Source organism: Apis florea, unplaced genomic scaffold, assembly GCF_048593485.1.
Source record: "Apis florea isolate Af1SG1 unplaced genomic scaffold, ASM4859348v1 contig_3772_pilon, whole genome shotgun sequence".
NCBI classification, from domain to species: Eukaryota; Metazoa; Arthropoda; class Insecta; order Hymenoptera; family Apidae; genus Apis; species Apis florea.
In genome coordinates, this window is record NW_028256845.1 from 332,742 (window position 1) to 476,920 (window position 144,179).

Sequence of the window (144,179 nt, forward strand, 5' to 3'; positions counted from 1 at the left end):
CGCGTATTAGTAACCATTATGAGTGGTCAGATTCTTAGGCTTTCCGGTCGGTATGTACAATCATTTGCCATAAAGAAATCGTTAATTATCCCAACGAAACAACTTTCTTGTATGAAGCCATTGTACACACCAGCTTCATCATTTTAGCTCTTGATTATCTTGTCCCGATTCGATTCTATATGTTTATCGAATGTCGGACAAATTTCGCCGACTCTGAATGAATACAATCAGGAATTACATCGATATTTATTTAAAACAAATTATTTTATACAAATATACACATAATTTAATAACAATGAAACGAATCGTATTTTATTTTAATTTTAATGAAAAATAATCCGTTACATTATTTACTCGTACCGATGTATCTTTCATTTAGAATACGTAAAAATTGTGTAATAACCAATTTTTAAAGCGGGATAAAATAAAATTTCGATAATAATAAGATTTAAAATGTTTTTTTTTTTTTTTTTTTTTTAAGTAATATTAATTAAGTTTCAATTTTCAAACTCGAAAGCACCACTGTTAATTGACTGGAAAAAAAAAAAAAAAAATTAATCAGCGTGAATGCGAGTAAGACGAGGCCTGGTTTTGGATGTTCTATCACAGATAACTTATCGGTAATAAATATAGACGGCGGAATTCCGGCACTAAAATTATCTGTAATTCTAAATATTTATAATATTATCAAAAATCTGATAATCAATTTTTCGAATATAAACGAAAAATCGATAGAATGTTTGCAGTAATTTAAATACATTCGATACGATGTTTCATCATTGGGAATAATATAATTTGCAATTCGCAAAAAAAAAAAAAAAAAAAAAAAAAAAAGATTTTTAAAAATTAGTTAAGGATAAAATAGAATTAAAATAGAATTCGTATTTTCGAAAGTATTTGTAAAATCCGATAGTTTATTCTACACAATTCTTGTTCCATGTTGTTCTTTGTGTAAATTGAAAATTATTTTTCGAAAGCAGATGAATATTTTTTCCTTTCAAACATGAAATATTACGAAAGATAGCGAAAGATTTTAAAAAGATCTATTGTATGCACAGTGTGATTACGTGAGCCCAAAGTATAAATTTTTGGCCTTCCTTTTCCTGAGAAATATATACAAACGGAAAAAATATTCTTCTTCTCACGGTGCATTCCTCTTCGAGGCAGGTTGCTCGAATCCCTAACCGGGGTTGGTTATGCAAAACAGTTTATCCTGGGGCACGAGGAATTTTCGTGTCATTTTATACACAAAAGAGTATTGCATTAAAATGCAATGTAAGTGTTGAAGAGAAGGGATGAAAAGAACAATCAGTGAAAATATTTTTCGTAAAAATAATTCACAATCGTTAATCATAATTCGATTATTTTAAACGATATTGTCATAAACGAATATCTTTTATTCATAAATTATTTATACATTTCATCTTGTTGGATGATTTAAAAATAAATTTCTTGAATATTATACGATTAATTAATTTTTGCCAATTTTTTTAATACCGTGCCAAAATTTCGTCCAAACCATTAAAAGAATGAAAATCGAAAAAAATTTAATCCTATACAATTATTTAAATTTAAAAAATATAATTTTTCCGTCGTGAAAAATATTAAATAACGGATGAAACGAGAATATAGATTTCATCTCTACTAAAAGATTAATTTCATTTTATTCCTGATAGATAACGAAGCCAATATTTCTAATTAACATCGATATACGAAATAATATAACAACAAGAGGATACAGTTCTGTAATTTCTTGCCAACTAACAATTCTCTCTGATCGGCGCGGGGAACGAGAATTTTCCAAGATTACCTTTAATCTTAGGGTGGGGAGCCAGGTGAAGGTGCGGTATCGAGGGGATGAAAGGGGGCAAGGAGGGGTGAAGTTTTGTTTGTTGAACCGTTCCTTTCCGATTGTTAAGCTCTTTGGGCTTTGTGCCGAGTCCACAGGCAGCTGGCCTACGCGATGCCGAGTCGTCCGTATGGCTATCTTTTAACATCAACGGGGGGTTAACTTGCATTGAAATACATCATGAGAAAGTCGACGCATAATTACGGTTTTAGTACGGTTGACACAGGGGCCCATGCTGGGGATCAAAATTGCCCAGCGAATAACGTTATAGAAATTCTGCATTGTTTCGCCATTGATAAGGATTGCACCGCTTTTTATTCATCATTGTGAATTATTTTATCGTCTATACGAATAATTGACGATACTTACAATTTTTATATTTGTCAATTCTTTACACGCGAATTAAAAAAAATATATATATTTTTCCTTTTTATCGGAGCCAAGTAATAAATCACGAATGATTCGAGAAACGAGTTATCGATCTCCGGTATCCATTTGTAATTAAAGTAATGAATCACGAAGATAAATTATATTAATTTTGCCATAGAAAAAACATTTTCATCTTCTCTCTTATTATTTCGACCGATCAAAACAAATCTAATTAATCGATTCCTGATTAAATACAAAATTAATTCTCCCCGTCGTTAAATCGATCCCGAAATTAAAAGGAATCAATTAATCCTCATATTGAAAGCTCAATATAATCTTACGCATTGGGCGATGAAATACAATTCCGCGCATTTTCTTTTCTTTTTCCACGCACTTTTCGACCACTTGTTCCTTTTCGTCCACTTGAATTATTATCCGTTTTCATCGGATAATCAAGCGCTACTTCGAGCCAATAACTCGACGGTGTACGAGCAATAACGGCCAATCGATACCACCGTGCGCCAATCGAACAATTAATGGCCCGTTACAGCGTGTACAGAGGAATGCGTGAAAGTTAATATTCGCCGCCAACCCCCTTTGCACCCTGTTGACCGCGTTAATTCGAGCGCGTGCCAATCGTGTCCCGATCCCCCAACTGTTTTCGACCATCGACCGATCTCTGTGCGAGGAACGACTCGTCAGTACGAGGAACGCGTGCGGACGAGGCGTAACCAGGAGGTCGAAGGAGAGCCTCGCGTCTGATTCGAGACGATGTTGAAAAGAATATGTGATCGTGTTTGTTGATCGATCGAAAAATTTTTAAATTCTTACAAAGAATTAAATTTTATGTTTAAAATGTTGATCGTAAGTTTGATGGAAGAAGAGGAAAGTGTGTTGGTTTGAGTTGAAGAAAGATTGTGGGATGTGACATTTTTTGGAATTAGAGTTAAATTTGTGAAATTTATACAATTCTTGTGAAACTTCCTTTTGTTATCAAGTGTTATCGAAGAATTTTGATTGAGAGGCATTCTGAATCGAGCAACTCGGACACAGGGGTAATTATTATAACGTATCATAAATATTTTGAAGTAGTAATCTGCGGATATGTAGTTAATGTTACGATAATGTTACTAATGTTATTATGATATACTTTGACAATCTATAATTGTAATAGTAAATGTAATATAAACGGATTAATTATATATCTTATTTCTTATTTAAATTCATAGGATGTATGTATTGGTAATATTTGACTATTGAAATCTATATTATAGATTTTTCATCCGAGATATTTGAAATATTTCGATTATAAACATCATATGATATTAATATTTAAATAAACGAGTAGTTAATTTATAAAAATACTTGCATTTTTTCCAAGGAGATCAGATTTATAATCTAAAAATAAGACAGTAACTTGTTATTAAGGATTATTGGATCTGAAAGTAAAAGTTGATGCTAGAAATAATATTTTTTTACGATCTATCTATCTTTTCACAGTTTACTTTTTTCACACATGATTTTTCACTTGTTTGAACATCTATATTTGCTGCTATTTGAAGCAAGGTTACTATGTGAAGGAAGGTGTTTCTTCATACATGAAATTTCGATCTCCAGTATATAAACTGTAAAAAGAAAGTGGAAAATAAAATTGACTTTAACAATATAAATTGTACAAATAAAATAAATGTCTATTTTAAAATTTCTTAAATTGTTCTCCTTGATTTTTAATTTTAACTTATATTTTTATCCAAATTTCTTTATAATTTTAAAAAAGATGAATCTTTTTTTTTTTTTTTTTTTTTTGAGTGCGAATTATCAAAGCACTTGAATGATTTATTTTTACTTTTTCCACGTTAATTAAATTCTTTTACGTAATAAACCTCTATGCGCCAACAATGACAACAGAAGAGGAATAAATTAGAATATAAAATTTCACCATGGCCCCAGTCGTTTTGACCTTTCAAATTTTATATTCAGTTACCTTCTTTCAAAATAAATTTTTATAAGAAGTTTTGTAGAAAAAGATATTCGAAATCTTAACTTTTAATTCTCAACATTTCCAAAACTTTAATCAACATATAATTAATATTCATTTTAAAAATTTCCATTTATTCTTCAAGATTTTCAAGGAAAAACAAAAATTATAAAAAATATATATATATAAATACAAATCGAAAGAACATTGTAACTAGAAAAAAAAAAGTTATCTTTTTAAAAGTGTCACACATGAGAGGGCCCAAAAATTCTCACGGCGGTCACCATAACTCGAGTATCATTTCGCTCGATTGTACTTGAACGATGCTCGGCTTGAACAATGATCTCCGGAGAAAGAGAGAGAGAGAGAGAGAGAAAGAGAAAGAGAGATTAAATTAATTACGATTCCTTGGTGATGCTTGGGCGAAAGAGGCAGGGGTTCAGAGAGGCGGAATACGAAAGAGCTGTAAAAAAGGCAGCGACGGAGGAAGCGAGAGAGTTAAGTGAAAGAAATGACAGATAAGAAGTGTATTCCTCGTGTAAAAGGGGAGTAAAGCGTCGACGAATCTCGTCAGTCGAGGAATGATCGTTGTGCCAGCTACAGGCGAAACGAGTTTGCGACTGTTCTAGTACCAATGAATTGGGAAAAATCGCATATTTTCACGCAAAAAGTGTAGAACTTGAAATTTTTAGAATCTTATTAAATAATAAAAAATAATTTTATTTTATTTCAAACACTTTGTTTGTTATTTGCAACACTCAAAAAGTCAAGAGAAAATTTGTTGTTGGATCATTTCTCGAATCTTATTATAGTGAAAAAGATGGATAATTAATAAAAAGATTGGAATAGAGAAATGGTGGAGGTTTATAGATTTGGGATAAGATGTTATCGTCTTTCGTGGTGAAGAGGAAAGAGGAAACATAGTGAAATAGAGTGCTATTGAGTAATCGAGTTTTTGAACTGAATGTGACCCTTTGTGAGGCTTTATCGATGATGATTTGATTTGAGGAAAGAGCAGGAAGAAGATAGGAATTTGAAGATAACGGAGATTATTCGTTATACAATAAGTTACCTGTTTAATCGTGACTAATGGCAATGTTGAAAAAAGAAATTTGACGAAATAGTTATGTTTAAAAATCAATTGACTCACAAATTTCAGATATTTAATGTAGAATAACGAGTCACGAAATAATATAAAAAATTTATTTCTCCTTCATATTTTTCAAGAATTTTCAAGATTTTTCTAAAACTTCCGACATCTCCACGATAATTTTTATCGATAATTATTCAAATTTCCAAGACCACTTTCGTCGTGATAATTTATTTCAAGATTTTCAAAGATTTCCAAGATCTTCTCCTTCGTTTACCAAAAATTTCTCGAAGAGGCGAAGAAAGATCGTCGGAAAATTGGGAATGAACATATGCCAGTATTTCCAAGAAACCAGTGAAAATCAATTATTTTCAATAAGGCAAGGTCGAAGTTCACCGGATTCCGATAGTTCCAAGAACAACTCTCCGCGTCTGTCGCAACAAGTTCAAATCCCATGACCATTCCAGAGTAAACGGAAGGGCTAAAGAAGAGGAAGAGGCTTTCTTTCTTCTTGTCTGAAGGATTCCCCTCGGCCCCTCGTTTTTTCCATGTCGCCACGACGATGGGAAGAAAATCGGAGAACGAGAACGGATAGAACGAGTCGCTGCTAATGAACGAATAAAAAGAAGAGGAGAAGCGAGTTGTATTCGAATGGCTGGCTCGGATAAGGAGCCCTCCTCGTGCGTTTAATCGTTCCAGACAGTGGAGCGACGATTGGCATATGCAAATCTAGTGGCACAGCGTTTCAACAATACAGAAATGCGGTGGTTCGTTGGATTTTCAAACTTCAATCTTCTTTATAATAAGAATAGAAAAGTGTTTGAGGTTCGTTCGAAATTTTTCGAATAAATACGATATTTTATTTTTCGACGTATTTTTATCGTGTAATTTTCTTTAAGTCTGTATTTTTTATTTTCGACGTCGTATATCTTTTAAATCGTTTTAATTTAATTTTGAAATTTCATTTTTTGCGAGTAATAAATTGTATGAATTTTTTATATCGAAATGTGACGTTAGTGGATACTTCGCGAATAATTTGTCGTTATCGTGCGAGCTTCTTTTAATTAAAATTGAGATAAGGAGAAAGAATATCGCGAAGGAAAGTTCTGAATTTTATAGCGATTCGTTATTGGGAAAGATTCATTGACAGTGTCTGTAATAAATTGTGAAAGGGTGTCGATAAGGAATTCTGTTATCGTTGTTTCAATTAATAAACCAAGGTTTTTTTTTCTCTCTCTCGAGATGCGTGAATCATGGATAATTAACTTAATCGTGTTATCTCGTTGCTTTCTGTTTTAGACCAGTCAGCTTTCGATGGGGCCAACACAAGGCAGTGGTAAATATTGCCTTCATTCATCTTATCCAATTTGTGATAAAAAAATCAACCGCGAATCGAAATTTTCAAAATCTGGAAAAATACCGTTCGATTAATACAAATCGATGAATAATTTGAAATTGCGAAAAAAAACGAATGAGAAGAAGAAACGAAAATTTCCACGTAAAAACACGATGAATGATAACACAATTGTGACGTAAGTATAAGTCTTAAATTGAAATTTTATTCTAAATTTCCATTTATTTTTATTTTATATTATATAGAAAAATTGTGAAGATACGTTTTTAAATTAATGTAATATCAATATGAATTTATTAAATATTGAGTTCACATAATCAATGTAAATAAAAACTCTGTAAAATTTCGTATAATGATCATATATATATATCTCGTAAATGTGTAGTTTAAAGTCTTAATGATATCAATTTTCTCTTTTCTCAAAGCGTACGCACTTCGTTCTGCATTTCACTGTCCAAGAAAATGTCACAACGAGGAAGCACATAAACACGATACAAAATGGACGATTCTGTAACAAACGACACAATTTTCGAATCCGGAGGTGAGAGTCTCAAGCACTTTCCACGGCCAGTCACTATCGCAGCTGCGGTTTGCGCGATAATTTTCAGTGTCGTTGGAGTTGCAGGTAAAATCCAGTTTCTTTACTTCTACATTTATATGAAACAAATTATTTTATCATTAAATATCGATCGCAAATTTAATTGTGAAATTCAAAATTAATTCAATTAATTGGAAATTTCTAAAAAAAAAAAAAATATTTTCATAAAATGATCGTCAAAAGAATTATATTTGTGAAACTTATTTCATAAAGTCTCCCATCGTTAGAAGAGGTTTCAGAAATATCAAATGGAGGAGGAAAATAATCCACACAGATGCGACTGAACCTTTAATTGTATATTTCAATTCTGTGGTTAAGTTCTTGTTGACCCATGGGATAGTGGCGTTTCTCGGTTTAACAGCTATTAAATGCCCTTAAATTATGCACGAGGGTGTCAAGAATTAGAACGATTAATTCCTTCTATTTTAATTACACGTTTGCTTCTTTTACAAGTTGAAATAACGAAGCTTCAATTACCAGAAATATATATTCCTCGCATATTCTTTGTATATCATTACGTACGATTATTTATTTAAGTGATATCGATATGATTATTTTTATCATATTATGATATCCATTTGTTGTTTTATCAATTATTTTAAATTAAAAAATTTATTTTTATTTGTAATTTTCATTTGTTTTTCTTTTTTCAATTATTTTTCTTATGTTTCAGGCAATTTGGTAACAGTAATAGCATTATTAAAATACACGAGGCTGAGACGGCATGCTACGACCGCTTTCGTAATAAGTCTCAGCATTTCTGACTTGATTTTTTCCGCGGTAAATCTACCATTAACTGCGAGCAGATATTTAAACGAGGCGTGGGTGCTGGGTGAAACTCTGTGCAAAATATTTCCCCTCTTTTTCTATGGAAATGTCGCGGTGTCTTTGCTCAGTATGGTGGCAATCACGATTAATCGGTTGGTAATTTTAATAAATAAATAAATAAAATAAATAATTGTATTATAAGAATTTCAAGTATTTTTCTAATCTTTCGATATTTTCCCTAATGTTTTGACAAACAGTAAGATATCTATAATGATAAAGTTTCTCGTTTAATTTATTTTAAAATATGCTGATGAATTATTATACACGACTAATTTTACGAAGTCAGCATACTTCAATGGAACTTAATCCATTGCTCATCTGAATAAGATCAAATGTACGCGTGATAAATCCAATATGAACAGCTGCTATTTATATTGCATTGCAAAAGTTATTAGCAATTATCGAATTTAAATCGATACTTTTTGTAATAAAAATGATTAAAAAATTAAGAATAGTTATTATTAAAATAAAGATAAAAATATATCTTTTGCAGTAATTAATATAATTAATAAAATATACACAAAATTGTAAAATTATAAAATGAAAATTATAATTAATAATAAATTAATAAATTACTGATTCAAAATTATAAAATCTTGCAGATATTCATCTAATCGATTGATAAATTTCAGATACATATTGATCTCGAGGTCAGAAATATACGCTCAATTGTATACTACTCAACGGATCATTTTAATGCTAATCGCCATTTGGACGTTGAGTTTCACTCTACTTTTGCCACCATTGCTCGGTTTCTGGGGGACACTAGGCCTGGAACCGTCCACCTTCTCTTGCACTATATTAAAAAAAAACGGTAGCAGCCCAAAGAAATTCCTATTTGTTCTAGGATTCATCGTGCCATGCGTTGTGATAAGTGTCTCTTATTTTTGCATCTATTGGCGTGTGAGAAAGAGTAGAAAAAATCTAGAAGCCCATGCCGGCCCCAGGAGAAAAGCAGGAGGATTTCAACGAAGGGAGGACTCTAGAGTGACCAGACTGATGTTGACTATATTTCTGTGCTTCCTTTTGTGTTTCATGCCGCTCATGCTGGTCAATGTGATCGATGATAAAATAAAAATTCCAATTTTGCACGTGATAGCTTCTGTGCTCGCGTGGGCCTCTTCTGTGATCAATCCTTTCATTTATGCAGGCACTAATAAGCTTTACAGAGAGGCCTACAAGCAGATTTTGTGTCCAATCTCTGCTAAAATACCAACTACAGGACCGAAACCTACTCACTCGCATTCGAGTAAAGTGTCATCGCCTCAAGCGACTTGAAACTTTATGGTTTTATATCGTTTTGGCGATGTTATATTGTATAACTTATGTGTACATAATGGAAATTAATTGAGATATTAGCATGAAAAATTATGTTAATATTTTTATTATATATATGAATTGTTCAAAATAAAAGTAAAAATAAAAGAAGGAAATGGAAATAGAAATTATTTTAAACAAAATTGCTAATGATATTTTTATCATATGTGAATTTATATGATATGAATATATGATATGAATCGAAATGAAAATTTGTAATATTTTATTCGAAATGATTGTATTAATCCTTTAAAAATTATTTTTTTGTTAATTTATGATTTTTAAAGAAATATAGATGGACGAATGCTTGCGAGCAGCAATAGATATAAAAGACTATTATCATAATCATAATTCATTGGGCATTTATTAGTATAAGTTAAGCCAGTTAGATCTGTAGATTAAAATTAATTATTTTTTTATTCCTATTAGGAAAGAAAGAAATATGAAGATTGAAAAAAATATAACCAAGTATTACACTCGTAGAAATTAATTGTTGCCAAATTAATTGTGACAATGTTAAATTATTACTTTACTTACATGTACAAAATATACAATGTCACGAAATATATTTTATTATAAAATTAACACGATGAAAATTTATATTGTAAATATGTAGTAGTAATAAAATTTTATATTTCTTATATAGTGACTACAAAAAATATCTACATAATATTACATAGATATAGAATTTAAATAATCAAATGCGTATTAAATTTATTGTATTATTTTCATATGATTATAAGACATTAATAATATATATATATATTTTTTTTAATTATATACAATAATATATATTTTGTATTGTACTATTTTCATATGACTATAAAACTTTAATTATAAAAATAAAATGTATAATCTTTTAAAAACGCTTTATTATAAAATAAGAATGCAAATACTTTTTGTAGTCACTCTATACTTTCTATACTTACAACAATTTTTGTAAAATCTGACATGAATGTGAAATAAAGGGAAAAAATGTTTATACTTACTCGATAAAATAATATCTAAAGCTAAATTTATTTTTAACAGACTGTCAATAAAACTGTCAAAAAATTACAATTCTTATATTTCAATAATTAAAATATAAATTATAAATATGTATACATATGTATATAAATTAATATAGTCAATTGTGATATCACATTCGTTCCTTGCTTCGCGATATATTATGGAATCTTTTTCATGTACTATGTACTTATCTATAATCTTTCTTGACGTAACAAGCATATCATACCATAAATAGTTATTGTTTTACCCTATTCAAGGAACACATGGCATTCTCACGAAGCGGTAAAATAATTACACGCATCGATCAATGTCGATTGCATTCTAGCTTGATTACACGATTGTGCGTTACATTATAATTTAATCTCGAGTTCAATGGCGTACGAAGGGAGGTATACACAGTCATTTCAAACTCATGTTAACATCGAGTTAACATTATCAGTCGATAAAACTTCGCATTTTTCGAAATCGCGTTTCTTTATATTTTTAAAAAAACAAATCGAGCTTCGTACCATACAAGTGTTTGTGCGTGATACGTGATTTTATCGAAATCACATTTCTCGATTCTCATTCTTTATGAGATTTTGAACTCTATTAAAAATAAACGTGTTACGTAATATCAACGTACTATTGTTGTCTTAATATAATATATTGAATATACATCATCAAGATGAAAAATCACTTAACACCAGAAAGTGCGATTTTGTTCACGAAAATCAGCGTTGCTCTCACGTGTTCCTGGCCTCCCTCTCCTCTTGCGACCAAAGCTCAACATCTTTTCTTTAATGCATTGTGGTGCACTGCATTTTTGACCCCCGTCACGTTATTTTTACCGTTATTGGCCGCGATTTACGAATATCGTAAGCATCCTATCATTCTTGGAAAAACCGTGAGCCTTACAGCGGCTGTTGTTCAAGTGACGATTAAAATGATAATATGTCGTTTGCAGCAGAAACGTTTTCAAGTAAGTTCATTATTCTCCCTCGATAAAACGCAGGAGAAATATATTTAACCCTTGAGAAATGTTTTAGTATTAATTTACAAAAAAAAAAAAAAAAGAAAAAAGTCATCGAAAGTCGAAAGTGTTCCATTCTTTATATTCTATCTTTCCAATTAAAATAATCGCACAATACTCTTTTAGATGCTGTACTTTGAAATGGAGAATTTTTGCAAACGGGCCACGAACGACGAAAGGATCATACTGCAACGTTACGTGGATAGATACAAATATTTTCATAGTTTCTACATACTGTGGAGTTTCCTTACTACGATATTCGTCATATGCGGTCCATTGTACACGGCGCAAACGTTCCCCATCCACGCGATATATCCATTTTCAGTGAAACGTCATCCGTACAAAGATTTAATCTTCTTCCATCAATCGTTCGTTGGGTTTCAAGTGTCTTCAGGCATGGCTGTTGACACCCAGGTAGCTCTTCTTTTACGATATGTCGTGGCTAGATTCGAGATTTTAGGAAATCAATTCAGTAATGCGAAATCAGACGGTGAGTTCGACGCCTGCATAGAGAAGCACAATGAACTCTTAAGGTAATCACCTTTTACAATCTAAATGTCGTAAACCTTCTCGTATTGATTTTCACTTATTATTATATAAATAATTGCACTCTGTTAAAATTTTTAAATGAATATAGAATTTCAAATGCACAGTATTTAATTATTATATATTTTTATTCTATCCAATTCGCACAGATGTATCAGAGAAATTCGGCGATCTATCAAATTTCTAATTTTGGCAACAAATGGAACAACCGTCATTGCCGTGATATTCGGCAGTTTAAATTTAATCACCGTACGTTTAATTTAATTTTTAAAACGAGAAAATCGATTCTGAGAATTTTGAAATTTTTAAACTTTCTTAAAAATAGAATCAGCCACTAGCCCTGAAAGCTTTATACGCTATCGTAGTGTTCAGCGCGAGCGTGGAACTGTTCATGTACGCTTGGCCAGCGGATAGCTTGATGCGCATGGTAATCAAATTATCACGATACGATACGATTTCAATTGATGATGAAACAATTTTCAATTTCATCTTTTATCCTAAGACAATGAAAATGGCTACAAAAGTGTACAACATGGATTGGTATAGAAGAGACATCAGAACCCAGAGAAAGATACTTTTTATAATTTTAAGATCTCAGAAATACGAAAGTTTTGGGATTAATGGTATTGTACCTGCACTTTCACTATCTTATTACGCGAAGGTATATACGTTTACTGTATCTTTTTACTCGTGATAATTCTTATTATTTGATACTTTTTCATATTTATCCCTTTATGTTTTGCAGTATCTATACACATCTTTGTCGTATTTCAATGCATTACGTATTATGGTTGAAGATACAGTTAATTAGTTTATCTTGAAATTCCATGATAGAAGAATATTACATTTGAAAGATGTATGTATATACGATTTTCCATTTCATATTTCACATATTTCCTCTTATCGTGGCTTTTTTGCACCTGTCTATCATGTATAATGCAATCAATAATTATTATCGACGTTTGAATTACCTAGCAACACTAGAAACATAGTGGAGAAAATCACCACTCACATTTTGAACTCAATTTTCAATCAGTTGAATATTTTTTAAGAAACTTTCATCAGCATGTATGAATGTTAATTGTTTAAAGTAATTATTACTAATCTTTCTTTGCATCTGGTTAATATCAGTTATGCAACACAAATGTATAATGCAATTATTATCATCTAAGACCGCAAAAAAAGGAACATCTATAAAAGAAAAATAAATACATTATTTTCAGAAAAGAATGGTTACAAGAATTGCGTAGTTCTTAGCTTGGTATCGCTTTTCAAAGATTAATTTTTGGAAAATTTTCAATGAAAATATTGAAAATCGATACCAATTACCAGGTCTCACCACGAGGAGGTGACTACGCATCGAGACCCACCTAAAGCTAAAAAAAAAAAAAGAAAGATATTAAGATTAATTTAATTACACAAATTAAAAAAGTAAATAAAATACATAAGGAATAAATATTATATAAAATAAATCTAAAATATAAAATAAATACAATGAATACAATGAATCTTTACAATAATCTTTACAATAATCTTTACATTCGTCGCAATTTCTCGCTCGCGATTAATCTTACATCGTCCGACTTAAGTCTAACTTAATTTAGATCTTAATACTAAATCTTAAATCTAACTGCATCTGTATCAAAGATACATTTCTATTTAAAGCGAAATAAAAAAGAACTGAAAATATTAATTATTCAATCGAAAAGATTTCATTCAAGTACTACAAATGATTGCAATGATTGCAAAAAGGAAAAATTTAAAACGAAAAAAGAAGAGAGGAAAACAAGCGCAAGGGGGAAAAATGTAAAAATCCAAAAGAAAGAAGGAATAATGAAGGAATTAAAGAAACTCGTATCACTGTCAATCACCTTAGCACGACTTATGCCAGTGGAGTTACGAGAATCGATGAATAGATGATACTTTCCAGTGACTAATCAGGGGTTACGACAGTGGTCTTGCAGAAGAACGACTTACATTCTGACGACACAGGAAGGAGCAAAGGATAAATCCTTGACCACCGGAGCCGATTTACCAGAATGACGTTCGACCACAAGACCTAACTCTCATCGAGTACTCAAAGGTACCAATCGATCAAAGTGCGGACCCTCAACTAGCCACCGGAAGTAGAGCACCCATCCAACGATTTCTGCCACTGTTGCGTGACATGTGGTCGACAGTGACTTGAGATGACAATGATGAAAGAAACAACAAATCATAAAATAACCATAAAATAACATAAGGATGTATTGAAGAAGGAAATAAAAAACGATTCGAATAATTATAGGAATAGAAATTCGAGATGAAAGTAAAGAATAATGAAAACGAAAGAGGGGATATAAGTGAAAAAGTAAAAGAATTGAGATTTTTATTTTTCGCTTTAAGTTAAGAAATGTATCTTGATATGGAATGCGCTTATAATAAACTTAATTCTAATATAATTTATTAACTTATTTTACTAATACCCGCAATCCAATCTATCTAATCAATCAAAATAATTAAAAGGAATTGCAAAGTTTAGATTGGATCGCAGGTGTACATAAGTTTTATTAAAATTAAATATTTTTACATTAATCGCAATTTATTATTAAAAAATTAATAGTTAAATCCCACGTTGTCCATCGTTGTCCATCGTTGTCCAACGTTGTCCAACGTTGTCTTAAATTAACTTAATCTAAATCTTAATATTATATTTAAAATCTAATATATATTATAATATATATAAATAATAGCATCTGTACCAAAGATACACTTATACTTAAAGCGAAAAAAATAATAAGAAAAAATGGAAACTGTTAATTATTAAATCAAATAGATACTTTGGTATTTCCTATCATTTCAAAGATATATGATATAATTCAGAGGAAGACACAAACAAGCGCAAGAAAAAATAAAGAAGAGAAACCAAAACTCGAATCATTATGATCGATAAAAAAGAAGATAAAACTTAAAAAAATCAACCCTTCTGAATCACTGCCGCCCTCATATCACGACTTACATCGATAGACTTACGAAAATCAATGGACAGATGATACTTTCCAGTCGTGACCAGTTAAGAGTTACGACAGCAGCTTTGTAGAAGAACGACTTACATTCTAACGACACAGGAAGGAGCAAAGAATAAATTCCTGACCACCGGAGCCGATTTACCAGAATGGCATTCGACTACAAAACTTAACTTTTATCGAGTATTCAGAGGTACCAATCGATCAAAGTGCGGACTCTTGACTGGTCACCGGAAGTAGAGCACCCATCCAACGATTCTTGCCATCATTGCATGATATGAGATTGGCGTGAAAAAAATAATGAAAAGATAACTACGATCTACAAAACGTGAGAATAAATTGAGGAAGAAATTGAAAAACGATATACAAATAACTATAAAAATGAGAAATTTGAGATGAAAATAGAAAACGAAACATTAAGATTATTAAGTTTATACGTAAGAGAATAAAAGAATTGAAATTTCGCTTTAAATTAAAAAGTGTATCTTGGTACAGAATGCGCTTATAATAAACTTAACTCTAATTAATATAATTTACTAACTTATTTTATTAACACCTGCAGTCCAATCTATTAAATTAATTTTTAAAATTAATAAAACAAATAGTTAAAAAAAATTATGTTATGTTAAAAGGTTTAGATTGGACTGCAGGTATGCGTAGTTCTTAGCTTGCCATCGCTTTCCGAAAATTATTATTAATTAAATAAATGAAATAAATTTTTATTTCTAAAAATTTTAATGAAATATTCGAAAGATATTTTTTGATAAATTTTGAAAAAAATTGGAAAGCGATGCCAATTACCGGGTCTCACCGACGAGGAGGTGACTACGCATCGAGACCCATATAACAAAAATAATAAAAATAAATTATTAAAATTTATTTTATAAAAAATTAAAATTATTAAGAATGTATAAATTAATGTATTAATAACTAAAATAATAAGTAAATGTTTAAATTATAAAATATTTAATTATAAATTTATAAATTATTAAATTAATAAAATAAATAAAAAATAAGAAAATAAAGAAATGAAAATATATAAAATATATATATATATATATGAAAATATAAAATAAATAAATAAATCAATAAATCAAATGAAAATTAATTTAAAAATTTAAAACTAATTAAATCAATAAACGAATTAATAAATAAATGAAAATATAAAATAATTAAAAAATAAAAGTATAAATGAATAAATAAATCTATAAGAAAAAGAAGTAAATGAAAAATAAATAAATGAAAATATAAAATAATTAAAAAATAAAAGTATAAATAAATGAAAATATAAGTTAATAAATTAATAAATAAAAAATAAAAATGTAAATTATTAAATAAAAGTGAATAATAAAAGTGAAAAGTAAATAAATAAATAAATAAATCTATAAAAAAAAAAGAAAATGAAAAATAAATAAATAAAAATATAAAATAAAAAAAAGTATAAATAAATGAAAATATAAGTTAATGAATTAATAAAAAATAAAAATTTAAATTACTAAATATAAGTATAAATAAATAAATAAATAAATCAAATGCAATTTAAATTAAAAAATTTAAAACTAATTAAATTAATAAATAAATGTTTAAATAAATTAAATTAAATTATGTAAAAGTAAAATGTAAAAATAAATAAATAAAGCAATAAATAAATATTAATTAAAAAATAAAGTATGTAAATAATATGTATCAATAATATTAAATGTTAATTTAAAATAAATTTTATAAAAGTGAACAATTAAAAATTTTTATAAAAATTTAATCAAAGTGTTATAGTATCGACCTTTTCTATACGGAAATTCGATACGAAATGATTGCTTTCGTAACTTGGCTCGTATTTATAAAAGGTCGCGGTGAACAGTGGCGAAGTCTACCGAATACATACGTCGTATGCCGATTATATTAAAATCAGTTTTTTGAATATAATGAACAATAATTTAACAATTTTTAGATTTTTATTGTTATATTATATATATTTTTATTTTTATTGTTAATTTATGGTTACAATAATTCATTACATCATTATAAATAATAATTAATATATATTTTTACGAATTAAAACTAGATTTGCTGTTTTATGCTATTAATTTTCGATTTATAATTGTATTAAAATATTTTAATTGCTATTTTATAAAAAGAATTGTTATAAAATAGCCATAAATGGATTTAATGATCAATACTTTATTAATTTTTAAATTTTTATTTTTAATTTAAGCATCTAATAATTTATTAAATATAATAATTAAAATATATTTTTATAAATTAAAAATAACTGTTAATAATTGGTATTTTACAAATTAAAAAATGTTCTAATTTTCGATTTATAACTAGATTAAAATATTCTAATTTATAAAAAATAGTTACAACAATAGTTACAAAATAATCGTAAGTAGATTTAGTTGACAATAGTTTAACAATTTTTAAATTTTTTTTTATTTATGCATTTAGAATGATAAAATTCACTTCTTACAAAATAATAAAAATTTAATAATTAATATATAATCTTTACCAATAGTATAAAAAATTATTTTTATATATAATATTTATATTATGTTTTAAATTAGAATAATAATTTTTTTAATAATAATAATTAATTTAAAGTTATAACATTTTCGAATATTTATTTAGAATTATTACTATATAATTATATATTTAAAATAAATTAAATTGGCGATCAAATCGATATGGATAATAACGCGAATAATTGTCTATAATTTTTGAATAAATATTGCAATATGAAATATTTAAATTTTAATATCATACATTAATTATTAATTTCTAAATTTATTGAAAGTATCTAATAGAATAATTTATAAAAAAAATATTTGAATTTGTAAATGTTTTTTACTTGTATGCGCAAGAAGATGCGCAAGATGCATAAGATGCGCAAAAAGATGCGCAAGATGTACAAGAAATTACGCAAAATGCGCAAGAAGATGCGCAAGATATACAAAAAGATACGTATGATGCGCAAGAAGATGCGCAAGATGTGCAAAAAGATGCGCAAGATGCGCAAGAAGATGCGCAAAAGTAAAATTTGAATTAGTTTCGTGACTTCACGCGACGCGAAAAGATTCTAATAAGTGACGCTTTCATAAATTTGTTGTGAAATGTGTAAATATGTGATGAAGTGCTTCAAGAGAGAAAAATATCATAATAGTAAATGCTGTCTTTGTATCTATGGAAAAATAACTTAAAAATTAGGTAAGCTTTCATAATATTTTAACATAATAAGTCGATATTTCGAATTCCAAAAAAAAAACAATAATGGCGTTTTAACTAATAATTTTAGACTGAAATATGTGAATGTAGTAGAATATTTAATTTTAATTAAACTTCTGATTATTATTCTGATTCTTAGATAGTAAATTCTTAATGATTTAATATTTCAATATATCAATAGAAATTCTTAGTTTAGATAAATTTTACTATGCATATAATAAATTATTCTTTTCAAAAAATTTAATTTCATCATACGTCTCAATGCGTTTAGAACAGGAAGAAAAAATATAGGAAAATCTAAGAATAACATATATCATGTATCATTTATTTCATGTATCATTTGATATACAAATAAATATTTATAAAATAAAAATCATAATATAAAAATCAATTTTTCAAAAAGAGGCACATTGTGAAAGTTTAAATATTGGCATAATTATTTTTTAATTTATAATATAAAATATTAAGTACGCTAAACGATGAAATAGAATTGTGTTTAAATTAATAACATTTATTCTATAATATCGCATTCTTTTTAAAAGAGGTAGATTTTATGGAATGTTGAAATGCAATTATAATCATTTAAAAATATGATTAATAATTTAAATATTTTCGATATTCTCACTAAGATTTAATTCATTTTTTTTTTCTATTTTCAATCAATTGACAATCATTTTTTTAAAGTGAAATTTGAATTGCAAGAATATTTATAAATAACTCAACACCATGAATATCAATATAGAATTAAATTATTGCTACTTATTAAATGCTTTTTAATAAAAATATCATATAGCAATCTTAATTTTAACATATTGTATTTTTTTGTGGATATAATAAAATATCTAATCACAAACATTGCGATTGTTTGTACTTTGGTCAGTAAAATATTAAAAGTTAAATTAACTTATTTACATCTGCAAAAATATTATAATTATTGATTAACATTTCATTAATAAAAATTTAAATATCAATAATTTATGTCCACAATGCTGTTGGCATTATTCCTTCTACAGTACCAGCTGCTGGTTTTAAATCTTCATTACATAAAAACTTTAATGGCATATTTACTATATGTCCCTAAAATAAAATTATGAAAAAATTTATCAAAATATTATCAATAAAATAATATTTGTTAACATTATTTATACCTTAATTTGGTCTACCATTTCTTGAGCTAAAATTGGATTTAACGAAGAAAGTGATTCTTCATCTTGATATTGCTTTAACATGGAAAAATTAACAACTTTATCTGTGGGAATACAATGAAATACTTCTTCATAAATTTCTGTGTTTCGATTACTCCTTGCACACCATATGTCTTTATAAAATGACTTTTTAATTATATCTGTTATATCTATATTTTCATTTGTTTTAAATAATCCTAAATGTTCAGAAAATAGTTGTTTTCGTAAAGATCCTGCAAATTTACCGCAAGGAAATGGAATATCATTCATCCTTCCTTCATCGAATTCTTGATCCTAAAATTATAGAATAATTAATATTGAAATAATTAAAAATTATATACTTGATATTGTTAATATTTCTTACATGAATTATTACTGCAATTTCACTATCTCTCGTTGCTATCATGCTTCTATCATTAATATTAGCGGAACCACAAATAACAGTACTATCATCTACAATTAATAATTTGCTATGAACATAAATTAATTCTGTTACTAATGTACCATTCAACATTGCATGCGCTCTTAAGCCATGAAATGTAATATATTCACTAGGATCTTCTATTCCTGCTTCAATTAATCGATTTAGGATAGCATCTCTACCCCTATTTATGATTCAAATGATTCTGATTTCAATTTTTGTATTTTTCATTCTTATTTATTATTTCATTTCATAATATAATTTTTACCTTGATATAGAAGCATAATTCCAATGTGTAATAGCACGTAAGGCAGTACCAGTTGGACCTCCAACTTCTCCTTCAAAACCTGGTAATAAAGGCATTACTACAAATACTCTAAATACCGCACCTTCTCGATGTGCTCTTAAGATTCGTTTGAATAATGTTTCTCCTATGCGATTTTTTACTGTGGTTCGTTCCATGGATACAAGTGTTATAAAAAATTGATTCTCTATATATATATATCTTGAATAGAAAATTCATTAATGTGTAGTAATTAGTTATTTTAAATTATAATTAGTTATTTATAAAAATAAATTTTACCTTTCTGCTTTACTAATAGCTTCAAGATAGGCTTCTTGTATACTTTGCTCTAAAGTTTCTGAATCAAGAAAACCAGCTGACCAAGAGCTAACAGATCTTAATACTTGACAATTAACATTATGTATAGCAGATTCTTCAAGAAATGGAACAAAATTTCTACAGTTTTTATACGATTTTGGAAGCAAAAATGGATAACATGGATTTAATTTTGCTTTTTCCATCTAATAAAATATAAATAACGTAAATATTAAATTATTAGATTGTTATTGAAAACTTACTTTAATTGCATTCCAACGTTGAATAAAATGTCTAGCAACATCTCTTGCTGTTGCACCTTGAACCATAATTCCTATATCATGCCACGGCATTCTAGGAGTAGTACTTCTATCTACTAGATCTTGATAAGGTTTTTCGAGATCATTAAAGTCTTTAACAATAAAATTGACATAATCTTTCCCTAGCCAGAGTTTAGATACAGCTGGATATTCTAAAAATACATCTCCACTATATGTCACTGATTCATTACTTTCAATTGCAGTTTGTACTGTATTACTGAAAATATGTCAATAATTCTTGTAAGATATGAATTCTTTAATTTTTAATATTTTAATGAAATATAAGCTTACTTATCCATTGTATCTTCTTCATCACTACTTCCTTCATATGGATTATATACCATATTAATTAATTCTTGTCTTTTTAATTTAATATTATGTTTCATTCTATCCATAGTATCTTTTGCCATGCCAAATAAATTTTTACGCTCTGTATTTGGAGTATCACATTTCATAGTATCTGATTTTTCTAAAGAGTGCATTAATAATAAATCTCCAGCATTCAATTGTGGCAATGCTGGTGACAATGATGTTTTGTTGCTTATCATTGATCTAAAAGAAGAAAAAATAATAATAATAAAATGTTAAATATTAATATTTAAGTTCATTTAAATTAAAAAATGCAAAATTAATAGAAAAATAGTAATAAAAGAACTTACAATACTGGTATAGATTTCGTAGTAGCCATTACAACTGTGTTAGTTGCAATAGCCAATGGTAATAAAACATGCTTATTAACATTAGCGCATGATATTTTTTTACTGCTGGTATTGGTGAATTTACCTTTAGATGGAATATAAATGCTAGACTGATGAGTATTACCTATAATTAAAAAAAATATAACTAATCATAAGTAATAATGCCAAAAATATTTAATTTTATGTATTATATACCTAAATCTATTAATCTATGTTCATTATTGTCCCATCGGCCGTAACATAAATCGATTCCACCAAGGAAAGCAATATTTTGATCAACAATCACGATCTTTTCGTGATGTGCCCAGAGAAATACTCCTACTCTTGCATGATCTGGATGACGTAATACTTTTATATTTTCAGGACATTTTTCAACTAACCGTTGTTTACTATAAAAACTATTTATGCCCAATGCAACTTCTACTTCTTTGTAGATCATTATAAATACTTTGATTCCGTTAGACTAAATAAAAAAAAATTGATTATTATAAATATAATAACAATCATAATAATTATATTAAATTAATGAAAATATTTTATGTTTTACCAAATGTCCTGAATTTTAGTTAGCATTAATAGAATAGCAAAATTTATTCAGTATTCAGTATAAAAATAAAGTTTAAATAATACTTACAGCTTTTCTTTCTAATATTTTATCTAATCGCCAATAATCGTCAGAAACAGGTCTTTTCATATAAATTTCTGGTGATAACCACCAATCTGCAATGAAAATTTCTTCCTTGGCATTTTCTAATGCATCTGCAACGGCAGACATATAACTTGATCCATCAACAAACCATGTAGCTGCTATAGGCGAACGATAAGGTGCAAACGAATTGTGTGGATTTGATTGTATAAAATCTCGGCCTATTATGATATAATATATTAATTTGAATTTTAATCTTTTAGTCCTTGCATTAATTTAAAAAAAACTTACCTTCCTTATTACTGATTTCTTGTATAAATTCCATCCATTCTTTAGCCTTTCTTCTCGTCCAACATTTGATTAATATATGCCTACTAAGATTTGCTATTTGCATACCATTTCTTAAACCTGTTGTATACATGCCAAAACTGACTCCAAACCCATTATCCATTAAAATTACCGATTTTATGCTACCATTTTTGGGCCTAATATAGGCAACAAAAGTATCTTTAACAACGAGATGTCGAGAATGCCATTTTCCACATAAAGATGTACAAAAATGATTACATCTAATACAACACATGCCTTCAAGCAAACCGCAAAAATTACATCTAGTTCTTGCACCTGATCCAGTTCGTTTTAAAATAGTACCTTCTTTGCCTTTCATTCCTAAGTCTTCTATAAATGATAAATGTGAAACTTCTAAAAAATTGATCTAAAAATATTTTACATTGTTAGTAAACATTATTAACATAAAAAAGTCAACTATTAACTTACTGTTTCTGGATGATGTAAATAAATTTTTATTTTTAATAAATTGGTCAAATATTCTTCTAATACTTTTCTTCTAAGATCTAATTGCTCATAAGGTACTAGCATATCGGGCTTATTTGGAAATCTAGATAAAAGAATATATTTTTTCATTTTATTATTTTATTATTTGCAAAATTGAAAATTTTTAAGCAATTCCAATACCTTGGTAATGCACCTTTACGGCCTTTTCCTTCTTTTACATCTCCTAAACTTTTCAAACTAATTCTTCTTTCTTTGTGACTTTTAGTTGGAAAAGGTATATTTAAACTTGCACGATATATTTTCAATTGATTATGCAAGTTTTGGATATGTTTGTATCGTTTTTTAATTGTCCAAGTAAAATGTCCATGCCTAAATTCAATAGTGTACAAGTTTGGATTCAGAGGATGTGTTGTTACACTACGTTCATAATCTATGATGTTTACATGCACTTCTTCACCAGGAATAAAAACATCACGATGTTGACTTTTAAATTGCTTTGGTAAATCATATATAGCAGAGAAAGGTATCCTACCAGGATATACTAATATAACAAAGAAAAACAGGACACAATGCATTTCTTAGTTATTAAATATAGTTATTAAATATAATTAATATAGATATTATATATAAAAAATGTTAATAAAAATAACACAGAAAAAGATCACATAAATAACAACAAAAAAAAATCACAACAATAAATAAAAATCATAAACTCACCTATGCTATTAGCATCTCCACCACACTCAACATTTATTGTATCATCATTTTCATTCACAGTAATTTCTAACGAATCAGGTACATCTAATGCATCATCAAATTCAGAATCATGAAGAACTGAATGGTCCATAACATTCTCAGTTCTTCTCTCATTTAAAATATTGTTAGACATTATTAGTCGAAAATCATCAAGTTACAAAATCATCAATAAATAACTAACCATGTGTAGTTAAGTCAAATTATTTTCACAATATACTTTTATTGTTAAGTTACACAAATATTTTTTTCTTTACAATATTTAAAAAAATTTCTTAATGAGAAACATTCAAGAATAATGAGCTAACAAAAATATACTTTATTAAAAGGTAGATAATAATATGGTTGAACAAAAGAAATGCCATGATAAAGAATTGATGGATTTGACTCAGAAAATGATCTAATGTGCATGGGAGGGGCTTGGAATGTTGGCAATAGATTAATTAAATATAAGTTACCAGAGAATGGAATGAATTGCCATAAATTCATTTTATTACAAGTTCATCAATAATAATATTGTTGATTACGAATTTTATATATTATAATTTATAAAATTAAACGTATATAATCTTATTTGATTGTTAAATTAAAATATAAATGCGTGGTATAAAGTTAAAATAAAAGCTTAATGATATTATAAAAGGATACTTATTTATACATATCCTAAATGTCACATGTCACGTTATTATTAAGGTTATAAATATTAACAGTCTTCTTTCTATAAACAGTTTTAAAGTAAAGAATTTCACATAGTCTTGTAAAAGTTTGATATGTACATTTCAGATAATTCCATTATCATAAGAAGTCACTGTCACAATCACAATTGATTATACATGCGATTTCATCGGTGTTCATTATGTGACAGCACAAACGACGACTTACATATTTCTTCTTGTAAGTCGAATGAAATCTAAAAAGTATCGGTATAGTAGATATTTTCTATTAAGAAAACTTGAAATATTAGTGCAAAATAATATTTTTATATGATATATATTTTTTAATAATATTTTTAATATTTTGGAGTTGAAAGATATTCAATAATATTACTGAAAAAAATTAAGTTAATAAATTTACATTTACACTTTATAAATGATCTATAGGATTATACTGTTTTATCGATGAAAATAACTATTTCATAAAAAAAGTATAAAATAAAAGTAGAAAAAAAGATGTGCTATTTTTTTTCAATATTCGTTCACATATATATGTATATATATGTAAATTAAAAATTATCTTTTTCATTTTATGTTCTCTCTTATTTATAGAGCATTAATTTGTTTATTTGTAAATCAAGATAACCAAAATCAATTTATCAATTATATTTATCAATTATATTATTTTTTCATTAAAAAATAATCTGTCACAACCATCGTGATTATTAATAAGATATTTATCTTTCTCAATATTATTTGTCAATATCGATAAATAACTCATATAAATTATTCATTCACATCTTTTTCTTTTTTTCTTATTGTAAGCAATATGCAAAGTATAAATAAACTATATAAGATAAATTCACACTTCAAATAGTTGAATTTCAAACATCGTGGCATTTTTCCTTGAATATTATCAAGTAATTTCTAGCATATAAGTCATATCATTTCTTAAGAATTGTAAAAATCTACATTATGTATGACTACGTATTATTACTGATATCTTATCAATGATTCTTTGTCATTGATATTTATCAGTATATTCGTACGTGTTAATATACAAAAAAATATTTATATAAAATTTATTAAATATTATTTATAATTTAGAAAATGCTATGAAAAAAGACTATTTTACTTCAACTAATTTTATAAATTTTTATCCCAAAAATATATTACATATACAAGTATGTACCAATTCATATTAATCGATTAATTAAAAAATCATGTATAAATGCAATTTCTTCAATCTTGTTAATGTGAATTGTTTTGCAAAAATTTGATCAGTTTGATATCGTTGAAATCGCAAAAATATTCATCGTACAAAATAATAAGATTAAATATCGTTATTGTTATTCTGAATAATAAAGTTTAATATACGTGTCATGCATAAAGAAAAGTGGAACGCGCTATAAAAGGGTTCGATGTAACCTCATTGTCCGTTAATATTACGCACTCGTTGCGTTTGCGATTCGAAAACTCGATATTCCTTATATTATGGAGTTTATGCAGGAAACGAATAGCCTTGTGATTATTAGGAAGGATAATTGTTCAGTTTTGCGATCTACTTTCGAATTGGAACGCGAACGATTTTATTCCTGGATTAGAATGTCAAGGGAAAACCATGCAATATATGTGCAACGCAATGATAATTCGATAGAAGCTATATTTTTCTAATTTAATTTAATTTTGATAATTGTCTATTACTTTAGCTAATATTTCTTATCAAATTATAATGAAATTTCTTAATAGAAATATAAATTTATAATATTATCTATTCATTCTATCATTCTATCCAATATTTTTCATATTATTCATCATTTATACATTATCGACAAATATTTTCATCCAATACTATAGTAATTTATAATGTATTTTTTTTTTTTTTTTTTGATAAATATATTTTCATTATTTCCTCAATGTGAAATTCTTTTATTCGAATTCTTTTATTCGTTTCTCTATTTAATTAGGAAGTTCTATAAATTCTTTTCTTATGTTTGCTATTATGATAATTTATAATGTTATAATAATAAAATTGTAGATCGATGATTAAATATACTTTTATAAATGATGAGGGAATCGTTGACGATTTTTTAAAATATTTAATCAAGAATAAATGGCAAAACATCGTGTTCCAAATAACGCAACATTTTTAATAATTTAATTTGTGCAATACGATTAGATTTCAAAATAACAGATGAGAATTTCTAAGCAAAATGTTTTAGAATCGCTCGAGGATTTGAAATTTATATTAAAATGATATTTTTACATAATATAAGTAAATAACGTAGGTATAAATAACCAAACTATCATGTAAATTATATTAGGTTGTGTCATTAGTGTCGGTGGATCAAGGTATACGTGTATAAGATTTCTAGATCATCAGGTTATATAAAAGTATCTATCGATTCAGTTGAATAACTGTGTTACATTTTGCAAAATAGAAAAGATGAAGAAAAAGTAGATGTTGCAAATATCTTCTGATAAATAGATTAAGAAAGCAAAATATATTTTATTTCGACATCAATACGATGTGATAAAAATAATATTTATAATTATCTTATAATTAGAATAATTCAATTAAAATTCAAATTCTTTTTTATAAGAATTTTAATATTTCGTAAAGTTAAACATTAAAAATTTTCATACTTCTCTTTCATATTAAAAAAATTTGTATTTTCTTGATATATTTTTTTAACGTATTTATATATGTATACAATTTATCAAAATAATTCTACGTGTTTTTCAAAAAATATATTTTGTTTCAAAAATTGTTTAACGAAGGATACAATTTTACTTAAAAATACAGCTGTTATTAAACATGACAATTCATTTTCATTTGAATAAAATATTACGACAGCGTAATATATTTATGTGATATCGTCTCGTTCAAATGATAATTAAAGTCATTTTTTAAATTACAAATATGTTATCTCTGCAATATATTAATTGTTTAAGTTACAAATCATTTAAATAATCGTTGCAACCTCTTGAATAAAAATTAAAATTTTCATTATATATTCTTTAATATATTTATTTGCCATACTTTCTAATTTTTTTTATAAAATAAATATGAAGCGAGCAAAAAAGCATATTATATTAATTATCTAGTTTGTATAAATACATGAATTACTTGATTACATATAAAAATAAATTTCATAATGATGTAAATGCGACAAAAAACATAAGAGGAAAAAAAAATTAAACCAGTTTGCTTCTGACAAAGTTTTTAAGTGTAATAACAAAATGTTACATATAAAAACTGATTCGCTTACTTACTTATGTCTAGAAAAAGTTTACCTTCGTTATAACAAGATCAATGAAAGACTACATCCCCATGTTAATACATTAGAAAATCACGCATAATCGAGCTTCTTTCTCTATTAATCGCTTAAAATCAAAATTAGTAAAATAAGAAAACAATTAGAAAAAAAAAAAAATTACAAATCTTTACTTTAATTCAATAATATGACCAAAGGCCACGCGTATCCGCACAATCTCAGATCGCAGGAAATCACGCATATCGAAGTAGCTATCAGTCAGTAAGAGGAACGAGGCGGCTTGTCGCGGGAGGGGATGCTTTCGAGGTACCTGTGCACCAGGGTAGGGGCAGCGTATAGCACGCAGAGTGCAGGAACGTTGTTGGGTGGTGTGGTGGTGGCGGTGGTGGTGGCGTGGACTCCGGGCGAAAGGGAAAATGGTCGATCACTTTTTTTTCTCCCCCATTTAGAGCCAGGTTTTTTGACACGGCGGTCGTTCGATCGACTTCCATTTGTCTCCGAGCTTTCCGCCGACTAACGTCCGCCGAGCACAACAACCCGGTGTGCAAATACATCTCTCGCGAAGATGCGTGCCGATCTTCGTTTCAATCTCGAATCTGATCCGAGTCGCACGTGCATAAAACCGTGAATACTATCGTCGTTGATCGTTCGATCTCGGTTGTTCGTTCTCAGTGATCATCGAGAAGACTCTTCCAGATCGAATGTGCAAAATATCGTAATAAATATAACGGATAGTTAATTTTTTTAACTCGTTTTTCGATATCGTTTAAAGCCGAGTTGGTAAACTGTACCAAAATAATAATAATAATAATAATAATATCGTGATCCTTGTGATTGAATAACCTGTGATACAACGCAAAAAAGGGAGGGTGTAGGAGGACCCGTGACAGGCCAGGTGAACTGAAATGAAACATTGGATCAGGCTGGTCTAAGAAGCCGCAAGGTGAGTGGGGCTCAAGTGCGACCGGAACAATTCAACTCTTTTGTCTCGGCATGGGAAAAGCATGAGTCGCTTATTGAAACTTTGCAAGGTCGTTCGTTTCAACTGAGGAAAAATAGATGAGCCTACTTAGATTACGTTTCTTTTTTTTCGTCACAGTCGGTTTCCAAGATCGTTATATACGCGTATGGAAACGATCTCGGTTGATGGATGATCGTCCTTAAACCAACTTGTGATATTGTTTAATACGCGCATTGGATCATTAAAAAAATACCTCGGTTCGTTTCGCTATTGAACATCGATACCTCGAAAAATGATTCGAATCAATCGCGTTTAAAGAAAAAATATTATATCATTGAGATGTTAAATTTATCATTTTCTCGAGATGGAGGCCACATAATGGAAAAACGCGATAAAAGTTGATAATTAGAAAAAAATAAAAAAATGCTGGAAGTTCCGCGATCGTTAGAGGAACTGGCTGGAATTGCAGAGAATATTAACCGACCGGCCGCGGAATTAACTGACCGTTGCCTGTAACTTGGTAGTCCACTTTCACGCGCTCAAACTTCCAGATGTTCCTGGTGTTTCTTACGTAAAACTCGGTTACCTGAACTGTCTGTGCCGAAATGATATTTTTCCTGTGACGATGATCGGTGGACTGTTCCTCGAGCTCGTCACGCAGCTTTAAATTGAACAATAATGCTGAAAATTGAGCTCGAGATGAACGGTGCATGAGCAATGTGTTTTCCTTGTTTTCCTTGCATTCTCATTTTTTCTTTTCTTTTTTTTTAAATAAAATTGAAAGAAAACGTTAAGTTTAAAATGGAAATTATAAAAGAAGAAACTCGTATTGTTTGCTTTTATAATTTTCGATATTTTGTTGAAAACATCGTAATATTATACTTGATATAAGATATTGCTGTTTCAATAAGAATAATTCAATGGAAATAACGCAATAATTTGTATTATGACTATAAAGATCAGAATATGGAAATCTTTAATAATTTTACAATATTTGCTATATGATATTCATTTTATTATTATTTTAAGGGAAGTGATCAAAAAGATTTCAAACTGGAAATTTTTCTTTCTTTCTTTTGTATTTTATTAAAAAAAATATCTCGATAATTTTGTTCGATCGACGAAATTTTACAACGATTTTCGCTTTCTATTGAATAAGTCTCTATGGAATATGCTTTACAATCGCGGGCAAAACCTGATACGTGCAATTGCATATACCGTTGTGCAGAATTTACTTTCGATTGGCGCGTAACAGATTCGTGCGCACGAACGATCGTGGAAAGGAATCAGAGTCTGGAGCACTGTTCTCTCGAGAATGTTTTTAACCCGAGTTCGTAATAAATTATGAACGAATCTTCTTTTTCTATGAATTCCATGAATTCATGATGAATTCTGTAAAACGTGCGATTTAATTGCACATAAAACTCGTCCGACCGGATTTAAATCTTCGATATAAAGAGTTTTATTTTATTAGAAATCTCATTGTAAATTTTTCTTTTTCCATATATTTCATCTTTCCATTCTTAATATTATTATTTTTAATTTTATTAGAAATTTTACCAAAACTTTTATTGCAATTACATTTCATCGAATTAATCCATCATTTTTAATTATTTAAACAAGAAATACTTTGATTATTCACATAGAAGCGAGAAAAATTATAAAGATTGAGTAACGAATATTAAAAAAAATTCACGATGAAAAATGAACAAGAAGTTGAATGAATTTCATTAATGAATCGTAACACAGCTGATTGCGAGTCTAACGGTATTTCGAGTACGGTCGATGATCCATGGTTGATCTTGATCTTCCTCCTCTCCTCGTTGATCTTCGCGCCAACAGAGGAAAGAGGATCGAAAGAGCTCACGATCTTCACGACTGGCCGCATATTTGAGACGACCTCGATAGATTTGCCGATAGATTCGTCAAATTCTAAACATCTTCTAAATTAGACATTGATGATTCTATCAATTGCATTACGTTAAAACTACGTATTCAATCTCTTTTAACATCATATTTAATCATCAATTTTTACTTCGATCTCAATAATTTTTCCGAATAAATAATATTAAAATAATAAATTGATGACAAGCATAAATAAAGTAGAAAGATTTAGTCTGATTTATTAATAACTTGATTAGAAAAGTTGAATAAATTAATAAATAAATCTAGTTAGTCTCCATATCTTGTGTAAATAATTAATAAAAAATCTGTGATGCAGAAGAGATTGAAAAATTTTTATTCAGCAAAAATTATTAGTAAAAGCTTTATTTGAGCGAAAAGATCTTCAGTCTTTCGCTATTATTTTCTAGAGAATCTCAAGAGAAATTTTTATTTCCGCCATTAAAGTTATTTCCTTTGGACAATCTTTTCCTCATGAATATTTTCTTATCCCCAACTAAATCAAGAAAAATATCCTTCAAATATTCCTATTTCAAACTTTTTAATGAAGCAAGATTTCTCCATGAAAATTTCATGATTGAAGATGTACATCTTTTTATCGAGAAAAAATAATATTTCTCAATACAATTAGAAAGATGTTGCGAATGATTCGAGTATAAAAATTCAAAGAAGAACATCTTATAAAGAAGAGAATAATGAGATTATTTCTGGAAATTGATACAGTTTTTATAAAATCTATATGGAAAGCGATTCAGGTTTCCATTAAATATACAGGGTGGGGTAATAAGAGCTATGTGCATGAAACGAGCCTTGGCCTCCTTCTGAGATGTTATTTTTTTCTTTTTTTTTTTTTTTTTTTCAAATATAATGAAATCATTTGCAATATCAATTCAATTAAACAGATCAACGAAATGTTTACATTTACAGGGAATGTAAACTTATTTACAAATACTCTCGTTCTCGAGTAAAAATATCTTTTTATCAGATTCCTCTACATTTCACTTTCATATCGATCATACTTTCATATTATCAATTATAATAGCTGTGTATGAAAGTATGATAGTAATGAAGATGAAATATAATAAAATGATAAAATGGCGTACTATATACTTTTCTCAACCGTTTTGTGTAAACGCGAATTGATTGAAGCTTAATTAACATTTTCTCAGAATATAAGGGAATAATGATCGATCTCGGTATTATTAAATGACAGGGTGTCAACTGGTGTTATTTTTAATGGAATAAATAGGGAGACGAAGGCGTTGTGGCACAACATAGCGAGATAAAAATAAGGGTCCGATCGATCTTTTTGATACAGAAACAAAGTGGATAATTGGGTATTCATCCTTGACGATGTAAAAATAATCGGATCCGAGACAAAGACACGTCGGATATAACTTAATATCAGAGGTAATTTTGAGGAAGTATATCTTTTTTGGAATCGATACGCGAAAATTGGAAAACACGTTTAATTGTGCTTAAACGTATGATCTCATAGGTTCTCGGTCATGTTATGGTATAGTTGTTGAGAATTATACGCGCCGGTTAACAGACTGAGGATAATACGAGTAAAAGTAGATTTAAATGGAGAAGGTGGTTCTTGACTTTCACACATGCATGCATTAAGTAGTCTTACGTACAGGGTGATCTGAAAAAAGTGGAAGAAGATGATGAAATGTTTAGGATTATTAAATTTCGATCGAAAAATTGTTAATTTTTCTATTTTCCATGGTGTTGTTTGGAAAATTTTTACTTGATATTTTGTTTTGTAAAAAATACTTATCATTTTCTTTTGAATATTGAATGTTAGCCAGAATATAGCACAATCTCATTATAATTTATATTTATATTTAAATTCGTTTAAATGGGAGAAAATGGACATTCTAAAGGCATAAACTACTTGAAAGAAATCGTAAATGAAAAAGCAGAAAGCAGAAAGTAGTTAACATAAAAAACCATTGAAACAAATGATGCATTGGTACGAACAATTCTCATTGAAGATATACTTATTGCCTTAAAATTTTTCTCAAAAATTTCATTACCGTTGTTCTTTCAAAATGATCAAATATTTAAAAGGAATGAAAATAATTTGAAAAAACAACTCTTCTTCTATTTCTTTTTGCTTTCTTTTGATGTTACTTAATATATTTATTTTTTTTTATTGCAGAATGGTGGGGAGATTTTCGTGGTGCACGACGGTGGCATTGGTGGTGCTGCTGCTTTTCGTCACAACCGAAGGTCTTCGTGAACGCAGTACTCAGGTAAGTGAACAATTATTTTGAAAGGGTCTAATTATTTCTGAAAGATTTCATTTAGATGGGAGCAAAAAATTAATGATATTTCAACACACGATCAATATTTTTGGTTACATTCATTCTATACTTTCATTCTTATTATAATATTTATTTTCCCATTGAAATATATGAAATCGTTACACGCTTATTACATAATAATAATAATCTGTTAAAATTTCATTATAGGTAATTACATTGTAAGACAAACGTGAAAGCAAGATTTCACAATAAAATTATATTTTTTTATCGAATGTATTCACGAAAGTTTTAACTATTTCGTAGTTGTTAAACAGAGATTAATCACTTTGTGAAACTTAAAATTATTTTAAAATTTCACGGTTTAATTGAGATATAACTTTTAACGCAACTTTTTAAACGTTTCGACATTGATTCGATAGACAGAGGCGCACTTTGAATGTAGTTTTAAGTGGTTAAGTAAGTTCATTTATTAAATTGCACCATCGTTCAATGAGACGTACTCACAAAATGGAGTCATTCATTATTCCTTCTATCGAAATTACAAAACATGTTTATTACAATATTCGTTATAATATACAATATCATATACAATATTTTTTCCTTTTATTTTGATTAAAAAATTCAAGTTATATTATACTTATTAAAAAAAAAAAAATTCTTCGATCGAATTACATATTTTATTATTGTATCTTAGTATTTTCCAATCAATCGCGATTTTTCCCTTCAAAACCAAGAGCCCAAGAGTGTCTCAATTCCGTGTCAAGGATACCGTGTTGTGGGCGTACAATGTTTGGTACGATGGCGGTGTTAATTCATTTTTTTCTTCTTTCATTGTCCACGAAGGCTATCGCGCCGCTGGAACGGATTAATTCTTATAATTTGAATAACGTCTCGTAATCGAATCTTGTAAACACACGGACAATTAACGATCGAGGAAGCGAGTTATTTGTAAAAAAAAAAAAATCCTCTATTACGACGACCATTTTCGTTTCAAAAAGGAAATCCTTACCGAGAATGTTTCCTTTCTTACCGTCGTTAAGTCGCATCTTCATCTATCTTCTTGTTGATCTTGAAAGCGAATCTCGTGTAAAGCGTCGACCTAATCGATGTCACGCGATTTAGCAAGGATATCGTTACGAAGAAATCGTGAAAATCGTGGTCGGAAAAATCGCAAGGTGTTGGTAAATCGCGATAGGAAGTTGGTAGTTTTCACTGTAACGCTCGTGTTTGGCGCTACTGAACTTTCGTGCGCGGCTGGTAAACTGTTATTTAGAAATTAGTCGAACGTAAAAAATGATCGAACGGGATCGAGAAGAGATAGAGACGAGAGAATTGTAAAGGGAAAAGAAGTTAATTATATTAGTTAAAGAGATAGGAACGTGACGTTCGTTTCTCGATAGAAAGCGACTTGAATAGACGAATTTACTTTCCATAAAATTAGTGTTAATGGAGATCGAGTTTATTTTTCTTCCATTTCGCCGAGGGAGAAAAAAATATCGATTTGTTCATATATTTCGCGAAAGATTTTTGTGTTTAATTTGTTTAATTTCATTGAATTATTGAATTTCGAAAATTACTTTTTCCGGACAAAGTGTCTTGATATATTTTTCTGATTAAACGATTTGGAAATTGTTTTGGACTATTTCATTTATTTATCAGAAAATTACATAATATGAGGAAAGTAAGAGGAATAGTAACATTTCGAAATGTCAGCAAACTTCACGTTTTTATTGTAATAGTTATGTCAGATCTATTTAATGGAAATTTAATTCGAAGTATGTATACGAAGCGTAGGAGGCAACGTGGAAAGTAATAATCCTTTGACTTAAGAAATAGTTATGATACTTGTTTAGAAATTACACTTAAGTGCATAACTTTCCTTTCTGAAAATTCATATATGATAGATAGATGAAAATTAAAATTCTATTCTTAATTTCTTATTATTATAAAGTTGTAATATATTTTTTTATTATATTCTCATTTTTTATTCTCTTGTTAAAAGATCCTTTATATTTATATTTTTTATATAACGAGAATTTAAACTTTTTCTTATTTTAATGTCAATTGGACATGTATATTAAAAATGATAAACGTTATAAAATGAAGATTTATATCTTCTAATCCTTGAACCGATTTCTCGATCGCGTTATACGCGATGTAATCATGGCAAACGAGGATCATCTTGAACGTTCTTTGATTCCTTCACCGCAAAGGTTATCGAAACGTGTTTTTCGATTAAAAAAATAACCGCCACGAATCCTTTCATCGTTCATGTAGCTCATAAATATCTAACCACCTGTCGAAGATTGGAAAGTTTTAATAATGATTCAACATTTGCTAGGTCACTTGTAGAGGAAAGAGAAAAGGGAAGTGTATCCATTCATTCATTTTTATTTGCCAGAATTTAATTTGACCAAAGTTTCATCAGATCTTATATCTTTTTCCAATAGATAATCACTAGAAATACTTTAAATTCTAAATAATGAATTTCAATTATTTTAGTTACTCCATAAATTGATTATCTCGAATTTCTCATTATAATACTATTAAATCATCACATTCTCTTTAGGATTAAAATCTCTTAAGGCTCGAACATTACAAGATTCGATTCTTTTAACCATCGAAATATTGAAGTATAGTATAGTATAGTATAGTATATGAGTATGAAACTTTTTAAGAACAACAAGTAATTATGTACAATAAATATGGAAAATAACTAATCAGATTTCTTTTAGAAAATTTCTTCCAAACAAAACATTCTCGAATCTCACAATCATTTGTTCTTAAATTCAAATATTTTTAATCAAAAGAAATAAATCTTACGATCATTAATCTATTCCCACAAAATGAATTTTTTCTATCACGTTATATTAAACTTACTCGATGCGTATCGAACTTAATCCTAACCTTACATCACCGGCATAAACAAATCCATCGATCAAAATCTTCTCTAATCCAACAATACTTCATCCTCTAATTCTCTTTCGTAATTATTTCCAAGGAATTCTCGAAACATCGGTGAAATATTTTTCTTGTTAACTTGTCTCCCGTATTATTATTTCGTTCCATTATTAGAGCGAGTTTGCAACGAAATTTTCACCGAAAATCGTATGAACACAACAGTGTATTGTATTACGTGCTCGAATTCCGTGGTTGAAGCGGCTCGATAGCGGAGAGATACAGAACAGAAATGGATACAGAGAGGAAAAGAAAGGAAGAAAAGAGAGGTGCAGGTTCGTGTGGACCACGCCTAGTCGTGCGCTGGTCTCTCGGTTGCGAATAATACAACGGGTGGTCGTAAATTGCTGACTGTTTTCACGTGACGAATGGTAGATAGGTGTTTGCACAGTCTGCTGGATTGCTATAAGGTTGATAGGATAGGATTCCAACCGGACACGATTATGCGTGTTATGGAATGGTAGTTTTATTGTTATTGAAGTGGATAGAAAATATGATTGGAATGGAGTTTTGTATTTGTTTAGTCTCGATAGATCTCTCGATTCATTAGATTAATTCAATTAGGGATAATTAATAAGGATTAGAACGAGGGTAAATGATAATGATTTGAGAGGGTTGATTGATCGAGAATTATTTTTTGTAAGTAGATATTTTCGAATGTGAAAATTGGCAGTGGTATTCATTTCGAAATGATTCTCGAGAATTTTTCTCTTAATTGTATGCATCTTAGAACAAGATATCTAGAAATAAGGATGCGAATATATTTGAGAATAAAACTCTTAAAAGTTGCTCTCGAGAATTCGTTAAATTATTTTTCGCTAATGAATATGAGAGTGAATGTTATCGTTGATTAATCCATTTGTATATCTATTTTTATGATTCTTTTTTTGATATTGAAATCTCTTTATGATTTTCAATTTTTTGAAGAATGAAGAATTTTTTTCAAAATAGGCCAATTCCTTATAATCTCGTAATTTCATATCTATTGTGATTATTTTATATTCAATTCTCATGAAAATTATGGAAAAATAATTAATACAATTATTATAAGTCATAAATCCAAAATATTTTTGCATTGGATTCTTATATCACAATAATAATCATTTCACATTTGTAAAATAAATATAATCGATATTTTCATAGAATAATTAGTTCGGTATAAATGTTATTATAAATATACAAGTATATATTACGGAGAGGTATATCTACATTCTTAGAACTAATAACTTTTAAATTATTTCTTATCGATTATTGCCTTATCATTTTAACACTCCAAAGAAAAAAGTAAAAAGATATCTGATAGTTTTAGATTATTTATATTTTATTAAATCTTTCGATTTTGTAGATATGTCTTCAAATACATTTATATTATTTATAAACAGAAATTTGATCAATTAAAAATATATTTATCCCCCAATTTTTGATTAAAAATTAATCTACGTTCATTCTGCTATTTCTTTTTTAAAAAATTCATAAATTTTAAAGATAAATAAATTCTATTTCGTTTACCCGTTATACAAAGCGCTCAGATATCAATCTGTTTAATAAATTTTATACGTTGCAGAGAGCACGCATTTTGCAGGATTATCTGTTCTAAATTTCGATACGATATCACGTGTATTACCTTAGTCCTTTTAATGCGATTAATCACACGTTAATTATCTTAGATTAATTAATTCGATTCGAATTGCGATACATGGTATTTCGTGTTCGATAATTAAATGTTTTCAATTTGCGAGGAATTTCATGGATTTATGGAAAAAGATACGTGATTATGCAAATATTTTAACATTTGAACTCTATTTCAAAAATTTTTATTACACACGTTTGGCATTTAGAAGTTTGTTGAACAAATGCACGATATTTCGAACACGAATGCAATCGGCTGAAAATAACTCTTGAGTGACCGACTTTCATAGTGATAAAAAGCACTTATTCCTAGAGGCGAATAGTAATGTTTCATTAATGGTAAAAAATGGATCATCATAACTTAGTTAGTAACTCTGTTACCAAGATTTATTTTCATTTCTCTTTGATTAGTGAGAAAATTTAGCTTATTTGTCTGTTTATTTTGCTTTCGTGTTACGCAATATGGTGTTAAATAACAGTTAAAGTTTATTTCATTCCAATTTTCTAGATGCTTTAGAAAAATAATGAATACAAAGATAAATCTGCTTTTGTACCAATACTTTTTACCAAATTATTCGATACCACCAAAAATTTAGAATCATTTTCCAGGAATCACATCGAAATTTTCTCTAATAAGATAATATTAATAAGAGTAACAACTTTAATAGATTTACCATTTCAAAGTTAGCTCCTATCTAATTTCCTCTTAAACTTAATTCAAATTCTACGAAATACATATTATACATACAAAACTTTTGCTCGATAATGAACTGTCTTCGATTATTCCTCAAAGTTCATCAATTTGAAAACAGCAATTTTAAATTCGATTTCATGCTTTGATTCTCGATTAACGCAAGATGGAAACTCGGTTGGCAAATGTTTCAATCGTATCTCGAATCGAAAAATAGCACGACCGTTATCGATTCTATCTTTTTGTAATTATTGCAAACACGAAATCGGCCTGGAAATATTTGATCATTATACCGATCCGTTCGTTGATGAAGGATTCGAGGAGGAAAGGACGGCCTGATCTCGCTGAAAGTTAATGCACATCATCGTACCATCCTTAATCTAAATTACACATCTATTACAGGCGTTGCTTCCCGTGTTACGGCATTTCGTATTCCTTGCTCGGTTTTGCGCAATCGAATCGCAACGCGAAAAGAAGAAGCAGCAGGATGAGGTCAGCGGATTTCGTTTCGTCAATCAGGGGGCTGTTTCGATAATAAAAATAGTAATAATAGGTTATACTGGATTATTTTGTGAAGCAATGAAAAAGATAAGGAAATATTCGAATTGTTCGATTGTTTAAGATGGACACATAGATATAATAAAAAAATAAAAATCTATTTCATTTGTTAAGATATATGATTAGGATAAGATAGGTTAAAAATAGTTTATCTTGTTATTTTGAGATACTAATTGCTACTGTCTTCAATGTTTCAAGTAATTTTATGCGATAATTAAGAAAAATAAATTAATTTATTGTTTGGCTTTAGCTAGATTTCTCAAATCTATTTAATAGTTTATTTAATGATCCTTTTGTAACTGAAAGAAGTTTCTAATTAAGAAATAATCGATGGTAATACGATGAAGAAAATTATCTTCTCTAAAAAGAATTATATTGCAAAAATATAATAGTTAAATCGAAACTTGAAATAATGTGCCAGATATCAATTTTAATTTCTTAATATTGAATGTAGTTTAATTTATTATATTACATTATTATATAATTATGATTGCACGTTTCGTAACATTTTATAAGATTTTCGTGAAATGCAGGTCTTTGTTCTATCCCAAGAATATGCCCGCGAACCTTGAATAATGAAAGTTTACACGGTTATAATAATGAAAAAATCGCGGAGCCGAATTAAAATTCTGCGCAAAATAATTTGCAGCGAAAGTTTCCGCGCTTTGCGGTTTATCAGATCGATACAATTACGTACAAGCATTTTTTTTTCCCCCCCTATCACAAATCCTATAAATTCTTCTTACCAAATCAATAAGCGGGAAACGATTCGATCCGTTTCAAATTATAATATTTTTTCTCTCGAAAGAATTATCGTTAAAACAAACAAACTTTACATACAGCAATCTCTAATAAAAACAATGAAACAAAAAGTAAATGCAACTAATATACACGGAACATTGTTTCATCACAGTTGATATCATTCGTCAAAATAATCCATCCTTGTTATTTCTATTTCCATTAATAAAAGATTACAATTCGATCTCCGATCTCCACTCCAAGAAAAATATCCCTTTCTCCTTATATGCTAATATTATCTAAGATCGTCTGAGCGAATAAATATTGGGCGCGTTAAAAAAAATCGACATTTCTTCATATTCACATTCATAGCCTGATTGAAAACTCGTTGAAAGTATAATTCTCTCGTGAAATCCAGTTTAATTTCAATTAAATTGTACGTTTATCGAGCGTTATCGTTGCATAAAAGAAATTTCTGTGAACCTTGGATAAGAAGGAGACGTGTATTATGGATAAGTGAAAGATTGCGCAAAAAAAGTTTTTTTTTTTATTAATCCAGATTAGTTTTTACCAGATGCTTTGCAACATCCCTCTTGTCACATTACTTGATATGTGTATACAATGATGCCTGATGGCGTATAATTATGAAAGAGCATTAACAGCATTTCGAGCATATAAATCGTCTTATGGAATAAGGTGCACGGTCCAAGGTCGTCCACTTTTGCTACGAGATTTCTATTATTCTTATCAACCTCATCAATAGGATATGGGTATCCTTGATCGATTATTGATGGACGAGAAAAAAATTGGAGCGTGTCGAGAATCTGTGTATTTAATTTGCATTTATCCCCTTGCATCCATTGCGCCCACATTGTCGAAGAATATATCGAATCGAGTTTCGCAATTAACGATGCTTTATCATGGAAATGGGTTAAATAAGATTCGCGTGTGTTTGGAATTAGTTGGATACGATTTAATCGAGGCACTAAAAATAATTTTTGAAAATTCAAGGTAGAAAAAGGTAGGAAAAGAAGTTCTCTTTTTAGATTGGCATTGAGATTCGATAGCTTGTTTTTCTTTTTTTTGAAAAGAGTTTTATTTCTAAAGAATAAAGTGATATATACTTCGATGTGATGATTTTTTTGGCAATTACGAGCTAATATTTTAGAGAAATGTTACATTTACATAAAATACAATAGATACGTGAAACTTGATTATTTTTTCCAATTTGTAATTACAAACAATGCATTTAATGATAGTTTCATTCTTGAGAATTTCGAGCATATGATTAGATATCTCAGGAATTATTAATCGTGAAACTTATTAATTAAATAATTCAATGAAACTAACAATGAATTGAGATCATGAAGTAAAAGTATCGTAATATATTTTATTTGTTGCACATATAACAAAGACAGCAATTACATTCTTTCTTGCTTATAGTCGCGTCTTTTATATAATAATTAAACTTGAAAAATTCTTGCGTTCGATGATTTTCAATACTTGACGTTATAAAAATGTTTAATGTTACGAATATTAATATCATCGTTAATGATTAGTATTAAAATTCTTGTTTTAAGAAAAATTAGTTAACAAATGAAATAACCAGTAATGTCGAAACAACCGAGTATTTCAAGTATAACATATAATATATATAACACTGATTGAATAATGAAAGAAAATTTTTTCCTCGCCTCGTCCATTTCTGGAGACCCGTTTTTCATGATTGAAACTAAGAGCAAATGCTTACTTGTACGTCTTGTCTCTAATCTCGTTGCACGTGAAGTTACGTTTAATATGTCCCATTGCACTAACTTGTTGCATTACGTGCATTCTGTTGCATCACGAGTCCATTTGCAATTAATGCAAGCCGAAGTTATTTTGTGGTCTGACGATGGTTATCATTCAGATCATAATCATAATCAGGGAGGAATTATGAATTACGATTGCAATCGAACTTCTTCGTTTTTGACATGAACGTAATTTCAAGTAGTTAATCTTCATATCAGATCTATGTAAGCAGTAATATCTCAGTGTTTCATTTTTTTTATTAAGTACGATTAATTGTCATTTATGTTATAGTAGATACTCTCTTATCTCTTAGAGAGTCGTGATCATTATCTGAAGAAAATTTTGTACAATTTGATCGCGCAAAAGTTGTGCCAAATTTAAAAAAAAGAAACTAAAATAATAAACGAAATAAAATCTTTTTCTCACCAGTATTTTTTATTATAAAATTATTCAACATTTTTTCGACAATCTCTCATGCATAGTCATTCTTTAATTTTTAAGTAAAAATCCACACTCAAAATTTCAAAGGATTTCAAATATAAATTGAAATTGAACAATGAAAAATCTTCAACAAGCCACAAGTGGAAATTTTCAATAAGCTACGTATTATTATTTTTCGAACGTTTGCAACGATTTTATATTATCATACTAATGGAATATCTGTAAATTTCACGCATTTCCATCTTTCTTTAAGTATCGTATACACATGATCGTTTCAATGTTACCGGTGCAACGAATCGCAAATGACTCTCATTTGTCCGATACTTCGAACCTCTCATTTGAACAAGTGCATCCATATGCACCGATACAAACACAGTTATCGATCGTTTAAAAGTGTACATCTATAGATGCACACCGATAAACCTAGCATCTTGCACAAGCGTGCATAAGCATAATCTAAATCAGGTTTTCCTTTCGGAGAAAGCGCCTCTTCTGCATGGTTTACTTCAACTAACTTCCTGAAGTTCGCATTGTTTTTATTTTTCTTTACATTATTATTTATTTTTCCCTTTTTTTTTTTTTTTTTTAGTTCGTATAGTAATTACAATTTTCATGAATCATCGTACCGTTATTTCGTTCATTCAATTTTTCCATTTGATGCTTGGTTGGAAAACACTTGACATAAAGTTGAATTAAATTAAAAAAAAAAAAAATGAATCGGAAACAGTTTCTTGGAAAAATTAAAGATCTTCTTTTAATTAGATTTTAACATCGAATTAATGTTATATTCATTAATAATCTGTAAAATCCTGTAAAATAACTTTTTATTTTATGATAAAGTTCTGGCAAATGAGTCTGTCATTCGTGTTATTTTTTTTCTATTTTAGATCGAGTTTTTTTTGAGAGATTTAAATTGTAGACTGTTGTAGAGACGCGAGTTTTATTATTCGATAATAAAAATCTTAAGTTTTTTTTTTTCTTTCTTCTTTAGTTCCTCGATCTTCTTAATTTCTCTAATAACAATTAATAAACGAAAAGAAAAAAAAAAGATAAATTACATTTTTCTAATTATTCGATGTAATTGCCTCGTTATAAAACATTACACAATTCTTTCTGTACTTATACTTTATTATTTATTTTTCCTCAAAGTGGACTTTCAAGTAGATTATTATCGCTTAAATTGTCTCGTTAAGTTATGACGATTTGACCAGAAGAAACGTTTCCATCCCAGAAGAGATACGCACACGCGTCCGGTGTTTCCGCGTTCCTTTGTAACTCGAAAGAAATCGTGCAAGAATCGAGAGCAACAAAGACAACCGTCGACAATTATTTCGCGTTTCGTTTCGCCCAGATTTCCATTTGATTTCCCCGCACAATTGACCGATGTAAAAGCGATCCACGTCGATCTTCTGGCACTGTTTCCAATTTTCCATGTTTCTCTTTCACCCATTGTCATCGCGCCCATCCTTCGTGGTATCGTATTGTATGCACCGTCATGCGATTCTCGCGTTTGCAATTTTCATTCGGTCGAGCTCGTCATATTTACATTTAATTTCATTTTCACTTTTTCCCTTTTTCTCAATCTTAGAAAAAAACAAAGTCAATTAATTCTCTTGGTGGATATCCTTGTTGCTGCGCGACATTGCTCTGTTATCGTGCAATTGTTTTATAGAATAAGTTTTAGGAATTAAAGTCGTGAAGCCTTTTAATCTCTTGGAAATGATTATCTTATTGAAATAATGAATGTAGATGTAAGAATGAACTGTGTAATTAGAACGAGTTAAATCTTGAATACGATTGAAAATTGAGAAGAATATTGATATGGAAGAATAAAAGTAGTCGCATAGCAAAGCCCGTTTTATTTATTTTTTTTTTCTTTAATGCGCATCTAAAATAAATAACAAAGAGAGATAAAAAATTAATTGAAATTTCTTGCTTCTTAGAAAATTGCTTCATACTGTAGGTAATGCTGCAGATTGCTTTTTCACTTGCATCATCATCGACGATGGTGTTGTCTGTAATTAAGTTTGCCCGATTCATTCATACGTAACTGGTTTGAGTTCTTCTAAGCAATTATGCGACGCGGGTCGAGAATGTTTTCATTATGAATATATTAAGATTTTATTAATTATACGTATAAAACGAAGAAATTCTTTTCCCGTGTTTTGATATTTTCTCTCGTACCATTTTGGAGATTTTGTATTAAAAGAAGTTTTTAGCGATTTGGAGAATAGTATCACGGATCTGGATTATTCCTACTTTTACACAAAGTGTCGTAATTTTCTGATTTTCCGGTTTTTCTAGTTTTCCTAGAGTTGGAAGTGGAACAACAGCACTTTCATGACCAACTGTACGCGAATATCCACGAATATTTGTCATCGATTTCGACACAAAGTGTTCACCGTGTAAAAATCATCAGATTGAAAATTGCTGTATTAGCATAGTGCGGTTTCATTATTCATCAGGATCACGAGATCGGAAAATTAGATGTAACGTGTGAACCTCGAGCTTTGCATAATTCGTGCTAACACCGTCATTTCCATAATTCATAATGGCGCTTTAAAATCGCAACTTGTAAGTAGGTACTTACTTTTGGTTAGAGCTCTTTAGCACGGGGATGACTCCTCGTGAATTTTAGAGAGAAAGACGGTTCATGAGAAAAAAATAGGCTTTTAAAACAATGCCACGTGCATATATCAATCACAATTTATATTTCTATTGTATAATAATCAATTTTTATGAAATAAAAGTGCGTTTATACGAACGAAAATCAAATATAATTCAAATTTTCGAAAACGATTTATTCATAGTTTTTCATAGTTTACGATTGATCTTCTCTTTCTTCGTGCGCTGTATTTCCTTATTTAATTTAAAAATGAAATTGGCTGTTGCATATTTATAATTTTTTTTTTTAAATATTCATATATTTTTTTTTTTTACTTTCATAGAGAAAGTAATGTAAATTAAAACATTTCATAATTAATGAATACACATATGGAGTGTAAAAGTTCGTATATCTTAAATTTTTAATAGAACGTAAATGCTCAGCGACTCAATTCTATTTTTAAGAAGAAGAGAAGAAAAAGAAAAGATTTATAGAATAATAATATTCCATGAAACTATTAATTTTTGATTTGTAATAATTACAAAGGAAAGGCGGAAGTTGTTCATCGGAAGTGATAGTTAAGTGGAAAGTGATCGCATAATGTGACGCGATAATCAATCTCTTCCATATTCCTCCTCGAATATAATGACATTATTTGCTTCTGTATAATATTCAAAAAAGTCGTTAAATTTTAAAAAATGAAAAAAAGAAAAAAAGATTTCGAATAAATGCAAATATTGCTTTCTCTTTTGATTTCTACGATTTCTTCTCTTTTGCATAATTTTAGATACATCATAGTAATTGCAAAATGATATGACATAATAAAAAATATATATATGTCAAGTAGTTCATTTTAAATAATTCAGAAATTAAATTTCACTTTGCTTAATGGTTCCAATGTTTTCATTGATTTGAAACTATATAGCAAGATTATTTATATAACATAAAGATTTATGAATCAAATTATTTTAATTTAAAAAAATGAAATTTGTTATTCAATTTCAATTACTAATATATAATGTTAAGTTAACCTTGTTAAGTTTTATATTATAATTCCTTTTACTATATTTTTTAATATAAAAAAATAGTAAAATGATTTCAAAATTTTCAAGTGCATTTGTATGTGCAAATATTTAAATTGTTAGGAAAAGAAACCAGACAAAAAAAATTTCTGCTTTGTTAAATCACGTCAATTACCGTATTACTCATGTCTTGTTAAACTTTTTTTTACGCTTCAAACATCCTTTAAAGTGAAATCTTGCTTAATGTTTCAATTGTTTCATTATCTATAGAATGTGTGAAACATAAATGGAAGAATTATAATATATTCTTGTTTCTTTGTTGTGCGTTTTACTTATTATCTCATATTCGATTAAAAACTGAATATAAAAAAAAAAAAAAAACAATTTTCTAATCGTCAATTTTTTTTAATCATTTTTTAAACAACATTTTTTTTTATTATCTCCTTATAAATTAACATGTTGAACATTTAATTAATATAAAAGATACATTATTTCATCTTGAATAATATACACATAACATTTTGATCAAGTTAATCACTTAAAGATAAAAGGATATAATAGAAGACATTGATAATATAATAATTTATAAATCGTCCATGGAAATAAATGATAAAGGGGATTTCCATTGCCTCGGGCTTCATAGAAAGTTGATCCATTCGAATTTATATTAAAGGTCGTCGTGATTTCAATCGAATACATGTGGATGCAAAACTCGTTTGATCTATATTCTTTAACGATCGTTTCTTCTCTTAAATTTCTAAAAAAAAAAAAAAAAAAAAATACGAAAAAACGTGCTACATTAAAATATTAAATCTTTAAACTTATCTTTTGACGTAGAACAATTGAAATTGGAAAAAAATTGGGATTTATATAGAATAACATAATGTATCGAAACATTTGACAAGTGTAACAGGACAATTTCAATGCAGAGCTCAATGACTTCATATTTCATTCATCAGCAAAAATTGTCAAGAAAATTCGAATAATATTAAAATTACGACGTCTAGTTTCGGAAATCAAGTTTTTTTTAATATTTCAAATAAGGATATTTAATTCGTTTCCGCCAATTTCTCTTTCATCCCTTTAAACGTCAGAAAAGACGAACTTTCCAATTTCTTTTGACCAGATTAGCAAATTTGACTATATCATCGAAATTTCTGTCTTCCTTTTTAGACTAATTCCTTTAAGTACAGAGTTTTCTTTTCTGGTATTCCAGAATTTCGATGAATATTTATTCGACGATAGAATTTACGATTCCAAAGTGAGACACGTACAAATTCGATTGCAAGCTTACAGATCGATTGAACTAGGAAGGATTTAAAAAACACGGCACGTATTTGGCAGGGTGTAACTGGATTTTGGAAAGAGCACATCGTTGCGTGTATCGCGCACTTTATAAAGTGAGAGTCGAAAATTTCTTAACGAAGCTTTGATACAGCAGATCATGCGTGAAAGGACCTCTCTGGATTACTGGGCCAACGAGAACCACACCTTGGATTTTTCGAACCAGTTTTTTTAGGTCGCTTCATATTAACGTCGTTCATACGTATCTCTGTTTGAGCATATCTCGATTGAAATTTCATATATTTTTTCATTTACGTAATCTGTTTACCATTTGTTAAAATTATTAATTTCGATTCTCTGCTTCTTTAATACGTTTTTATATTATTTGTTTATTTGATTAGGAATCATGTGTATGACGGATAAGTAGCATTTATGAAATAATATTTAACTTTAGAAATTTAATTAGCTTGTCTTGGAATATTAATAAATTTATACATTCATGATTGGCATTGTAAAACGAATGTAATAAAGTTTCGATTTTAAGTTTTCAGAAAAGAAATTATATACAGAGTGTTCCGTTTAAATTGATCTAATCTGATATCCTCGAAACGATCGAGTTTACAATGTGACAATAATTGTGCAAGAAAAATTTAAATTAGCTCTTTATCATTTCCCAGTTTTAAAAGTTTGGAAATCAATTTATAACAACTTTATTAATTTAGAAAGTAATTCAATTCTCATGTAGATCCAATATATTTCGATCAATATTACGATTATATCACTTGACACAGAATTACAACAGTGAACATGCATTTATAACGAAGCTATTCGAACAGAAGATAATTCAATTTTGCAAAATTCATTTCACTTGACAGAATTACAACAAAAAGGTGGATAGTTACGTCACTTACAACAAAAAGCTATTTAAATAGAACATAATTTAATTTCGCAAAATTCATCGTATGCCCAATAGTTCGATGTTATACCACTTGACACAATATTGCAACAACGAATAGTTAACATCCACTTAAGTAACTGTGAAAGAATCGAGAAGGTTCATAGAGTCACGAGCCTGGACGAAAGGTTCCATCATCATCTTCTGGTGGTGGTTAAGTGAAATCACGTTCATGTCACGGAGTCAAACGACATGAAAAATCACTAATAATTCCATGAATAATTTCATCGTTACCTGAGTGTACTTGCAGGTTAAATCGGGACGGTGATAATCGATCCTTTGGCTTTGGGAGAGTGCCAATTTCGTAGTTCTAACTCGTAAACCCGATAATCGACCGTGTTGCAGATTCACCGATGTCGGAATTCTAAACAGTGAAAGTAGACTTTTGATCGAAATTGAGATGCAAACTGTTTGGAACCCTGTCGAAATCCAAGGACAATGAGCTTAAATATTGGAAACGTTCGATTTTGTTCTCCTATTTCGTTCTTAAATAACACTATTTATCTATTTTCTTTTATGCTGTCAATTTTTTGCTTTAATGTTGGAAAGATAAAAATTCAGAGTTGTTTAAAAAGATGTAGATTACATCTTTCGAATTATTTTAGAATAAAACGCAAGTTCGAGTTGAGTGGAGCAAAATTTTTAGAATAATTAATTTTATTATTTTAAAGAAATTATAAAACCGTCATTTCTTTTTATAAATCTGAAATAAATCTCAAATACGGTATTAAAAGTAATAGGAAAAATTAAGAAATTAATAATTTATCCTTCACTTACAACCAATTCTAAATACAATCTTCTATTCTTTCTGTCTCGCTTCATCAATTAACAATTATACATTATAATTTCTTTCTAATATTTATATTAGAAAAGCTACAAAAAGAAAGAAAATAAAATATTTTAAGTAGTTGGAGAAATGTATTCAAGGAGATCAAAAAATAATTCCGGACACTTTGGTAGTTGCGAAGCGGTCTACCTTCGAGGATACGGCCTCTCACCGCTGTCAACGTAATACGTTTTTTCAATAATTTGCAGCACGATATTACGCACGAGTGAGTCGCTATGGATAAAGCATAGACAGACGTCGATCGAGGAACAGCTGTTCTTCAACAAAAGGTATTCCCTCAGAGGGAAGCCGTAAAGTTTGACAATTGTTTCAGATAGGCGGGGATCGTCTCGTTTTCAGAATTTAATGGAATATGATATGAAATCGAACATGATATGTTGATGAAAAGAAGAGGAAAACTTGAGATTCTGGTGACCTGGAATTTATACAATGGAATCGAGGCTTTCGAGCGCTGGCTTTTCTCAGGAGAAATTTTGTCAGTGTCGTAGATTGTTTTATCAATTTAATGATAATATATATATGGAATGTACTGTCATTGCGTCAGAATGTGCCTGGGTCGTATGATCATAAATTTTTTTCAAAACTGGGTCACGAAAGGCGAGCTGAAAGTTTCTGCTTTTTTTTTTTTTATTCGGTTCTTTACTTAAAATCTATGGACAAATTTGACAGTGATAAAAGCTGATACGTCATTTTTTAAAGTTGAGATATCGATGATTTATTGTTTGTTTTTAATATTTTACGGAAAAACAGATTTAATTCATTCATTGTGTAAATGATTCATATCCATATTTATGAGATGAACAGAAATATTATGTTATTTTTTTTTTTAACATAGTCTTGTTTTTATATCGCTGAAACACATTATATAACGAATACATTTCAATATTTTTAATTTTTAATAATAGTTCATGCAAATTCTTCTGGTAATTGTTTATACAAGATTTTAAAAATGAATAAAAAATGCATGACTTAGTAAAAGTGGCAAAGAATTATAATTGAAGTTCAAGCTTATTCAATTGACAAAGAATTGAAAGTTTGAAATTTATTTTTTAATTTTCAATGTATAAATTAAAAAATGAAATTATATATATATATATACGAAATCTTTAATCAGAATGATTAAATATATTAGAGCACATCTTTTTAAATTAAATGATATAGCAATCATTTAATTTTGTTAACAGAAGAATTTGATTATTGCATATCAAAGTTAATCAATCAAGTTGAATTTACAACTATTAAAAATGTTCACAAGCTCGACCTTGCTTTGCACAATTCTTTTCCAGAAAAATTTATGTAAAAAATTTTCTTTAGAAACTAGAATATTTCTTCACTTTTCATGTTTAATGCCTCAACTCTCACTGTAGAATTCATTAATCGGCTTGTGCAACGTATTCATCGAATCTATTATTTCGTTTATCAGGAATAAATTATATCTGCCCTGTTAACGTAACAATGTTACTTCACTACCGCGTGTATTTGATCGAACACAGAAATCTAGCACGAATCTTTCGCACCAGAGCCATGGGCTTCATATTTTCATCTAATCGTTGGAACATCATGCCAATCCAATTGTATTTTGCCATTTCGTGTTACTATTACACATTGCATGCTTGTCTAATCAAAGGGGACGTAATTACCAATAACGAGAGTTTGAACAAGAAAATTTTTTAACAAGCAAAAATCTTGATTCCGTGTCTTCCAATTACGCAAATAAACAAGCAATTTGTAATTGCATATTCGTATTGCAAGTATCTTCGTGCAATCGTTCGTAAGGAAAAATTCAAGATTATTTGTTACCGATTTTTTTTTCTCACTGTATTATGAAAATATAATTGAACGTGAATTTATACGTGGAAAAAATTGAAACGTATGGTTGAAACATTTTTTGATTAGAATAAAAAAAAAACAGTTTTGTTATATTTTGTTATCATTTGTATTTGTAATTTTATTTCGAGATATATTAGAGTATATCAATTAAAGAAATTGTAAGAATAAATAATCGAAAAAAAATCATAGACTAAAATTCTCTCTTCAAATAATTATTTCGATTCTATAATTTATTTCAATTCTCCATATCTGAAATAAGATATGTGTTAGAAAATTCCTCGCAATTAATATTTAACAATTATTTAACAAAAATGTTACTACGATTTTCAACCGTTTCATTTCGAAATGATCAATTGCCAATCTTATTATACGCAAAACATTTAAAAAACAACCCTGTGTTATCTGATTTTTCGTATTAATCCGAGCAAAGATCGAATCAATGCAAATCAACTTAAGACACGAGATCTAGAAAGATTAAAAAAAAAAAAAAAGAAAAGAAAGGCAAAAATGATAAAAGATTTCGCAATAATTTTGACCTTGGAAATCGGAACACGATTCTTTGTCTCGAAATCGAGGTGAACGTAGTGCATGCAACCGAAAGTTGCAGATACTCGATAATTTTTCATAATCGATAACCGATTTCAGAGAAGAAAAATATTCAGAGAAGAACCTCTCATTCCAAACACACTATTTCCACGAATTTGCGTATCAACATTACAAAGATCTGGCCACCGTTCTGTTTACACCAAATATAAAGGAAATCATTGCTTGAGCTTGTTTCGAAATCGAGCACAGACATAACTGCGACGCAGAACGTAATGGCAGTATTCGCAGTATTATTCATAGAGTTAATTTTCCTATACGATTTTTCAACTTCACCTGTTCGACATTACGAAATCTCAAGCATCGTTTGGTTGAAGATCGAGAAGATTCTGGGATAAATACTTTACCTCGAGGGTGATACGTTGGTTAACGATGGTATCTCTGTTAATGATAGGTAGGTTGTGAAAATGTAATTAATAGATTCTCAGAATCTGTTCTTGAGGAGCAGTTAGATGATTTATGTTCCAAGAGTGGATGATGGTTCGGTTTAGTTATACGTTGGACAAGATAGAAGAGGAAAATTCTGTGAAATTTTGATTTTATTTTAATGTTTGATTTTCTATTAAGGTAAAGAAAGTTGACATGAAAACTTTGGATTATTATGAATTACGCTGTCAGCTCGTTATATTTTCATTGGACGTCGTTGTGCAGTATTAGAATCGAGGTCGTATTCAGGTAAAGTTTCTCTTTTTTATGTTAAACGGATAAAAAACTATTTTGATTAGCGAAGAAATATATTTAATAGGACACTAGTGGAAAAATGTTATTTTGAAATGTATCATTGCACCATCCAGATATTCTGAAAATTTAGTAAAAAGGCGTGAAATATAAATTCTGATCAAACGTAATTAATGTTCTATATTTCATATATTTTATCACGTTTGAAGTAAATAAATAACGTTTCTCGACCATGAAATTAATATTTTGCATCCAATAAGAAATTAACGAATATTCATCTAGCAAACCCATTTATTTTATTTATAACGATCTGTAATAACTTTTATTATACGATCTTTCTATTTAATACTTTCGAGAATAATCGATGGAATGATTATTTTATTCAAGATCATTTTTCTGTCAACTAGCAAAACATATTAAGATACATCATTAATTACTTTAGAAGAGTGACATAAGAAAAATAATTTGATATTCACACATCGCTTCAATTTTTCTCAAAATTCGCCTTAATTATAACGTATATCTCATTTATTCTCTTTTTATATTTTACTATATTATATCACATTATAATCTATCCTTATTTCATAGTTAAAGAATTCAGTTTCGAAAGGATCAACGACCAAACTATAATCTTTTCAATAAAATCACGTGACGAGTCGTATCCAGCGAAAGTGCCTTCACTTCTATCAGCATCCATTTTTCTTTTTATCAGTGAAAGAAAATACCTTTCACGATCGAGAGGAACGATCGATGGATCCTCTTCCTCTCTTCGTCTCTTGCTCTCCTCCTTGGAAAAGAACTTAATTCTTCGACTCAATTCTTTTTGGTCGATTTCTCAGCTGGCCCGAGAAAAATCATCGCGCTGAAAAACAGGCGATCCAAGTTTGAGAAACTTTTGCACGCCTGTTTGCAGTAGTTAACTGCGCATTCAGCCAGCCGTGTTTAAGGCTGCTCTCGAGTTCGGCTGCATGGTTGACTAGGTAACGTGACGTGAAACATCGACTTTTACTTTCGGTTCCACGCTACGTGTGTCTTGCCGGTGGATAAGGATAAACGAAACTAGAACGCGAAGGCGTGCTGTTTCCTTTTGCAATATTTAAAAAATTCTTAGATAAATAAGACCTCTTGACCCCTGTTTACAGGGTTCACCTGCGTCACCGCAACGATAGATTTTATTTTTTTTTTTTTTTATCGTCGCTGCAACGTGACAGAAGGATGGTTTTTGCTTGTGGTTTTGCCGGGAGGAAATGGATTTTGCGGTGGTTATGGAATGGTATGATGAGTTCTAGTGAGTATTCCTGATGTGGTTGGTGTGGGATTATCAATTTGTTTTCTATTTGTTTGTGAAACGATTTGTGATAGAAAAAAATTTGACAGGGATGAAAAGAGGATATAAGATGATTTTTGCATTGGGGAAAATGTCGAAAGAGAGAAAAAGTGGATATTTGGTATTGTTCATTCTCTAATTTATTTCGCATTAATTTTGATTGAACGATGTTGATCAAGAAGAATCATGCTTCGTATCAAAATTAACTTTTTCTTTTTTTTTTTTTTTTTTTTTCATATTCTCAGTGAATTTTCATTTTTTAAATCAATTAATAATTAAAAAATTTCATAATGACGATAATCATCATTAGTATTGACTTTATCAGATTGTTACAAAGTTTCACTTTTTATTGTAGCAGTGTGATATCATCCAGTTAATTTTCATAATTAATTTGATTTTGCAACATATGATATTTTACATCTGATTCATTTTTTACGAGAAAAAATATTTTTTTCTTTTTGCAATAAAATGAAAATTCTATCGTTTCAAAGATCGATTTATTAATTAATTAGTCGTATTTAGCCGAATCGTATTCGATGGATTTTATGAAACGAACGGGAACCGAAAATGATAAATTGAATATTATTAAATTAAAAAATTTGAACAAACCGTCACGATTATTACAGTCGAAAGACTGTAATAGACAAAATCAATGCGATGGAAAATTATAGTGGCCGCCATTATTTGAGATGTTATGTTCAACTACTTGGAAAGGAAATAATAGTCGACCAACGAACAATAATTTCAGAATTTTATTTCGTGAATTTTTCTTCTTCTTTTTTTTTTTTTTTTTTTTTGTTTAATTCAATTGTCATCGAAAATATAATAAAGCGATGGAATAAATTGCCTTGTATTAATCCTCTCGATGAAAATTATAGAGATCACCAAATTTGCATTTTTTTTTTTTTTGATCAAACAGTTAATTAATTGATTCGTGACTGGAGGTAGTTAATGGCACGATAAACGAAGCTGTTATTTATTGTAATTGGACATGATAGAATCATAATTTAAGATGAACACTGGTTCATCTGATTTAATGACGACTTGTTAATTTATTATCCATTTATAGATGATTATCGATTCAGTAGTTTATTTGTTATTCTTATTTATGTTAATCGTAAGTTTTGCGAATAATCGTTAAATCAATATTCCTTTTTTGTTTCACGAAGTGCAATGAGTCAAGAATAATTTAATATTAATCATTATTATTCGATTAAATATCATCAGAGTAAATCAATATATAATGATTAACAAGAATTGAAGTTCATTTAATTATACACTATAAATAAAATTAAATAGTTTTAGAATAATAAATGTAAATTTTTTTTAATTTATAGATCGTCAATTGAACGAAGTATGAATATTCATTACAAAAAGTGTATTAGTTTTATAAGTAATAAAATGTTAATTATTTAGAAAATATTATTCTAATTAATGATCGATCTGAGAAAAACACATTTGTAATTTAAAATAGAACTATTATATTTTTTTTTCTTGTAATTCGATAGAAATCTTTCAGATTTTGAAGCGTCTTTAGGATTTTCGAACATGTATATTTAATTTTACTGTAACTTACATACATTATTATCACTATTTACTACTTCGTAATGTAATTTATAACACTTAGCAAGCAATCAGGAATATAAATTAAAAAATATAGGTATTGTAAATTTTCTTGTATCTTCTTGTAACCGCGATGCTTTCACCTTAACTTCTTCTCATGAATCTGTTCTCTCTTCCTGGTGCTGTAATCATCTTAACTATTTCTTTCTCTTTCTCTTTCTCGTGCATTTTCCATTCACATGTATATTTTCAATTAAAAGTGTCGATTTTTTTACTTTACAGTGTCAATCAATATACAGAACGTTCCAAACTTTTCCTATCGCTATTATTTCTTACGAATAATTATGAGTTATATAAGCAAAGAATCACAAAATGTTCTGTTAAAAATTTATGACAAAATATGAAACAACAAGAAATTATTAAGTTTCTCTTTAATTAAAATTAAAATTAATCAAACGAGAATTATCCTCATCAATGATAAAGTCAAAGAGGATTTCCTCGATCCTTGTATAAATACATTGAAAGATTTTTTTAAAGAGGGAACTGTACTAAATTAATTCAAAGATAGAAATTAAAAATGTATTCATTTGAAAGAGATTTATTATCAAAAAAGATTAATAAAAAATGCACGAACCCTCTGTAAAATTCCAAATGAATACATTCATTCCAATTATTATTAATAATTTCATTGCACGAATCATTTGTCTTCTAAAAGATTTACTATAACTTATAAATAAAGTTTTATTATATTTTCAAGAATATAACCAACATCGTGGAATGTAAAATAAATATGAAAGAAAATCGCGTCTATGCTATAATTATATGTTAGCCTATTAAGGATATTAATTTCGTTTCATTGACGATAGGATCGTCAAAGCAAATGTCACAATGTTACATGGCACGACTTTTTTTTATTTATTTTTGCTCTAATTGCATCCCTTTATAAGAGTTCACCTTTAACCAAGTATTTTTCTTTGATAATTAAAGTATTCCTCGTTTAATAAACAACATTTTCATTTTATTTAATACACGTATAAACTATCTTCCTTTAGATGATGTCTTTAAATAAAAAACTAATCTTTTATTTATAGAATTATTGTCGTTAAATTATTGAGATTTTTTTCAATGGGAATAATATCAATAGCTAGAATGATAGAGATAAGTTTATAAAAGAAGTAATTTCAAGAAAATTGTTTTTTTTTTTTGAAATTTGGGAATTTCAAGGAAAAGAAAATTTATCCTCGAAAATATTTTTCACAAAATACTGGGTCCAAAGTTGAAAATTTTCACTTTCAATATCCATTATCGAAAAATAAACTCTCGACAGCTCTCAACTTGAATCCTTAGTTTTCTTCACTTCAAAAAAAGGAAAAAGTTGGAAAATATGACGTTCTTTTTCTTAATTATATCTTTCTCGATAATTGACGACTATTAAATGGAGAATAGTATCTTGACAACGTGGATTACAAAAGAATCGATTGCAATCTCATTAGAAACGTTGATGCAAGATCGTTTATCCTCGAAGTCGTGGCATTATGAAAATAAAAAAATCGCCATATTCGCTATAATGGATCACTATAAGCTGTGATCCTCGAACGAATTACCTTATAATTCGAAAACCGATTATTAATAAAACCGATTAAATGGCCAATTTTCACGAACGAAATATTAAAATGTCCTAACGAACGTTGAAGTCGTTAGGTTATTTACTCTTCTTTATCTTGACTATGATTGTTATGAAGTTTAATCACGATGATGGAGATCATGATCACAGCATACATTTGAATAAATTTGAATGTCTGAACCGAATCGAAAGTTGTTTAGGTTTGATTCTGAATGGATACATCGTCAATGGGGAATTAATTTATTTAAAATAATGGTCCTTTTGTGGACATGTTGAATTAATTGGTCGTTGATGAACGTGTAATTTGTGCTAATTAATTACCATGACGTATCGTTGTTACATTTAAGCAAATTGAATAAGATGAGGAGAAATTGTTTTAGGCAAATTGGATTGTATAGTAGAGGGTAAAAAATAAAATGATAAATCATTTTGATGCTCTCTTTCTTTCTCTCGATATAATTTGAAAATATGTTTAAACAAAATTATAAATAAGTTACTTAATTTTTGTGATTAATTATTTAATCATCAAAGTTGTATTTACAATTGTAAAATCTAAATAAACATCTTATAAATAAATGAATATAATGAATATACAAATAGATAGAAATTGTATAAAGTGTTAATAACTAATTAACTAATTAGTTGTAGTTCATAATTATTATAGCTTTGATAATTTTGAAAGATAATTATAAAGTGAGAGTAAAGTGAACGAACACGTCGAATCACGCGACTGGTACATGAAATTGTTGAAAACGTGTATATCTCATTATTTGATCACTTAGATAAAAAAAAGTGAAAATGTGTCAAATTATAAAATACGAATTCATTAGAAAATATCCATCCATTTGTAACAGGATTTCACACAACATGCTTCACGATAAATAAAACGAATATGAATAAAAATCTTTGTTCAAATTGTTATAAATCTTACGATACATTTTACACGGATTGTAGGCAAAAGTATCACAATTGATAACAGTGAAAAAATTAACGTCACAATTTGTTCAGCTCGACGATCCTAAAACCACAAATCGTGGAACGTTGAGGTATCATTCCAAATCATTGGAAGAAGCCACAACCGCATCGACCTCAACATCGAGATCCAGAACAAGCCGAGACAGATCAGCTCAATCAAAGAGGTTTTCCAATTCGGAAAGATCGAACGAAGTACCGACCCAAGCGTCCGTGATCGATTTCGAGTCAAAATTCGACTCGACCAAGAACTCGATCGTAAGAACGACCAGAACCACTGAAAGGGACGTCTCCACTACGGAAATTAAAAATGATTCGAGAAGAGCCTTCTCCAGGAAAGAAATAGAGAACGCTAAAAGCGTAGATTCACCGATTAATAGAAGGAATGGCAAAAGATATTTCTCCGAAACTAACGAGGGAGCAAAATTGAAGGACAATGATGAAACAATGGGAACGACGAAAGGAATTTCTCGAAGAGCCTTTAATAGAAAATCGAGTAATTCAAGTAGCACTGAAAGATTGGACAACAAAGGGCCATCTGTGTTTCTGGCTACCACTGAATCCTCGAGATCCAGAACTGGAAGGAAGATTCAAACGACTTATTCCATGAAGGATCTGAAGACGCAGATACCCACTTCGAGAAGGTACACTAATAAAAAATTCGAAGATGAAACTACCACAGTTTCGTTCAAAAGGGGTAGATCGACGACGGAAAGGATCGAAAAGAGTACCAGATCCGGTAGATCAAAGGTAACCAACACCAAAGAGAACAATTCCATTCAAAGAAGAGGTCCGGATCCTCTCTTATCGGAATCTGAGAGCGTCAGAGTCGACATCCCTCTGGTGGTCGATACGACGCAAAATCCGGTTCCTGACGTGACCACCAGCTTGGCAACTTCTCAGAGAAGATCGGACGCTAAAGAGTCGTCCAAATCCAATGGAAGAACAGGATCGTCGAAAAGTCGTGGAAGATTGAACGACTCTGAGGCTGCTGGCTCCTCAAGATCTAGTTCTCGAAGAGGATCTTCCAAGTTCAGCGATTCCACAACGACGGAAAGTAACGAGCAGGTCGTTAGTTCCAGGAGAAATACGATTTCCAGAGATCGATCGAGGGGTTCAGATGGCAAGAGGAATTCAACGACTGAGGCCAGATCGAGATCCAGGGGTAGAAATTTGGAGAATAACGCGAAGAATGGCGGTTCTTCGGAACGAGATGCGAAACGTAAGGTGGCTGGGGAGAGAAATTCGGAGAGAAGATCGAGGATTCCCGAGGCTGCCACAAGGTTCATAGAAAATCATGGACAGGATGGTCAGGATACGCGAGGAAGATCGAGAGGCAGGTCAAGAACGGATATTACCACGCCCATAGTTACAGGTAATGAGTAAAAATTAAAAAGTTTAAATTTGTTTTTTAATCTTTTCGGCTAAACTTGCGAAATTCTATTTCTCCAACAGATGTTACCACGACCGTTGCGCTGGACACGACAATTTTTAACAACGACGTAACAACAACCGATTCTGAAGTAATGGGTACTACCATAAGACCAATTACGTCGACCAATTCAAGAATATCCGTAAGAACAACATCTTCCACATCGTCTACTTCAATCACGGAATCTTCTGGTAGAGGTAGAGGAAGAGGCAGAAACGGTAGCCAAGGAAGAAAGAGCAAAGAAGACTTTTTCAATCACGGATTGGGATTCAGGGGTAGGAAAGTTTTGCCCGAAGGATTCTTGAACGACACGACAGATTGGAAGAAATCCTCGAGGAACGAGTCTCAATCGCATGGAAATCCAGGCTGGACCCTAAGAAGGCGTCCAGCTCATCTCAACAACTTTGAAAATTCTTCGGGGACTCTCTCGGCAAGGGAACAAACGAACGAAGTGATACCATCGAACGAACAATCGACCACCGACGTTGTAACGACCGAAAGCACTAGAAGAGGGTTCAAGAAGCTGCAAACGACGGAGGAAAGCTCGACGATGGCTGAAACGACGACCAAGAGCTACAGAAGAGGTAATAAAACCTTTGGACTCGGCAAGGCGGTTGCAGAAGACGAGGAGAGTGACAATTATCCGCCTGAGTTTAAGGCGAAATTGTCTCAGTTGGTAAGTTTTATCACTTAATTCGATTTTATGGATGTAATTTGGAATACATTATTATATGTATGCTACTTTAGATATTTTTTTTTTATGTTTAATAATTTTTGTTAGAAATTATTTTATTAGAAACTTTATTTTCTTCAAAAAATTTCAAAATTAATTAACAAATAATAATGTTATTACAAATCATTTTTCAAATGTCCCATAGTTTAAATTATCATGTAAGAGATTTCACATGCAGACAAAATTCTCTTTTATTTATCTGAAAACTAATTTTTCTGTATCTTTAGGTTTTTTTCAAATATTTTTAAACACTTAAAATTATTACAGAAAATATAAAGTGCAATTGATTTATATTCAAATCAGGATAAATGTATATCTCTCTTGATAAAATTGTAAAAAAATATATAGTGCATGCTAATCGATAAGTATGATTTCAGAAGAATATCAACACGAAAATACCAGCTCCAAAAACCACTTCTAGAACACCATTCGAGGTAAGAGTCTAGAGTGCCCTTCAAATCAGCTTACAGCATCCAAATAAAATTCTCTCTCAATCTTTAATTAATTAAGGTGTATAACATATATTTCTATGCTTCTATTCTAGTTCAACAGTCTTCAAGCTTTCTATTACAACAATATCTTTACATTACAACTGTTGACGTTGACGTTGTAAAATAGATTACAGAAACGTGATACAAAATGACTAAATAAAAAAAAAAAAAAAGGAAAAACTGACTGTGACGTTAAATAAATACATAATACAATGTACCATATATTTTCTAACGCTAAACAAAGATTAATCAGCATGCTATACATAACTAAACACACGATTTACCTTTTTTTTTTTTCATCCAAGTTTTCTTGGAAAAATTCCACTGGAAATAGTCACTGGTACCATCTCTATCGTAATTTTGAGGAATCAGTATTTTTGCATTTTGAAATCGAAAACGATTCGTGTAGGAACAGCGGAAGAATAACTATGGCAGGCGTTCGAGGAAGAATTCGATGGCGGTCGAGCCTGATGACCTCGAAACCGCAGCTTCAACAAATATTTTCACGGATGAAAGTTTTATCGTGAATCCCTTAACTGCCTTGATTAATGGCACAGGATTGCGACGCGTAAGAGTACAGACAAATCATTGCATTGCGTGATCGCATGTTCTTCATTTCCCATCGATAGCGTAGCTTCTCTTATGCTTTTAGGAGAAACGAATGCAAACCTGTCTCGTAATTTTAGAATTAATGGCTTTCAATCATCGTTTCGTCGATCATCGTTCGATAGAAGTGCTTGGTTACATTCGATGTTATTAGCTTTTGAAGATTTTTGATATAATATTACTCTCTATTATTCTGCTTGATACGAATACATATTTATTTTGATACATACCGCTATTTGTTTTTTGGAAAAGTATTGGAATTTAGAAGGATGTTGTACGTTTGTAAATATGAATTTATGCAATTATTTTTGAAATTCATGCTTATAACTATGACCTATTTATTTATTTCTTGAACTATAGGTAAAATTGAGAGAAACAGTTTTTTTTTAATGGAGTTTTTTTTTTTAAATTTGATACTATAATTATGCAAATAAAATTTAACATGATATTTTTTTTATACTGATAATAAATTATTTTGTACTTTTAATAATTTAAGAAATAATATTTTATTATATATCATATCTGTTACGTTATGACCATGTAAAAAAAAACTTTTTTCTTTCCTCTTTCTCTCACTTCTCTTACAATTTTTCAATTCTTTCGAACAGAAGGTAGTACAAACCTGTACTAAAAATCTCGACAACGCTAAGGAGTAGATATTGAGAAACGATTGAATTTTGATGGTGAGGTAAAAAGCTACAAGCCATGTAGCTGATACTGCATCCGTTCGCTTTTAACATCATTGACGACCAATCGAGACTGGACAATGATGCGTGATTAACAAAGGAAAAAAGAAATCGAAAAAGCTTTCTCTGTGGTGGTTGGTGAAAAATCGATTTCAACGATTTTCGACAAATCGAATTGTTTAATTCATGGGATACACGATCGTTACCAACAGCTTCGACGATATCGTTGAAACGTCCAAACGCGACTGGATCGAACGATATCCTTTTAACGACGAATCCTCGACGTGGAGTTCTCTCAAGGTCCAAAACACGAAGCTTCGATCGATGGAACACATTTTTCACATCCGATAAAATTCGATTTCTTCCATGTGTGAAAATTGATTATTTCACATTTCAAGAAATCTGGCATACGATACACAGTTTGTTACACAGTTTGTAAACTGGTTTTTGCTTTTTGTCCATTTGCTTTGAAATATCGATGGAGAAAGTGAAGGTTTGTTTAACCTACCTATAATATAACGCTTCTGATTTATTAGGTAAGATGATTTCGATCGTAGAATTGCGATTGATGATATTTTTTGTTGGGAGGAATCTTCAAAACACGTATATAAAAGAAAGATATGTTTATCTTATCGATGTTCTTCTATATTTTGCATTGGATCGTGGATGTACAATGATTGATGATGGATGGAGCAATGGCAGAGTGAGATTATTTTACGCGAAAAAACGAATTGTGGAATTAAGATACGTTCCAATAGAAATGATTTGAAATATTAATTGTAGCATGTGCGAAACTCCATGCACTTTCACTTCACTATTGCTACATTTTGTTACTTGTGTTTATTATATGTAACGATTAACGATTATAAAATGACATATCAGATCGAAACGATTCGAAAATTAATGGAAGTCTCTATTTACTTTATACCCATGCAATAGTCAGTTTCTTTTTATATTTCATATTATTCGTTTGATCGTTATATTGTTATTTTCTATTTATTTCTCCTACATATTTCTTTATTTCAAATTATTTTTTCGATATTATAAATAAAAACAAAGCGAGTTAAAGTTTATGCAAAATTCTTCAATTCGTTTTTCACATAATACAAACAATGATTAATTACAAATTCAAGAATACTATTCTACATTAATTAGGAAACGTTAAAAGTTAAATTAAATATCCAAGCTTTTTGTTTTTCCTTTTTTTATTTTTAATTCTGCTGAAGATTTAAAAATAGATTCTTCAGAACAAAGAGCAAAAATAATTCTTCGAATGGAAAGGAAATGAAAGAGAAGAGAAAATTTTATTTCTAACGCGAACAATGAACGATTTTCTGCCTTATAATTAAAACGAGATTGGTTTTGCGGCAAGGCTCCTTTGTTTTCAAATAAAAGTTACATCCAAAGATACGAAATAAAATTAACAATATAGATTGCTGCAATATAGATCAACTCTAGCAAGCATTAAGTATCCAATTTCTTTTATTTTTCCGTTATTAAATCGTTCAATTTAAGTTAACTCTTTTTTAAAATATCACGAACCAGACCAAAATAGAATAAGTACTTAAATAAAAGTACTTTCACGATTGCCGCGAAACATAATTACGCCATCTCTTCACCGCAGCTAATCGCTTGATCGACGCTTTTTAAGAATCATCCTCGAATATTGTTGATGATACGTGTCTTTTCTTTCCCCTCTCCCCCCTCCCCTCCACACTGGAACGAATAGATAACCTCTCTCACAATTAGTACAAAGTAATCTTAATTTAAGAAAAAGAAAACGAAAAAGAAAAAAGAAGCTTCAACGAAATCTTGCATTATTTTAATTTTATTTCATCACATCCAGATTAGCCAGGACCTTGGATCGTTCACACAAAATGAACAATCGTGTTCACACCTCTCGCTCTCTCTCTCTCTCTCTTTTTCTCTCTCTCTTCTGCACCCAAAATCAAAACCATAGCAGCCTCGTCTTGAGTCTTATGATCTTATAACGAACAAATTGATTAAACATTTCCAGTTGTTGTCCAGTACAGTGAAATCGTGGCTCGAGCTCGTTACGAGCCAAATGGCGGCCTGGATCGTCTCGTTTCTGCGCTTCCTCAAGCTCCTATTCTTCATGTAGGAAAATAACGGCCGCGCGCTATGTCGTCCTCCCTTAATCGAACCACCGTCCTTCGTTCCCCGACCTGTCGTGAGTGTATGCTTCCCGAGCGACCTTGAGAACGTCTCCTGTCGATGGAATGCCCGTCGAGATCGTGGCACACTAACAGAGTCCCCGCTCGAGCTTCCGGATCCGGCTTTAGCCTCGACAGCGGTTTACCACTATCCTAAAACGGAGCTGTTTGAACGACCCTTTCAGGTGAAAAAATCATCGGCCTCTCTGTTCGCTGAAAGATCGAGGATGAAGTTGGAGCTGGCTAGGAGGTTAGTGAAGCCAGAGTTGAACATCGAGGAGAATGATCTCGACGCAACCACGGCCTCCTCTTTCAGCAAAGAGCCGAAGCCAACCGGCGTGCCGGTGGTCGATGAGACGAGCAAGGTCGCCAAATATGCCAAGCCAAAGGGGGCCCGGAACAGGGCTTCGACCCCTTTGCAGACCTCTTGGGAAGAGGCGAGCGTGAAAGCCTCGAAACTTTCTAGTCCGAGGAAAGGTGTCGAGGATTCTTCCAAGGTCACAGGAAGACCGTACAATTTAAAGAAAGGACGGATCATCGGCGAGCAAATAGTTACCTCGATCTCGGTCGAAGAGAGGCCCATCGAGGAGACGACCAAACCTTACACGAATCCATCGATCATCGGTTTCGCGGAAGAGGGAGCGGCGACAACCGTCGACTCGACGAGGATTCGTCCGGGAGGGAACGGTCGTGGAGGGAAGAAATCGAGGGAAGAGAGCTCGGTGTCGAGCAAGAACGCGAAAGTCTCGCTCTACTCTACCCGACGTGCCGAGGATATCGAGCCTGTAACGACTATCAAACCGAAAAAATCTTATCCATCGCGTAACAGCAAATTGCAGGAACAGACAGAGCAGGATTCCACGACGTCTAAGAAATCGTATGCGCCAAGAAAGTCGCAAGCGTTTCAGGAAGAGGATCTTAGCAAGAAACCTAAGTTCGGTAGCGGCGTGACCAAGCCCACGTTCAGACCTCGTTACATTAAACGAACCAAGGATAAATTTCTGGACGAGAGGACGACAATCGATCAATCTACCATTACCACTAATACGCCGGTACCTACTAGCAGATATTCGAGGAAAAAATCCGCGGTGAAGTCTGTCGATGATAGATCGAAATCCGCGGAGGGATCGCAAACGAAGAAGCTCGAATTTAGACCTCGAACCGCCACCTATCGAAGACACTCCGAGGTTCCAACGACCTTGGTCGGATCTACTCCCAGGATCGATGGTGTGGCCATCACGCCTCGGTCGGCAAAGTATCATGCCACGTTGAAGACATCGACGGTGTCTTCTAGATCGGTAGTGCAGGAATCGCAGGTAAATTTGAGAATCGCGAACGAATCGGCACAAGAGGCGTCAGGAATTACCGGCAGCAGCAATGGAGACAGTGGTAACTCGAATATCTTCAATCCTACGAAAAGCACGATCCTTGCTGGGAACAACACCCTGTTGGAACAATTAAGAAGCACGGTGGCACCGTTGTTGAACTCCCTTGGCAACAGGACACCTGTGTTCTCCGGATCTTACAGTAACGTTAACAATGTGGTGAGTATATGATATTGATTATTTGGATTAGATTTTGCTCGTCTTTTTTCCTTTTGTTGATTTTCATTGGAATTAATATATGTGGCAATGAGATAGCCATTGGAGCAAGAAATAATTATAGATTTTGAACGAATTTTTATTTATGTTGATGTTGTTTAATCATGGAACATTTGTATATTTAAAAAATTACACGTGTTTTATTTATGCTTGTTTAATAAACTTTTGGCACTCAATTTTGTAATAATCGGTCGTTTTGTTTGTGAACAGAATTCCTCTCCCAGAATCACCCCTAATGGACAACCGCCTCGCTTTAGCGCGAGATACAAAGGAGCGGAATTATTTGTCAGGAAACAAAATAACATTTATCAGCCCACTGTGCCATCCGTCACTAGTTCATCAACTACACCAGTTACACTTATCGAGGTAAGATATTAAAGTATTTAAAAAACATTCAGGAAGCACTAACAAATAACTAAATGAAGAGAAAGTTTATATAAAAATTATAAAGAGATTAAACAATTCTGCAAAATTTTGCAAAATTCGAATAATAATAATATTAATAGCAGTTAATAACGAACAGTTAAGAATAAGTTAAATTTTAAATAGAAAATATTAAAAACGCTATTTCTAGTAATATAAGTGATAGTGTATATAGCTAATGTAATGACGATATATAATAATATTGATTCTTAATAAAAGAAAGCTGTAAAATAAAATTAGAGAATAATGGAAGGTCGTATGTGAAAGAAATGGATCGTGACGATGATTACCGAGGTAAAATTACGTGGCAGAAGAAAGTTGTAGTTAACAGTGAGTTAGTGTGGTCGTTTTTTCTGTGCTTAAAAGGTTTTCACGACGAAGGTAGCCGAGGAGATCGGGGCAGTCGCACCTCCATCGTGGACCGATCACATTGGTGTCATCACAACTCCATCCGGAAGTCTCGATTCTAATGACATCGATACGAATAATCTGCGTTGAACTAATATCATTCGAAATGTATTTCGTTCGATGTGATTACTAATCATTTTTCTTTTCCATTAATGTTTTTCAGTGTTTCATTGTTCGTGAAATATTATCGTATATCGAGCTTTCGTTTCAAATATTAATAATATTAAATATACATCTGTTTCTTGTCCATTCCATACATTCTAATGTGATTTTTATATTTCTTTAGATATGAATATTGTTAGATATAGTTGAAGTATAAAAGAAAAAAAAAAAAAAAGATATAAGTAATACAAGAAAATGAACAAAAAAGTATAATAACCATTAATTTGTGTTCAAGTGTAATAACCATTAATAACATTTAGTTATTGTGATATATGTTACTCGTTATAACAGGTTTGCATTTACTAATGTGCACAGATACTTACGTTATTACTACCGTATACATATACTGTGTTATACAAGATTATTATAAATATATACATATATATTTTTGGTAATAAATGTTCTGGTTCTTGGATATCGCACGCGACATGCAGTTGTTCGTTCTTATTCAAAAGCGACCATTTATTTATTATTGCGTTAAGATAAAAAAAAGGTATAATATTGAGGAGTATTAACCAACTTTTTTTTATCAATTTTAATTTAAATACATCATTTTCAAGATCTCTATCGGATATTAAAAAATAATCGAAAAATTTAAATACAATTGAAATTAAATTCACAAAAGATATCTATCTCTATTTTATATGTTATTCTCCCATATAACATTTGCATACGTGTACATTAAGATTGTTAAATATTTACTGCCTTGTTCCACATTGTTCGACATAGATGCATTTCTAATTCATCATTTTAATTTTATATACGTTATTTGTTATAACTGAGTGAATTACAAAATGTTTGTTTGTATTACAAGCATTTATGAAACAACGAATTACAAAATTACATTTTACGGTAAAAGCATTAAATTTAAAATCTATATTGATAATTAAATATTTCTTATTTCTTTTAACACCATATTTTTTAAACATAAAATATAATTAAAATTTATAGTATTTGAGAAATATTATAAAGTAAAGTACGTAAAGTATTATCGTAGCGAACAATATACATTCTTTCCTATCTTCACTGAATTACTCTCATGATTGTATTCACGTAATTATGAGAATTGAATAAACATAAGTTACTCTTCAACCGAGTAAACGTTTTACATTTGAATACGTAACGAGACTCGACTTTCTAATACGAGCACATACCGATTACATAGGCAAATTTTCGTGATTCGTACATTTCATAGTGTTCGAGGTAATAACGAGTGAAAGTAAATGGATGCTGCGTAATCTGTATAAGCATGCATTAAAACTGTCTTAACTGTGAATGGTATCTGGGACATGTAGGTGGATCAAAGACAAAAAAAGAAAAAAAAAAAATTAGACAACTTAAAGTCACAAATTCATCTTTCCTTGTTAATCTTGCAATCTTGACCTCTGAATTTTTTATAACGAGTCTTTAAAATCTAAATTTTAAATTAATTATATATCATATATACATAATTTTTAACGTGCAAATATTTAGAAAAGGTATACACAAATTATTTTCGAATTAATTCCTATCTTGTTTTTCAATATCGAGAATATTTGAAATTGAATCGTTAAATGGAATCGCATTTCGATTTTATCCTACCCTCAACAATGTTGAAGACATATCACTGGAGACCTCTATGAGAGAGGATTAATAGCTATGAGAAATCCCGATAAAAAGGAAAAAATGGAAGTGAGCGGGCAAGCCAGTCTCTATAAACGATCCTTTGCCCGAGGAACGAGTTTCTACCTCGCCTTTGCTGAATACCAGTGTATTTCTTAAGTGTATTAAGGCAACCTCGGTTTCTCCTCTTTCATGCCTAGTTCATACCTTTACCAAGAGATGGTGTATGCTCACTCAATTACGAGACCCGATCAAACAATAAATTCGCGCTTCAAAACTGCTTCATTCATCATCATAACATAATCTAGATTCTCAAAAAGAGCGAACAACATGCGTGTACTTTACGATTTCTCGTTCCATTGTAAATACATCGATCGTATGATAAGTGTTCAACGTAGAAACCACAGAATAAACCAAAGAACCACTAGAAGAGCACGTATACCGGTTTTATAACGGTATATAATTGAATTGTACAGCACCCTGCACGCACAAAATTTTTGTTTCTAGAACACTGGTTCGGCACCACCCATCGATGTCTCGAATCCTGGCCAGTCGAAATTCTTGACCCTTTATCAGGCGTTGGAGTCGGCCAGCATCAGGAACGAACAGTTACTGAGAAACATGAGCGCGCAACAGCAAGAGGGACGACTAGTTGGCATGGTTCCCCAGGTAGACTCTAACGCCACTGCCGCTAACGTCACCGGCGATAATGCTAACAATGACGCGACAAGCCCCACCGTAGCGACAACCGGCCCACAGACCCCAGACACCACCTTGAACACTATTCAGGACAGCACACAGACCCCGAGATTACCCGAGGACACGGAGAACTCCACCCCCGCGGTAACCACAGGAGCCCCTGAAACCCCTTCGACGACCGAACCGGTTTTCACGAGCACAGAACCGTCCTCTAGTACCGAACAACCGACCTCCACCAGCACAGAATCGTCCTCCAGTACCGTGCAAGTTTCCACGAGTACAGATTCGTCCTCCACCGGGGAACAGATTTCCACGAGCGGCGATTCGACGTCCGTGACCGAGCAGACCACTACAGAGACGGTCTCACGGGTTACAGATGCAACGACGATGAGCGTGGGAGGCGCGGAAGACACTCAGACCCCTGCAATGGTAGATAATGGCAGTTCGAGCACTCAGGAACTCGTAAGTTCATCCACGGATATTTCTGTGACTACGTCCGCCATGACTACTATGAATCCTGTGTCCACGACTCCTATGATTACGAGTTCTGCGCCCGAAGCTGCTACTCGACTCGCGGAGAGTACCGGTTCCACTGCTGGTAGCAACGATGTACAAAGTACGGAACAGTTAACATCAACCATCGGTGATGTTTCATCGACGACGATAGGAGTTGTTTCGCAGGATACAATGGAGACGAGCACTGTCGCCAGCACGCCGAGTAGCACGTTCAAAAATCCCGAGACTAACACCATACCTTTCTCTGATACGATTGCCAGTCAGACAACCGACGCTAGCGGTTCGACCGATCCTCCCGGCTCGACGGAAGCAGATTCGAGTAATATGATCGACGTAGAGACGACTACGGCGATACCTGTGTCCACGACTCGAAACAGGTTGATAGATTTTGCACAAGATATTCTGTCTCGTTTGCAAGCTAGCCTGTCTACCACGGTGCCAAGTGTGGATTCGACCACGTTGTCCCCTCGGTTGATTGAGACATCGAATCAATCAAGTAACAATCGTAGCTTGGAATCTTTGTCGCAGATGAAGGAAGGAACGACTACTTTGTCGTCTGTCACGATGGATCAATCGAGTTTAAGAAGCGAAGAAATGACCACTCAGAGCGCAGTAGGTTCAATTACTACTTTGTCACCCACTCAAGAGGCCAACACGCGGGACGATATGAATGTAGTCACAACCACAACACCAAGAACAACAACAATAGTCGCACAAGACTCTCAAACAATTTCGAACACAGATTCCACAACCGTAGGTGATTCAAACAGTTCAACGACTTCCCAATTAGACGGTGAAATAACCACTTCATCGACGATCACTTCCACCAATGATACTTTACTAACAGAGTTAATGTCCATTGCCAAGACACTCTTTTCGGAAGAGATGAACGAACAACAAATGACAGCAGGGCAAAATTTAAACGACACGTTTAGTTTGGAAAACGAGGTAGACAGTCCGAATTTGTCGAATGTTGCGCAACTCAGTACAACCCAAGCTGCAGAATCGACGTCCGTTTCCCCAGACGTGACGACAGAAAGCATAGAGTCAACATCTACCGCATCCTCCGCTGACCCTTCTCAGAACGAAGTGGACTTTGCAAATTCTGTCACAACGGTATCTTCTGAAAATTCGTCAGACACGTCTATAACCACCCCTCGAAACGTGTTTAGCGTCGATAACGAGGTAGAAAGTGTACAAACGAACGGAACCGCATTAGAATCTTTTGCTCAAATTGTAGAGTCAACGACTCCCTCATTTACGACCGAGATCGGACCACGAATCACTCAGCCAAATACAGAATCGTTCGAAAATGGTGTTGAAACTACCACGACACAGACAACCACCAGCACACAAAATTCAGAAACGATATCTACCACGAATTTTCAACTAACCACTAACACGTTCGACTTAATCACGACGACTGGCCTTCGAACAACCACCGAGAGTACCACCGAACCACCCGTAGAAACCACTGTGTCATTAACCAGTTTCACAACTGTATCGCAGCTTGTGACAGAGACAAGCACTAATCAATCCGACGTAACTACCGTAGCTCCTGAAACCACACTTCCCTCTGTAAATACGATCACCACCACACCATCGACATCCCTCGATACGAACACAGAGCAAACTACAACGGCACCTGGCGTAGAGTCGATCGTAAACGGCGTAGAAAATGTGGAAACTAACCAAACAATGTCCACGACAACGCAGTTGGCACCTGTGACGAGCGCTGATAACGAAACCCTCGAAGCCACCACGCCACCGATTACAACCACTGCGCCCCAGGATGTTAATTCCACGGATGACACGGGAGTAACTACTAACCAGTCCCCTCCGCTAATATCGAGTCCAATGCCCGCCACGGAAATTAATGCTAGCGAAGCGACAAGCGTCCCCCAAACAACCCCAAACCTCGAGAACGAAACTCCAATTATTCTTGCCCGTTTCCAGGATACCACATCAACAACCGCCCAAGGGACGGCAGGTTCAGGAGTCGGCCAAACGACCGAGATCACCACTCCCACGATCCAAGATTCCTCCACCGTCCCATCATCCACTTTCGAATCCTTAAGTTCCTCGTCGCTTCCCTCCGACTCGACCACCTCGTCTTCGGTCGAGACGACGACAACGACCACGACGACGACCATGACCACGACGACGATGACCGAGATGACAGAACGCGTTCCTGACGGTGGAACATCCACGCCTCAAACAACGAGAATGGACGTCTTCACCGTCACTCCGGTGACGGAGACTACTACCACGGTTCCGAGCACCACTCTCGATATAGAGGAGAATCTGATCTCCACCGAAACTGGATCTACTTCGACGACGGAAACCACGACCACCGTGTCGTCGGTGACCAACGGTGGCCAAGGTGGTACGAACGACACCACGAGTATCACTCCTGAAAGTACCACCACTTCTGAAACGACGCAAACTAGCGCTGCAACGATCGCATCGTCGAGTCCTTCGACTACTCCGCCCTCTCAGACCGCCACGACGCAGTACTTGGGTCGATTCGGTGCCAGCAGATTGACACCCGCGCCACTCTTCAGCCTGAGCTCGACCACCAAAACTCCTCTTCGAGATTACCTGGTGTACGGGATTTATCCGAATAAAACGATCGTGAGGAAACGGCCGGAGGACAACCTGATCGACGCGAGGAACGTGGACAGCCCGTACGTGATATTCGGTATCTTCCCGGACGGAAGGCTGGTCCGGAAATTCCCGAATGGAACGATAATACCGGATCCACCTAGGAGCCCGGTCGAGGTTGTGTTCTCACTTAGCACTACAACTACCACTAACAGGCCACCACCCAGACCGTATTATAACCAGGCTAACCAAGGCACTTACAATCAGTATCGAGGCCCTGTGTACTATAATAACGGTATACCTGTCGCTGAACCGATGAGAAACGTCCAAAGTCCCGGCACCGTTGATCTTGGCCTTACTGGTAACGCGATCGTCGGCCCTAATGGAGGTGGACCCGATAATACGGGGCCACTTGGTACCCCTGCTAGCACCAACGAAATGGTATCTCTTATTCCGCCTGTTCATCATCATCGATCGTTATGCCATCGTTTTGTCGGTTCTGTCGATACGAGTCGTTCGAATCGCGTCTCACTTTTGCCTCTTTTCGATCAAACATGGAATAAATGTGTCATTGTTGCATAAAATTGGAGAATTTTTGGAGAATATACGTATAGTGGTTGTTGCATGGAAATAATCGTTTTAGATATTTCGAATTTAGAGGATTTATAAGATTGTTGTAAAATTTAGTAATAATATTTTTATAAATATGAATTTATTCTATGAATGTTCGCTGACAAAGTTTTTGAACAATTTTTTAAGCTTTCTTAGAATATTAGAACTTGTGGTAAAAATTTGAGATTATTTTACTTTTTAATTGATATTTATCCTTTTTCACTAGATTTATTATTACATTTTTGAACGTATTTTTTTTTAATCTCTCAATGTTAATGTAATTTTTATGTTCACAATGGCACATGTGCATTTGCTTCTTGTTTAACGCTTTGGTTTTGTTGAAGTAGATTTTTTTGTAGTAGTGTACTAATTTTCCAATTTCGTGTTTATTAATTATATTATATAAATGTCTTCTTTTAAAATAATTCGGTTTCATCGTTAAAAGAATTTATCAAATGCCTTTTCTAAAGTACCTCGTTTTTTGACTTTTTAATTTCTTTTTTTTCTTCCATTTTCGATAGGACCTTTTAATTTTTCAGAGTAAACAACATTATTACATAATTCTTCTTCGTTGTATATTTGTAAATAATTTGTACATTATATATCGCATGTTTGTTTTTTCTTTTTCATGCACCGCGCACGTAATGTTGAAACGCACTTAATATTATGATAGTATCAAAAATATTATATATTTTATATCTTTTTTCGTCAATTCGAAATTACAATAAATTGAAAGTATCCATAGCAGAGAAGGAAAAGAAAAAAATAAGAAAATGAAATTTCAACACTTTTACAAATGGTATTCGATAAACTCTTATAGGATTAGGATTGCGAAAGTATTTCGTTTTCACTCGTCATTCATCCCCAATGATTAAATTACACGTGATCGAGCTTAGCGAAATATTGATCGATCGTTCATTTACTTTCATATATCTTACTCAACGATAAAATCCAATTATAAATATTTTTCAGAAATATAAATACCACTATTGCAGATTTTCTCTATTTTCTGACACAAAATGTGATGGCTAAATTACACTCCGTCACAAAATACAATCCATAACTTTTTTTTATCAAATTCTTCACAACAATTGTGTTCCATATAAATGAAAGAAACTATCTATCCACAAAGTTTAACGATTCGATACCTTAATTTTCAAAATAATTCAGAACGGTCGATCAAACTTTCGCTATTGATCTCACGTATCATCTTCAGAGATACTGTATAAGTTTAGAAACGTTTGAGAGATAACGTTTACGATTTCGCATTGTTTAGAGCAATGCCCTGCTGAATACGCAAATGGGGACAGCATCGGTGACGCCGATAGTAAGTACCGGTCGACCGCCGACCGTTTTGCAGGGCGGTCGTATCGTCCAAGATCGAGAGAGGGACGAGGCCACCAGGACGAAAGAGGCCGGAGGTCAACGCAGCTCCGTGTACATCGGACAGGTAAGAAAGGAAGAAAGACAGAACATGATTTACAACGACGCCGCGGCTGATTCTTTCAGCGCTGCAACATATCTCTGCAAAGGGGAAAAAGAAAAAGGAAAAAAAAAGAACAACGTCGACTGTTTCAGGACAAGTTCGTCAATTATTGGACCGATGGGGCTTCCACCACTAACCCACGCGCTCTCAGTGTGAATATAAATTCGGTAGCTGTAAGTTAAAACCAAACGGAAGGAATTAAACGGCTTTCGAGTCTTTTCCTTGTTTGTTTTATCGAGGATATATTTATAGAAGGAATTTTTGGGATATTTTTTCGAAATATGTTAAAAAATATCTTAAAGATAGATATATCAATAATTAGTTTTGTTTTCTTTCGTTGTTTCTAAGATGATTTGAAATTTATTTATTTCTTGTCTGTTATGTTACTCAGACTGCCGCAAATGTGGGTCCATCATCTTCGGTTCCATCATTTGATAATCTTTTGAATAATCAGCCAGGAAATCAAGTCACAGCCCCCCCTGGATTTCCATGGAGAGATCCTTTGGATCAAATCTTTGGTATTACTACCTCCTCGCCGGTTATAACCGCATCAGTAGCATCAAATACGTTGGTTTGTAATAAATTTCATCTTGTTGAAGATAAACTTAAAAATTTATGAAACTTTCATACTATAAATTCCTTTTCTCTACTTCTTTCTCAGGACGATACAATGGAATCGAATAATCCAGCCTTGCCACGTCCAATCAATCCATACGTCGAGGTTTTCACTCCATTTTCTAGCGTGATTGGTGTTCCAAAAGGCAACGTAGGAACTATTCCACCACCATCAGCAACAACATCTATTACATCAACAACTCCTATTTCTACTACTAGTAGCAGTACTACCACCACTACATTGGCACCAATGACAACAACCACAACCACAATGGCACCAACAACTACCACTAGTACAACTACAATGGCACCAACTACAACAACTACAACTACAATGGCACCAACTACAACAACTACAACTACAATGGCGCCCACAACTACAACTACAACTACAACAGCTACAACAGTTGCATCTACTTTACAGCCTGCAACAACAACACAAACTTCTCAAACAAATGTACAAATGATGAATTTATTAAATCGGCCACAGCAAAATGCTTTTGGTACCTCGATCGATGATTTAGTTTTCTTGAATTCATTGGTGAGTTTTTGATTAATTACATTTAATAATAATATATATATATATATATATATCATTCTTCATCTCATGAAATTGTTCAATTTTTTTTTTGTATAGTTGCAAAATGATTCACGAAGCAATACACAGAGGACACTCACCCAAGTCGAGCAGCTGTTAGCAAATAAGGTAAGTAACAAATGTATTATTACTTCAACATTTTACATTTTTCGCATCATTTCCCGCGTATCTAATAAACAGGCTTAATAATAAAGAAAAAAGTAATCACAAGAAAAACGTATAATCTTCGTCTGAATCATTTCTTTCGCATAAAATATAATGATACAGAATTTGAAGAAGCGGAATTATCATTGAACCAATAACGCGATCCTCGCCAGAACAGTATATGCAATTATCGTTCGATCTACGACGAGAAAATCGAGGAACGAGTCGCTATGCAAACGCTATCCTTTCACTCCTTTGCACAACTGTGCAACGAACTGTACTTTGTCTCTAACGCGTTCGTGCTCCGACTTACGCCGATCCTCTTTTTCCTCCCTTTCTCGTCTTCTCGCCGCCTATAATAAATAAAATCGCAACGACTATGAGAAAATCGAACGCGAGAATAAAAATTCGTTAGATCTCGCAGATTATCTTTAGTCACGCCCTTCTTGGAAAGACGTAATGATGGATCTACGCCGATCGCAATCACATATGATCGAACAGCAACGGTGAATGGACTGGCACAACCTTGCCAACGGCCTTCTCTATTCCGCGCAACAGTTGTTCGATATGTCATCTCTCGATAACGTTGACCGTCGATGCGGAGCTTAACGCGCCGCAAATGGATGACATTAATATAACAGCAATAAAGACTTTTGTATAAAGGTTTTATCATCGTTCGTAAATAAACCTATTAGCAATAAACGTGTAAAACAGAATTAATTGTTGCTTGGATATTAAGATTAAGATTTTGTTTCTTTGTTTTCGCGATTATTTTTTTCGATTTTGCAATTCAATATTTGATTGTAATGAATGGTACGATTTTAAATTCTTGTGGATCGAATAAATGGAAAGTTATGCGATTTTCTTTTTCTTGGTCGTTCGTAATAGATTTTTTGTAGGATTCACTTTAGATTGACAGTTTCAAATTACTGATCAATGGATAGAACAGAAAGATAATATATTAAGGGAATCCAAAAAAAAAAATTTTAGAATGTTTCATATATCACAAGGTGTTTTAAAGAGAAGTGTCTTATTTCTATTTTGTTTTACAATTCATTTCCAGATCTTGTCTCTAGCATTGAACCAGGCAGGACAGGGATCAACTCGAGCGCCAAAAGCTATAAGCATTGAAAATGTTTCGCCAAATTCAATTTTCGAATCCGCATCTACTTCGAGGCCAATAGTGATCGATTTGTCTCCATCATCGACAACAACCACTGCACAGAAATCGACCGATCAAAAATCGATAATAAGTGGTTCGACACCCGAACAATTGACTTGGAAACCAGTTACAACCACGACTACGAAAAAAGATATCGAAACAAATACAGTTTCTGCAGCATCGAGCACAGCCAAAATTACTCAGATAAGCACCACTAAAGCTCCTGTAACAATGAAGGTTAAATCAGTGACCACTCCTCGACCTAGGACCACCACGACTCAAGCGCCATTAGGCTTCGGTAGTCTTCTATGGCAGACTCTTTTCGGTGGAGGTTTATTTGGATCAACAACGACGACTCCTAAACCTGTGAAGGCTAAGCCAGCAAAGACGGCGCAAAAATCTGTTGATATCACTCCAAAACCGCAGATTCAAACTACGCAGAGATTAGAAACGACAACTACTCCTTCCACTACAACTCTGAAAACTGTGGACATTTCGAAAATTCAAGTGAGCAGTCCAAATTCGATGATAGAGGATAAGTCGGTGGCCTCGTCGTTTGCAATATCTACAACGAAGAAACCATTGATCAATAATCCAAATCCTCGATTGCCTAACGTGATGACGTCAACCTATTCTCCTGAAGAAGATGCAAAATTCTTGGTTGAGCTTCTTCGTGCCGTTGAACAAGGTGAGTTAAGTTTTAATTGAATATCTTGTTTAAAAATTTTTTAAATTCTGTAATTGCTGTAATTTAGAAATTTAGAAACAATTGATCATTGTTATTATACTGTTTTGTTACAGATAATAAGGCTGGTTCCTCGAAGAAGACGAGGTTAACTCAAGACGATGAATCCTTCTTAAGAACAATTTTGACCGGTCGAGGTTTAACAACAACAATGCCATCATCGACGACAGAAATCAGTAACGCTGCTTTGCTGGCGGCTTTGTTAAAGGCCCAAGGAATAGAACCATCGACCCCGGCCACTAATATCAGGGAACAATTGCAGCTGATGGTGAGTTTCATCCATGAAATATTTCTTATATTTTTAAACATAACAGAATATCGTAATTTTGTATGGATCAATATTAAATTTACATCATCATCAATTACTTATTTAAGTTTTAATAAGATTCAAAAAAGATTTTCCAAATTAAAATATGAAATTCCGAAATAAAATTTTCCAATCAGCTAAAACTAGAAACTAAAAAGGTTTGATCGAATAAAATCAAATTGTTCAACTAACTCGACCCAGTCAAAATCGCAAAAAAAAAAAAAAAGAAAAAATAAATTCAACGATGTAATATAATTCTCCAACAAATTGGAGAATTTCGAGGCTCGAGGCGAATACTTTAATCGAATCGCAAGGGCGAAGCGCGAGGCAACAAAGAGCGATGAAAGAAAATAATTGCTCGTCTTGTAACAGAGCCTTGGGCAGAGTGTCACCTCTGCTCCGACCGAGTCCACAGCGGCCAAGTCGGCGACAATTACGACAAGGCCGGCATCGAGTGGTGCAACCCGACCTACCGACACCACGAAAAAGACGGTGACACCGAGACCAACCTCGGCACCAAGGATACGCACAACAACCTGGTCGCCGAGCTCCACGTATCCACCATCCCTCTTCAGCTCCTTCTCCAATTACGGTACCCCGGTACAGTCAACCGATAATTCTGGAAATAGCGCGTTATTCGGTGCTACCAGAGCGTTCAGCCAATTTCTCGGTGCCGCGATAAGCGTAAGTTGTATTTCTATTGTGGTTATTCAATTATGATCTTGATCATTCGAGTTTTTCACTGGTTTGCTGGTGATGGATAATAGAGAAAGAGATGTATAAAATTGAATCGTGCAGTGATCATTGTTACATGTGTAGAGGAATTGGTTTTTTGGTTAGAAAAATTATTAGAATTATAATTAGATATAGAGATACTTTTGACAAAATTAGATAGTGACTTTTATTCAGATAGAAATGTATTAATAATACTATATTCTAGCTTGAGTTTTTAATTCAAAAATTTCAATTTTTTTCTTACAAATAACGCAGTATTTTTATGTTTCAGGGAGCTGCTCAACAATTGCAATCGCTTGTCAGAAACGGTACTAGAATTGTATCCGAAGTGATGGGATAAAGGTGGCGAAAATGAAAAAAATTACAAACAGTCCGTGGAATAAAAGAAATTAATTAAGCAAAGATCTATCAAAATTTAGAATGATACAACAAATGTGATAATTTAGAACGATCTACGGCAAAATAGTTTTACTTCGAAAAGTGGGATGGTAGCGATACCTTGGATAAATATTCACTATCAGCTTACAGAGGTATTTTTAGGAAATATTATCGGCAGATTAAGTATTTGCTTGAAAATTCATCGAGTCTTATCTTGTTATTACTTGCTAATTATTGTTGATCGAATATTTTAATTTAATCAATCTAGCTAATAGCGGGCATGACAAATATTAACTGTGACTTAATATTAATTCTTAAAACACGGAGTTATCTCACTATCTGTTTCAGTTTCAAAGAAATTTTTAATATCTGAATAATCAAACTATAAAAGAGTTACAAAATCTTCTATGATTCAAAATTGGAAACAAGATCGTAGAAACGCAAATAAACATTCGAAATATTCTTGAAGGATTGTAGCCAAATTTTATCATTAATTTTTAATTTCTTTCATTCTCAAGAATTCACTCGATTAAGATTCTTCCTCCAACGAGAGTCGAACAACGATCTCAAAACGCTCCGTGTTTTAAGCTACTGGATACTATCTATCGTCAAAGAGACTTCCTCTGCATCGATAAGAAAAATCAACAATCGAGAATCCTCGGATCTGCGACGCGAGTACCGTCTCGACGCCTTGCGAACGTTTCATGGGGGTAGGAGCCGTACGACCTCCCCCTCGTCCTCGACGGCTGCCTCTTTGAGACATTCGTAACGTTCGTCGCAATTAAGGTAATTAATCGGGAAGGGGGGACGACGCGCCTCGTCACGACTCGCGAGACAGTGACGATCCGCGGCGTCCCACGTGTGAAACGCGGATCGATTTGCGGGGCCCACCCACAAAGATCGACTTAACCACGACCTCGTCGACGATACTGCTTAAGAAAAAGAAAAAGAAGAAGAAGAATAACAAGAGGAAAAAGAAGAAGAAGAAGAAGAAGAAGAAGAAGAAGAAGAAGAAGAAGAAGGTGGTAACTTAAACGTATATACATATCTGAATGGGAGCGAGCATATGAGAAAGAATGCGTGCACGTGTGTGTATATGTGTATAAAAGAAAGAGAAAAAGTGATAGGGAGTGTAGAAGAGAGAATATGACGAGAGTATATACCACAGTGGCTCGCATTAATGTTTCGAGATCAAGATATGACGGAGATTATTGCTCTATATATTCGTTTATTACAATGTTATCGAGTTGATATTCAATATAACGTTATAACGTGTAGGAATAAACGTTTAATGCAACTTTTGCAGAATAATTGAATAACGAAGATAGATGATATCATAAAAAAAATATTCAAAAAATTACATTATTAAAAACATATTAACATATTAGATGTAGTTATCAAAGAAATAATCGATTCAACTCAATATTGTTGTAAACAAATATATATATATGGAGCAATACTTATTCTTATCCAAACGTTAATTCGAGCCATTATATGGAGAGGCGTGAAAGGAGCAATGATACGTAGAATTCGCGAGCACCTTTCGCCGTTCTGATGCGGTGCAGTTCCTTTTTTCTTTTTTTTTTTTTTTTTTTCTTTCCCCTCCTTTTTACACGATAAAGCTAGAAACGTGCGCACGATGCACACGATCCTTGAGTCTTTCGTATGTTTGGTAGCTCGGTGTGGTAATGGTAACGGTATGAGTAATAAGCTTGGTTATTTAACGACCGTGTTAAGGGTTGAAACGTTGACGGGTATTCCCCTATCGGACATTTATCGACGCTGCGTTGCCAGGTTGTCGCCGTGTTTATTGATTTTTATCGCGGGTAAATAATTTCGATCGGTCGTAGAGGTTAGGCGGGATTTCAATTTTCCCGAGATCCGTCTTTGTTTTTCCGGCTTTTAGGTGTGTAGGTGTGTAATCGATAATCGTAGGGCTCACGATTTTGCGATTCTCTTTGTATAAATGGATATGATTGTAATAAACAATGTAATTTCGGGAAACGTAGACGTAGATTTCTTTCAAAATCCATTATCATCTTCCTTTTTTATTAAACTGAGAGAGAGAGAGAGAGAGAGAGAGAAAAATTTTTATCGGTTTGTGCATGCAAGAAACAGGTGCGGGAATCGTAATGGAGATGTTATTCGATGTTTTTAATTATAGTTTAAACGTAGCGTAGAATTTTTGAATTCAATGTATGATAGATGATAGATGAAGGGTTGTTCGAGATATCTCGTTACTTTGTTGATTCGATTAATTGTTTCACGAGAAATATATCATATTGGTAACAAAAAAAAAAAAAATCTATCGATCCTCCTTATTCCTTATGCTTCCAGAAATATATCGAGTTAAAAAACTTTTGAACGTTTGTTACCGAAATTTTTCTACGTATTATTTTTACCCTCTACTAGCTTCAACTCAATGAATTTGTTCAAATATAACGATTATAAATTATCCCATATCCCAAAAAATCAAAATTATATTATACCACGTATTATACATATTTTATCGAGGTCAAATTCACTTAGTCATTTGTCAAAGATCATTGAAATCCAGATAAGATTTATCCAGATCTCAGATATATAATTATTATTATTATTATTATTTTATGACTTACGAAAAAAAATCTCCTTCGAAATGCACGATCGGGTATGAAACTTAGTCACTAAACGCATCTACGTCATTGCTATCGTTCCCAACAACTTATGACGCATGTTCGCGGCCATTTTTTCCTCACCGCAGTCGTTTTATACTTGTCACTCCAGATCGGAACAGAAATTATTATTCAAAATAGCTCCAGATACAACGTCCGCGATCGAGGCATAATCAGAGTGTGAAGATAAACTTGTTTCGCCAGTACGATTGGCTAGCTTGCACAATACACGATTTTAATTGTCAAGACCGATTAACCAACAAGTTAAAGTTATTTGATTATTAACTTTGCGCGAAGTGTGTCTTTCATCTCTTATGAGAAAGAGGTGAAAAAAAAAAAAAGGAAGAAAAAAAATAGAAGGGGGAAAAAGAAGAAAACGAAAGGAACTTTTCTTTCTCCGTTTCTTTTTTTCCACGCCTCTCTTCTTTCGCGAGAAGAACATCGAGAGACGGTCTGGAATATTAATCACACGCTATGACGTATTTAACAGTCATTAGGGACAGTTGACTGGATAGGATGAAGTGAAAAAGTAGAAAAGACTTTCCTCTCCTCTCACGGACATAAGTAATTTTTTCGAGTTACAATACAATATTATTTAGGAAACATTTATATAAGAATATTTTATAATATCGCATGATTAACTAATACGAAATGGAAATAGAAAAGTAGATTAAGTTTCTTTTCTCGTAGAATCGTGATCATCTGTTCTGCTCGATCTAACATAATTTTATTCATTATTCGTGTTCGTTGTAATTTTATTACGTGCAAATATTTCTCTATCTATCATCATAGATGTACATATAATGAAGCGATTATTAAGAAATGCGATTTAATTTTTAGGTTAATGGAATGGATTAAAAGAAAAAAAAAAAAAAAAGAAAACATTTAACGTTTAAACGTTTCGAGCGATGAATCATCATTATTTTTAAAGAATTGATCGCATTCGAACAAGCTATAAAATAAAATACGATTCTAAAAAAGAACATCGTTGAATTTTATGTAGAAATTCTTTTAACGAGTAATCGTTTCTATTTTTCGATCAGTTTTGATTTAATAATTCGTACAATCGTTGAGATATTATGGCTCATAAATTAAATTATCCATTAAAAGAGGGAAAAAAACATTGATTTCACTTTTGATAAATTAGTCTCTCATTAAGTTTCTTTCTTCGATATCTTTATTTAGTGTTCTTTATTTATATAATTCGAATGAAAATAATTTAACTTGGTAGCTGTTAAGAGGAATTAATCGTTAAGAATAATCAGACTTTAAATGCAGTGCATCCTTCTTTACTTGTACCATTTGGAGTTCATAACGTACGATGTTGCATTCCAAGATAAATGTGGTATTCGTATAACGTTACTATCGTTATACAGTTAAGTCTCGCTCGTAAGTGCTTGATTGTTCGATGCGAATTTAATAGTATATTCAACACGAACGATGTTTGATATTTACAAAGTACCGCGTTCTAACGTCTAATTTTCTATAAATTTGTTCTTCGTGCACGCTTGTTTATTCTGTCTAAATACTTTGAATATTTATTTACCTTGAATCTAAAAAATTTTAATTTTTAAAAACTTTGAAAATTTATAAATCTCTGCAATTTAATGCCCTGCTTCTTCTGTTTGAGACGGATTCTTAATATCGATCGGATTAAAAGAAACGTTGAAAATATGGAAGAAAAATAATTGTTATTTACGATTGTAAATAGGACGAAAACGATTACAAAAAAATTCCGGATAATAAACAATGTAGTTAATCAAACGATGATTATTGAGGACGTAATAACCGATCGTTTGATAAGACGGTCTTTATAAATATTTAATGAACTATTCCAATTTGTGTAAGGAATAATTATTATCGATAAATTATTATCTTAATATATATATAGTGTATCGAGGAACGACAATTACCATATTTTAACTGCGGAATAATCCGTTCGATAACAAGGAGATCGTTCAATTCACACGTTAAATCTTCTCTCTTAACCGAACCTATAAATCACCTATAAATTCAATTCCATTATTTTTCCACTTTCTATTATGCATCTTTCTTTCTCTTATGCTTCCAAAGAAACACGTCTGTTGCCATCTCCCATATCCGACTACCGTTTACGTTTCGCAATTATATCGCCATCAATAGCGACGGAATCGAATAAACAACTCGAACAAAACCAAGTCTACTATTATTCCGTCGAAAAAATTCGATTCTTTCAAAGTAAGTACTCTTTCCATGATTTATATACATATATATATATATATATATATAGCACACGATCGAACGACATTCCTTCCAAGCAACGATCAAATTTCCTACGTAATTTTATCTACCTTTCTCATTTTCAGAACTCGAAATTGAATTGAATCTCGACAAGTATTCTACTCGTCCCCATCGTCATCGATTCCAAGGGGAGGCGGTCGAGGACAAAAGTTCTCGGGTATACAAACTTCAACTCGACCAGCTTGAAAATCCCTCGAAAATCGGAATTTACGAATAACAAGAGAATACTCGCTCGAATACCACCCGTTACTCGGCCAATTTAAATAAATTAACCGAGCGTACAGATTGCTGTGAAGCAGCAACGACAGGAAGAGAAGATCTTTTTCGAAGAAGAGGAGGTTGTACGCATCGTAACGTTGGAACACCCACGCGTGCCTCGCGAGTTCTTTTTTTTTTTCCTACCCTCGCCGATAATTACAGTGGTAAGGCAGTGGTCGGGAATGCGAGATGCGTACCGATCTGCGTGCGTGTACGGATGCCAAGAGCATCGATAACGCGTCATCCTCGAGGCTGCATCCTCTCGATATTTAATTTATCGGTTGAATCTGCGACATTATCGCTCGATTCCACGATCGAGGACCGAGATAGGATCGAAATCTCGGAACGGAGGAAGATGAAGAGGCCTCTTGCCGGGGATTTTCCGACGTCTCGTATCGAGGGAAACAAGATTTATTTCCGTCACATTTTGCACTCTCTGTCATTGCGCCGCCGCCTCGCTGTTCTTGCCATGTCTGCCGCGCGCTGATCGTTCCGTGTTCTACACGATGCTCCTCGCGAGCCGATATCCCCCACACTTTGCTACGTATTTGTTCTCCTCGTTAAGGGGTGGAACAAAGTGAGAGTGGGAATAATTTATGGGTGTATCGCGGATCGAATAATTCATTCCGTCGAGGAGGGTAGGGAGGAGGGTAAAAATTGATCGATCGTTTATGGCGATACGTCGTTGATTTCGATCCAACAGGATTCGTAGTAGAATGTAGCAGTTTTGCATCGAAACGATGATATTAGGCTTCTTCTTTAATCGATAGGCAAAGGTTATCGATGTAATAATTATTGCCATTGTTTAAATCAACATCAACATCCCTCTCTCTTTCTCTCTCCCATAACGCACCAAAAAATTATTATTTTTCACGGCGGATCGATCGATCGATCGGGATCATAAGCGGGAGGATAAAAGCGGGCCCCCTAATCAAGCCGAGAGAAGCGAAGTCGTCCATCAATGGGCAAGAAGCGATTTATCGTTTCATCGATTGGCGGGGAGTTTTTCACGAAAGTTGCCGATCGTTCGCGATGAACGAGGAGACGGAGGAGGAGCGTGTAATTGCGATTCGATTCCCCACGTGTGCGCAATCGAATCCCCGCGCATTGTCGCTATTGCGACACCGATCTATCGTGGGAATAAGCAACGCCGATTTCATTCTTTCTTTCGAGCCAGCGATTCCAGAGATGACAGGCTGTGACTCAGCCCGCCCCCCCCCTCCCCCCGCTCAGCATGCATTGCCACACATTTTCTATGATTCAGCGCGGAAAGGATTCGGTGCGCGCACGGCCAACCGCAAATTGGCTCGCCGATCCGTCCGATCGGCGGATAATTAAGGACGTCCTTGCTCGTATATATTTATCCTATCTCGTGGTCGAGATCGATCGCTATAATTCCGTATGGATCGAGTTGGGAAGAGGGTATCACCGGTTTCTTGCCCGATGCTCGACGCGATACACGATGATACGATAAATCGCAACTTCACCGTTTCGAGTGTTATTACTCTCTCGTATCGTGCGACGATGGATCGTGAAACGATTTTTTTTTCTCGAAGAAGAAGAAGTTGGAATTCGAGGCACAAGCTCGAGCGTGCGAAATACGTGTTTAAATACGAAACGGGGTAAAATGGGGTATTATACCCCTTCTCTTTGCTTCGATCGGTCAAAGAAGCGACGACCTCGAGTCGAAGAACTTGAAATAGACGGGGGGGGGGGAGGGATATATTAGGGGGGGGGGGGGCATTTGGAAAACGAGTCAATCGAGGCGAGCCCCGCGCGTTATAAGCCCTTAAGCTCTCTCGGGGAGGGAGAGGCGTCGGTCTCGAAAGGTTTCACCGAAAGGCGAGAAAGAGGAGCGAAGAAGGAGGAGGAGGAGGAGGAGGAGGAGGAGGAGAGCGAAAGAGGAAGGTGGCGAGGAAAGACGGCGGCTTGGTCGATGGGGTGAAGGGGAAGGAAGGAGGGAAGGAGGGTTGGTGGGAGTAATGCAGGAGCAAAAGGCAGAAAACACCGGTAGGCAGTTTTGTAGCTGTTTTTATCAGCTTCTGGGCATCGGGGGTTCAGGCTCGACGATGCCAGGACGCATCTTGGGGGGTTCGTGTGGGAACGTACGTCTCTTTAGCGTACCACCTCCGCCCCTCCCCCCCTCCCCCATCCCACTCTCCCTTCTTTTTATCCTCGTTCGTTCTCGCATCCCTCCTCCTCCTCCTTCTCCCGCATCCCAACTCAGCCGAGCTTCCTTCGCTTCGCTTTCCTTTTTCCTCCGCTCGCCGACTCCGCTCTCCGGCGACTTGTTCCTCTCCCGTTCGTCTTGCCCACCCTCCTCCTCCTACCAAGCTGCCTCGGGTACCAAGGGTCATCGAGGTCACCCTCCACGGTGCACTCGGCTACGTGGTGTGCCCTATATTTACGCACGGTAAGAGCACCCTGAAGAGGAGGTGGTCGCCTCCTCCTCTCTCCCTCTCGCCCTTTCTCTCTCGCTCCTTCTCTCCTCCTCCTCCTTGTTTCCAGACCCTCCTCCTCCTCCTCCTCTTCTTCTTCTCTGCTTCTTACAGTTCTCCTCCTATCTTTTTTCTCCACCCCCTGCTCAGGTTGCTCTTCAATAAGCGCCGATCGCCTTTAAGATCGGCTCACAACAATCATTCCGATGCTTTCGACGTTCGCGATCGAGTTTGCTCCATTTGGAGGAAACATTATCCCTTTTCTTGTCAACGAGGGGACGGAGTTCTCTTTCGCGGCGAAGGAAGGAAGCGCGATTTTGAGTCCTTGTGATTATTCTTGCGAATTATATAATTCGTGGATTCGATCGTATCGAGTTTCATTCTTCGAAAGAGATTTTCGAAAGAGGTTTATTAGAACAGTTGTATGGGGAATGGGGCAGGAGGAGAGGTTGCAAATGAGATTGGGATGTTTAATGCGGGTCCATTAATGTCACGTTAGCCTTTAGCCCGGTGTTACATCAGTTATATATTTAGCTTTCGAAGATGCACGATAAATCATTGGTAATTTAATGTTAACGTAATAACGGGAAGATTGAGGCAGGTTCTTTCTTATGCCTCGCATTCTGACACTGAATGCTCATTAAGAAACTCATAACTCGAGGAGCTGTGTGCGAGTGACTCATGCGGATAGACATGTTAAAAGATTGTTCCAACATCCTATGTTATTGCCTTCGCTTACGAATCATAATTCTCTCGATATTAAGAGCTCCTGAATTCTGTTCTGCAAAAAGAAACGAAAGACCTAACTCCTCTTTTATTTCGTTTTTCCCCCTCGTGTCTTGAGATTCTTTTTTTCTTCTTTCTCCATCCGTAGGACAGATAATTGCTCCTTGCAGAAAACGGACAGATCTTCCATCGAGGTTAATCGTTTGATTCGTTGAAAAATGAAATGGTTTATTGTAAGATTAAAATTTTCCGGTATAGATGAACGACGGTTGGTTTTATTTCTCTTCGAATTCTCGTTAATAACAGAAACTCGCGAAACGAAACAAGGATAAATATATTTAAACAGCGACCATAAATTTTTACGTTAAATTAAGAAATTTACGAAGCGTGAAGTGGACCAATTAAACTTTTCTTTCTCTAATTTAATTCTCATTAACAAGCGCATTTTTTAAAGAAAGAAAAAAAAAATGTAGCGCATCAATTTCTCTTCCCCAGTTCCTAAAGCTAAGAAATTTTCGCGAATAACGATATTTTTCTCTTCCTTTCCAAAAAAAAAAAAAAAAAAAAAAAAGAAGTATTCGCAGAGAATAACGTAACGCTTCCCTTCCATAAATCAAAGTGTTCGCTATAGAATATTAATTTACAATAATGAAGCATCGATCCGTGGAGAGAATCGCATTCTAAAAGGTTGCGACAGTACCTTCGGGTAAAGGTTACGAATACGAATTGCAATGCCGTCGTCGTGTCGTAACCTTTTCTCGAACACCGTGCGCAGGGATATATACGCGGGATAATGGGCTGGTATTATCCGTTTGAATTGTAATTACCTTGCCACGGCCTCCACGCCTATTCCCAATACCATTTTTCGACCTGTTGCCGTGTCTTTCACGATTTTATCTAACGAAACCGTGCCCGTTTCGCCACGGATCTGCGTCATCGCGAGTGCAGGTGCGAAACCTCTTGACTAACTTTCGAACTGCCGATTTCAGCGTCATCGAGACACACGTTCCACATCGTTCGCACCGTTTCCTTAGAAAACGTTCCTCTTTTCTTTACGCCAAAGCGTGAAGGCTTAGAAGGGTAGGGAGGGGGAGACACGAGCGGTGATAGGAACACGTAAACGCCTAATGAACCGCGCGAAAAGCGAATACGCTGGGCGTAACAAGGCGTCTGGCTTGTTAATTAGCCGCTTAAGAGAAGCTTGAGACGATCATTGCAATATTATCCAGCTTGTGGATGGTTGTTAAGCGAGGCTATTAAAAGAAGATATAACGCTTAGGTGAAAGGGAATGGTCTTTTGTGCGAGGCGCGATTACGAGGTGGTGGCGAAAACGCGATGCGGCCGATTGTGGGATGATGATTATTTTATATATACGTTATTTTGTATTTTACGATTGAAAAACTTGCACGGCACGATGGTGTAATTATTTATCTGTTTAATTAAGACGGTATGTAACGTATGAAGATTATCTTGCAAAGTGATCTCTTTGTTGGTGCTTGTTCATATTTTTCGTTCTCTCCGCGTTTAAAAACAATTTTTTAAAACGATAATTCGTTCGATTTATAGAATATCAAAATTGGAATAAACCTGCCTACGCTTTGCGATAATTTTATCATCTCCTTTAATTCTTCGCCTAGCAAATTTCTAAAACTGTGGTATTATTCGGTATTAAAACTTCGCAATGATCGATTCCAGGTTGATTGGATATTGATAAGAATCGGTCAACGTGGTAAGAGCATCGTGTTTTTCTTGTTGGACGGGTGTGTACGGTGCCTAAAGATGCTCCGGAGAGACCTCATGCGAGATACCACGGGGTGGTCGCAATACGCGAACGTTACGAAGATGCGGGACGATGAAAAATCTCTGGTATCTGAAGCGAAGATCCCTCGAACAATGGGATATCTTCGGGACCGACTCGGTTACGGTGGACAATTATTGCTCGATTGCCGGAAGATAATGTTTCATCGTGGATGAAATAATGATTTTCTTTCGGCCGGACGAAAACATGTGAAAATTCCACGATAATGGCGGCCGTAAATTATTTCTGTCCTCGGTTGTACCGATGGCATCAACGATAATTGGATACCACGGTCTCCAAGGGGATGGCCGGGGCACGATAAATTTTGAAGAAAGGAAAAGTGATCTGGTTCACTTTCCCCTCTTCACCCACTTCTTCAGCTCGATAATGTACGGCCGCGTGCGTTTCGTTTTACGGCTCTTGCCATGCGAGACATTTAATCGAATGATGAACAGGTTGAATCGCATTATGAGGATTTTTCGTCTTTATTTATCGTTTAAAGATCACTCTATTTGAATACTACAATACTTTCGACGATACTTTTTTATCGTTCAATTCGTACGAAGATATTTCAAACTTGTAATCAATTATAAATTGTAACAATCAGACAAGGTATTGGATGGATCAATTTTTTCAATTTTCATGAAACACGATACATTTAAATAATGATTACCTATTTATAATTGATAATTGATATTTTACAAATTGTCAAATATTTGATTATCTTCAACAAAATTCTAACTTATCCACGCTTTTTTCGTTCGTCTCCAAAAAAAAAGAAAAAAAAAAGAAAAAAAAAGAAAAAGGGGATAGAAACGTGTGCTCGACGTCAGCTTGCACCGCATATCCGCCACGAATGTCGCAGATTGCGAAAAAGACGTACGCGCCCTTGTACTTGGCTCAGCCGCATACGAGCCGCAGTTCTTTTCTTACCGACATAAATCCTCCTCCTTTTTTTTTTATTTCCTCGTGCTTTCTCACAGCTGAACGACGTTAACGCGGCGAACAACGACGTCACTGCCGCAAGTCGAACGCTTTTATTTTCCGCTCGCCTCTGCGATTCTCACACGATCTCCTTCCCTCTCTCTCCCTCTCTCCCTCTCTCTCTCTCTCTCTGTGCCGAGAAACCGGGGTGAATAAAACAGGCCGCGAGGCGGGCAAAACTGTTTTCACCGAATCAAGCTCCCCCGATTTCCGTCCCAGTGACGCAATTCCGTTTATCCAATCAGATGAACGATAAGATGATAGAAAGTAGGATGATCGTTAGGAGAGGAACGAAGCAGTTTTTGCAGTGAACAGTAGTTGATGATACAGCGGTACAGTCATCCAGGAAAGTTTTGGTTAATAAAAAGGAAATTTTTTAATCGTGTATACGTATGTTATATATGATATGCAATAATTTTTGTGTAATTATAATAACGATAAGACGACAGTTTCTGGGATGGAACGTGGTGATTTTCCAGTGAAATGAATTATAGATTTTTATTTTGATAAAACTGGCTTGGTTTGTAAGATGTGAGAGATCTTACGTTGAGTTTTTTTTTTTTTTTTTTATGAATTCGAGCATGATTTGCTGTACGTGTCATTCATTATTCACATAACGATAAGAAAATAAAGTAAAACGATGAGCGGAAGGAGAATGATGAGTAAAGAGTTTGTTTAGGATATAGTATTTCAAACGTGAAATTCTTCTTTTATTCTTATATCGAAATTCGTATCAATTCTATTGAATCCTTGAAAGTTATTCCCTTTATATTCATTATATTAATTATCACTTTATAATTATACACTAATTTCATTTTAAGTAAACAAAATTCTTCGAAAACAATAATAAACTGAACAGATTTGATTCATTAGATATTGAGAGAAAACAATGTGACATTGTTAAAAATATAACCGAAACGATTAGGTAGAGACACGTGTAAATAAATATCTTACGTGTCATAATTTGCATCGATGAACGTAAATCGATTTTTTCCAAATGAAAATGAATTAATTTCCCAGCCGGATACTGGATCGGCTTTCGCAACGGGGAAAGACCGATTCAAGCACAGCCACGTAAACTGCGTGCTTGAATGGTAAACCTGATCGTTAGCCCGTGAACGGTTCTACAATAACGTTTAAAGTGTTTTTATTAGGTAATAAGACCTATTGAAATCGATAGATCAACAGGGCAGTAAAATTTATCATCTCGTACGTATCTCCTATATTTGCATAAGAATTTTTTTTTTTTTTTTTTTTTTTGCTCGATCAGAGATGGAGAGTTCCGTTGTATAATCGGCATCAATGGATATCATTCTACTCTCTTGTAATCAATTAAAAATTATCGTGTCCTGTCGATTGATAGAATTTATCGTCCCTGAATTATCTTAAATTTGATCTACTAATCGCGATACCTTGAATATTAATACGAGTTTCTGGAATTGTACGTGTATAAAAACCGAGCGTTGAAATTTTAATGCAGCCAGATTAGATCTTTAAATTCGTTATTGACCGTGATTTATCGAAATTTAATTAGCCATTTTTTTCTTCCTTTTTTTTTTTTTTTTTTGCGCGCGCGTGGAAATATTTATTACATAAATATCGACTATGAAATTCCGAATACAGTAGCGTTATTGAACTTGAATTTTCTACGTATCAATGACGATTATTTTTAATTTTTTTGTTGAATAGAAATTGTTTTTCGCTTGTCGTAATTACGCTAAAAGAACAGGAAGGCTGAAAAGTAGTGTAGCAATTCAAAGAGAGCCAATGGTAGACAATGGTTGTCAGTGTTTTATCTGTTTCGTGTAGGCGCTTGGCATTCTAATAGTAACACAGCCAACGTTCTTATTTATAGTTACATTGAAGATTTTTTTCTGACAAAAATTTCATCTGATATTGATAATGTTGCTCGCGTTATTATAAATGAGTAATCTTTACTCTTTTTCAAAAAAAAAAAATAATAATAAACGATCGAGAAATACGTTTAATTAAAAACTTATTACTTTTGCCGAGCTCTTCAAATGATTATTAACCAAGTATTTTATTTATCTAAGTGTGATTCATTGTGGATGAAATGTCAGAATGATTCTGATGAAACTTGAAACCCTGTGAATGGAAAAGAATTATAAAGAAAAAAGGGGGGAGAACGAATTCATATTTTTATTTAATTTTTTTAATTCTTCTGAACAAACTTTCATTTTGTCCATACGGGGAGAACACAAATTCATATGTGACGTACATAGGCAGAAAAACTGATTGTTACCACGTAATTGATCGTTTCCTGTAATCAATGTTACATTATCAACTATATAATTAAAATTTAATTTATATCTTTTTGCGATAGAGAAATTAACTCATTTCTCTTTCTCTCTCTTACGAATAAAAGCGTGATTGTAATTTATGATTTCCGTTATTTTTTTTTCTTCTTTTTTCTAATAAATAACTGTTTCTTATACGCTCGAATAAAATTTTTTTCTTCTTCTTCCAACTACTGGATTAGTCATCTATCGCATGATCTGTAAATGCATGTTGGCACGTGTCTTTCCTTCTGTTGCAAACATTTGAAGAATCCTGAGCATTTATTATTTTGCAGAAGCTTGTGTATGTGGAATAATGAAAAACGATGATGTCGTGATACTCATCTTGTAAAACAATTTTTCACGAATCATTCGCCACATTTCAAGTTTCCCATATTTTCAGATTTATCATCTTCTCGTCACGATGATATTAATTTTGATACAAAATTGGCTTATTTTAAACCAATTTACCAAATAGCTAAATAAAGGAGAAGATAGATTGGATAGTTATCTTTGCTGTTACGATTAATCGTCCAATAAAAATTCTTTATCGTAAGATAAACAAGTCTCATGTAATATCAGCAATAGAGATTGCTTCTTGATGAAACAATTATTCTTGAAAAATAAATTTTCAAGATGTTATATATAGTAAGAAAAATAACTTTATTTACTGTGTTATATTCTATTACAAGTAAAAATCACCAACAATAATCTATATCATACGAAAAAATAGAGAATTATTAAAACAAAAAGGAATAAATAATAACACGATACATATTTCACAATTCTTTTTCAAATTTTCATTCGTCATCAAGATTCTTCAAAATATGTATCTATCCTTTGAATACATACATTTTTTCGAACATAATCTCGATCATTAATTCACGAGTATCGTATTATCCCAAGCGATCGTATAATTTACACGATCGATTACAAACGAGGCGTAATTTCCGGTACTTCGTAGACAGTTTAATCTCTCAAAAGTTTTACGTCAGAGCCGGAAAAGTCTGGCCTGGAATCCGTTTCACAATCCTTGGTAGCGGCGCCATCGTCCCGCATCGCCATAAGTCAGAAAGGGCCATTGTGTCCACTTTTCCTCTATAAAGCGTGTCGCGGATCTAATCGTCGACTAATCGCCCACGCAAATACCTGCGTGCTCTCGCGCGAATCGTAGAGTGCACAGAGTGCAAGGAGCCCGATACGCTTGTATACCGGGATATTTACCATCGGATCAAGGTTGGTAGCGGATTCTGCGCTTCGTCCCGAGCAAAAAGGAACTGCCGCAACAAAGCTTTTCATCGATTATTTTCGATTCTTACGATATAATCTTTCTCTTTTTCTTAATGTGGCTGCAAATCGCTTCCTTATCGTAAGAAATACGCATGATACGATAAATAATTGCTCATTTTGTTATTTAATTGCTACATTAATTTGATATTTTTATTTCGGTCTTTAGACAAATTTGAAAATATATATTTGCAGAATAAAGTAATAGTGAATAGTGAAACTTTTAGAAAAAGTGGGAGTGAAATTAAATTTTTAAATGTAAAAAATTATAAAAATTGGGAATTTATTATATAAGAATTTTCTAGAAAATCTTGATATTTGAAAAAATTTTAATCTAATTTAATTTATTTTGATTAAAATTTTATTAAATTAAATATAAAATAGCTAAACTACTTATTAATATAATTTTATGATGAATATGAAGGTTATAAATTTATTGTAAGTACTCATGTATATATATATATAAATTCAAATATTTCTTTTTTTTTTTTTTCCAAAGTAGGTTAAAACGTAATAAGTTTTCTTGTTTTACAAATAATTAAATTAGACACTCTTCATCGTTACTTTTAATTACAAATCGTTAAGCAAATTGTACAGTGATCGTATCATCGGTAAAAACGAAGAATGTTTTGCGCATGCGCATGAGTCTTTAGTAGGTCGCGTCAACGGCTTGAACGAACACGTCCCGCGTCGCTCGTTCAGTCATATAAAGGTAACTCGAGATATATCACGCGTATAAATTCTCATAATCGACTAAAAAGTGCCCTCACCTTCACCTTTAATTCGTGTCATTATCATAAAACGTAAGTGTCGTTGAAAAGTTTCAAAATCGAGTGATTCGTGATTTGACACAACCTCCAAACACATGAATGTGCCAAGTGAATGTACCGTATCTATTCCTTTCTCGAAATTGTCGCGTTGAAGATTGATGGACAAATTCCTCGAAAGAATGGGATATCGACGGAAAAAAAGAGGTAACTTTTAAAGATAATCGTTCGAGTGATCCATAGAAATATATCGGCTACGTAGAAGGTGTCAGTGCACAAAGATTGTCAAAAGTTTTGCGAGGAAGGCGCGCGAGAGAGGTGCGCGCGCGCGATAGTAGGTCGAATCGCGTTCGACAAAGTTCGGCTATATTCGGATACGTTCGGTACGCTCGAATTCGAAGTTCGTTCGCGGCGACGCGCGCTCGCTGTTCGGTCAGTCAGTCAGTCGCACGCGGCATACGAAGGCCTCGAAGAGTCGAGGGAGGTTCGAAGACGCGCGAAACATAACAGAATAAGAGACAGAGACTGGATAAGGTGAAGGGAAGGAACGATAAGTGACTCGAAGCAAAGAAAACACAAGGTGGAAAGACGACACAGCGGAATCTTACATCGCGCGTTGTCTTTTGTCATAAAGACTGGAGCCGCTCTAGCGAGTGAGTCGATCTCTCTTCTCGATTCGAGAGATCGACTGCTATCCTTCGAGGCAGCGTCGGTTTGACAGACGGAAGAGAAATTGGCAAAAGTGTGATAGCAGAGAGGAAAAAAGCACTTATATATACGAGATGGTGTACGGAGGAGGCTTCGACATGGTGGAAACGGTGAGTTATATGTTTTTGTTTATGTCGCGAGCTATATAAGGCGTAGAAAAATTCTTCGAATTTTGTTTGAAAAACAGCTTGTGCGTCGTACGTATATATTTATATACGTACGATATATATACATATATATACATACAGTCGATCGTATAACATACATCTTTACTTAATATTAGTTCCTTATTTATTTAAATTTATAGAATAGATGCCATTTATAAATTATTTATTGATTCATTGGTGAAAGTACATATCTTATTAAATGATAATACGTTACAACATTTTAGAAAAATACATGATCTGAATAAATCTTAAAATTTATTTAAGAAAAAAATGTATTGAATAACGGAACTAGTATTTTAGAGATTGTGTTCTAAATATATATATATATATATATAATAGCAAGAAAAAAATTGGCGCCAAAACTGTCGTCATTCGAACATATACTACGACACGAAATTAGGCGCGAATTTTAAAAGTTGCCACCAAGTTACAATTCCTTAACACTCGATATAACATATAACATTATATATTCATATTATATACAACAAATGTTTTCATTGTATTAATTAGATATAATAAAGAAAAGAAAAAAATAAGGAAACTTAAATCTTAATATAGTATTAAGCGTAAGATTAAATTTCGTAATTAATAAATAAAGACTACTTGTTTTCTTTTTATTTCTTTCAATTTTGTTTCAATTCAATGCAATAATAATCATAAAATTAATTTTCATGGCAAATTTTATGTTTTCTCATTTTCTTTCTTTTCTATTATATTAATTATTTTAATGCAATGAAAAATTCATTAAATAATAATAAAATCATTACGTATCATACGATCAAAATTAATTAACGAACACAATGTTGCGTATATATTACTTAATAATACATTCTCGAAACGATTTTCAAAAGCCTCTCGATTCTCAGAAAAATGGAAATGAGTTAGCGGATTTCACGGGATTTTTATCGCGAATTGGCTGACAAAACTCTCGAGACATTCGAGGTAAAACCTATTTGCACGTAAGACGCACGCACGGCAATTAGAATTAATTTGACCGAGCCACTTTAAAGGCAACGGGTGTTTTACAAGTGAAATGTCATTCCAAACCGGCTGGTTGACGATAATGAGCAAAAATGTCATCGACCTGTCAACGAGGATTTGGATAATTTTTTTTCCTTAAAATTTTGTTTTCGCGTAACATCTATCCTTTTGTTAGTTACCAATACGAAATCCTTGTAAAGCATATTTGCAAATAAGCGAGATAAATTTATCTCGTTTGAATATCTACGTGGATGGATAAAAGGTAGAATTCTAAGAAACTTCTGCATAATATTTTTGTTCTGCGACAAATGTTTTCGTATTCGTTCACGCATATATAAATCCCGTAATGAATGCTCGTGTTTTTTTTATTTTTATTTTATTATCCTTATCTTTATTATGCATGATTGTATCGATTAAGTAATCAGTGTAATTTTATTTTTCATTTACAAATTGTTTGTTTGATCATTGAGATAAACTCGTGATTGATTTTTCTACGATGATAAATATATCATTATATTATTAAGTTAATTACTGAAAGTTGTAAATTTTAATTCATTGTTTCCATCTTATTTAATATTTTTATAATTATTATTTTTATTGTTTTATTGTTTTATAATTACATTTCTTTTTCTCGGATTAAACTTTATTTCATACAGATTTTTGATAAGGATTCAAAATCATGTATTAAATTTTAATGTTGTTTTTACAGTAATTAACTTTTATAATGATTAATATTCATATCTCGACGTTTTTAACGAGCCACTTCGATAAGACAGTTGTACGTATGTATATTTTATGATGTAATTAAGGGTAACGTTTCATCTTGATGGAAAACAGAAATTATTAATTTCTAAATAGAAAATATTGTCAAGTATATTTATTTTTTTTATTTCGATAAAAATATATTATCATTAATAATATTTTAATGATAATTACTTAGAGTTCGAATCAAAGTTAGAATTTCGTTTTTTTATATAGAATTTTTTTTTTTATATATAGAATTTAATATATTATTTATACAAAATTTTCGTTTAAAAAATATCTACATAATATTCACACACATAGTTAATTTCGTTTATTTCTAGATTCGCTCCAGTTTCTTTTGATTCATATCATCGTACAGTCAAAATAAACGTGCTTTTCTTACGATTTAATCGAGATTGGATATCGTTGAAATTATTCAATGCACATTATCTTAACCATCGTGGATCAATGTAAACGCAGTTTCGCTATTACAAACGCATTGTCCCAGTTTGTTTAAGTAGATACGGCCCTGTTGTAGAAAGACACAAACAGACGATCGCGCGGAAGGCTAACTTTCGAATCTACTACTACTAAATTGTAGCTAGTCAGATAGACGAGAAATTCACTCGGCTAGTACGTAATGGAAAATTTTATAGTGAAAAAACGAGGCGAAATGTGATAGTTTGTGAGATTTTTCCGATCGAAATCTCGTTAAGGGAATGTAATTTTTCATTTACGACGACTTGTCGATCATCGTTCAAATTGCCAATCGTTACATTAATTATGGAATCTCTTCATCGAGAATAAAATTTTTATTACTGGCGTGTATATCTTGTCAGAATTCTTCTCTTCTTTTACCAATTAATAAAATTATGTAATAAAATAAAAATATTGCCCGATAGATGTACGGAATAAGAATAAATTATCTGTATATTTTTTCTTATTATATCCAGTATTCAACTTTTAAAGAAGAGATACTAATCTATCATTTAATATTCAAAGTTATTATCATAAATATATAAAATTTTTATATACATCAAATTCGATTCTTTGAAAGTTAATTAATGTAGAATTCAATAACTTTTTTATTATATTATCAAAATTATTACTTTCTTCAAAATTTCAATGTTCCGATTACCATTTGAATTATTTTGCAAATAATTTAATAATCTTTATCTCATGTTACGTACACAAGAATGGCGCAAGCCAATAAGCTGAGAATTGATAGGAGAGAGTGATTATAATTGATTCCTTTTTATCTCCTCTCTTCTTCGATGATAAACTTCATTTACGATAGAGACATTAAAATTATAATTAAAAAATTATTTGTTGCCCATCCATTTTTCTTGCAAGATACCGAGGTTTAATTTCGCTTTCATAAAAATTTATTTTTATTATTACGCGAAATATAATGCATAATTGCACTCCTTCTTCTTCTTATATTTCTTTCTTGTGCTACGTGTAACCGATTTCGATCTATTTCTGTTTTTACAATGCTTTATACATTTCCTCGTAGAAAATATGTATCATCGATTTTGATACCGTTGAGACAATTATTTCACATGCCATTTAGCTTTATCTCGTGTCTCGATCATTTTTACTTTATCTTATTTTTTTTTTGTGGACTGGTTAATGCATATGTTCTGTAATAGAATTATGTATTCATGAAAGAGCTCTATAAAACCCGACGACATGAATTTTACATTACCATATTCACGTATTAGATGTATATAAAATTTTGCTATTCTGCACTGTCACCTTTGTCCTTCGACTCTATGTTATAACGTTTTCTTTCTTCCTTGTTTCCCTTCTTTTTCCATCTTTATCTATAGATATGCACTATCGAAGTGTTCATTCCTTCTTTAAACCATCTAACGGAGCGTTGAATTCGAATCGCTCTTTATTCTTAAAATATTCCCTCCTCTGTGAGTGAGATACCTTCATTTCGTATTCTCTTCTATCTATTTGCACTCGATCATATGTAAACGTGGAAATTCCACGAATAATTAAACGTCTAATGTCACCGTTGGATCATTTAAAATCATGTAAAATTTTCCATAATGTTTATTATCATTATTTATTTTTAAGCGTAGATCAATATTTGGCCACTGTTCACATTTTTAAAATGATTATTAATTTTATTTTAGAAAAATTGTTTTATTCTAGAAATTTCCATTATTATTGTAAACATTGTTTCGCGTTTCATCGGATATAAAATTTTTCATACTTATTATTATTATTATTATTATTATTATCATTTACAATCTATATCTTAGAGAAATTATTTTAATGTAAAAATTTCTAGAATTATTGTTAGATATATCGTTTCGCCTTTTATCGTGTAATGCACGTAGAACGTTAATATCAAATATCCCTTTGATAATAATTTTATTAATAACGTTCATTTCATTTTACGTGTACCTCCATATTTAACGATAACGATTTCTTATTACACATGAATTTTTTTTTTTATAATCCTCTATAAATCTACATTGTAGCTTTTTTTTTCTTAATAAAGATTCGCGCCAATAGCCATGTTTTATATCGTAACGCGCACTGTTGAGGCGCTTTAAAATCCGTTATTAACATTTAATTTCATCATATTGCTTTATACGTTTTATTCATTGCGATATTAAATGGAAATATTCCAACACTTTCTTGATCCACGTTCGTTTTCTTCGAGTTTCTTTTTTTCTCTCTTTTTTTTTTTCTTTTTTTTCCTTTAGCCATATAATAATGATGATTATATCTCATTGTGCTCGTAAAGTTAGTCATAAACCGGCAATATAATACATACGCGCGTCTTGTTCATAATTTTTCAAGAGTTTAAATGCTTCCCTGATTCATTCGGCCTTCGTTCGATATCAACTTTTATTCAAACTCCGTATTTACATGTCGGAATCTGAATTTGAAAAGTTTGATCGAATTTTTTTCATCCCTGATATCCTCGTAACAAAAACTCGTATAAAAGCAACAAGTTAAAGGCGTGCTAAAATGTTTGATGAATCAATATTTCCTGGTCCACGTAGCACGATGGATCATGCTCATTTGTCATGTAGTACAAAATATAAGTAAAAGAAAGTTTATTTCATCATAGAAGCAAATGATTCATCGTACCAATTCTTCCTATCTGTAAACACGAGTCGAAATTCCTTATGTATAAGTTGTTACGAAATCGGCCTGATTTCAAGAATATGTGAAAGGGGTAGTGCTTTGAGATCGTTAAGAAGTAATGATGAATCATTATATTCGATTCTTCCTGTGTAATTCGAGTCGCAGATCGTTATATATAAATATTTTTGTTACAAAATCAATTTCTAGAATATATTGAGAAATAGTTTTTTTTAAATTCGTCAGAAAAATATTTCACGAATATTACATTTTTCCCCTGTTTTTCTTCATCGAAATACTAATATTAACGCTTTAATTTCTAATATTCAAAACCATCTCTTCGAATCACGTCATCCAAAAATTCGATCTTTCTTTAGAAAAGGAAGCTTAACTCTTTCGTGCCAGGGGTTGGAAATCGAATAATGTGATTCTTCAAAAGAACAAACACATTCTCCAAAATAGAATAATTCATCGACGTTGCATCACTGCAAGTCTGATTATCCGAATACAGAGACGATCAGAGACGTTGAAACAGTCACGTATGCTCTCTCGTGGCCGACCACGTAAATAGAGTGTAATTAAAAAATTTCTTTGTGTCGGGGCGTTGTATGTAGTTGATGTCCTTGCCGAGGCAATTCAAAATCCTGTCTCGTATTAGCGAGGGCGTGGTTGGCCGATCGTTCCTGGTCCGAGGATAGCAGCTTCGTAGTAATTGCACCAGACTCGTTTCCACACCGCGACTTTTGCCAATTCTCCGATTCTTTTCCTCGCCAATTTTATTTCCCCCTACATATTTCTCCAGACGCCAATAAGAAACGGATTATCCCTTATTCTCTTCTCTTCTTTTCTTCTCTGATCGACGGGATCGCGGAAAGCGTGGTGAAACCTTTAGGCCTTTAGTTTGTTATATAACTGGAGATTGTAATTACGATCGTGATTGAGGAGTACCGTTGTCGAGAAAATCGCGGTGTTTATTAATAGAGGTGTCTCTTGGGCTGTATCGATAAACGATCCAACAAGAGTCCTTGAACGAGTTGCACGAGTAGCTGAGCGTGACCGAATTCGAGAGGCGATTCGAGAAAGATTTCGATCGTGAGTGGACGAAAGGGTACCGAGGAAAAGTGATAGGCACGGGTGACGAAACGGTTCGATTCGTTGCTTTGTTAATCCATCGAGTCGTCTAAATCGGTTCACCGCGAATCGGTTGAAAAGTAATATCGACGATGAAAATTGGGAAAATCAAAATCGAAATTCTTAAGATTCATATAAATACCTTTCGATCAACGTTGATGCTTCCCTTCGATTCTAGAATATTAATTTGAGATAACTGGATCGAGTTAAGTTATAGTTAAAACTAGAATAAGTATTTGGAAAATAATTTAAATTTGCCTTTACGATAAAGATACTTTTATTATTCGAATCGCAAACGATGAGCTGGAGATTCGTTCGTTTCATTCGTTTCTGGTAACTGAGAAAGAGGTGACCTTCTCGACTTTCCTGGAACCGCATCCAGTTCTCTCTGTCCCCTTTCGCCCTTTCGCCTGTTCTTCACCCCTCTGTCCTTTGCGCCGCTTCGAAGCGGATCCGAAGAATTCGCCGGTATTATTCCGAGCGAAAAAATGTTTAAGTGCACCGCGTTACTCAGGTGTCTACCCCCTTTTGTTCTCCGCGTAGCCAACTTTTCAATTCGGGTTCCACGCATACGGCACGATACAGCGATCATTGCAACAACAGCACGAACAATGCCGATTTACATACACGTGAGATTTGTCGATTTTTCGTCGTCCATCCTATATATACGATTCGTCGATGTGTATATTTTTACTCTGATAACTGGCTACAATCTTGAACAAAAGTACTCGAAAAGATTTTATTGAAGGGACGTGAATAGTAAAATTATTGCGACAGTTAATTCTCGAGAGTTATTTCTCGTGAACGTTACTTTCGTGAAGAATATTTTTAAGGGAGATTCTCGAGAGTTTTGCAGTTAAACGTATGATTAACATTGGCGAAGAAATTATGATTTCATTTCTTGCTATATCTTTTTTTTTTTTTCTTTAGAATTACTGTGATACTTTTATTATATTCACAGATTTATATTTTAGTTTGTTAAATAATTGAGTACTTTTTGATCAAATTCGTTGATCATCGAGTAAAAGAAAACAGAAAATCGTATCGATTTACATTTAGTATTAATAAGTGCAATCGAATGCTGGCCGAGTTTGTGGTATTAATTGTGTGGTATTAACCACATCGAAGATCAATGGCACCTCTAGACTCCGATAGAAAGGTCATTTGAGTCTGAACAAGGTCTGAAAAGTGGTCAGGTGAGATTTAGTATTTCCATACATTTTGAACTTTTATTATCAAAAGTCAGCGGTATTTAATTAGAAAATATCTTTTATTTATTTATTTATTTATCAATTATCTGTCTCATTTTTAAGTAATTATTTATATTTTTAAATTACTCGTAATTTTGCACTCACTTTTTGAAATTAAATATCACCAAATTTTATTTTCACTGAGTATTTTTATTCGATCCGATTATATCTTCAGAAATCTGAATATTATGCTTCCATTTTTGGACCAATATCTGTCTCGCTCGAGCGACGTGAACGTTTTACGCTGTTAGGTTATCACATAACGTATAAAACTCGTTAAAAATAAAACTTTTATTACACGAAGAAGTATCGTTAATGCAATGCTTGTAGAGGGAAGGAAATTCGATATTATCTCAACATAAATTTTAAATTTCAATTAAAGAAATCTATCGAAGTTTCTTCGTTATCTCTCAGCATGAGACTTAATACACAACAATTCAAAGTCTTAAACAAATTAAACGCGATATTACCATATTTCTGTTATCATCATATATGAAACATTTGTATTCGAAAATTATCCAATTTTTATTTTTTTCATCATTTTTTTGATAATTGATAATTTAACCAATTATCCGACAGTTGTGGGCAAAATTTATTATTTGAACAATTACGAATAATGTTACTTCGATAATTATTATTCTTCAAAAACATAATAATAATAATAATAATTATTAAGATTACACGAAAAGCAAATCAACTATATATATATAACAACTAGGAACAAATGTTATTCAAACATTTTAACAAGTAATTTTATTCGAAATTTTCAACTAGTTACTTTTTCAACCGTTCAATCCCCAACTCTGTTATCCGAAGAACACCTCATTCTAACAAATTCATCTTTCTCCAATTAATTAATATAACTCTACCATACAATAGTTATAATTAACAATCTTGAATATTTTCCTCTTTCCATCATTTTCCACCCTTTATTTTCAAAGTACAAAAGACTTTTCCAAAGACGCGTGCCAACTTCTCACAAAAATCGAGCCGATTAACACCCGTTTCCATCCGTCCAATATCAATGGACAATTATCCGTAAATACCAATAGAAAGGCCGTTTCGCGGAGGATTGTTAAGCGGCGAGGCCTTGCACAACCGTTACGATCGAGCGGTACGTGTAGCAAAAGTGACGCCGGCTCGCGTGTCGCGATCTACAACGATCTAACAACGATCTCGAGCCCGAAATCGGGGGCATTAATCAGCGTTCGGTGCGTGCACGTGGGTGGTCAGCATTGACGCAAATCGTGGTAATGATCGATACACACGCGCACCAACTTTTTACACGGCGGATCGGAGATAAATCGAGCGAGGTCGAGGCTAGAGAGCGCCGATTTTCGAAAGGCGAGTTTTCAAAGGTCGATCGCCCCTTCGGGTTCGCTGCGTTGAGAAAGTGATCGAATTGAAGGGAACGGGGAGGGGGAAGAAAAGAGAGCAGGGAGATGTTTATTACGAACAATGTTTGACAATTGTTCTCTTTTCTCTCTCTCGAGAGAGAGAGTATTTTTTCGTAAATGGATACTGCTTTTGATGGTATATTCAATAATATTGAACAGAGGAAAAGAGTAACTCTTTGACAGTTTTTATTCTCGAATGCTTTAAGAAATTTAAAAGTTCTCGAATTTGATCCTTTTTGGAAATGAGATTAAAATTCACATGGACGATATTGTGTTAAATATTAATCGGAAAGAGAGGAAGTTTTAGATTGACAGGTTAGATAAAAATAAAGTTTCACCCGTTTAGATTAGATTTTTAATATCGCTGATTTTTTTTAAATTTTTAAATTTAATTTGTGCGCCGAAGCAAGGTAGTTGAAAAGTTGTAAAACTTGTATGTTTTACATTCTATATCAGTTGTTTGAGCTTGGATATTTTTCGAATAATAAACTAGCACAGACACGAGCAAAATGCATTATGATTGAAATAATATTCGTGTATCTTTCCTTTTTTTTTTTTTATCTTCCGACCGAGAAAATGATTTTTAATAGGTAACTTGTCAAGCTCGAAATACTCGTCGAGAAAGAGTTCCTTCAATTTTAATTTCTTGAATAAATATTCAAATTTACAATGGCTATAATACTAACTTGCTATAATTACACATAATTACAGTGATTGAAATTCCGTTATTCAAAATTTCAATTTATCTTATGTCCGTTTATTTTCTTCTTATTCTCAACACGTATACATCGTTACTATATTTTAATATTAACTCTAAAGATTGTTAAAAAGAAAGAGAGAGAAAAAAAAAGAAAGACCAGCATCTTCGACGATGTACGAGCATACCACATATCTCTGTAATTTCACATATGATATTTATATCACATCTCTGTACGACAAACCGCAAAGTGTCAATACGACACTTGTTCGAAAAACGAAATGTAAGAGATCGCCTTTCGAGGGTGTCCTTCGCCGTGGAATTAATGCTGGTGCAACGCCTTCCAGGAATCAATTACTCTACACAGTTGTGGCTATCGTGAATTTCTTGTGAATTTCTTCTTACAGTGTTATTTATTAAAATATTTTTACATTTTTTTTAATCGGGAAAAAAAAACGAAGGATAGAATTAAACAAACAATCTAATAACCGAAAAACGCTCAATGTGTCAATAATTATATATTTGTAAGATTAGGAATAGATTGATTTTTCGACTGTGAAAAGGAAACTTTTCGACGTAAAGAAAGCATAATAGTAATCAAAGTAAAAAAATAATAATTATAGATTCAATAGATCCTCGATAATTATCGTATTCCAGAGAGGAGAAGAAATTTCACTTCAAAGTTTCAATTTTTTATTTTTCTCGAATAGAAATTCTCCATCTCAAAAATTGCAACATACATTTTTCGCAAAATTGCAACAGGGAGATTATCAATAGATCAAGATACTCCGATGTAATTTATATCTCAAAGAAAACAGCTAAAACTAAATCCCAAATTTTTCTCAAGAAAAACTCTTATCTATTATCAAAGAAAGAACACAGGTGGAAAAAAAATGATCCGCGAGAGTCATAAGGTTAACAGATCGAGATACATTCTCGATGTGATCCCAGAGAGAGAGTAGATGTGTTACCAGGAGATCGTTTTTCTCGCAATCTCCTCCCCCCACCCGCCAAGAGTCGCAAAACGAGTCCCTTTACGCGTTGTGTCGTACGTGAACGTCCATCCGTCCGTCTGTCCGTCGGTCTATCGTTCCAGCCTCGGTAACGCGAAATTTACAGCGGCCATTACCGGGCTGATATTCTTTGTCTTGTCGCTCAACCACGTCCGTTCCTCTCCGTGCCCGTGCTCGGTGCCGCCTTTAAAATATACTTTGTTGCGAGCACCGCGCCTCCTGTACCTCCTGGGGATTCCCTTCCTGCAAAACGATTTGCTCGGCTCGTGCGACCGCCCTTAATACGCGAGAATGGATCCCCGTTTCACTTCATTTCCTTCGATGGCCGCGGTTTGCCGCGGTTAACGATAAATCTAACCTTGTTCCCAGAATAACCGTAAGCGGCATTTTTCGTTGATCCTTACTACTGGGAACCGGTGGAGGCGATAGAACGGGTAATCGGGGATCAGATACTTGTTCAGGGAGTTTGGTATCAAAAAATTAGAATAAATTTGAAATAAAGTTGTGCGATATCTTTTTTTTAAAGAAAATGATTGATTATGGTGGTAATCATTCGGTGTTATAATTATTTGAAGTAACTTTAAGTTTTGTACACCTCCGTTCTGCAAACTCTTGATTCTAATTTTTGTGGATTTAAATTTAATTTAACAAAATATTATCCAAATAATCGCATCGTCAATATCGCAGAAAAGACGTTTTAACGAAAATATATATATAGATCGGACGAAAGTTTTGTCACGGATCATCGTATATCGAATCGAAAATAAGAAAATACGTTTCTCAAAATAAAATTCATTCGGTAAATTTATTGATGCGTGACATACGATTTGGTTATTTTTTTTTTAGTTTAGAAATTGCAGGAATAAACGATAAGATACCGGCCGTCGTCTAATGCCGCGCGTGATCATTTACGAAACGTCGTCCGTACTTATTACACACTCAAGGTTTCGTTGTTTCGATCTGGCGCCCGTCTCTTACTTTCACCTCGTTTGTTACACGTACACCATTTCATCTCGCGCGATTACACGCGCGATCCTTGCCGACAATCGACCCGGGCAAAACCGTTTCGCGTACGCGTGGATGCATCTCGTAAACGGATTTCATCCGATGTTAACAAATCCATTCCTCGAAGCTGCTCTTATCCCTTTCACGTGATCCTTGTATGTGGCGAAGAATTAATGGGTCGCGCGCGTTTAGATTTCATTTTGTAAAATACGCCTCTCTGCCTACGTTATTTAGTAACGTGTGAGGAAACTGTTTTCTTCGTGACGAGGGGCAATTAGTGTGCAGAGTGAGCCACGAAATTGAGATTATATTATAGGTCATCTTATGAGTAACACCGCCTTTAAAACTTTAGTCGTAGAGAATTATTTATTATAGGACTTTCTAAAACGGAAATTAAATCATCACGGTTACACGGTTTATAACAGTATTAAATAGGCAATTTCTTTTCGACAATGCCTCACCATTGGATACATTAAAAATTGAACGACGCAATTGATGTTAATATATTTATGAAGTTGAAGGTATCACCATATTTTATTTTGTTGTAAAATTTTTTTAAATGGCAAGGGAAATAAATATTGACGTTAAATATTCTTTGTGCAGAAATTTCATATATATATATATTGACGATCTTATACAAGAGTAGAAATTGTATCTCGATTTTTGTATCTCGTGTTTTGTTGCGTTGAAAAAAAAAAAAGTGTTCTTGTAATGGCGTCGTGTATACGTGTAATTTAAAATATTGATAATGATCAATTTCTTGATGGGGAAACTGTACTTCGCATGTAACCGAATAATTTTTCTCCTTTTTTTTTTTTTTCCTTTTTCTAGAAATAATTCCATATTACTTTCTAAATAATTGCACGAAGCAGCTGTTTACTGTAATACTATCTTGAATATAGGTTTTTAAATATTTTATGTAATACTTACTTATAAATACACGTCCTGGTAATTTTTTAAAAGGAAAGGAATATTTATAAAAATGTAATTATCTCGCGTTAATGCATTTAATCGCGGTTTATATTAGCATAATTAAAACTTCATGAATCCATCTTAATTACTGTTATTTGCTGTGACTGTCCTACTAACAATTATTTGATTCGTTGAACAAATAACTTTCCCATGACCTCCCTCTCTACACCTTAAACCTTAATTAATTAAAGTGGATAAAAAAAAAAAATTAGATCCTAATACTCTTTGAAATGTTACGGTATATCGCTTATTTCTTTCACCCATCATTTATTCGTTAAATAACCACGCGATACGATTCGATCGATCATTCTCAATGTTACCTTAATGATTAAACTTCGATCGCTCGAGAACATCTGTTGAAAATCTCGCAAATTTATGGAATCGGAATCCATTGATAATATTGAGAAAAATAATCGATCGATCGAATAGTTTTATCGTGTACCGTGTTGTGTATCATCTTTAGAAAGCCTTTATACAGCCGCGCACACGCATGCGCAAGAACAGATCGGTGAGTAATACTTACCGGTTAATGTTCTGTGACGTTCGAACGTAAGACGTCCAAGTGCGACCGGATTCCGCGATACCAGCGACCGTTTCACGCACATCCGGATGAGGAAGATAGAGAATGGGCAAAAGTGCACGCGCGCCAATAGGAGGAACAATAAGCAGCCGTTGCACCGAGTTGCACCGCGTTGCACCGCGGTGCATTCCAATTACCCAAGCAGCTACCAACCAACGTCTGCCCTAACGTTATCCGTAACTACTTGCGCGTCGTGCAAACGTAATTAAGGATCGTCGTCGCGGGACCATTCGCCTTTCATTCATGCTTTTCCGCATTTACATTTCACAAGGAGAGGCCTTTCTTTTTCCTCTTCTTCTAGTAGTTTTTCGTTTTTCTTTTCCTTCCTTCTCGTCTGTTTTTCCTGCTTTTGTTTTCATCGTCTTGCCACTCATCTGAGACGAAGGTCCGAGACGTTGAACGGAATAGTAATGGTCGGTATTATTAGTTGAATGTCGGTACGTAATCAACGAGCAGCATTTAGTTTGAAATTAGCGTACGTGAGCGGAAAGGGCAAAGTTTCTCTCTCTCTCTCTTTCTCTTTGTTGCCTCTCCCTTGTTTCGTTGGTAGGTGGACTATGACGATTGCATGAAAGTTGACTTTCTAAATTCTGGGAGGAAAAAGGTTGGTTTTTTTCTAGATGGGAAAGATTAGAAGAAAAAGGGGGTCTCGCGAGGAGGAAAGTGGTAAAAAGTATTTGGAATTTGATTTGAAAATTAATTTCTTCTTCTTTTTTTTTTTTTTTTTTGTAAAAAATTGCTTAAATTGGTTCACGTAACGTAAATAAAATTCTAATTTAATTTCTTTCTTTCACTTTTTTTTCTTAAGTTTTTTTTAATCTTTTCTTTTTTTTTCAATTGTTACGATATAGATGATATTATTTTCTTTTTTTAATTGGTCGTTAATATGAACGTTGGTTAGGTTATTGTTCTATTTGCTTTCTTCGTTATACGCTCAACGCTAATATGGAATTTGTACTGTTATACCATTTTCATAGTTACCACGGTCTGTCGTGGTTTTACCAGTTTATTACGACGCACTGCTTTCATTAAAACGGTTTTCCTTGCGCGAGTACCGTTTCCATGAAAGAAAGTTTCCGTTCAATAGGATCTCCGTACCATGATGGAATCTCTCGCTCATTGATGAATACCATAACACCATAATTTCGTTCCATAAAACAAACAAAATGTTTTCGATATTCCGTTAATATTATAATAATAATAATTGTAGATATACTATTGTTCTATTCAACATGGTTGAAATGTTTATTTCACTTATTACATATTAGATTGTTTGTGAAGATTGAAAAAAAAAAAATAATTGTTTACCAACACGTGAAAGAAATAAGTAAAACTACTTATTTAGAGAAATGAAATAAACCGTAAAGAAAAAAAAAAAAAAAAAACAAAGATAGTAAAAATTGAAAAAAAATAGTAAATTTTAATACAAGTATAAAATAGTAATAAATAATTCACTATATCCAAAGGTTAACGTCTCAAAGCAAACTGTATGCAATTAAAGAAAAGGTATATACAATGTCATGCATATGCAGCATATAAAAACTTTTTATACAATTACACAATTTTACGATACTTATGCTCAGACTTTACAAATTCTTGTAAGAATTGTTATTTAATTATGTTTATTTATTATTTATAGTATCTATTAAACAACATTTTGCTCGTGTCGTAAAAATGATATTTTAATTATATTTACCTATTAAAGGCTGTTAATAATAACCATAGTCATTCAGCCTTTATTCCTCTATGTAAAATTGTGTAGAAATACATACTCGCGTGCGTGTGTCGGCTATAAATTCTATTTTCGTATAAAATATGATGGAAAGGCAAAGAATAATCGATGAAAAATTTGTTAATCTTCGTGGAAACTCGTAACCTTCGATTTTTTACGATCGTCGCGAATCTTATGACCGTGTTTCGTCTTCGATGGTTTCGTAATGACAAAAGTCTCTGTCGATTTTCTTTTCTCTTGCTAATCACTTGCTATAATCAGCTTTCGTATATACGTAGCTATAGCCAAGGACATTAAGGATTATGTTAAACATGTGTTAATTTTCCACCAATGTTTTCAACGATTACATCTATACTTTTCTGATATCTTTGAATTATAAAAATTTAATTTTATCCAGTATAGTTAGTCAAAATTATTTATCGTGTACCGAATCATTCGTTCACATAATAATAATAATTTTAGAATTGAAAATGATAGAGTAGATATAAAAGGAAAGAATTCGCTTGAATAATCGTTTCGAATGAAAGTTTATTTCGCGATAACATTCAATTCTGGCATATAAATTCGATAAATAAGAGAGAGAGAGAGAGAGAGAAAAAGAATAAAGGAAATTATTCTTCGAGAATAATAAATTTCTTCTTTCTTTATTTCGATTCGAAATGAAATATGATTTAATATCTATACGATTATCAATCATACGGTGTCGTTCAACTCAACGGTACTTTCTTGAAATTGAAAAGAAAATTATTCAAATCATTTCGTAAATCGTTTCGATAGAGTTATTTTCTGAAAATAATTAATCGTTATTTCGTAGCATTATTAGGTTTCTATTAACTGGATTCTATCGAGCGTCAAATCTCGATTCACGAAGCAAAATTTTGTTTGTTAATTTTCGTGATAGTGCAACTAACGCAACGAGGATGTTCACGCTTGTGCGAATGAAACGCTTGCGGTAATTGGCTTTCCCCTCGTTCTACTTTTATAGAACCGCGAATGCATGCGTTTCCGAGTTAGACATGAAACTGCGAACATCAAAATCTTGTGGCGAGGATCAATCGATATCGATTGATACAATTGACTTTTCAAACTTTAAAAATCTTATTTTCTCGCAATTAATATCATATCATAAAAATTGTTTGCAGTTAAAACAACTTTTATGATCGCTCACCCCGACGTCTTGTTATTTTTTTCTTTTTTTATCAATTAAAAAAAAAAAATCTTCTCTTATTACAGAAGATTGCAATCATTTTCTTTTTTTGACATCAATTATTTGTATTTTCTGTAATACGATATTATTGTGTAAATAATTATGATTGATGATATATACACATATACAAACAGCGTAACGTGCAATTAAAGAACAGGATAAAAAAATATTCATAAACGATGTCGGGTGAAAGAGATAAGAAATTCAAATCGAATTTTATTTCGACGTACAAATTCATATTCATTACGCCATCGACGTGACATCCTGCCTATAATTGTTACAAATTTGTAATTCAAACGTGACAAACCACTCGGAATATTATCGGAAAGCGACTAGATAAACATTATCAAAAAAAAAAAAGAAACGTATACATAAATTATATCCACAATCAATATAAATTATTTCCAAGATTAAGTATTTTCCTCGAAATAAAGTTCAATTACATGCATAAGTGGGTCATCGAATCATACTTAAAGAATTTCACAAATTTCATGAATTTCCTGTCCGAAGGAAGAACTGATCATCATCATGCGATAATTGCGCAAATGCACGCGTATAAATATCGATTCTGTCCATATATACAATATATATGCAGTTATATCTGCGCATTATTTCAACGTGAAACACGATAAACACGATAAAATATATTAAGCGGTAGTTGATCGTTGAAGATTTAACGTTCGTGTTAATTAGTTTCTTTTATCCGTCCACTTGAATTTCCTACGCGTAAGTGCCTGTGCTCACGCAGTCGACGCGCTCGCACACACGCACGCACACGCACACAGGTGTCTCCGGTACGTAGACAGTCGTGCAGCAACCGAGTTTCTTCGGTACGTGGCTTTACCGTTAGGCCGCTTGATACTCTTGTCCGCGAGTCGCCTACATACGGGCCGGCCTCTGCGTGTACGTTTAATGGACGGTTTTTCAAAGCTTTTTCACCGTTTTCTTTTCGTTTTTCGTATCCTCGAACGCACCGATTGCGGTATAATTCGAACGTGCGCGCGCACGCTTGCCAAACGCGTTTCCTCGTTTTCAAACGATCGAAATCGCGAACGCTTTTGGATTAGATAGAAAGTCTTCCCGTTGATGATTTCTCCGAGTCCTAGAATCGGCCTTTATTACGCCGCCGCTGTCTTCCGCAGTCTCGTTCCCCTGTTTGTCTTGATTCTTTTACGTAAGGAATATTTTCATGATATTTTCATGTGCGAAAACACGTAAACATATGAATGCGTATATAATATAAATTATATATATATATATAGGTCTTTTAACTGTAATATATTTTTACATTTATACATCTACTTTTATGCCGTTCGATATATTATATTATTTTACGAGATAGAACTCGTTCATTCCAAAAATATAAATTCTTTTGCTTATCATTGGATCTCCGATGAAAAACGAAACGAAATATTAAATTTCGATTGATCTTGCAGCAATAATATATCTTACAAGTTTTCACAATTTTGTTTCCCCTTTGTAACAAATATCTCTATAAATCTGCTTGTTAATTAATGCACGATTTATTGATATTTGAGAAATTAATATCCTTTTCTTCTGTTTTTTTTTGGACAGATGTAGTTTTAAAAAAATGGCTCGATGAATTATGTACGTGAATAATAATACTCGAAATGAGCGTGCTTCTTCTAATAAATTATTTTGCTGCGCGAGCCATTAAAGGGTCATGCGATTTCATTAGTAGTGTCCCAAGCATAGTTCGGCCCTCTCCTTCTTAATGAATACAAATGGCTTCAATTTAATCGCAAATTTAATCGGCCAACTCGGAATACCAGATAAGTCCCTAATACTTTCGTTAACAGTGGAATTCCGAGTAGGGCAAAATCCCCCGGATACATTGTACGAACAGAGAAAGAAATAACGGTGGGGGGAGGTAAAAGACGTTGCACAGAGGAAGAACACGAATTTCATTTGAATAGAATAGGTCGATAGTGATTTACGATACCCGAGCCTCGTCCGCTCGTGACTGTTTTCCACTTCTTCTTTATCTTTTTTTCTTCGTTGTCCACCACCTCTCGCCGCGACCTATGTTTTTAATGACATTACAAAATTCGTGTGCCTTCCTCGAATTTCGTATTCTCTCGGTTCGGATACCGAGGATCATATCGTTCGTGATGATGCTCGATTTTAGATACGAATGAGTTTATTTAAGCTAAGATATTTTTTTCAAGGAGTACGTTGAATGTATGAAAATAGGATATTTTTTGTTTTCTCTTCTTAAAATAATACAATCTCACCAGAATTTCCGTGAATGATTTAATTTTAGTAAAGCGAAATGAAACGAAAAATGGATGTCTTGTTTTGACGTATTCAATGAGTCCATTTAAATTTTAATACCCTCCATGATTTTTCTCTTTAGAAATCTTCATAAATCTATTAATCTTGGTACTCTTATTTCGAAAATGCATTACAATTTTTAAACGATCCCTCCATATTTCAACTTTCTCAAACAGTGAACATCATCCTCGACCAGTTCAACTCTTATAACGCTTAATAATCCCGATCCATTTGCACGTTCTCTTAACGCAATCGTTCTCCCACTCAACCTACGCTATGCAACATACTACACTCGTACATATATTACGCTCTCCGGAATGATTTAAAAACCCTCGGTTTCTCGTCCCTCTTTTAATTAAATTTCGACATTCCGCGTCGTTACAAAATTTTTCCCGAGAAAAGGCTATTAATCTTTGCGCGATTATCCCCCCCTGCGACGTTACGATTTTCAAAAAATAACAAACTTCTTCATATTTCAACTTTCTCGAACAGGAAAACATCATCATTATCCAACTCCATCTCGATCAATTTAGCCTTAACCACGCATCCATTCGCACGTTCTCCGAACTCGATCGTTCCTCCACAAAATTCGATAAATTCCAACAAAATTCGTTTGCAACTCCGTCCACAACCATCGAGAATTCTTCCCTTTCTCTCTCTTTCTCTCTCCCTTCTCGATGTCTTCCGCCCGCCAAGATTTAATGCATCCCGAAAGAGGTTTCACACTTGTTGTAAGCCCAAGTTCTCGTCTCATATTTATCAAAGTTGAGTTAAAACGTTGGCCGGACGCGTAAACGTCAGAGAAAAACAGAAAGAGAGAGAAAAATCATTGGAGAAGTTATAGTATCGGGTTTTAATTCTACACGTTCGCGTACACGGCGTCTCACGGGGAGAATTTACGACTCGAGCCTCTCCCTCTCACCTTTTCGTTCATGAATGCAAGTTTAGTGAGTTATGATGCCAGCGATAGAGAGCGATATAGCGTATCAGAAGCGAGAAGGGCGCTTCTGAGAATCAAGGCTCGCCATTACCCTGGCGTCAACCAACTGATATCTCAATAAGGATCCGCGATTTCGATCTACCCTAATCGGATGAAATCCTCGTGGTTAGGTGAAACGTGAGACTCTCTGTGACTAGCTGTAAATTCTTAGCTTGATTTTTTTTTTCAGTTTTCGACGATTAAAAGGATTTATGGGGAAGATCTTTCGTTTAGATTGATTTCTTTCTTTCTTTCTTTCTTTCCTCCTTTCTTCTCCCGTTTCGAGTCGTAAAATGGGTCACGGAATTTTCATAAGACTCATGGGTTTCGTTATGGGTTTTTAATCGAACATTTGAAATCGTATCGATTTTTAATTAATTGGAAATCAATTAATTGTGCGACTATTAAAATATTAATTCGTTTGGTGTACAATTTGTTGCCTCGTGTAAATGATTATTTGGCTGTATACATATTTCTAATAATGCATTCTCAAATATTTTACTTATTATACATAGCTATTAGTGGATCTAGGTAGTTCTCGCCAACAATTTCGCGAGAAATTTGGCAACCGTATCTTGGACACCTTTTATTAGAAAGTTTTGGAAGAAAATTTCGGGAATAAATTTCTTTTAGAATAAAGTATACTCGAGTTTGATATATTTATTAAAAAAAAAAAAAAAAAAACAAACGAAAATTTATACCAAAAGCGTGCGGATTTAAAGAAATTCTCTATGTACGGATTTATAAGCGATAATAACTTTCATCCAAGCGTAGAATTGAATTACCACGTAATTATCCGAGAGGATAAATCGTACTTCTTTTTCGAAGCAATTTTAACAATTAATTATAACAGGAATTTTACCATCCGTTTACAATTTTCAATAATCGTTTTACACGTATTATTCCTAACTTGCACTTGTATTACAATTACAATCCAATCCTATTCATAATTAATAAAAAAAATTTTAAAAAAAGAACGTATCTTTTCACGTATATAAATATAATATAAATTACCAAGAATTACATTCATATTGGATACAAATGGAATTAATCGAAATTTTCTCTTTCTCTTTCTCTCTCGCACATCGAAACCCCTTTTGCACGGTACGAGGGGGCTCAAAATCTGACTTTTACACACGGTATACAGATAGTTGTACCCCGCATTGCACATGCAGAAAGAGAGAGTATCCCGTGCATATCCTATATCTGCTCTGGATATAGAGAGGCGGGTTCTTAGAACGGGAGGCCATTACCGGTGCCCGGCCACATACTGATATCTCAATACAAACCCTTAGTTTGAATCCATTATAATGCCGGGCTACGCGAGCACAATCGTCGCGTCGTGTACTCGTCCACGTATGCGGCTATACACAGTATTATCCTTCGAGGATGCCATCCATACCACGTTCCAGGAACGCCTGCTGGAACCCTTTCTCTTTCCTAGGCATGAATTCTCTCGCGTTTGTCTTTTCGCGTTTGTTTCGTTCGTTGCGCGGGCTCGCTTTCGTTGCGTCGACACCCGATTAATTAAACTTTATGGGGAAGGGAAATTTATCGATCCTGCTACCAGATATATTGCTCAGATTGTTGTTACGTGTACGGTTCGAAGTATTTCTGGAGATCTACTTCGTGTTCACCGTGTGCTGTGAATTTAGAAATTGAATGGGATAGTTGGGTTATTTTAGAATTGAATTTTAGGTTAGAATTATTGCAATTATTATTGGAACAAGATATAATATAATTATTTTAGGTTTAAGATTTTTGTAAAATTTAACAATGAATTTTATTCATTGAATTTTTTGTCTTGGTGGAATTTTTGTTTTGTAGAAGTATTTAAGCGAATGTATCGCTTAAATATCTATGAAAATGTGAGATAGTTATGTTAATATATGTTACGCATAGTTGTGTATCTAAATAAATTGAAGATCGCAAATATTCTTATACATTGAAATAATATTGTAGTATTACCGATATGTTAAGAATGTTATTAAGAGTAGAATTGCGTTTAAATTAAATTATTAAATTATACATCGTAGTCATTTTTACCACAATTTAAAACTCTTAACAAACAATTATATTTTAATTTCTTGCCTACTATTAAAAGTTAACGCGTTACAATTTTTACATCAATGTTTCTCATTCGCACTTTTTCACGAGCTCGTAATTTCACGCTGATATTATTCAAATTATACACCACTTAGATAACGAACGAATATTAATATTCGAAAGGAAAAAGTAAAACGTGTCGCTCACTGGTTAAACCGCATTCACAAGTTTCACTCTGACTTTTGCACTTGTCTTTTTTTTTTTTTTTTTTTTTCAACGACAACCTCCTATCTATTTATAACTGTATCGAATTATGAAAGCGTTCGATCAATTTCGAGGGATGGACGGAAAATATCAAGTTTCCATGGAATTTTCTATTTTTGCCCCATTCGATTCCTTGGCGAAAAATTTTCGCATTGACCTTTCACGAAACCTTTCTCTCGTTTAACTTGTGCCTTGCTAGAGGGAATGGAAACCGCGAATATCCAATCCAAAGATATATTATTAGCCTATCATATTTCAGGAACACCTTCCCTGACCTTTATTGTTTCTTCACACCCTTATCGCGTTTATCGTATCATTTATCTTCCTCGCCTTTCCCTGCTACTTTGTAACCAATCCACTTGTGTGAAATGTGAAAAACAAGAACAATTAGGGTCGGTTTTTTGATAGATAGACTAAAAATATCAGATTCCAGGCGTGCTTCTAATTTTGCTGCATCACGTTGCTGCAGCTTGTAAAGGGTTCAAAGGAAATGTGATGTAATTTTTGTAATTGAATGAACCTGTGGAAATGCGTAATTGCATCCAGACAAATTATTATATTTCAATAGTTTTTAAATGTGGATCTTTGTAAAAAGAATATACTTTGAATATTTCAAACAATTTCAATAAATATCGTACGATTTTTCACGATTCCATGTAAATATTTAAGAATATTCTAAAGAATCATTTTTAGAATTATAAATTAAGCCCTTGAGCTTACACGCCAAAATTATTATTATAATCAACATAATAAAAGGTTAACATATCAAACAGGCCACAATTCTCAAATTAAACTTTGAATGCTTCACATTCCAACAAATACAAAATTATACTTATATAATCTACACATCAAGACTTCAAGCTCAAGAAAAAATAAGCTCCACGATTTTTACACGCGATATTCAATGGGCGGTAACCACGTCAACTCCGCCTCTCGATTCTTTCACATATCGTCCTCATAATTCGATTTGACCTTTCCACCGCGAATCCAAAGATCAGCTCATTCTCAACGTCGCGAGGAACCGAGCCTTCGAGGGAGCGTTGAAATTTTCCAAAGGATCCCACCCTCGAAGGTGCCGATCGTTGCACCTTCGTAAAAAAAAAAAAAGGAAAAGAAAAGGGAGAAAAGAAAAAGCGTATCGTTCCGTATCTGGCGGAATAAGGCCGCGCCTGTCGCATATTCTCGCGGACAAACGGCGAATAATAGCCGTACGCCCTTACCACGGAGCGGAATTATCGCCGCGGCCCTGGTATCGTAAACATGAGAACGTAATGTCTTTAGCAGCCTCGCAGGAAACATCGATCGGTGCCCTCGATTGCATCGTTGTCGTTCGACAACGATAGTCCAGTCGCGGAGACATTCGCCTCCGCAATGTCGATGCAATCGTCGAGCCTCCTCCCCCTCCCTTCTTCTCTCCTCTAAGTATCCCGTGCCCGTTCGGAACGAGAGCGTTCTTGCAACAGTGTGAGCCGCGATTTTACGATAGAAAATACGAACGGTGAACGTCCCTATCGCGAGACTATGCCTGATGCATATATATATATATGTATGTATGTATAGGCGCGCGATTTCGTAAGACGAGTGAAAAAAGAAAAATGATACAATCGGATGGAAAAATTGCGAAACGAGGGTTGATTTGTAGGTGCAGGATTAGAATTCCATTGGGTGATTTTATAATTTATATTTAAGTTTGTTTTATAGTTAATATGTTTGGATGATTTTGAAATTTGATTGTTTGGATAGTTTGGAAGTTTGTTTCGTAGTTACGTTAATGATGATATTGAAATTTTGCGAACGGTTTATTGATGTTAATTGAGATGTAGCTGTCATTCGAGATCACGATTAGTTTTTCTAGGTAGTTATTGAGATTTTATGTTTAAACGTAGGATTGTATTTTATTATTTTTGAAGAGAATTTGCGTTCGATGGAATGGATAATTAACATTCGTGGATACTTACGTAGATAAAGACGTTGCGTATATGCAAAATGGTGTTTCTTAAGGTATTTTATAAATGCAAATAAGACGTAAACAGGAATCGTTTGTTTGTGCAGGAGAGTCGTATCTCGATATGGAGATTGTGATAAAATATAGCAGGATGTGTATAATGTTACAATTGTTAATGGATTTTGATTCGAGCAAAATTTTATGTAATTGAGCACCTAATTTGCATCAATATTATCAGTAGAAAATACGAACACGAAGTTAGATTCTAGATAGAATGTAGGTGATATCGAGAATTAAATTTTAAAACAACAATTGACAGGAGACGCACATCCAATCGTTATTTTAATTATTGCTTTCCTAAATATATTACACTCTAGGTTTAGAATTATGTAATAAAATCAATAAATCATGGTGTAAACACAAAAAATTTATCAAAATAGATGTAAATGCCAATCGATCATGATGCACTTTTTTCAGTTTGAAAGTTAAACTATTATGTAGATTTATTAAAATTTTTGTAAAGTCGTTTCTCGTGTCCGAAAAAAAGAGACAATTTTTTGTATTGATTTATTGCTTTTGATTTTTTAAAATTTGTCTAAAATTTTTTATATCTCTTAGAATTAATTAATTCGATTCATAACAATATCTCTTTAATAATATTTTGTTATTTTCGAATTTTTACATTGATTTATAGTATCCTTCGAACTATCTTCTAAATCAAATCCCTACAAATTATCAGAATCCGTTATGAGCAATCTAATTTTTAGAATTTAGATCGATACGTTAAATTTTTTTTCGGAAATTTAATTATTAACGTGTAGTTATTAAAATGATACTGGATCTCTTTCAAGCTTCTAAAATAACAAATTATCAAACCAATCCATTATAATTTTTCAAGCCTGTTCAAGTTTTTGAAAAACAAATTATTATATTATTATACCGTCACTGTTCTATTAAAAAGTAATTCGAATCTTTCTTACCATTTAAAATTTTTTTTTTTTGTAATATATCCTTTCGATCATTCTGGAAACGAGTTTACCATATTTATCGATATAAAATTTATTCAAAGCCTTTCGACTTTCCAGAACGCGAATTGTCGAACAAAACCCACTCCCGCGTTTTGATTTATACTTTCCATACACACAATAATCCCCAATCTTCTTCTTCGATAAATTATCATCACGAATAACGTCGCCAAATTTTTTGAAATGCCTGAAACGTTCAAAAAAAAGTTTTAAGATCAAACGATTTATCCAATTAGACAATTCTCGAAAACCCACAAAGCAGAAACAACGCCCTCGTATTTTTTCTTCAATCCTCCCCTCATCAAAAACTCGTCTCGAAACAACAAATTAATACATTCGTTCCACGATTCCCCCGCCGATCTGACCAATTATAACCATGGACGACATCCATTCTCCGCCCCGGACAATACCTTCAGCCACAGATGGATCTCGATCCGGAGGGAACAAGCCTCGTAACGTCATCAATTCATCATCCAGACTTTTCGACCGAGGCCCACTATATCATCCGCTCGCGCGACGTTCAACGACGACGAAACCGCGTGCAACCTCTCCACCTCGTGCTCGCGTTATGCGCGCATATATTTATAAAGCAGCACGCGATACAGCGAAACGGTACGGGTGCCGCCCACCGGGTGTTTCGCGGGTGTGACGATGGAACGTGGGACGAACAGGAGAAAACTCCTGCGAGAAACTCCTACGCGTGTCATTTTCTGCGACAACGGAGGCCGTAATCGCGTCATCCCCTTTTTTCCGGCTAGTCGCCCCTTCGCCCTCGTCCAGCTTTTACTTGTTCGAGGAACGAGGCCGAGGAGCGAGGCGAATATGGAAAATGAAAAAGTGTGTAATCCCGCATTTCGTGGATTCGATCCGCGATAAAATCGGGAGGGAGAAGTGTTCAAGTCGAACGAAGAGGCGTTTCAACATTGTGAAACTTCGAGACAGTTTTAAAATCCAATGCGATAATGTGCTTTTTTTTGGGAATTTTCAAATATTGGAACGTGATTGGAGGATTGCTCGTTGAAAAAGAAGTTGTTAAGAATTTTATAGGCACTTACTTTCGTATCAAATTTTTAACACTCGCCACGGGCGCAATATACTCTGCGTGCGGATACTTTTTATAGCCGTCATGAGACAAATATATATTTTACCCCTCGACTACTACCCACCATCTTTTCTTTAAACTCATCGAGATTAAATCGAATTCAGAATCGTATAATTTTCCAAAAAAAAAAAAAAGGAAAGAAATTCTAAAACTTTCCCACCACCATATTCTTCTAAACTTGCAAGAACGGAATAAATCGAAACGAAGACGAAAGGACACAAGTGGAATCCAATCGAATTCAACTGAGCCACGAAGGTTTAACGTCCAGGAACGAAAGTGGGGGGGGAGGGGGGAGAAAAAAACTTTCCCGATACTTTGTTTCGCTCGTGCAGAAAAGGGAAACGCGAGCGAGGGAGAGAAGAGCGAAGGGGAGGAGGGGATGGCGAAAAGGCGATCGCTCGCATCGAAATGCTCGAGGCGTGGAGCGGGTCGACATGGAAGGCGCGCTCGGATGTTGGCGAAAATAAATTATTGCCGCGTTTTCAATTTTTAACCCGTTCCGCCCGTTCTTTTTTCACGACGTTTGCTCCCTCGACCCGGCCAATCTACGCTCAATCTTCCCGCATTCGCCGATCCTCTCCTCTCGTCCGTATGCGAGCTACGGAGCCACGGTGTTCCGCTGAATTAAACATAAGTCAGCGAGTATAAAATATGCCGCGAACGTTACCGCCAGATATAAAACGCGACTGTTGGGTAGAGGTGTACGTACATACGTGCCACGTGCACCGGCGGAATGGCCGGGCTACCATCCACTACCTTCCCCTCGAGGGAAACTTTACTTTAACGTGCCGAAAATCGATCGATCGATCGATCCGTAAACCGCTCGTAAACTACATCGGAGATCGAGATCTATGGCGATGTTGGATTATGGAATGAAAAGTTAATGGGTTTGGGTTTTTGTTTGTTTGTTTGTTTGTTTGTTCGTCGAGGTGACGATATGATAAAGTGATGTTGGATATTTATTATATTATTGTGAATCGAAATTCTTGTGCGAGAGAGATTAATTTCTTTTGGATTTAGATTTTGTTACCGGGTGTAAATACATTCTGAAAGATTTTTTTAAAATTGTTGGAATTTTGTTTTCGTTGAGAATATTGAATTTTGTTGAGACAACAACTGTGAAATTAACGATAAATCAGAATTTCAGGATACCTTCACCTTTCTACATTCGTTTTTTCTCCACCAATGTTACTTTGTAATCTTGGATAAACAATAATTCGAATTTGCCGCTGCTTACAAGTAATATCGTGTAATCAAGTGTGGATAGTAAATTGAAACTTGGTTAAGAATTAATTTATTCGAAAGAGTCGGATAGTAGTACGATAGTAAAAGTCAATAAAAACAGAAATTCATTTTATTCGCGACGACAAGTTTTTTCTTCTTTTAATTTTTTTCGTTGTTAAAAGTGACAAGTTAGCTTTAATAAAAGATTGTAAAATACGTGCTAAATTGTGCACGGAGCAATGTAACTATCGAAACATGCTCGTTTCCGATAAAAATATGCAAAATAGTTTGCAGTTTGCATAAATTCTCTCGGTGCGTGTTGCGCGTTTCTTTATTGCTATGATATTAAACCTCGCGGATGGTATAAAATCCTTTCACAAATTAAATTCATATCTGTACAAACACAATCATGTGTGTTTGATAATAATAACTTCGATTCGTAATAATCACCATGTTTGTTACCATACAGAATAAAATTTCATTATTTAAACGGGAATAAAATTTTTTCCCAGAATTTTTATCGTCGAAATTATTTTTCGAGACGAGTATTCAAATAAGAAATTCTAAACGTGTAATTATACGTTTTATTCTTAAAGTTTATTCTTTACGCGTTTAAAGAAAAATAATCTAGAATCCAATCATTGATCCTAAATTCTAATGAAAAAAGTCTCCAACGTCTTCAAAATGTTTCGATTATAAATAAAAATAATAAAAAAGAAAGTTAACATTTAAAAAAAGATCGCATTCCTTTAAAGTTAAACTACCCGAAGAGAGAGAGAGAGAGAGAGGGAGAAGAAAGAGAAGGAGGAGGGAAGGGAAAAGGGACGAAATCGGAAGTATCATCAATCAACTCGGTCGAGCAGTGACTGACGATCGTCAGTCGAAACGTACAACCTAATTACGTATGTTCGCTCGACCAGCAGCGGATCATGCTTGTGCACGAAGAATACAGGAGTGTATCGTTGTTTCTTATGCAAAATGTTTCGTATTCATTGAACGACAGTGTTTCGAGATCGAGGTATATACCTGTTTCTTTCGTTCCTTGTACCGTTGCTCGCGGTTGTATCCTCAATTAAACGCACGGACTCGTAATTGCTCGGCTCGTTATTAATCCCTTACGCGGTGTGTAACAAAAGAAACACAGTGTTTTATATACATAATTAATATCTTCATTATATATATCGTTATCGAGTTTCTTAAAATTAATTTTATTGAGCAATTTCATTTCGATTAGTCAAACAATACGAAGATTTTAATAAATTTCTTACAACATGATGATTTGGTATTTAATTTTCTACGAAGGTATATTAGTTATATTTCTTTGAAATTAGGTAATAATATTACGAGAATGATTTATCTAAGAGAATAATGTCTTATAAAATAATTTTCTGAAATACTTTTTTCAGTATATACCTTTTATAATTTAAAATGTAAGTACGATGTATACTTATCTTTCGATATCGATTTTAAAATTAGATATTTTGTACGAATCTCTCTTAATACAATAATAAACGTGAATGCTTAATAAGTGTAATTACAGTGAAAAAGTCAGTAAATGAAGCAAAACTCTTGGAAAATAAATATAATACAAATATAAACAACGAGAGAATCTGTTATATTATTAATCTATTTAAACAGGGATAAGTATAATTACGTTTAAAAAAAACCTCTTATATCAGTTGATCATTTCTTCAAACAGGGATTATTATCCCTGTGCTAAACTATAATTTATTCCATCCTTGAACGAATTCAAGAGAATCGGAAAATACACGATGCATAAACTATATCAAAAATTCGCGCGCGCAAAAAAAAAAAAAAAAAAAATATATATAAAGCAACCGTTCCACAAAGGAACAAGATCCGAAACACGGTATTTAAAGATTTAAATTACGCTTTCATATTTTAAATAATTCCCTTATACCGTATTACACGAACAGAACATAATATCTGTAATGGCGCTATTAAAACGAACGATTTACTCATATTTTCGTCATGATTGTTATTATTATAACGTACAAGAGTCTTGGACCAAAGACTTTTCTTCGCTCCTTATGGCTGCCAAGTTGCTTTTATCCCCCAGGCTTTGACACTGCTCGCGTGGAATTATAATAAAATTCATAGCACGTGGAATTAACGATATGTGGCGCGTAATTTACATTAATACCCAAAGATGGTTACACCGCATACTTTTTGCTCGCGCGATTTCATCTGATACTGCAACACGTTGTAATTCAGCCGGCTTATTAACCATTGCGTGACAACCGATTAAAACGTGTTATATTATCCCGTTTTCGTGTTAGACCAGCTCGAAAAAAAAAAATATTATACCGGAGATTTTATTATCTGGAAAATGAGATACAATTTATACCGGAGTGAAATTCGGGCTGGAAGATAATTTTATCTTGTCGAATGAATATTTGAACGAAATGCGGCAGGTGTTCTTATATATTGTTGAGAATATGTTAGAGAGATAAGTTGTTCTCAATTTAAATATATAATTTTCATATTTTCATAACATCAATAACATATCTAAAATATGGAAAGAGCGTTATTCCAAAGCGTTATCAACAGCAGAATCGGAAACCTAAGTTAATCCAACGTTCACTTAACCTCTCGAGCGTTTCTCATTCTCATTTTTCAATTTTATTTCAACAAATCGAAATTTCTTCCATGATTCTCGCAACGATGCATTCCACATATCCTCTTATCATTTTTAACACGCAACCCGAGCGTATAATCACGTAATTCGCGCGGCTTATTAAGTGGAATCGTACTCACGCTACTTAGCCGCCATGTTGCATGCGCACATGCCCATGCGCATCCACCCAAATCCGTTTGCCTACATTCGACGTCGGCGAAGCGCGAAATTTCGAAAAGAATTCTCTCGTTTCTTCGCGATCTCGTTCTTTTAATTAATCATATTTCCACCGCAGTCCGCCCGCGAATTTGACAAATGCGTGCTCATACATGGGTGATCAATAAGCGGCGAGTAGAATGCTTGCAAACGAGCACGGTTTAAGAATCGGTAAAGCAAATGAATTTCATACGGCTAATAGAGTAGAGCGGCCGCGATCCTTTTAATTAAATCCATTTACGAGCCGCGCTAATCGAACTTAGCTCAATGTCGGAGCAACGAGTCGGTCATAATTCATTTGTCAGATTCACGGATGCAAATGACGCGTTGGAAGACAGAAAACCGGATCCATATGTGTTTGGTATTACTTGAACGGTGGATGAATAAGGGGAATATTCGTCGTTTGATGAGCGATTATGCGTTATTTGTAGAGATTATTTTTAGATAGATACAATTATTCGTATATAACGTAAGAAATTCTAAAAGGAAGTTTGATAATATTCAAATTGTCGTCCATGAGATCTGGCAATAAGATTTAACGATAAAATTATAATATACTTCATTGTGATGACTTTTAAAGTATATTCTTTGGAAAGATAAAATGAAGTAACACATTCAAAACTGTATATTCTTCCTTTTAACAAAGTTTTTGATTAGGTAGGAGAGAATTATCTATCTTGCAACGATTCTTCTTATTCACCTAACCTCCAACATATATTTCTTTCCAAAAGTAAAAGAGAAATAATCAACATTTTTGTTACATGATCAATTATCGATATTGAAAATATAATACTACGAGTCCATGATTATGGATGAGAATCCTTGTAATTGAACGAGTTAAGGCTCTACTTTTGGACCGTGGACGTAAGCCTAGTAACAGTAATTGTCATTTAAGAAACGTTATTCGTCGAATGGACGCACACTGCGTATTTACGAGTGTGCATTGACGAACAATTCTCCGAATGTACGATTACTTGTTAGCTGCGATACCAAATTATTCGGCTTCTCGTGAATCTCATCGGCCTTAATTGGTTCTGCTACGTGTATTTTAGCCTAATTATAGCTCGTGCTAATTATTATTGTTATTACGATTGTACACGAGAGATAAATCTGACATTGATTGATCTGTAAATGATATATTGTGCCTGTTCAAAAAATTGTTCGTTTACATTGAATACATTTTATATGGAATTCTGTTTATTATACGGTTCGTGAGTGATCTCGGCATCGGTATAAATTTGTTACGCTACTAACAGGAATAATGGAGGAATAAATAATAATACGTAATTCTAAAAATAAGACATAATAAAACTTGCGTACAATAAAATTGATTGATAATAAAATAATCTTTACAACAGTTTTGATGGAATCACTTTTATAGAGAAACTCCTTTTCTTTAACGTTAAAAAGACAATGAAAATAAATTTAGAATACGAACAAGCGATATTCACCTGACAAGGATATTATCGGGATAAAAATACAAGAAATACAATAACAAGTGTTTGAAGATACTTTATCCATTGACAAAATATTCGGTTTCTCCGGAAGATTAGACTTTAATAACGAAAAATAAAATTGCCGATCGTATTTCTAATGCGAAGATCAGAATAAACGGGTTTAACTTCTTCGAAAACTATTAAGGGATTAAGCAACGTGTATTTTGTTGCGGTGTACACGCGCAATTGCTCGATGCCGCGATTTATCGTCCCGCTCTGAAAACTGGCGCGAAACGAGTCGGCACGATCAACACATCGCGTAAAATACTGTTCTCAAGTGAAATATGTATCCTCGGATGATTGCACCTTCGACAATTTATTCTTGCTTCAATAATAACAGTGTTCAAAAATAACGATACAGTTTATTTTTCACAGATGAAATGAAACGTTTCCCCCTCTCCCCCTCCCCCTCCCTCTCGAAAAGATTGCACAAGAAATCGCGGTGGCAATTATTTTAGAAAATTTTAAAACAATTACAAAACAATCTCTTACAATTTTATCAAGTTTAAATTCGCGTAAATATGAAAAGGAATAATAATTCTTTTTTAATATCGTTATCTGCTTGGCGAAACGAATTTATTTTCATAAATAAATTCAAGTTAACATATATTTTTCATTTCAAATTTCGTTCATCTGTGTCAATAATTGGGGAATAATTCTTGAATTTACAATCCGTCTTTCGCGGATACTTATCCTGAATCTTCATGACGGCAATGCTCGAAGGTCGATCACTCGAGAACGTTCAATTACGCCTTCCGCAAACCGCCACTCCACTTCGAACAGTCCAACTCGAGTTTCAATCAAGTATTCCCGATGCGCCTCTTTCCGTTCGATTCCTCCGCAAAATCTAAATCTTTCGAACAGTTGCCGTTAAATTTACGGTTCGTCGGTGTAATTAAGTTGGAAAGTGCGAAACTTTGACCATTTAAACCGAGTCGAAAGGCTGTCCTGAGGAGAAAGTCGACTCTGTTGGATAAATATTTCAGTCGGCGAACTCGGCTTGGAAATAAAAAGAGAGGAAGAGAGAGAGAGGGGGGGGAGGAAGGGAGGGAGAAAGAAAAAAAGAAGGAAAAAAAAAAAAATACAAACGATGCATTTTAAATATTTCCTTGGGACAAAATCACGAGAGGGATATTAACATCATATTAACAGCGTTGCTATGAATAATTATCGATTTTATCTATCGGACTTCATTAGGGAAAATGATAAAAATCGTACGAAACAATTTACATGTACAATCCTCCATAAATATGTAAATTGAATATTTACCGTTTTCAATGACTGGCATGTAATATAAATCATTATCTGTTATGCTTATTGATAAATTATATTTACGTATATTATAACTCAAGTATCGAGTAAATTTTAATTAAATTGTTTGAATAGTAATTTATATTATCTATATTGATATATATCCTGAAAAAAAATATTTATACAGTCGGAGAGTTAACATTTGATTTTATTTTTATTTTATTACATTTTATAAAATAAATATGATGCGGTTTATTCGAATTCATTAATAATATCGTAAGAATTTCGTAAGAATTTCTCGAAAACACATCTTACAAAAATACATCGCATCGCATCGCATCGCATTATATTGCTCGACAACTGTTCATCGCGTTTTTCTTTTTCCTTTTTTCTTTTTTTTTTTTTTTTTTTCACGATGCATCAAATTAACGATCGAATTAGTTAAGCGGTTATCACGTAGTAAAAACTGTTTACACGGGAAAATGCTTGTTAATTATTCGGATTGTTTCTCCATAGCGTCGTACATGGAGCTAGGTCGTACGTGAAGCTTTTCCATCGGGGACCATACAGCGCAGACACGGTTCACGGGGCGAAATAAATTATTCAAGTATGTAGTTCGACATTTACCTGCTTAGCAAATCCTATTAAACCTTTTTCTCAACGATACGTGAAGCTTCGACTGGCTTTTGTTGTCTGGAAATGGAACGGTTGCGCAAAGAGAAAGGCGCCGCACGATGCCTCCTTGAATAAAGGAAAAGAAACTCTGTCTAATCTTTTATACAGGTTCTGCCGGCCGGTTAACTGCCTTTGGAATTATTTTAGACAGCCGTGCCTGTTCCCCCATTGGAAATTAAAACGACGGTTTACGTGGAAAATTTCGTGTGTCGCCCATTTGGAAGAATATAATTAGGATTCGATGGGAAAATATTCTCGTCTATTCTTGATTTTTAATAAGATATTGCTAGAAGAAAATATCTTTTCAACCTTTCGAAATTTCGATTTTGAGTGTTAAATTTACACAAAATTCGATTCTTGATCAAAGTCTAAGTCAGAGATTATATTATATCTATTTGTTAATTCTATATATTTTATAGAAAAAGAATTGGGATGGAGAGAAAAAAATAACAATTGGAATTTATATTCTTCTTAATACAACTTGGATAAAATTGCAAAACAATATTAATTATTGGTAAAAATAAGGAGAAAAACATTGGTCAAATAAGAAATTTTAATTTTAATAATTTAAATAGTCGAAAGGTAGTACGAGAAAACTCTAAAAATATCCGCGAATCATCGAGTCGTTGTCCCAATCGAAAGCTGCAAGGTGAGGAGGATAAATCATACAATTGATTCGTCACGATGAGGTATCGAGAATTAAAAAGAAGAAAAAAAAATAAAATTCGGAATGAAACAAGAGTTCACCATCCCCTCCACGCTACTTTCACCCTGTCAATATTTCAATCAATCAGCTACAAGTTGCGCAAGAACAACCGTAATTCATAACATCGATTCGCAACGATTGCAATAGTTGAACGACTTCAAAGTCAAGAATCTCCTCCAAGAGATCCTCTGAGAAAAGAAACGACGAGAAACAAACGATCTAAATGCAAAATTCGCAAAAAATACGATCGACAATTATAGATTATGGATTATGCTGTTAAAAAAAAAAAAGGAACCATTACACGTAAAAAGGAAGAGGAATCGACTGTGCACAATAGTATGCACAGAAGGAGACGAAAGATTGCGTAAGAAAAAAGGAGCGAATCAAAGACGACGTTGTATAATAGTTAGACGAAGGAAGGGAAATTAAACGAGCGAAAGAGAGAGAGAGAGAAAGGAAGAACCAAACCAGTGGGGTAGAGAAAGAAGACTGGAGATCGTCCTTCTCTCGCGTGGAGAACGGATTGCCACCTCCAAGGTCGGCCACTCCGGGTTTTCCAAATCGCGGTCCCACTTGACGAGACCGACTTCCTAACTCTGTCTCCCTCTCTCTCGCTGACCAGTGGAAGAGAGATGGAACGCGAGAAGGGGAAAAAAAGAAAGAGAGGAAGAAAACGAAGAAGAGGAGAACCGCTTGCGTGGATGAAAAGAAGCGAAAAAAAAAAAAGAAAGAAAGAGCGCATGTACAGAGTGAGTCAGAAAGAGTGACTAATTCTGGGAGATTCTGTTCTTTTTAAAATCTTTGCTACGATCGTAACAATATATATACATATATATATATATCGAGAGATTGACGTGAACGCGTTGAAAATTGAAACGAACTGTGAATTGAAACTCGGTGTGAGTTTTAATATATAACGCAACGATACGGATATTAAATGAAAAACGAGATGGTTGAGAATCGGCGGAATACGTAATGTTTCCGTGAGTACGATCGTATCGGGGTTGAGTGGCGAAGGTGAATTTAGTCATCATGTTTTATGGGTGTTAATATTAATGTTTAACAAGGGATCGGAGTTGGGTTAAGCGTTATCTTGATGTGGTTAGATATTGTAGTGTCGCGTGGTAGAAGATTGATCGTCTTAATTTCTTTTTATTTTTCCCCGCTGTTGAATCTTTGCTTTTTGGTTCAGGTTTGATCGATCGATGATCGGTTGGAACAAATGTACGATCGATTCTATTTTCGAAGGAATTTTTAATTCTTCTTGGTGAAATCGAAACTTTTCCTTCTTTTCAACTCGTAAAAATTCTAAATAATAATTAAAAGCATTCGATTCCCCATTATTAATTTTTGTAATATTGAATAATACAGTGATAAAATTTCTCATCCGTTATTTCTACAAATTTTACGATTACCATTCATTATAAAATTAGGATAATCATGTAAGATTAAACGTAAGAAACGAATAAACGGATAAAATAAAAGAATATTCGTTCACAAAGTAAAATCAGATAGCCTGCCTCCAAGTTCATCGAGATCGATAAAAACGTTAAGTAAAATTAAATTATTCAAGATTAATATCTGCAGAAATACGTCATTAATAATACACTAGTAAGTCGGATAACATAAGAGAAGAAAAAAGTCTGTTGACTAGAAATAGTAGCTATTTTTCGAATGCCGGACCATTCTTTTCCTCTCTGTCTTTTGAGAGAATCAACGATCGTTTAATAAGATCGATATAGATTGTGTATCGATACGCTTGGATCCACGATTTTTTTTTTCTACCTTGTACGTGGGTGATCGACATTCTTCCGGGTAGTTAATTTAAAATCAGAGCAAGGTTTTATCTTATCGTAAATAACGATTTGTACTCCCATATCCGGAAGACCGTAATTAATTATACGGAATATTTTTCTCCTCGACATCGATTCTTTTTTTTTATTCGAATTTTATTCGAATCTCGAATCAATGTTCAATCATCCACCAAAAATTTATATAATTTCATCGTTCGTAACTTCGTTTCAGAAATTTTCTTTAATAAATAAATTGCAATCTTGGAAATTACATCGATAGTAAATAATAAATATACCAAGTATTCAAATCTCTAAATGAAAATAAAGAATGAAATGAATAAAATCTGTATACGAAAAATCGAAGATAAATCATAGAAGATTCGATCAATTTTCCATTCTCTAATAATTAAATTTGTAATCATAGAAATTAATTTGATAGCGGATAATGACGATCGAGTTAAAAATTCATGAATATTTTGAAAACGTGCAAGTTTTAAGTTGAAACTCGAATCAAAGATCGAAGCCAGGTATCGAAACAAGGGTTGAATAAATTGGAATAGATCGAGAAGAGATAGGAACTGTTGTACTTGGAAAAGCGAGGAAGGGAAATAAAGTGAGGTAAGAAGTGGGCGATCAGGCGTGACAATTTTTAAGAATTATATTTATATTTGTTCACGGATGGAAAAAAACCGTGTATTGGCGAGCGTAATAAAAACTCGATGGAGATCGTATCGATGGTCGTGGCTTGTGATTCTTTAACAATCGATACGATATGTCCATGACTTCATGAGACGGTTTTTCCCGATACAAATCTTTATTCGCTGATTTTCTTATTTAAAGATCGTTACGACCGATACGTATCGCGAAACCTTAGAGCCGCGATTTACAGTCGGCCACGATCTACCAACTACGCGATACAAACTGCCTGTTCCATTTAAGAAAATTAATGGTCGTTATAGTTTATTTATATTCACGTGTACGCAAGATTGCCGGGCCGGTTCGTTTCAAGTGGCTTTTGTTCGCCACGGATCGATGAAAATCCGGAAGGTTCATCAGATAAGACGCGGGGAAAACCGTGAAATCTCCTGACATCACGAAGATTGCCCTGATTTAGGTAAGTTATCGATTCACGAAATATATTTTCTGAAAGTTTGAATCAAGATCCTAATCAAACTTTTCTTCAGTTTTCTCTTTTCTGCTCAACACAACATTCTAACTTCTTATATTAGAGTGTAGACTGTACATGTTCTCCTGTTCAATTGTTAAACGAATGATTATTATTGTATCTCAAGACGATCATTCAGTTCGTTCGAAAGAAAACTTGATTTCTGAATTGAAAAATAACCTAATTCAATCCTCAACGCGATTTCCAAATTTCGAAAACTAAAAAAAAAAAAAAAAACTCCTCCTAAACTTTACCCTTTTTAAAACAGTACTTACTCCTGAGATCTCTCGTTATTCGCTGTTGTATAAAATTTTCTTTTCTCGTTTTCATTCCTTCGTTTCGATAAAGGCGAGCAAGCCTTTCGAATACGACCGTCCCTCTCGACTCGGTGGAATTGAATCGTTGGATTATGCGGGACGAGGGCTTTTCGCGCCTTTGTTGGGCCGCTGCGGATCCTCGCGGATCGTAATGTATGCACCGTGGCCGTGCATCGCGTTGCATGCACACGTGTAACGCGCGGGACCCACTCGCGACAATGGCGATGCGTGGGCGGCTAAGTGTTATTAATAGCGAACACTGCCAATATCTCGGGTGGAAGCGATGCGGCGCAACGGTGCGCAATAATGAGGCAATTATTAACGAGAGTCGATTACGCGCTCGAGGAATCGCGTTTTCTAACGGCGGTAAGCTTAGCCTCCATCGGTGTTGTATAGTTAATGTAACGAGATCGGTCCAGTGCGGCATTCACAAAGATTCCATCCACGTTTCCCTCCTCTTCTTTGTGTCTTTTGAAAATGGGCTGATTGACGAATGGGAAATTGAATGGGATGTAAAAGAAAAGAAAGATATTTTTTTTTTTCCTTTTGATTAGAGGAGAAGATAAAAGTGAAGTGATTTTGAAGTGAAAATGAAAGTTAAATTTTGCAGAAGAAATGGGAAATTAAATGTAATACAGTTTATTCTTCTTCTCTTTTTGGAAGCTAAGCTCTTAAAAATTTATATTAGTTGGCGAGAAAAAAGTGAATCGTAAATAATTTGATTATTAAGAAGTCTATGATATATCTAAAGATTTGGTATCTTTTGAATTGAAGGATAGGATCGTTTTCGTGACAATGTATACACTCATTGTTTTAAATGTGATCACGTTATCGAGGGCGAGATACCTGATCACCTTGAGTACCTTCTAAATTATGCTGCTCTGATTTTTGCTACATTTCACGGTCAATCGAGATCCTTTTTGTTTTTTTTTTTTTTACTTTCCCTTTTTTTGAATGGAATCTGGCTTGAGGGTGTTATTCTACATCTCGCGTGTTGTTTCTCGAACGTAGTCAGAAATACATTTCAGTTTCAACTGTTCCTATAAAATCATATAACGTATAACGTGGTTGCAGTACACTTAAGAGAATTCAAATTTACTCTTAAAATTAAACGCACCATCTATCCTTCAAAATATGTTCTATAATATTAAAAATCCTAAAAAATTTTCCTATCTAAAGTTCAAATTTACATTTGAAAATTAAAAGATAGAATTGGTTGAATTGACGACGTAACTGCGGCGATCTTTCGTATACACGCATTGAAGTCTCCAGAACTCGAGCATCGCTCCGTATAACGAGACAAGTTTTAAAATTATAAAACTTATTAAGTTAGAACAATTTTAACCGACAATTCGATTATTATTATTTTTATTTTATTACTTTTTTCATTTTTCAAAAATCCTCTATAATTTTATTTCTTCTTTTTTTCTAAAACTTTTTCACAAATATTTTTGATCTCGTTTCCAAAATTATTTCTTGCAATTATAAAAAAATGTAAAAAAGCGACACACGCGCAAACTCACACGTACGAGGCACGTTACGGTTTCTCGTGGTAAATTTCGCGTGGGGGATCGTTTGCGATCTCAGGTTGAGCCGGTTAGCACGAGCGTCCAGGTGTTCGTACTGGCAACAGGTCGAATTTATAACGTCTACGAGGTTACACGAAGAGAGCGTATAGCTGTTCTAGGACAAGGGCCTCGCAAAGATCCGGCCAGCCCTATAAAACGCTTAATAACGCAGCCTTAAGGGCTGCTCATGGCGAACAAAGGCAAAGATACTTCGCCGTAACTTCTTCACGGTGATGCACCAAAGCGCATTGCCGAGCAACGTTATGCCCTTATTATGCGGTATTATGTTACTATTTACGCTATTGCGACTCCCTATTTATTTGTCTTACCTCGTCTTCCGCTTCATCTTCTTCTCGATTCCTCCTCCATTTTTCCAACGCGACGCTTCCAAATGCGTGCTCTTTCCAAAAGAAAAAAGCGTCTTTTTTGCCTCTATGAAAATTATTCATCACGATTACTTTTATTTATATGAAATTGTAGAGATTTATATTTTTAATTCGAAAAAAAAAAAGGAGAGATATCGCGAGGGAAATTCGTAAGATGGACTTTTGGCCTTTCGATCGAATACTCGTCCGTGTGTTGCAGACTACAGGTCAGCGTTCCTTTCTAACGGGATCAAAATGAAATATAAAAGATCCCTCTAAGGAGAAGGAGAGGTTGAACTTGCTTGCGATTTGTCTTGGAGGGAATAATTCCACTTGGAGAATCAATGTCGTGGAGTTAACGTTCTAAGAGAATTTTGTAACAGACTCTCTCTCCGGACAATTTTTCGTAGAAAAATTAAGAATAGAACCGAGAAAGATTATCATAAAAATTCGAGGCGTTAGAACTTCGGATAAGAGGCGAGACTGTTTTGACAAAAATAAAATTTTAACCGCGCAATAACGAAGAAACATAAGAACGTCACGAATATCTTCTTTAATCTGCAATAAACTGAAAGTAAAATGTGTACGACGCGTATGAAGAGAATTTCTTTCTTCGAAAAAAAAAAAAAAAAAAAAAAAACACCATTTACATCCGCTCTCTGGGATATCGTTACACACCGGTTGTTCCACACACCGCTTATTTTATCGCTCGAGCATTTTTCTACTAAGATCTCTCCAATATCTCGAACGACATGTCGTCCCGAATCATCGTTGAAAGAATTTCCACACCGTACTACCGTGCGATGCAATAGAATTTACGATCACCTTGAAATTGTACAATATTTCTTGCTATTTTATTTTATGCAACAAGGTAGCATCGTAATGAAGTCTCTAGAGAACTCGGCGAAAGATAAGCGTGAGAATAAGGAACTGCGATAGGCTCGCAGTTACGTTTGATCATTAATGTCGGCAACAACCGTCGTTTAACTATTCGTGGGGTAGGGAACTCGAGAAGGGTTTACGGCTCTAATCGCAGCCGCGAGTATTTTTCGAGTTTCACGTATTTCGAATCGATTTTTCGTCTTTGAATCTACTCATAAATAATATAAATATTGTTGAAAAAAATTTGTTTATCAACAACCGAGCGATATCGAAATTTATACATATCTGATGTAAAGACAATAACTCGAGCAACGACGACAATACGCCTAACAATGCAAAAATGAAAAAGAAAAAGGGGGGAATAAAATTGCGCGAAGAGAAGGTTCGTCATAAACGTGGACGAACGTATGAAACGTGTAGGTGTGCATTCCTTATCGAGCGAAGAAAGGCGGAGGAATAAGGAGGGCTATTCCAGCGACCGTGTTTAGTCAACATTATTACCATTCGGGATCTTTAGCTAGTTTACCACGCCGGCATTCCATATAGCAAACGCCACGAAGGTGCAATGCGAGGGCTCGCATTATACGCGCATAAGTTATGCACATTATCGTTATGCGCCAGTTCGAGCATAATTTCTGCTCTCAAGTGGGCCCGTGCACACGCGTCCCCTGCACACGTTACTTAGGAACTCTGATTTCAGTTTCTGTTTCCTCGCTCTTCCTTTCCCTCCCCCTTGCCTGGATCGACCCGTATTTCCTTTGTCCCGCCATTTTCGTCGTTTTTACAACAGATTTTTTATTCCATCTTTTATTTTATCGCGGTTGTTGTCGCGTGTCGCGAGGTGGTTTCATTAATTTTCGTTTTAATGAGTGTTTTTTTTTTCTTCTTCTTCTTTTTTTCTTTTCGAAAAAGAAGAAGGAAAATGCAATATTTTGTAACGGTTTTTAGGATCCCGAGAGAGATATTTATCGTATATTTTTGTGATTGCTAATTTTATGTTTATTATTTTTTTAATGTTATGATAATGATATGAGGATGCAGCGTAACGATTATTTGTTGTCAAAATTCTTTGCTCGTGTACAAAGAAAAATTGTTGAATAGCAATCAGGCTAGAATTAAATAACTGATTATCGAAGAAATTATTCATTGTTAAATTTTCAATAAGCGACATTAGCATTGAGTTTATGTAATTCAATATTGATTTATTTTCATCGTATATCACGCTCTTTTCCTCCATAAATGTATAATTCATTATTGAAAAATTTACAAGTGATAAAGCTTCAAATAGAAATAATACACATTTAATAGAATTCGATGTGATATCCTTAATGACTCGATGGAATATATCGCAAATACGAGTTTTTAGGATAAAAATGTGGAAAGAATTATCGAGGGATACGTTATAGATCGCAGCGAATCGATAATCGAGGCGTATCGAGGATTTCGATCGTAATTGAGTTCGTACGGTTGTATCCAGTTGAAAATAATCAAGGTAACATCTAAGTAATTTTCATAAAGCCGTTTGCTAGAGTGGAGAATCTTTTTCGTCCTTGGAATCGAGGAAGAGGAAGAGCATGGCTGCAAAGAACGAAGGATAAATATATTTTCTTCTTGAGAATAATTTTCTTTTCCTTTTTTTTGAACACGTTGAATTATTCTATTCTTAATTGCTGTATACACATCCATATCTAGATATGGAAATATGGACGAAAATATAATGGAAATTGAAATAATCGCGACTTTATTTATATATAAAAATTTTACAGAGAGAAACGTGAGTAAAAATTTATGCAAGAACTTATGTAAATTTATACCATATATTTTATTTTAAATTTATTCATTATCGTAATTTCAAGTCCACAATTAAACATTTACATTTAAATCTTAGTAGTTAAATGGAAAAAAGGTTTATTGGAAAAAATCGATAATCGCATAGTTTCTAACGTAAGAATAACGCAAAAACATGTAAGGAAGGACGTAAAGAGAATATTTCTTGGAAGAATGAACTTATCGATGACTTAATAGACTCGAGAAAAAAAATTCATTTTTAAATACTCTTGTAAACTACAAGGAAATTCAATTATTATTCTTATATCGTGTATTACATACCTCTTTATAAAAATTCTTAAATCTATTAAATATCAATTATATTTCACAATTATATTATATTCTACGTTAACATGGAATATATTTTTCAATTTAAAAGAAAATTGAATCTTCGATCATTTTTATTTAACATTAAGATTATTAACATTATTGCTCTTCGAAAATAAGAAAAAGAACTCGAAATCACTCGATTTCGTAGCCACGAAAAATCGTATGAATCCCCTTCCAAAAGAGTCGTGAGGTGAAATGATCGTGAGAAACTATGATTCTTAGATAGCACGCAATTGTCATGGATGCTACACGTGTTCCAGAATCACGTCCGCTTCGGGTACTCGACCGCCCGCGTAGTCACGTGAAATTTTGAAACCAATGTTTTCAAACAGCATTTTTGTAATTCAAACGCGTCCAAACTGTACACGAGAAATGTTCTTGAAATTCTCAGCAGTGATAAATAAAATTATATAGTGCTGTTTCAACTTTTAATACATTTTTTTTTTTTGTGTGTGAATATTAAATTTTGAAACAATATATCAAATGAAATGCATCGGTTTACATTTCCTATTTTTTTCTATTTTGAAATCGAATATATATGAATTTATTCAATGTAATAATGTAAAGTTATCGTTGTATAATTTTAACTTCAATAGAAAATTGAAAATATTGATGTGACAGTGCCATTTTATAACAATTTGGTGATGCGAACGCGATGTGAAATTTGAAATTGTGCGAAGCGAGTTTTATAGAATAATATTTCTTTGGACAGATAGAAAATAATATTCAAGCAAGGAAATATATATATGACTTAATATTATTATTTAAATTTACAATCGATTGCCAAGGCTGAGATAATTGAATCTCGCGGAGAAGAGATTATTTCCTGATTCCTGTCTATGGATAACCGATTTTATTCGACGACATAATTCATTCGTGTTGTTACGTGATTCCGGAAAAACATCTTTGTAATTGATGTTTCCTGCTTACATTGTTACATTCCGTCATTTCTTCGTAGCGAGATTTATATCAGCCGCCTTGACGTTCGTTTAGTCTTCTATTATTTATCTGTCCGGCAATCTCATATTTCACGTACAACAATGGTCAAGTTTGAATGAACAATATCGTGATATTATTTTTAAAATTCCTTGAACTCTTTAATAATATTCTTCAAAGGAACTTATACAGAAATAATTATCTATCGATTTTAATTATTGCCAACTTGTATTTCTTCTTTTCTAAAAATTCGAATGAAACTTCAGAAATTTTATATTCCTCGAACACATTTAATTAATTTTCCAGAAATCTTTTCTATATTTGATAAAAATTTGATCACGAAAATCCCTAAAATTCTATCTAATTGATCCTTTATCCTTCCAATTGATCCATCGCTCAAAAAATCGCTTAAAACAAACTTGCTTAATAAAATAATTCGAGTTGCATAAGTGTTGAGAAAAAGGATTAATCGATAATTAAACAATATCACCATCATCTAAAAAAAAAAAAAAAAAAAAAAAAAGAATTAAACTCGTTCGAACGAAAGAGAAAAGAAAACAGTGAAGTCGTTCTGGCAGGGAGGAAGAAACGAAAGCAAAGAGAGCGGCGTACGAATTTTCTTTTTTCCCATTGACGGATTACAATTGACGACGAGATTCGTTCGTTGAAAAACAGCGAGCGATGAGTCGTGCGCATCGTCGCATGGCTCTCTCGCCTCGTCGTCAATGGTAATTACCCCGGCGAGAAGTATGCGGATCGGCGCGGAATGTCATGACAGGTAACGGTATAATCTTGTGACATTCGAGCGTATTAATATTACCGAGCGTTTCGTTCGTTCATGGAAGTGTATCGAACTGGATTCCTGAATAAGAAATCGTCTGTCGCTTCGAGACACGGAGGACAGTTCCCATTTAAAGAGGGACACGCGAAGAAAGTTGGAGGCAATAATCTTTGATAGGGATGTTATAACGTGTTTCGAAAAGGATATTTCGATTTTAGAGAAGGAGGAAAGTTAAAGTTATGCTCGTTAAATCGTAATTTTTGGATGAAACGAGTAGAGAAGAGATGACTCTCTTTTTTTTTTTCTATTGTTTAACAAGTCAATTTTAATTCATTGCGCAGCAATGTTTAAAATGTTTATATATGTTTGCGTATGAAAGGAAAGGAAAGATTTTTTTAATCTCACTCGATATTTCGTTGAATGAAAATTGTTTAATATGTATATATATTTTTTTTATTTTTACGAAATAATTTTATCTCTCTTGCGCTTGGCCAGACGCACTTTCACTTTAAAATTAAGTGAAACTATATAATCCAAAAAATCATACTTGAGTACGCGAAATACAAAAAAAAAAAAAAGCTAAATTAAGTTATTATAATCGCTACATCGCTCGAAAATTATATATCTTGTAAAACTCCAAAACATTCTTGCGGTTCACTTTCCTCTCGACTTTCTTAATTACCGTTAACGAACGAACTCGTTCTTCGTTTCTTTCCGATCGACACGTAAATAATTAGAAGGGGCGACAATAATTCCCATAAAAATAATTTTTTCCCCAAACTATCGTTAAACTATCGTTAAAAAGAATTAAAAATTAAATTTCGCCATTTTTCTAAACTCTCCTAAATAATTACAACTTTTTTCGAGCAATAATCTTCTCGTCAAGCAACGAAATCGCATTCGCGCTTCGTGCGACACGATCGACGCGTGTAATTTACGCGTATTTAACATAACTAGAATTAATTACACGGAAGAAGTACGTGGATGAATGGACGATCGGTCTCTGTCCATATCATGGTGATTCGCAAAGGAAATCCCTGCCATAAATAATTGTCGAACGATGAAACGGCGACGATCGAGGGATCCCTGTCCCCGCGACTGTATTACGGCAAAAAAGTTTACGGCCACTGCTCGTTTTTTGCTCGTTGCCAACCTTGTACAGTGGCTCTCGATCGATCGGCCAAGTATAATGGGAGAGGATCGTGGTGGTGGTCCCTCTCTTGTTGTGAATTTTTACGGATTTAACGTACCGGTTCCTTTGATCGAACACTCTGTTCGTACGCCGTTCGGTTTTTGATTCAACCAGGAACCGGAATATATATTCCTTATATTGAAGTTGAAGATTTCGAGAAGCGTGCTTCGCAGGATACGTAATGAGATACGATACGTGTTGTTTGATTTAAATGATCAACAGGTTTTTAACAAATGTAATTATATCAAACTGTGGATTCGTATAGTGAGATTAAGAGTGATTAGAGAAGGTGGAGCTTTTTAAATATTTTGAGGAATAACACTTGGAACATTTGTGTATAACATAGTGCACAATGAATATTTTGTTAAAGAAAAAAATGTAAATTAGGAGATAATTTAATTGGTGGATACTTGAATTTTTCAAATGAAAAAATATCTATATAAAATAACATTACACTGTTTAAATTAATTTATGAAATGTACAATGTAATAAAAGCAAGAAAGAAGCTGTATATTTTTATAATTTATTGATTAAAAATTTACAATTAAAATGCTGCAATATCTTCATGAATCACATCGATCCATTGATTCTATACAACTTTTTCCAATCATTCTACTCATTCTTAATTTATTATTTAATTTGTAATTTGATAAAATCCAAATACGCAGATACTATAAATAAATATTAATTATTCTCAGAAATTCGAACACCATTAAAGTATAAAAAATTCTATTCTTAGAAATCGTCTGTATGTAAATATAATTTAAAAAACTTCATATAACGAATTAAGATGCTAACATTCGTTTATTACATTACATTCGAATTTTTGCCAAAGAAGAAGATTTTTCTTCGTGCTTCAACTCAAACATATTGACGAATAATCAGATAACGTGTTTAATTGTTTATAATTTCGTTTGATTAAGGACAAGATAAACGAGGAGTAGTTTGCGAATAACGCGTGTAAATGAACGACAAAATGGATTCGATGAAAACAGCGTGAGAAGTTCTCTCGATAATCCTTTCTCGTTACTTCAGTAATGGTATTCGTGTTAATGGATCTGGTTTAAATAAAATATCGGAGAATTTAAGGAAATTTTTTTTTAATCCGTTAAATTTACAAAATATATTATATACTTTATTGAAAGTATTAAAGAAAAAGAGTATAAATTTTTGAAGTTGTGATAAGAAATGTTTGGAGTAACAAATAAAATGAAAGTAAGAAAAAATATTGATCATGAGATATTGATTAAAATGATATATTTATTGTTTTTATATATATATGACAATAATTATGTGTCATCCATAATTTTTGCTTCATTTTACAATTATATAAAATCGATATGCATTATTAATGTAATTTTAATTTTTTAGATATTACATAAATATTCTTTATCTTTCTTTAAAGTTCAGAAAAATCTACGTTAATAATTTAAGGCAATCGTATAAATATAAATATAACATAGAAAACATTTTTAACGTATCTTAAAAATTTATAAATCCATTTTTTTAAACAATATATTATAATAAATTCTTATTCTATAAAAGATATCAAAGATATATTGTTCTGATACTTTTTAAAAAAAACATGTTCGATCCATCTCGATGGAACAATTGATCATCAAAGCTAATCGAGCTACTGTGTCGATTCTACCCAAAGAGGAAAAAAATTAATGAAGAAGCTTCTTAAGAATTAATTTATTATCGGATCACAACGGAAAAAAGAAAAAAAAAAGAAGTTGGAGAAGAATTATTAAAGACTGACAAAACAGAATGGTGACGTCAATTCCTTTCTAATTTCGTTACGTCATCGTAAGATTAAGAATCCAAAGCGTATGGTCTTGTCAAACAATGGAACTATTGCCCTTGAATCTGTCTTCCTTATTTTTTTTTTTTCTTCTTTCTTGAAGTCAGCGAACTCCTTTCAAACCTTGTCTTAAAATGTTTTAAATATGATTCGGATATAGAATAATGTAATATAGACAAATGAAATATAAAAGTGTATAATAAAGTGTAGTATAGAAATACAATTTATGTATTAGAAGTACAGATTTATTATACTTCATTTGTATAACACGATACGGATGGAAGAAGATATTTACGATAGTTTGTTCTATTAATAATTCACAAAAACTCGCGGCAAAGAATAAATTAAAAATAGAAATAAGTAAATGTAGCGTGAAATTCAGAAATAAAATTTTTCTGTCGCGTGATAAGTATACGCGTCTTATACGGAAATCAATAAAAAAATTCAAGAAGTCATGTTTCTTCAACGCGTGTTATCGAAGGTCAGGATATTTTAGAAAGCATTATCATATCACGTGCAAACTTTTTTTATGGCCCAAACGTTGGCCACTATTATGAAATCGTGATAATCCCGTGACTATCCCGTTGCCAACTTATTAATTTCGATCATTCTCTGTTTCTTTCGTTCGAAGGTGCATATCAGTCGAAAAACCGATAAATCCCTATCGATCTTCTTTGGAAACTGGACTTTGATTTTTTCGTTTGTTTTATCTGTGTTTATATATGTGCGCGTCAAATTCATTGAATTGAATTTCGAGGATCGATTAAAATTTAACGCATAAATTAAAGAATACTTTAAACGTTTTAACGTATTCATAATTTTTTTCCTCTCCTTTTTCTTTTTCTTGATTTATCGATAACGTAACCTATCTTTTTTGTTACCTCGGTTATGTAACGTGAATCTCCAATTGACAACAATAAATTTCAAGCATTCTTTCTGTTGTTAATGATTCATCGCAAATTAATGAATCGCAACAATTTTATTAGAAGCTTTCACGAGTTATAAATGTAAACGATATCTCGAAAGATTGTAATAACTTATATATGATACGAAATACTGCAATGATAGCTTTTATGATAGCTTTAACAATAATTTAAAATTTTGTTTTCCTTTGGAAAGTAAAGGAGTTTAAATATTAATGGTATTCCATTAATTTAATCAAATTGCGCAATTCATTATATTTCGTGACTCGTCGAAATAAAATTTAACGATCTTAATAGAATCCTTATTTTATCTGTATCATTTTGCAAAAATTCATCGAAACATAATAAACCATAAATGCGAGAACAGTTCAAAAAATTTATCATCATATAAAAATAACAATTATCTTTCGACTTATATAAATTAATATATTTTATTATTAAAAATAAGATTTAAACTCTTTTAACATATGGATGGATAAATGTCAATTAATTTTATTAACAAATCAAAATATTTCTTGTCACTTTGTCATTTTTATTATAAATGACGATATCATGGGACCTTTTAAAATAATATTTGATTTTATGTATATATATATATATATATATTTTATAAATTTTCAATCTCTTTTACGTATAATCTTGTATAATCAAGATATTTGAGAAACCATTTAATCCAAGAAGAAATCTTTTTCATCTAATAAGAAAGAAATTATATTATGAATAACGAAATGATTGATGATAATTTTGAAAATTTAAAATACATAAATACATAAAAAAATTAAATGTGCATCATTTATAACAAACAAAATTTTAATCAATTTCAATCAATTCAAAATCTTCTAATAATAAGCTTCACAAGTTCGAAAAACAAAAGTAAAATAATTCCACGTTCTTCGCCTTCTATTAATTTCAGATTCTTAGATCTCCACGTGTCGCATAAAACATCCTTTAAAAAGTCATTTAATATATCCTTTTTTTTTCTTCTTTTTTTTTTCTTTATCCAATTATATCAAACGCTTCAACAATCTCAATTAATATTGAATAGCTCTTACGAATTCATGGCCAAGCACGAGCCATTAAGATGACATTTATTTTATCGTCGCCGAGATAGAAAAGAAGAAAAAAAAGTATCCTTTTAAACAAAATTAATTACAACTACGAGATATATCGAGCTGTATCGAGCTTTTAAATCGCGCTGATTCTCAACTGCGCTCGACTTTTTCTGCGCTCGATCTTGAAAAGGTGTTGATCTCTCGAAAATGATGAGGTCGATTGGCGTGGAATTCTTCGTTTAATGCGCGGCGAGGAGGCAGCATTTTTGCACCGTTGGCCCGCTGTGACGTCAATGGAGGGTCCTTAGGAAAGGCCAAGGAGATGGCCGAGAAAGCTGTAAAAAACTGGGCAAAAAGAAGATTTTTCGTTGAAAACTGGTGGCAATCCAGTGCTGCCTGTTAATTAAACGGTCTCCAAAGATATCGTCTCTTAATCCTCTTAAATTATGTCGAATTTGAATTGAGTATGCGAGAGAGCAACGAAGAAAAATTTTAATACGATCAATGATTCAATCGATGATCGATTTTCGTATCGATTACGAAATATTACATAAATGTATGTTTAATTAATCTTTAAACAAGCGATAAATTGAATCAATCAAATTTAATGTCATTTAATCAAGTCGAATTAAATAAATGAGACTTGTGTGAAGCGCAATTTGAAGAAATTGTGAAATTGTGAAAGATAAATCCATCATAAAAAAAGGAAAAAAAAAAAAAAAAAGAATCACGAAATAAGCATTCGAATTCATTTCCATCAGATTCGTCATTTCCCGGAATCCCAAACATCTGCTTGTCCGTGTCGAGAAAGTAGCAGCAACGATAAAAGGGTTGAAGCAGCAACTCGTTTCTTTCGCCCGACGCGATTCAGGAAAGCCCCCGTCCAAGAATTCCATCGTTCCATAGATCCCATCAGCATAGATAAACATTCTCCTCCTTGCCAGTGGAGGACCTTTCGCGGGATGCTAGAGAGAAGTCGAGAAATAAGCGGTTCTCTTTTGTGTCCTCCCTCCCCCTACCTCCTCTCCTAACGCTCATCCCTCCCTCTCCTCTTCCTCCTCCTCTCCGCCCCCCCCCTCTCTATCCATGCCAATGTACCCGCGATGTTACACGGTATACACCGTGGCGGGTGGTGGGGATACAGGTATTGTGTCCATACGCCGGTATATACACTGTAACCGTGCAAATCCGCGGGCCCCTCGTGTATACGGGTATAATCGTTTATTTCGCGTCGACCTTTGCGGGGCACTACGTCAAAATGTCAGACGCGACCCCGCCTGAGCGTAGGGAAGATGCACTGGGAACGTTGTAATGGGCTTACAAAGCGTAACAAACTGATGCGAGGTCAAACACACGACGGGCAATAAACACACGGGGAGATAAATGGGCCCTTAAGGTGCACACCACCTTAAGGAGGGAAAGTGTGTTTCGTTTCGACGAAACGATGGCCCTTCTTCTTCCATCGAGTAATATGGCCTGCCTTCCTTCCTTAAAGTTTTCTACCTTA

At 33.1% G+C, this 144,179-nt stretch overlaps 5 protein-coding genes and 1 long non-coding RNA gene across 14 annotated transcripts in view; 4 read left to right on the forward strand and 2 right to left on the reverse strand.

The window, feature by feature from the left end:
- The first annotated feature begins 2,918 nt into the window (after positions 1–2,918).
- On the forward strand, positions 2,919–10,381 carry Tre1 (Trapped in endoderm 1). Of its 3 annotated transcripts, none has more exons than XM_003691399.4 (5): positions 2,919–3,273; positions 6,586–6,818; positions 7,066–7,265; positions 7,912–8,158; positions 8,699–10,381. In XM_003691399.4, the coding sequence occupies exons 3-5, from the start codon at positions 7,139–7,141 to the stop codon at positions 9,342–9,344; spliced, it is 1,020 nt and encodes a 339-aa protein (XP_003691447.2). In that variant the 5' UTR covers positions 2,919–3,273; positions 6,586–6,818; positions 7,066–7,138; the 3' UTR covers positions 9,345–10,381. The 3 variants fall into 3 exon arrangements, with proteins under 3 accessions (XP_003691447.2, XP_086771405.1, XP_086771404.1); XM_086915279.1 differs by lacking the exon at positions 2,919–3,273 and adding an exon at positions 4,769–6,111; XM_086915278.1 differs by lacking the exon at positions 2,919–3,273 and adding an exon at positions 4,769–6,053.
- Positions 10,382–10,662: 281 nt separating this feature from the next.
- LOC105737466 (odorant receptor 47b) lies at positions 10,663–13,453 on the forward strand. 3 transcript variants are annotated; one of them, XR_015294456.1, is made up of 7 exons: positions 10,663–11,352; positions 11,530–11,936; positions 12,099–12,198; positions 12,275–12,376; positions 12,452–12,572; positions 12,695–12,805; positions 13,173–13,313. XR_015294456.1 is itself a non-coding variant. In XM_086915280.1 (7 exons), exons 1-6 carry the CDS (start codon positions 11,059–11,061, stop codon positions 12,758–12,760), a joined length of 1,128 nt encoding a protein of 375 aa, XP_086771406.1. In that variant the 5' UTR covers positions 10,663–11,058; the 3' UTR covers positions 12,761–12,805; positions 13,173–13,453. The 3 variants fall into 3 exon arrangements, 2 of the variants coding, with proteins under 2 accessions (XP_086771406.1, XP_031770836.2); XM_086915280.1 differs by having other exon boundaries at positions 12,452–12,610; positions 13,173–13,453; XM_031914976.2 differs by having other exon boundaries at positions 12,275–12,610.
- LOC147656412 (uncharacterized) lies at positions 12,214–13,317 on the reverse strand. The gene is made up of 2 exons (XR_015294457.1): positions 12,962–13,317; positions 12,214–12,873 (listed from the first exon to the last, which is right to left on the reverse strand). It is a non-coding gene; the product is annotated as an uncharacterized LOC147656412 (long non-coding RNA).
- A 4,542-nt stretch (positions 13,454–17,995) lies between the features above and the next one.
- Positions 17,996–79,694, forward strand: LOC100866331 (uncharacterized). Of its 3 annotated transcripts, none has more exons than XM_086915281.1 (18): positions 17,996–18,155; positions 32,550–32,643; positions 56,808–58,146; positions 58,227–58,879; positions 59,314–59,370; positions 59,837–59,995; positions 63,079–64,437; positions 64,705–64,860; positions 67,597–71,349; positions 72,797–72,970; positions 73,099–73,179; positions 73,398–73,577; positions 73,668–74,162; positions 74,259–74,327; positions 75,427–76,213; positions 76,327–76,538; positions 76,950–77,261; positions 77,584–79,694. In XM_086915281.1, exons 1-18 carry the CDS (start codon positions 18,115–18,117, stop codon positions 77,650–77,652), a joined length of 9,990 nt encoding a protein of 3,329 aa, XP_086771407.1. In that variant the 5' UTR covers positions 17,996–18,114; the 3' UTR covers positions 77,653–79,694. The 3 variants fall into 3 exon arrangements, with proteins under 3 accessions (XP_086771407.1, XP_086771408.1, XP_012351152.2); XM_086915282.1 differs by lacking the exon at positions 59,837–59,995 and having other exon boundaries at positions 67,597–67,758; positions 70,261–71,349; XM_012495698.3 differs by lacking the exon at positions 17,996–18,155 and adding an exon at positions 27,962–28,462.
- Positions 18,478–24,478, reverse strand: Pld (Phospholipase D). Of its 3 annotated transcripts, none has more exons than XR_004224278.2 (15): positions 24,237–24,478; positions 23,553–23,767; positions 23,016–23,376; positions 22,818–22,938; positions 22,332–22,755; positions 22,029–22,261; positions 21,590–21,857; positions 21,356–21,518; positions 20,988–21,248; positions 20,640–20,913; positions 20,362–20,582; positions 20,047–20,283; positions 19,722–19,810; positions 19,322–19,651; positions 18,478–19,250 (listed from the first exon to the last, which is right to left on the reverse strand). XR_004224278.2 is itself a non-coding variant. In XM_003691340.4 (15 exons), the coding sequence occupies exons 2-15, from the start codon at positions 23,722–23,724 to the stop codon at positions 19,149–19,151; spliced, it is 3,408 nt and encodes a 1,135-aa protein (XP_003691388.1). In that variant the 5' UTR covers positions 23,725–23,767; positions 24,237–24,478; the 3' UTR covers positions 18,478–19,148. The 3 variants fall into 3 exon arrangements, 2 of the variants coding, with proteins under 2 accessions (XP_003691388.1, XP_086771409.1); XM_003691340.4 differs by having other exon boundaries at positions 19,722–19,962; XM_086915283.1 differs by having other exon boundaries at positions 19,722–19,962; positions 23,553–23,807.
- A 13,418-nt stretch (positions 79,695–93,112) lies between the features above and the next one.
- Positions 93,113–144,179, forward strand: part of Ets98B (DNA-binding protein Ets98B) — a 63,765-nt gene continuing 12,698 nt past the window's right edge. The window contains exon 1 of the mRNA XM_003691338.4: positions 93,113–93,998. Coding sequence (XP_003691386.2) covers positions 93,963–93,998 — 36 coding nt within the window. The 5' untranslated portion in view covers positions 93,113–93,962. The remainder of the gene's footprint in view (positions 93,999–144,179) is intronic.

What these genes read in the sequence shown, in the direction of transcription:
- Tre1 (XM_003691399.4), top strand. Translation starts at nt 7,139, where the DNA reads ATGGACGATTCTGTAACAAACGACACAATTTTCGAATCCGGAGGTGAG. An exon ending in CAGTGTCGTTGGAGTTGCAG is followed by an intron (nt 7,266 to 7,911) that starts GTAAAATCCAGT and finishes CTTATGTTTCAG; the next exon opens with GCAATTTGGTAACAGTAATA. An exon ending in GTGGCAATCACGATTAATCG is followed by an intron (nt 8,159 to 8,698) that starts GTTGGTAATTTT and finishes GATAAATTTCAG; the next exon opens with ATACATATTGATCTCGAGGT.
- LOC105737466 (XM_031914976.2), top strand. Translation starts at nt 11,059, where the DNA reads ATGAAAAATCACTTAACACCAGAAAGTGCGATTTTGTTCACGAAAATC. An exon ending in GCAGTTTAAATTTAATCACC is followed by an intron (nt 12,199 to 12,274) that starts GTACGTTTAATT and finishes TCTTAAAAATAG; the next exon opens with AATCAGCCACTAGCCCTGAA. An exon ending in CACTATCTTATTACGCGAAG is followed by an intron (nt 12,611 to 12,694) that starts GTATATACGTTT and finishes TATGTTTTGCAG; the next exon opens with TATCTATACACATCTTTGTC.
- LOC100866331 (XM_086915281.1), top strand. Translation starts at nt 18,115, where the DNA reads ATGCTGTCTTTGTATCTATGGAAAAATAACTTAAAAATTAG. An exon ending in AGGCGAAATTGTCTCAGTTG is followed by an intron (nt 58,880 to 59,313) that starts GTAAGTTTTATC and finishes GTATGATTTCAG; the next exon opens with AAGAATATCAACACGAAAAT. An exon ending in TTCTCGGTGCCGCGATAAGC is followed by an intron (nt 77,262 to 77,583) that starts GTAAGTTGTATT and finishes TTTATGTTTCAG; the next exon opens with GGAGCTGCTCAACAATTGCA.
- Pld (XM_003691340.4), bottom strand. Translation starts at nt 23,724, where the DNA reads ATGTCTAACAATATTTTAAATGAGAGAAGAACTGAGAATGTTATGGAC. An exon ending in AGAAATCAGTAATAAGGAAG is followed by an intron (nt 22,262 to 22,331) that starts GTAAGTTTTTTT and finishes ATATCATAATAG; the next exon opens with GCCGAGATTTTATACAATCA. An exon ending in AATTATGCTTCTATATCAAG is followed by an intron (nt 19,963 to 20,046) that starts GTAAAAATTATA and finishes AATCATAAATAG; the next exon opens with GGGTAGAGATGCTATCCTAA.